The sequence below is a fragment of the Urocampus carinirostris genome, chromosome 10 (genome assembly GCF_059441175.1).
Source record: "Urocampus carinirostris isolate Australia breed hairy pipefish chromosome 10, RoL_Ucar_1.0, whole genome shotgun sequence".
In the NCBI taxonomy this organism is placed as follows: domain Eukaryota; kingdom Metazoa; phylum Chordata; class Actinopteri; order Syngnathiformes; family Syngnathidae; genus Urocampus; species Urocampus carinirostris.
Genome location: NC_142358.1, coordinates 13,813,194 through 13,957,053, shown reverse-complemented (window position 1 = coordinate 13,957,053; position 143,860 = coordinate 13,813,194). Strand labels below are relative to the sequence as shown.

The 143,860-nt window shown below is 39.4% G+C and overlaps 8 protein-coding genes and 1 pseudogene across 16 annotated transcripts; 4 read left to right on the top strand and 5 right to left on the bottom strand.

Annotated features, from left to right (window-relative positions):
* Positions 1 to 5,204: 5,204 nt before the first annotated feature.
* Positions 5,205 to 21,175, bottom strand: rhbdd1 (rhomboid domain containing 1). 4 transcript variants are annotated; one of them, XM_088346280.1, is made up of 8 exons: positions 20,904 to 21,175; positions 19,526 to 19,697; positions 13,241 to 13,520; positions 11,415 to 11,547; positions 11,257 to 11,345; positions 9,341 to 9,388; positions 7,082 to 7,207; positions 5,205 to 5,526 (listed from the first exon to the last, which is right to left on the bottom strand). In XM_088346280.1, exons 2-8 carry the CDS (start codon positions 19,676 to 19,678, stop codon positions 5,360 to 5,362), a joined length of 996 nt encoding a protein of 331 aa, XP_088202406.1. In that variant the 5' UTR covers positions 19,679 to 19,697; positions 20,904 to 21,175; the 3' UTR covers positions 5,205 to 5,359. The 4 variants fall into 4 exon arrangements, with proteins under 4 accessions (XP_088202406.1, XP_088202407.1, XP_088202408.1 ...); XM_088346281.1 differs by lacking the exon at positions 20,904 to 21,175 and adding an exon at positions 20,854 to 20,902; XM_088346282.1 differs by lacking the exon at positions 20,904 to 21,175 and adding an exon at positions 20,828 to 20,871.
* An 8,541-nt stretch (positions 21,176 to 29,716) lies between these two features.
* LOC148357811 (transmembrane 4 L6 family member 1) lies at positions 29,717 to 34,440 on the top strand. Its single transcript, XM_088346287.1, has 5 exons — positions 29,717 to 29,896; positions 32,462 to 32,530; positions 32,605 to 32,759; positions 33,887 to 34,079; positions 34,192 to 34,440. The coding sequence occupies exons 1-5, from the start codon at positions 29,720 to 29,722 to the stop codon at positions 34,210 to 34,212; spliced, it is 615 nt and encodes a 204-aa protein (XP_088202413.1). The 5' UTR covers positions 29,717 to 29,719; the 3' UTR covers positions 34,213 to 34,440.
* Positions 34,441 to 36,256: 1,816 nt separating this feature from the next.
* Positions 36,257 to 51,090, bottom strand: ppp1r14ab (protein phosphatase 1, regulatory (inhibitor) subunit 14Ab). Its single transcript, XM_088345447.1, has 4 exons — positions 50,674 to 51,090; positions 38,316 to 38,396; positions 38,042 to 38,074; positions 36,257 to 36,888 (listed from the first exon to the last, which is right to left on the bottom strand). The coding sequence occupies exons 1-4, from the start codon at positions 50,893 to 50,895 to the stop codon at positions 36,751 to 36,753; spliced, it is 474 nt and encodes a 157-aa protein (XP_088201573.1). The 5' UTR covers positions 50,896 to 51,090; the 3' UTR covers positions 36,257 to 36,750.
* On the bottom strand, positions 37,396 to 37,520 carry LOC148357810 (U2 spliceosomal RNA; annotated as a pseudogene).
* Positions 51,091 to 59,572: 8,482 nt separating the features above from the next.
* spint2 (serine peptidase inhibitor, Kunitz type, 2) lies at positions 59,573 to 78,033 on the top strand. The gene is made up of 10 exons (XM_088346365.1): positions 59,573 to 60,108; positions 68,193 to 68,363; positions 68,459 to 68,530; positions 71,643 to 71,681; positions 71,792 to 71,818; positions 71,894 to 72,055; positions 73,850 to 74,029; positions 75,346 to 75,390; positions 75,685 to 75,793; positions 77,412 to 78,033. The coding sequence occupies exons 1-10, from the start codon at positions 59,688 to 59,690 to the stop codon at positions 77,494 to 77,496; spliced, it is 1,311 nt and encodes a 436-aa protein (XP_088202491.1). The 5' UTR covers positions 59,573 to 59,687; the 3' UTR covers positions 77,497 to 78,033.
* A 1,404-nt stretch (positions 78,034 to 79,437) lies between these two features.
* On the bottom strand, positions 79,438 to 91,246 carry LOC148357807 (queuine/queuosine transporter SLC35F2-like). Of its 2 annotated transcripts, XM_088346367.1 has the most exons (8): positions 91,125 to 91,246; positions 90,887 to 91,062; positions 88,239 to 88,366; positions 85,679 to 85,838; positions 84,335 to 84,491; positions 84,199 to 84,251; positions 83,969 to 84,123; positions 79,438 to 79,993 (listed from the first exon to the last, which is right to left on the bottom strand). In XM_088346367.1, exons 1-8 carry the CDS (start codon positions 91,190 to 91,192, stop codon positions 79,793 to 79,795), a joined length of 1,098 nt encoding a protein of 365 aa, XP_088202493.1. In that variant the 5' UTR covers positions 91,193 to 91,246; the 3' UTR covers positions 79,438 to 79,792. The 2 variants fall into 2 exon arrangements, with proteins under 2 accessions (XP_088202493.1, XP_088202492.1); XM_088346366.1 differs by having other exon boundaries at positions 83,969 to 84,251.
* A 2,209-nt stretch (positions 91,247 to 93,455) lies between these two features.
* capn5a (calpain 5a) lies at positions 93,456 to 122,742 on the bottom strand. 2 transcript variants are annotated; one of them, XM_088346363.1, is made up of 16 exons: positions 122,644 to 122,742; positions 122,340 to 122,555; positions 120,486 to 120,651; positions 118,793 to 118,924; positions 108,729 to 108,937; positions 106,573 to 106,765; positions 105,716 to 105,909; positions 104,521 to 104,598; positions 104,258 to 104,453; positions 101,583 to 101,705; positions 101,002 to 101,075; positions 100,261 to 100,383; positions 98,933 to 99,036; positions 97,525 to 97,661; positions 96,272 to 96,415; positions 93,456 to 93,629 (listed from the first exon to the last, which is right to left on the bottom strand). In XM_088346363.1, the coding sequence occupies exons 3-16, from the start codon at positions 120,639 to 120,641 to the stop codon at positions 93,621 to 93,623; spliced, it is 1,872 nt and encodes a 623-aa protein (XP_088202489.1). In that variant the 5' UTR covers positions 120,642 to 120,651; positions 122,340 to 122,555; positions 122,644 to 122,742; the 3' UTR covers positions 93,456 to 93,620. The 2 variants fall into 2 exon arrangements, with proteins under 2 accessions (XP_088202489.1, XP_088202488.1); XM_088346362.1 differs by lacking the exon at positions 93,456 to 93,629 and having other exon boundaries at positions 94,669 to 96,415.
* Positions 114,180 to 117,600, top strand: ompa (olfactory marker protein a). 3 transcript variants are annotated; one of them, XM_088346368.1, is made up of 2 exons: positions 114,180 to 114,401; positions 117,101 to 117,600. In XM_088346368.1, the coding sequence occupies exons 1-2, from the start codon at positions 114,333 to 114,335 to the stop codon at positions 117,524 to 117,526; spliced, it is 495 nt and encodes a 164-aa protein (XP_088202494.1). In that variant the 5' UTR covers positions 114,180 to 114,332; the 3' UTR covers positions 117,527 to 117,600. The 3 variants fall into 3 exon arrangements, with proteins under 3 accessions (XP_088202494.1, XP_088202496.1, XP_088202495.1); XM_088346370.1 differs by lacking the exon at positions 114,180 to 114,401 and adding an exon at positions 114,457 to 114,732; XM_088346369.1 differs by lacking the exon at positions 114,180 to 114,401 and adding an exon at positions 116,405 to 116,504.
* A 497-nt stretch (positions 122,743 to 123,239) lies between the features above and the next one.
* Positions 123,240 to 133,679, top strand: LOC148357804 (uncharacterized). 2 transcript variants are annotated; one of them, XM_088346238.1, is made up of 4 exons: positions 123,240 to 123,377; positions 123,772 to 123,949; positions 129,808 to 130,147; positions 133,019 to 133,679. In XM_088346238.1, the coding sequence occupies exons 2-4, from the start codon at positions 123,772 to 123,774 to the stop codon at positions 133,677 to 133,679; spliced, it is 1,179 nt and encodes a 392-aa protein (XP_088202364.1). In that variant the 5' UTR covers positions 123,240 to 123,377. The 2 variants fall into 2 exon arrangements, with proteins under 2 accessions (XP_088202364.1, XP_088202363.1); XM_088346237.1 differs by having other exon boundaries at positions 123,301 to 123,377; positions 123,797 to 123,949.
* Positions 133,680 to 143,860: the final 10,181 nt, after the last annotated feature.

The window sequence follows — 143,860 nt, the reverse complement described above, 5'->3', positions numbered from 1 at the left end:
GTGCTGCCCGCAGACGTCCCGGCCAACTCAGGTAACTTGCCCCAAATAACGTACTCGGTCCGTGGATTCAGCGTCACGCAACTCTTGATTTTTACTGTCCCTACTTTGTCTGGAATGCAGTCACCTCTCCATCTCTCTGTGTTAGAAAGCATTGACAGGAATTGACTGTGGTTATCGGACAGACCGTTGTCAGGAGTGGAAACTAATCTCCAGTAGCCATCAGTACTTTTCAATTGAGTCAAAATATATTTGATGGCATTGCTGCCAAGGATCATCTGTTCGGTCTGGCCTGGCACAACCATTACTGGTATTATCATTTGGCACCCGTAAACTGTGACGTGAATGTCGTACATATCTCTGGGAGAAACTTGGTGTCCACCGCAGCCTACAATGACATAATCATCGGCCGTGTAACTCATCATATCAGGGAATTGCTGCAGGAGGGACTTAGCCGTGTCCTCACTTACTGTACAAGCCATCGACCCGCTGTCCAACAGCGCTCTGAAAGTGGGGCCTTCTTGCACAAGTACAGGTGTGTAAAACAGTTCGTCGGTCTCCGCTATTCTCTGAAACCCCTGAAAGATCAGCTTCTTCGATGGAGGTATCTTGTTGCTATACAACTCATAAATTGATTTATTATCTTGCATGTCAGGCTTCACATTAGTGGTGGGAGGTATACTCAGTTGATCTGCACTGTTCTCCCCTAAGCGCAGATCAGTTAGTTTCCCTGAGGCAGCGGGACAACTTTCGTCACTGGACAATCACGGCGAGAATGCCCTGGGGCATGGCAGTGAAAGCAAAGGTTTTTGTCTCGGCAATGAGAGAGAGCACTGTGTTCGACTTCTTTGCAAATGATACATGGCTTGGCAGTGAAACCATTGATTCTGACTCCAGGTCGCCTGGTTGGAGCTCCCCCTCTCTCTTGGAACTGGTTCGAGGTAACACGTATCAGAACTTTCTCCAACATACTAATAACGTCCGTTAGAGAGACATACTGTGGGCTCGAAGTCTGAGGTGGCTCGTGCACGAGGGTTGGACCATGGTTCACCTCAGCTTTGTGTACGGCAATTTCCGCTCTATTCGCAGGTTGTTGTAGGGAATCTGCTTTGTAGCTCTTCTCAGCGTGGTATTCATTCAGCACCTCTAGTAACTCACATGCAGACCACTTTTCGATGGTTTTTGATCTGTAAGTGAGTGCCAGTTCCTTGCATGGGCAGTTCCTAATAAACATGTGAGTAACCTCTATTTCAGGGTCGTCAAATTTTTTGCCCTGCTCACTCAAGCACTCAGAGGCAAGGTCAGCTGCTCTGTTTAGTCTCAGCCAGTAGTCATAGGGGTCTTCCTGGTCTTTGGGCAAAGTTGAATAAAAGTCAGCTAGAGGGACAGCAGAGTACTTGGTACAGCTAAAGTGTTTCCTGAGAAGACTATAAATCATGTCAGGGCGGGTATAGACGTCTATATTACTGTTTCTAATGCCAAACCTAACTACATCTTTAGCTTTTCCTCTTAAATGTATAAGGATTTCCTCTGCTTGCTCTTCAAGTCTCACATTACTCCTTTTAATAAATGTCCTCATTAGATCTTCCCACTCATGTATTGTTATTGAGTCTGAGCCATCCCCAATAAATGACGGCGGTTCCTTAACCTTTCTCCGTGTAACCACCTGACTCAATCTGTTTGCTACATCTTGTGTGGCAGCAGCGTTAGGAGCTACTATATTACGTGACTGTATATTTGTGAATATGCTATCAGCCAATTTATGTCCTATCTCCTGAATAATATTTGTCATCTGATCAGCTACACCCTCAGAAACGTCACTTGTGCTCTGAGTAAACATGTTTCAAAGATGTAAATAAGTCAAAACCGCCTGCGTAACACGTCACTGTATAGCAGTTTTAAATACTGTGAGCTGATGGCTTCATGAAATGATGTGGCAGGTAGGACAGTCCTCGGTTCGGAGAGCTTGATAGAAGTCACGGGTCACGGCACCAATGTAACCGCGCTGTACGTGTCCCACCAAAGATCCACATTCACGCTGGACTGGATGATGAGGTTTTTATTATTACAGTTTCTGCAAATGGATGAGTCACAACATTAGCTTTTTCTGCTGGGTCTGATCTCTTTGATCTCTTTGTAGTACTCTGGTTAAACTAACAACAAAGCATATCAAAGAGCTTTCTTTTCACTTTACAGAAAATACAATTTAGAATATCACAATACATTTTTAAATCTTTACATTTTAGCAAGACACTTTTAACAAGAGATCGTATAGTGGATTTTTAACGTTTACAATGAATTCAACATGTTTTTCTTTGCTCTGAATTTTAACCAACATCATCCTTTTTTTATTTACATGAGAAAATAGGAATAAAAACAATAATGAGTATAAAAATTGGTACAATTTACCTGCAAATGGATGAGTCACAACATTAGCTTTTTCTGCTGGGTCTGATCTCTTTGATCTCTACAAGGGGAATTAATATTTAGTAAAACAGAAACAACACGAGAATAAACCTAAACAGCTTGACAATATCAATCACATTACTATGCATGGTGAGAGATTTGTCAGCTGGGGTTATAATGTTTAAAATTAACTTATTTTGTGGGGCACCAAAAGATATGTCTTACCTTTGTAGTACTCTGGTTAAACTAACAACGAACCCCGCCTCCTGGTCACATGTTAGAAGCCAAAACCAAACCCCACCCCATACCAGCAGATGGCACTGTTGGACTCAGCATTGCAGGACATTTACCAAAAACTATACACATATTTTAGCAGGAATTTCAATAAAATAAAAGTTATTATTACACCCGTTACACATATATATATATATATATATATATATATATATATATATATATATATATATATATATATATATAATTATTATTATTATGATTTGTGCAAATGACAAATATATCTACCTCTTGAATTCATGTTAAATATGTGTCTTGGCAATTTTTTGGTGGAGGCCTGTGGGAGCAGGAGGTGGTCTCGCCCAGGGAGTAATTTCGTGTAGAACGGCCAAAAAATGTGATGCGTTGGTTCATGTTTGATACACTCAAAGTGATATCGTGTGTTATTTAGTGCCTCCTGGTGGGGAAAAAAAATAAAAAATAATAATAATTATTTGAATAATGGGCACTTGTAGGCAGTTTTGACTTTATTTTACATACCGTGAGCTTTGCCTAGTCGGAGCCCGACATTATATTATAAGAATAGTAAGATTAAAAGAAAAGAATTACTCAAAAAAAGAAAATAATGAAGGACAAGATTTGGAATAATCTGTGGTCTGTGCAGCCCTTTGAGACTGTTTGTGATTAAGGACTATACAAACAAACATGACTTGACTTTACATGACTTTAATTCCTTTTTTTGTTTTTTCTCCATTTACCCTTTTTGCTTTCTTTTCCCCTACTTTTTTATTCCTGTTTTCCTATAAAACATTCTCCCTTTAAGAACAGCGGAATGTTTTTATCTGCTGTGTTTTGGTGGAAAACCCCATTTGGCCCAACCCTATCTTCAGTGGGCACCAACTCAATTGAGTTTGAGACCCCTGATGTAGACTTTTTGGGCCTTAAATCTAGGATGTTTCTTCAAATACGCACGCATCTCCAATGTGTTGAAAACCTTTAGCAAAACAGATGATGTATTTATTTTTGATGGAATCTGATAGCAAGAGATCAACATCGTTTATTGTTATGTTGAAACTTCCGAGTTGAGACATTACCTGTTGAGCCACTGTCTCCATGTTTTAATTTGGGCTTCTATTTCTTGTGCCCGGCTGAACTTTTAGTCCCTTAACGATCAAATCATTGAGAATGGCACGTTCAAAATCATCTGCCTTATGTTGGTAGATTTTGAATATTCTCTTCCATTTCTTTGTGTAGTTGTTGAATTTTCTTTGATACCGTCGATATGGCTTCGTTCTCCATTTTCACTGTGTCGTTCTTAAGTACCATGAAGTCTTTCTTGAGTTCTGTCATCTCTTTCCACACATCCTGCAGCTCCTTGTTTCCATCAGTTCATTAAGCATTTTCTTTGCATTTTTCTCAATTTTGGAATGCACCAAGAAAAATAAAATCCTAAGCCATTAAAGGGAGTGAAAAGGAGGGAAAAAAATCCAGGGGAGACTGAAGAAGCATCCATTCCTTCATGAGACTCCCCAACTTGGTAATACTTTTCCAAAATTGTTTTTACAAATTGAAAAAGATAGGGGAGGGAAATTAATTTTTGTTTTGTATGGTTTCGGTAGGAGGACAAACATGACGCAAACACTTTTATCATTACCACTGCTATAAAAAGCACAGAATGAATATTACATTTTAACTAGGGGTGTAACTATGAAACAATAGGGAAGATCAGCTGGTGCTGGTTCACGGGTGGGATGCCTCTAAGGCTTGAACTACTGTCTGGAGAACGTAGATGCAAAGCAAAACTGCGGCGCATCTGTCCATCGCTTTTTTTCCTCTGTCTAGTATGGTCGGTTTTAAAGCTGAGCTGAGCGAGCCCAAGCTCAGCGTCACAAAGGTAAAAAGAGAAAAATAACCGCACAGAAATCAAACATAAACTGTATTAATGTGATTGTATTTACTTTACCTTTTGAAAGGGCTATTTATTTTGATTAAATGTACTGTAGGCTGGTTTTTATTGTACTCAGATAAGGGGCACGTTTCATTTTCTTATTTAAAATCCTCAGAATAAAAACAACATCAAAGATTGGATTACTTTATTGCATTTCCCTAATTGTATGAAAACAATGGAACATACTGGAATTCATTCATATTGTGATGAAGTTAAACTTGAGGCTGTATCCTACCACAGAGTAGTCTCGTGGTGCATCATTCTCCACTTAGTCATTTTAGACACAGATAATGCGTTCATTTTAAGGCTCATATACCGTCAGGCTTTTAATATATTGCGGCTCCAGGCAAATGTGCTTTCTTAAGTCCAATATGGCTCCTTTACCATTCTGGGTTGTTGACCCCTGTACTACACGATACAGCAATACCTAGTGGTGAAATATTAACCAGTGTCCCTTTAACTGTTATTTACAAACTAAAGTACTCTGGATATTGCTGGTCTAAATGAGATAAGAGTAGGGGTAGTTCAATAGTTTGACATGAGTTGGGACCAAAAAATATTCAAACTCGCTGTTAATAATGTCTGTGTGTGGAACGATTAAAAGTTCATGAGTCATAAATACATGTTTAATTTCTGTGTGTATTTTTATTACAAAAGTAAATAAACAGGAACATTTGGCAGATAAATAGAAAGACTAAAAAAAGTCTTGATAGAAAAAAGTGCATCTGAAACTTCATATTTAGAAGTGTCCAGTAGAAGCCAAAGCTCTTATTTTTACATGTAGCCATTAAGTCGCGCTAGCCTCCTAGCACGGAGGTCGTCAGATGTTAAGTAAAAACCGTATGGAGGCGGAGTCGCAAACTGAGGCCGGCCGTTTCTGTAGCGTGGAAAGCCGTTTGGATGCGTATACGGAGCTGGACCGTATCCTGGGCGTGGGGGACCTGTCAAACATGGAGCATAACATTATTAGCATTTGCACCAAGAAATATCTACAGTGCCTTGGGTATGTCTCCAAAGTTTTACACATCTTGAAACTGAAATATTTGCCCATTCTTCTTTAAAAACAGCTCAAGTTCCTTAGGGTTTAATGGTGATCGTTTGTGCACAACATTGTTCAATTTTTTTCACAAAAGCTCGAGAGGACTGAGGACTGGACTTTGGCTTGGCCATTTTTATACTTTTTTTATGCTAGCTTTATTCCATTTCGTGGTAGATTCTGCTTTATGTTTAGGGTCGTTGTTCTGTTAGAAGGTGAACCTGCGCCCTATTCTCAGGTCTCTTGCAGACTCCAACAGATTTTCTGCCAAAGTCTGCATTAGGCTCCATCCATCTTCCCATTAACTCTTATTATCTTCCCAGTCCTTGCTGAAGAAAAGAAACCCCAGAGCATGGTGCTGTCACCATCGTGTTTGACAGTGAGGATAGTGTTTTCAGGGTGATGTACCGTCTTACTCTCACGCCAAACATAACGCTTTGTTTTCTGCCCAAAAAGTTCAATTTTGGTCTTTTATGACCACCTCTTTCCACATGTTATTTGTGTCTCCCATGTGGCTTCTTGCAAACGCCAAACATGGCTGTTAATGGTATTATTTTAGAAAGGCCTTTGTTCTTTCCACTCTTCCATAAAGGGCAGTTTTAGGCATAATGCAACTAAGAGTTGTCCTATGCACATATTGTCTCACTTCAGGTGTGCATGCCTGCAAGTCATCCAATCTGATCATGCGCCTCGTGGTTGCTTCTGTGATTAGTTTTCTCCTTGTTTGGGCCGAAGATTTAAAAGGGAGAAACAGGTTTTGTTAGGTTTGCAGTAGTTTAATGCCCTCTCCATTTCGATATGATTGATCACACACTGCTCCGGGAGACGTGAAAATGTTGCGAAATCTTCTTCTATCCCATTCCTGCTTGGAACTCTCCACAACTTTATCCCGGACCTGCCTGGGGTGTTCTTTGGTCTCCATTGTGCTGTCTGTCTCCTTTTACAGACCTCGGAGCCCATCACAGAGCATGTGCATTTAGACAGAGATTTAATGACACACAGATGCACTCTGCTGGTTATTGTGAGTCATTTAGGTTGACAGTATATTATTCAGAAGTCAGTTGGCTGAGTTGAGAGAACTGGGGGACAACATTATTCGCAACACCGACGTTTCAGTTTTTTTGTTGTGAATATAAAAAAAAGTTAAACTAATTTGGTCCCATTTCACAATTGTGTCTCACATGTTGTTGGTACTTAGAACATATTTTCAGTGTTTCACCTTTAAATTTGTACACGCAGCTTTTGGGTGTCGGTAATCCAGGGGTAATGGAATTACTTTTCAAACAAACTTTTTTTAAAGGATCTAGAGACTGTAACAAAAACTGTTCTTCAGTAACGCGTCAAACACTGATCTCTATTGTTATGTTCGAATAAAAGCACAGAGTAACGACGTTACATGCTAGCATCTTAGCTTTCGAGTGCAAATTGCGATTGATGAGAAATATCACTAGTGTGCTCACCTGTTTCGTTGAGACTGTTCCTGATGGCCGCTGCCATCTCCTCTTCCTCAGTCATTGGACCCAAAAATGTGGACAAATAATCATCCTCCTCGTTAAGATAGTTAGTGGCACGTCGTCCGCTGTAGCCTAAGCATGTACAAAAAGCAATTGGCATGTATTAGCATAGAGAATTCAGTGTTTTTGTTTTTAAAATATTTCGATCACTGCTACTTCTGGCTTTCACTCTTTTCTTTATTGTTGTGGAGTTAAATACTGTACATTAGCTACCTTCTGTGAAAGTATTTATCTAATTAACTTGCCATTTTATTTACTTCTCTGAAAGTAAACAAGGAGAAAATTGCCGCCGGTGGGGACTGGTAGAGCGTGCCTTTGTTGAGCCTCACATCTCTTTTTTGCTGTTACGGTATTTCTGCCTAAAGTGAAATGCACTGGTGCTCCACTTTCCCCAATCCCAGATTACCGCAAGCGCTTTTATTTTCTTGTTCTGTTAGAAAGTGACTGATATTTTAATTTTAAGTACTGGTGTTATTATATACTAAATATCACTGTATTTCTTTTCCTTGATTCAGGTTTCGTACACCTTTATCATGGCCAAATTCACTTTCAAAGGCAATTTTCCACATTCTCCAGTACCATTAAATGAAGAAATCCGATGTGTATCATGTATTTTGCAGAGCCACAAATATATCTGTGATTTACATATGCAAGTTTTAATCTTGCATGTGCATCAATCAAGGCATATGATTTTTAAATGTGGATATGAACTATACATGTGTAAATATATTTGAGACAAATCCCTCCTATTAAGTATTGGGTAAAAATGATGGTAGTATGTACCGGGTAGCTTACATTTTCTGTTGCAGGAAGTTCTTCCCATTACAATTTACCACTGGGAAACGCTACCTTATTTCTTTTCACAACAAATATCCATAATTGATACATAATCCTTGGAGTACAACAGATGTCATAGTGCCCTGTTAAAGTGTAGCATGAAACAATCTTCTCGGGTGCAACGCGCAGGAGGCAATGACAAAATGTACTAACTAATGCCAGCTGCAGGTAATCACGAGTGAAGAAGAAATACAATAGCAAAGTTTAATAACCAGAGAGCAGCGTCGGCGTGATTTTTAAGCAAATATGTTGGGAAACATGGCAAAATTTTCAATCATTTACAAGGCACTTTACCAAAGATTCAAGCACTTTCAAACCTTGAAAACATTAGCCCTTATCCCAAACCCATAATGCTGTGAGTGGGGACTGGCAGAAGGCTCTTTTGTTGGGAGGCTTGACGTTCTGGTCCGTCCAAAATAAAATTAATGATTATGGTCGCGATCCATTATCCCCGGTCAACTATTGCTGAGAGCAGGGGCCAGCAGAGCATATTGTTTTCTAGTTCGGGCCTTTAAAGTGTGCCGTTTTGGCCCACATAAAATGAACAGCACTGTTTCTGCCGCGTGACGTTATCCCAAGTCGACTATGCTGAGGGCGGGGCCAAGAGAGCAGATTGGGGTCTAGTCCCTATTAACCGGGATTACAGTACCATCTTTTTGTTAAATTATATTCATTTGGGGGAGGGAACCATGCAAGATATAGCAAACACATAAGCCATTATTATATTTATTGTTCTGAAAACTAAATAAAAGTCATAAAAACATTGACACTGACTTACTAAGAAGTATTCAAATAGAGGTATAATTTATTTATTTGAATAGAACATCTTTTTCATCTGTTGAATAATTTTTAAAGATCGTGTTCAATGGGGAAAAGAAGATGTTTATGTTTAGCTAAATACAAACCTTCACGATCTAATATTGACTGTGGCCAGGACAAGGGTTAGATAGTGTGTATTATTTAGCGCCTACTAGTGGTAATTAAAAAAAAAAATGTAATTCATTTAAAAAAAAAAAAAAGAAAAAAAAAATACAAAAAATAATATATGAACGTACTTTTTTTCAAAAATTCTATCAGGTCAATAAATTTGATTTTATTTTATAAAACGTGAACCTCACACAGAGGGAGCTGACATAATTGTCCGCCATCTTGCTGCTACGTGAACAAGAAAAACAAAAACCTAGCAAAAGTCTTGAGGAAAAAAAATGAGAAAAATGGTACGGGTCGGTCATTTTAGGTCTCTGGAATTTGGATTCCTCCTTGTGCCTAGTAGCACTCATTTTCAGTTGTACTACACAATATCGTGACATTAAGTGTTCAAAAAACCACACTGTCCCTTTAAAGGGAAATAAATGATGAGCGTGTTACCTGAGGAACTGTAATGCGATCTGGACGTGAAAGAGGGTGACAGAATTTCTGGTGGAAAGAGCAAACATTACGATTATAGTACAATCTTTTCATATTTTGATGTAGTATCACATGATGAGCTTTACTCGGATCCTAAGTATGTGTTAAAGCTGTGTGTACATTTAGATTTACATTTAAAAGTTCGTTTATAAAGAAGAGTTGTGAGCCTGGGCAGCACGGCGGCGCAGTGGTTAGCGCGTGTGCGGCACAGTTCTGAAGTCGTGGGAACCTCCTGCGTGGGTTCAAATCCAGCTCCCGGCCTTACTGTGCGGAGTTTGTATGTTCTCCCCGTACTTGCGTGGGTTTCCTCCGGGAACTCCGGTTTCCTCCCACATTCCAAAGACATGCATTTCAGGTGAATTGGCCGGTCCAAATTGTCCCCAGGTGTGACTGAGCGAGTGAGTTGTCTGCCCCCGTGTGCCCAGCGATTGGCTGGCAACCAGTTCAGGGTGTCCCCTGCCCACTGCCCGATGATTGCTGGGATGGGCTCCAGCACCCCCGCGACCCTACTGAGGATAAGCGGTGAGATGAGATGATGAGATGAGTTGTTGGCCTTTATATTGCATTCTAGAATCTGTACAGAGACTTCTGGATTTCTGAGGGGCGGCACTGTTGAAAAAGCTTCATTCAGAGTTATTTTTCTGCTGAAATGTAAAAGTTGATGCATCACGTTTATCAAAAAATATCATTATATGCTCCTTTTGATATTATTTACTAAAAATAAGCCAAAAAGGAGCAACAAGATGCAAAATAGTTAAAGACTATCAATGACCAGATGTTACTTACACTGTAGCGTAGCGTTAGGATAGCTGACCTTCACTACCAGAAATTATGGGCTTAACTTGTATATGTCAGTTATACAGTCAAGAACAAGCTTGGTTGATACGTTGTGTAACATGTGAAGAAAAAAATCTTCACACCAAGCTCATGTGAACAATATGAGATTTTACATAAACAAATGAAGCACTTTTTATAATATTGTAATAACTTGCTACTTCCCCCTGTTACTTTGCAGCCTCAGAGCATCGCGGATTGTAAAATATTCCGCGATCTATTGTCCCAAATTGCATATTACTGCCAACAGGGGCAGACAGAGTGGATCTTAATTGTCCTGGCAGATTTTTTTGGCATTCTGTCCACCAAAAAGTGATATGGCCTGGTCCGTCTGCGATCCATTATCTCCAATCGAATATTGCTGCAAGCGAGGATTGGCAGAGTGCACTTCTGTTGAGCCTGGCAGCTCTTTATGATGTTACCGTATTTCTGCCTAAAATGAACTGCAGACGCAATCCATTATCCACAAAGCCCAGTTTGCTGCAAGCGGTTTAATTTTCTAGTTCTGTTGGCACTATGCAAATGCAGCTCCATTCTTCCCTAAATATAAATACCATGCCAATATAAAGAAATTTAGGTTAATTTAACAAAATAACTGGAGCGTAAAAAGTAATATCGGGAGAAAATTATCCTTACATTTAAAATGTTCTTGTTCTGTTGCTTTTTTTCAAGTATTATTGCACTTGTGGAGCCACTATCCATTATCCTCCTTTCTATATTGCTTTAAGGGGGGACTCGTAGAAGGCACTTTTGTCTGGAATTATGCCGTTCTGGCCCGCCTGAAAATGCAATGCACAGATCAATTATCCTTAGTTGACTATTGCTGAGAGTAGGAGCCAGTAGAGCGCATTCCTGTCCGGACCGGGCCGCGGAAGCTTGCCATTGTGACCCGCCCTAAATGAACTACATTTAGGCTCCTTTCTTCTTTGGTCACTGGTGACCTATTTTGAAAACAGGTCCGCGGGCACCTCAGATGTCCTTAGGAGGCACCACGTTGGAGACCACTGAACTAGATGATTACCAGTACATATTTTTGTAATTACCTGCACAAATCTTCATCAGCTTCTTTAGTGGTCCACAAGTGTAGAGGAGGCCAACCAGGATACCCGCTAGGTGACCAATCAAAGAAGTTCTAGTGAGAGCATCAAAAAAAGTTAGGCGCCCCCCTGCCGGGCACTTTATTCCATAGCGACTGACTTACCCTGGTGCCGTGATGTGGATCAGGATCAGCTCCACCCAACTGGCGTACCGATTGGATACCGGGATGCCCATGACATAATTCACACTACCAGGATGGTAGTGGTTGTTCAGGACCTTCAGTGCAAAGATCACTCCTGATGTTTCAAAATGAAATAAAATAAACAACAAATAAAATCACATTGTTTCAGGTTGTCCTATAACATATTTTTACTTAAATCTCTCAAAATGCTTTACAGTAATCCCTTGCTGTATTGTGGAAAACTTATCACAATGACGGCAAAATGAAGCCCCATAAAACAGTGAAGCCCTGCAGGGAAATGCTCCACACACACGTGGGGGCTTCAAGATGATTCATTTCCTCAACTACACCATCATGGGGACAAAAAATGTATAGCATGCTTTGTGCATGCAATAAAACTGTAGGGTGTAAAATATGCTCTGAATAAAAAAAAAATATATATATATTTATTTTTTTTGAAGAGCGTATTAAGAGAGTAACAGAGTAAGAGTGTATCACTAATTGTTCCGTTTTACTTTCTGTTCAAACAACAGGTGAAGAAGGGAAATAAACTGGTAAAATAGAATGCTCATTCGTTTTTATTTCAAAACAGTTATTGGACCCAGGTAGTTTCTTTTTGGCAGAGACTTGAATCTGCTTTTGAAAAGAAAACTACTCTTTCACAAACTACACTTTCATGTGTGATAGCAAGTTTGCAAAGCATTGGGAGCGCATTTTTGATTCCCAGAACCGATGGGGACTTTCAACTCTTGGGGAGTTTTTTTGCTGCTGCTGGTTTTGTTTTTATTTAAAGGAAGGAAAAGCAGTTTCCATCACGTCCAAATTATGGTGACAAAATATAATCTGAAGTAAAAACTGTCCTGAAATCATTTCTGCCCCCTAGTGCAATACATGCAGTAAGATCGTTTTTAAATTTATAATTTGACAGTATTGAGGATATTTGTGCAAAATAATAATAATAATAATAATAGTACAGTACTTGAGCCTGTAGATTTGGTCTGTTCTTTGGTTTGTATTTATAATAAGAGTAAAGGTGTTGTCTGTAATTTCAAAATGTGTTATTCTCTGCCGCCATCTGCTGGTGTAAAGTCATGATCGCTGCCTCGGTCAGTTCATTCATGAGTTTGTGCATAACTTAGAGTCAATATTAGATCGTGAAGGTTTGTATTTAGCTAAACATAAACATCTTCTTTTCCCCATTGAACACGATCTTTAAAAATTATTCAACAGATGAAAAAGATGTTCTATTCAGGGGCCACACGATAGAACAAACATTCTCTCGAGGGCCGGACTAGTAGATTAGAGGGAAAGAAAAAGAAAGAGAAAGAAATAAGAGAAAGAGGGAGAGAAAGCGAGAGAGAGAGAGAGAGAGAGAAAGCGAGAGAGAGAGAGAGAGAGAAAGCGAGAGAGAGAGAGAGAGAGAAAGCGAGAGAGAGAGAGAGAGAGAGAGAGAGAGAGAGAGAGAGAGAGAAAGCGAGAGCGAGAGAGAAAGCAAGAGCGAGAGAGAAAGCGAGAGCGAGAGAGAAAGCAAGAGCGAGAGAGAAAGCGAGAGCGAGAGAGAAAGCAAGAGCGAGAGAGAAAGCGAGAGCGAGAGAGAAAGCGAGAGCGAGAGAGAAAGCGAGAGCGAGAGCGAGAAACAGGTAAAAGACAGAGAAAAGGAAAAAAGGAAGAGAGAGCAAAATAAGGTAAAATGACACAGAGAGAGAAAGGGACAAAAGGGAACAAAAAGAGAAAAAGAGAGACAAATAGAGTGCTTTTTGAAAGTGAACCCCCGTGAAAAACAAAGGATTACTGAATGCACCAATAACCTGAGAATCCGACGGCGCAGGCGTCGCTGTACGACTGGTCTTCGGTCAGCTCAGTGAGCAACGCCTCCATCAACAGGTAGACAACGCCGGTGAGCAAGGAGAAAACTACCAGCACGTATGCGAACCAAGGTGAGCCAAGACGGCGCTCCAGGCGGCGGCCCTTCATGACGAAGGACACCATGTTGAAGTAAAGGTGCATGTCGTCCGCGTGGTGGAAAGGAGACATGAGCAGGCGGAGCCACTCGCCTGACCAGTATGCCCGACGGACACTCACGCACGCCTGCGAGGAGAAACCGTTGGTGAGGGTGTCACAATTCTTGGTTTTAGTTTGGAGTGTTTTCCCATATTTTTTTTTCAATGTCCAACGTGTGTCTTTCGAAAAATACAGTTATCCCTGACAGCTTCGCTTGAACTTGTGGCCTCAGTGCATCACAGGCAGAGAAATTATTATTTAAAAAGAAAATTCTTTTTTTTTTTCATTCATTTTTTTATTAAACGATCACTTTGTTTTAATAAAAGGTATTACCAGTCAGAATTATTTTTCACACAGAACGTGTAGTGTTCCTCTCCATAATTATGTAGATATGTTCCAAAATATTCCACACACCAGGGAACTCCATAAATTTCGTCTCAAGGTCGACCTATCTGGCATATATATCTATATATATATCCATATATATAATAATAATAATTAATAATTTCCTTTGTATTGTCATTCTTTGTAACAATGTACACAGAACGAAATGTCGATACACCTGACCCGTTGTAGCGAGCCGATGCAGCCGCAGCCAACAGAGGGCGCCGCCATTTATAGATATATATCTGCGCGATTGGCTGGCAACCAGTTCAGGGTGTCCCCCTGCCCACTGCTCGATGATTGCTGGGATGGGCTCCAGCACCCCCGCGAACCTACTGAGGATAAGCGGTGCAGCTAATGAGATGATTATAAACATATATATACAATGTTGCCTATTTTTACACAATGTTGACTATTTTTAACTCATATTGCACTAATACGATCCCAAAACTATGTAACATCCTACATGCCCACATTTCTTGTGTCAATATTGTGTAAATTATAACCTTTATCTTCTTTGTTCCTTTATATTGTGTAAAGTACAACCTTATCTTCTTTGTTCCTTTATCTTCTTTGTTTTCTTTTATCCTCGCTGTTAAATGTGAACTGGAGTGCCACGTCCTATTTCATTGTCACAATATGTTCAACCCATTTTGTTACAATGACAATAAAGGTATATTCTATTCTATATAACCTGTAGAGCTGTGATGTCATTGAAAGAACATCTTTAAAATGATGAATCCCATTACCATAACATGTGAGGCAACCTCTGAAACAGGCAGCGGTTGTAGAGTACAGCGTTTGCATACCACACATTTCTGCCTGGAGGGAGGTAGTTGTGAACTTTTGCCTGTTTTTTATCTCGTGTGTTGCGGTTGGTATGATTTTGTTAATGTTGGGGCTGCAGGGGCTTTCCTGTTTTGTGTGCTGCAGGTTGGCTGCCCACCGTGTGTTGTTTGGCCGGCTAGCCTGGCGTCAGTGCCGGTTTGGAAGTGTCCCTCAGGCTATTCCCTGCCGGCTTTGCGTTTATCGCCGTAGCCTTTGCTGCTTTTAGTTGTTGGTTCCTGGTTAGCGTGACTGCTCACAGCGTGTTTTTTGGTCGGCCAGCCTTATGTTTTGCCACTGAGGCTGCAGCCGCCTTTTGATAAAAGTCCTGGTTAGCCTTTGTTGTACTATTACTGCATCCACCTGCGACACAACGCCTAGGCGTTCTTCACAAAAATTACTTAAATTTTGGGCAAAACACTCAAAACCTCTTCGACTAATGACCACATAAAACAATAGGTAGACTGGCTTGCTAGGGTGCTGGTGTTCCTCTATTGACGCCACAGCTCAGGATGACAAGGACAAGACATGATGAATTCAAAATTAATTGTCTCGGAAAATAGTTGGAATATACCGATAAAATATAGAGAGATTTCATGCAAAAACCATGTATTATTTCCTTACGATTTGCATGTTTCAGAATACCTTTAAGTTTTCAGAGCTCAACTTATAATTGTATATTGTATTTTTTACTGTTCTACATTTCGTATGTTAATTTATATCTATGTTAGTTTACATTGTTTTTTCCTGATGCAAACACATTTACAAAGATTGTACTTATTTTTTCCAGAGAGATGCGTTGGGCCGTAGGCACTACTTTACAGATTTGCCATATTGAAAGTGGTGTCTTCCCCATACCTAAACAAGGGATGACAATATTTATGAATTTATTGTTTGCTTTTTTCTAGCTTTGTATATTTCTAACCAACCTTTATTTTTTATGATCTTATTTAAACGATAACACTATTTTAATAAATAGCAATTTTTGCCAATATATACAGTGCATCCGGAAAGTATTCACAGCGCTTCACTTTTTCCACATTTTGTTATGTTACAGCCTCATTCCAAATTGTATTAATTTAATCTCTTATCTCAAAATTCTACACAAAATACTCCATTATGACAATGTGAAAAAGTTTTTTTTTTTTACTTTTTGGGAATTTATTAAAAATAGAAAACTAAGAAATCACATTTACATAAGTATTCACAGCCTTTGCTTAATACTTTGTTGATCCACCTTTGTCAGCAAATACAGCCTCAAGTCTTTTTGAATATGATACCACAAGTTTAGCACACCTATCTTTAGGCAGTTTTGCCCATTCTTCTTTGCAATAAGTCTCAAGCTCAATCGGGTTGGATGGGAGACGTTTTTGCACAGCCATTTTCAGATCTCTCCAGAGATGTTCGATCGGATTCAAGTCTGGACTCTGGCTGGGCCACTCCAAGACATTCACGGAGTGGTTCTGAAGCCAATCTTTGGAGATCTTGCCTGTGTGCTTTGAGTCGTTGTCCTGCTGAAAAGTGAACCTTTGCCCCAGCCTGAGGTCAAGAGCGCTCTGGAGCAGGTTTTCATCCAGGATATCTCTATATATTGCTGCATTCATTTTTCCTTCTATCCTGACTAGTCTGCCAGTTCCTGCTGCTGAAAAACATCCCCACAGCATGATGCTGCCACCACCATGCTTCACTGTAGGGATGGTATTGTCCTGGTGATGAGCGGTGCCTGGTTTCCTCCAAACATGGCGCCTGGCATTCACACCAAAGAGTTCAATCTTTGTCTCATCAGACCAGAGAATTTTGTTTATCATGGTCTGAGAGTCATTCAGTTGCTTTTTGGCAAATTCCAGACGGGCTTCCATGTTCTTTTTACTAAGGAGTGGCTTTCGTCTGGCCACTCTACCATACAGGCCTGATTGGTGGATTGCTGCAGGGATGGTTGTTCTTCTGGAAGGCTCTCCTCTCTCCACAGAGGAACGCTGGAGCTCTGACAGAGTGACCATCGGGTTCTTGGTCACCTCCCTCACTAAGGCCCTTCTTCCCCGATCGCTCAGTTTAGAAGGCAGGCCAGCTCTAGGAAGAGTCGTGATGGTTCCAAATGTCTTCCATTTACGAATAATGGAGGCCACTGTGCTCATTGGGACCTTCAAAGCAGCAGACATTTTTCTGTATCTTTCCCCAGATTTGTGCCTCAAGACAATCCTGTCTCGCAGGTCTACAGACAGTTCTTTTGACTTCATGCTTGGTGTTTGTGCTCAGACATGCACACTCAACTGTGGGACCTTATATTGACAGGTGTGTGCCTTTCCAAATCATGTCCAATCAACTAAATTCACTGCAGGTGGACTCCAATTAAGCTGTAGAAAGATCTCAAGGATTATTAGTGGGAAAAAAGATGCACCTGAGCTCAATTTTGAGCTTCATGGCAAAGGCTGTGAATACTTATGTAAATGTGATTTCTTAGTTTTCCATTTTTAATAAATTCAAAACAAGTAAAAAAAAAACCTTTTTCACATTGTCATAATGGAGTATTTTGTGTAGAATTTTGAGATAAGAGATTAAATTTATACAATTTGGAATGAGGCTGTAACATAACAAAATGTGGAAAAAGTGAAGCGCTGTGAATACTTTCCGGATGCACTGTATGGTCTTCCTCAGAAGGCTGGCGTCCTTCAACATGGGTGTATGTTTTTTTTAAGTATTTTAGTATTTGCATTCATGTTGACTTCATTTTTAATGCAATATTTCCAGTTTTAATTAATTGTGTTATTTTTTTGTATTATTCCCTTTTATAGATTTATTTTTTGTTCTTTTTTAAAAATAGTTTTACATTTTTCAAATTTATAAGTATCGAGTATGTTTTTTCCTCTCAATTTCACGTTCGCGGACCCCTTCACCACCTTGGTCGACGGAGAACCACTTCCTGTAGTTTGTCTTGGGCAAGGACAATTTAACTCTAGTTGAATTAAATCAGATGCTTTTGGAAAATTAATTTTGTATTTTTCTAGTAATTGCCATTTTTCCCTGATGCCTCCCACACATACTGGACTGTCTCAGAAAATTAGAATATTGTGATAAAGTTCTTTATTTTCTGTAATAAATTAAAAAAACAAAAATGTCATACATTCTGGATTCATTACACATCAACAGAACTATTTCAAGCCTTTTATTATTTTAATATTGCTGAATTTGGCTTACAGCTTAAGAAAACTCAAAAATCCCATCTCAAAATATTAGAATATCATGAAAAAGTATACAAGTAGGCTATTCAACTAATCACCTAAATCATCTAATTAACTCGAAACACCTTGCGAGGGTTTCCTGAGCCTTAAAAACACTCAGCTTGGTTCAGTAAACTAAATCACAAGTATGGGGAAGACTGCTGATCTTACTGCTGTCCAGAGGACCATCATTGATACCCTCCATCAGGAGGGTAAGACACAAAAATAAATTTCTCAAATAGCAGGCTGTTCACAGAGTGCAGTTTCAAAGCATATCCACAAAAAGTCTGTTGGAAGGGAAAAATCTGGCCGGAAACACTGCACAACCAAGAGAGATGACCGCAGCCTTAACAAAATTGTGAAGAAGAGCCGCTTCCAGAATTTGGGGGAGCTTCAAAGACAGTGGGCTGAAGCTGGAGTCCAGGTATCAAAAGCCACAGTTCGCAGACGTGTCCGGGAAATGGGCTACAATAGCCGTATTCCCATGGTCAAGCCACTTCTGAACTCAAGACAACGGAAGAAGCGTCTGACTTGGGCAATGGAGAAGAAGCACTGGACAGTTGCAGAGTGGTCCAAAGTCCTCTTTTCAGACGAAAGCAAGTTTTGCATTTCATTTGGAAGTCAAGGCGCCAGAGTCTGGAGAAAGGCTGGAGAGGAGCAAAATCCAAGTTGCTTGAAATCCAGTGTGAAGTTCCCACAGTCAGCAATGGTTTGGGGAGCCATGTCAGCTGCTGGTGTTGGTCCACTGTGTTTCATCAAGTCCAGAGTAAATGCAACTGTGTACCAAGAGATTTTAGAGCACTACATGCTTCCATCTGCTGAAAAGCTCTATGGAGATGAGTATTTCATTTTCCAGCATGATCTGGCACCTGCCCACAGTGCCAAAACCACCAGTAACTGGTGCACTGACCATGGCATCACTGTCCTTGATTGGCCTGCTAATTCCCCTGACCTGAACCCCATCGAGAATTTGTGGGGTATAGTTAAGAATAAGATGAAAGACACCAGACCTACAAATGCAAATGAGCTGAAGGCCGCTATCGAAGCATCCTGGGCATCAATAACACCTCAGCAATGCCACAGGCTGATTGCCTCCATGCCACGCCGGATTGATGCAGTAATCCGTGCAAAAAGAATTCCCAACCAAGTACTGAGTGCATCAATGGACATTTTCAAATGTTTGATTTAGTTTTGCTGTTATAAAATTATTTTTTTACTTAGTCTGAGGAAGTATTCTAATATTTTGAGATAGGATTTTTGAGTTTTTTTTTCAGCTGTAAGCCAAAATCAGCAATATTCAAATAATAAAAGGCTTGAAATAGTTCAGTTGATGTGTAATGAATCCAGAATGTATGACATTTTTATTTTTTTAATTGCATTACAGAAAATAAAGAACTTTATCACAATATTCTAATTTTCTGAGACAGTCCAGTATACAGTAGTATTTACTTATCTCAGTTGGATTTTTTTATTTACTTTTCTGCAAATATTTAGCATGATTTAGTCTTCTCAACTTTTTATCAATTGGAAAACATTTTCAGAACATTAGTCAAGTTTTATTGTTTTTTTTATTATAAAAATCCAGTTTTATAGTATTGTGTTCCACTGTGTTGTTTTGAAAGCCTATTCAATGAATATCAATTTGGATCGGATCCATTCACGTACCTTCATCAATGGAGCTGCAGGAAAGAGGAAGAGATATGAATTGAGGCCCAGCACAGCCAGGGTGACTGGGGGAAGGTGGGCCAAGCCCAGCTGGTAGAGCTGCGAGAAAAGCAGCAGTAGGCCAAAATAAGAGTTTCTGTTCTGGCGCCTCATTCTCCAAAGCTGCCTTGATCTGTTTTGAAACAACAACAATAATTGTGACCAGTAATCCATGTTCATCCATGTGACTTGAAATGATAAATCCAGATCTTGGTAAAATAAAGGTTGTATAATTATAGTATTTTGGGTAAAAAGAAATACGATTCATATCAAATTTAATTTAATGTGGCCATGCATTAAGAGTAGAAGATGGCAGGATTTTATTTTTAAATAAAAGATTGCATATTTCCTTTTTTCAAACCTAAAACAAGGACTTTTAAGAAATCATAAAAATACAAACATATTATATTGAATTTTTTAATTTATTTTTCTCAGCAAAGTTTTAACTGACCATATGTGAAATTTGAATTAATTTGTAAAAACAACAAATGATATTATATTAAATTTGGTTAATGTTACAATTACAAGAACAAATAGGCTTAAAAACTGTTTCTTCCCAAGGAACATTACCACCCCAAACAAGCAAACAAGAGTGTGGAATATAAATAGGTATACATCTTCCATATTAATGGAAAAATGCTTATTCGTACTTTGGAAATGTTGCTGCTAATGTCATTGCACAATTTTCCATTGCACTATTGTTCTGATGCACTTAGAACTCGGTCCAGTCGACAAGGACTACCTTGTAAATATCTGCCTATCTGTCCTAACATTCTTATTTTTTTTCCTTTCAAGTCTTTTATTACATGTTTTTCCTTAAGTGACAAATCTGACCTCGTTGTAAACAGTGTCAATAGACAAACTCCAATAAAAAACAAGTCAAACGATCTAATATTTGTGTCTAATATTATTGTGTGTCTTTTATATATTTTTGCGTCATTATACGACATACTACTAGTAATTTTGCTTTTGTTATGTCATACTTTAATTCTCTCCATTTAAACTCAATCGAAACCTTGTTTATTTTTAAATGTCTTTCCAAGCTTTTCATAGAGCAACATGTTTATGTTTAACAGTGTGTTGCATCACGTTTCTAATAACGAATAAATACATAGTAACATTTTTTTTTAGTAATTCGGTTAGGTATACAAAATGCATTCTGTTTAACGTATATGTACAGTGACAATCTATAGAATTTACAGTTTACGTAGCAATGATCGTTCCAAGTAAAAAAAAAAGTACTAGTTCAATGACACAGCAAACCTTTTCAGATATATCAAAGAAGTTACCAGCAATTGTTTTGTATCGTTAGGTCAATGTAGAAATTCATTTTACTTACTTTTGACTTCTACGTTGACTTTTGAGCTAAATGATGACAGCGTTCAACCTGACGTTGCTCGAAAAATAAAGCAATGGATCCAGGAAGTGTGCGTCATCGTTGTGTTGGGACCGTCAAATTATGGGCATTTGGGAGACTTTCGGAGATTTTTTTCACTTTAAGTAATTTTAAAATAACAAGGGATTTGAGAAAGACAGTATTTACTTTGTTTACATTTATCAAAAAAAAGTATCTCCCGACGTTATTAAACCCAAACTCACTTTTCAACTCTTCGTGACATCACTTCCGGGTTAAATTTTGGCGCTACCTTTGACTTTTGAAATGTTTTTAACTGGTTGGTCTTTTTATAGCACTATCACAGCTCTTTTTTTTAAATTTATTTTTAATTTTAAGAATAATATTTCAAGGATTTTTTGTCATCCTTTTCAATTTTTATTATCTATTTATGAGAATAGAAGCGTCTGATGGTCACGTGACTTTTAAAGTGGCTGCTGTATTGGATTACAAGCAACAATAGAAAATGATGCAAATACAAATCGATTCGTGCACTTTACAAAGTTAAACGCGTAAAGAAAAGCAAAAAGTTAAACGTTTTTGAGACTAATGCTGTACTTCAGAAAAGTGGAAGTTATCCAACGTCCGACAAGTAAAATATTACTATAATTGCATGGGAGGTGGTAGGTCTTGGTCGCAAAGTCAGAGAAAAAATATGTACCCAGACTTAATAGAGCTCTTGAAATTGACGACACTCAAAAAAATTCGCGATGCCCGAGGACAAACAGAGTGAATAGTACAACACAATTTACACTATTACAGTGTGCACCATTAACCCCAGAAACTGTTTTTCCTCCATAATTTGAGCGCTTGCGAGAAGGCAGTTTGGCTGGACATCCAAATGTTTTTTAATTAGCAAAATAAAAAACAACTTTTCACGATCAGCCATCTTGGTTGTTTACATTTTCTTGGAAGGTTTATAGTTCGTAATTAGTACCGTTCGAGTGGGAGAAATCCGTCTTCCCACTTTTCTGGAAGGCAATTAACAGTTTAGACCCATATTTTATGAAAATCGCAGTTGATTTTACTCCTATCACCCTGCCACAAAGATATTCGTATCGTGCTTCGAGGGTTAATTGGACCGTACCTTATCAAGCAATAACAGGCTTGGTCAGAATATTAAGTAGTAGTGAAATTGTAAAAAGAAAAGCTGGAATCTAAAGGCGAAAGGACATTCCGATGTCTCGCTGGGTGTTCTTTTCCGGGACCAGACCGAATATTCGAAGAAATAAGAGCTGGAGAGAAGCAATGCAGTTGAGGACAAAATAAAGACAAAACAGGTCTGGGCCGATCTGATCCCACAGTCAAAAAGAGCATTGAAAATTGTTGACCACAGTTTTTGTAGGAAAGGTGTGTGGATTGGCGAAATGGATCATAAAACTTCAACAGCTAAAGAAAGAAACTCACATCTTATCCAATAGCCCTTTTTAAAACTGGTCGCAGCTGTATTTTGAAGGTTTTATGATAAGATAAGGGCGGAAGACCATTGCTGGGAAAGTACTGATATGAAAGGATACAGCAAGTAAATACTTCATTCATATATGTGGATGAACATAATTGTATTTATAACAACTAAATGAATAGTGTTATTATTATGGTATTTTTGTGATGATTAAAATAACAAACTTAAAATAGCTGGAAAACTCGTGTTATGGTGACCACATACTCAGTAAACTAATTTAATAATGTAACACATCCAATAAAAACGTTTTCCATAAAATACAGGTCTACATTGTTAAATACCCTCAACATGTCCTCAAATCTAGTCTTCAAAATCCTCTATAAACTTACAAAGTAGGTGTATTGATTTGTTGGATTAGGCTTCTCCGATATTAGATAGAAGACTTGAGCTATGCCGTTAAGTCGCTGTGACTTATCCTTGCTTGGTGTCCTCCAATCTAAAGACTGTCTTGCACACATTCTCCAGTTTTAACCAGTTAAAACAGTTGAGTCTCACAAAGTCATACTGGGTTGGCGGCCAAGACACTATAAGACCAGTCCCTATCTTTGATAAGTCAGACTTCCTCCTCGTCATACAAAAGGAGGGCTCAACAGCTGTGTACTCTTATTTTTCAGGTATCCAGTAAATAGTTAAAAAATAATTTACCGTCTCCTGGTTCTGTTTCTTAGTTTAGCGAGCATTTGAGATTAAAAAAAACAAAAACGTGCTGATGTTCAGGAGAACTTTTCAGATTTTTATTTGCATCCTGTTTATATGTCATTATCATCCAAAATGGGGGCCTTTTAAGAAGTCATGTGACTCTAGGAAGTATTCAATTAGTTTGAATTTATGTTCCGGATTTTTGGACATGTGTTGGGAACGTGAGTCAAATTCTCTTTGTTATATTCATTTATTAATTAGATCTTAAAAAGTGTTTTACATTGTTACTTTGGTCGGAAATCCACAACCAGCTATGAGTCGTTCAAATGTTTGGCCTCGATGACGCACAAATTCTAGATTTATATATATATATATATATATATATATATATATATATATATATATATATATATATATATATATATATATATATATATATATATATATATGTAACGCGTGTAGTAATAACTTTTGTTTTATTGAAATTCCTGCTGAAATATGTGTATAGTTTTTGGTAAATGTCCTGCAAGGATGAGTCCAACAGTGCCATCTGCTGGTATGGGGTGGGGTTTGGTTTTGGCTTCTGACATGTGACTGGTAGGCGGGGTTTGTTGGCAGTCTTACCAGAGAGAACTGCAATGGTAAGACACATCTTTTGGTGCTCCACAAAAGAAGTTAATTTTAAACATTATAACCCCAGCTGACAAATCTCTCAACATGCACAGTAATGTGATTGATATTGTCAAGCTGTTTAGGTTTATTTTCTTTTTGTTTCTGTTTTACTAAATTATGAATTCCCCTTGTAGAGATCAAAGAGATCAAAGCCAGCAGAAAAGCTAATGTTGTGACTCATCCATTTGCAGGTAACTTGTACCCGTTTTTATACTCATTATTGTTTTTATTTCTATTTTCTCATATACATTATAAAAGGATGATGTTGGTTAAAATTCAGACGAAAGAAAAATATGTTGAATCCATTGTAAACGTTAAAAATCCACTATACGATCTCTTGTTAAAAGTATCTTGTTAATATGTAAAGATGTAAAAATGTATTGTGATATTCTAAAATCTATTTTATGTAAATTGAAAAGAAAGCTCTTTGATATGCTTTGTTGGACAATCTTACCAGAGAGAACTGCAATGAGATCAAAGAGATCAAAGCCAGCAGAAAAGCTAATGTTGTGACTCATCCATTTGCAGAAACTGTAATAATAAAAACCTCATCATCCAGTCCAGCGTGAATGTGCATCTTTGGTGGGACACGTACACCGCGGTTATATATATATATATATGTATATATATATATATATATATACATATATATATATATATTTTTTAATTTACAGGATGTTCTACACTAATTGACCTTCATTCTGCTTCTACATACTCAGTTTTCCATTCCAGGATGGTCGCATGTAAAAAATGAAAAGTTCAACAACAAATAGCATTGAGCTACCATGCTAAAAGTTGTAATGCTAAAACTTAGTAATATTTTAGTGTATGAAAAGTGAAATACAAATACTTTTTGATTTGATTTAAATAATTTGGGTCCCCAAAACACTACAAGATATTAGCAAGCAATCTTTAACTCTAATTTGATGCTACATCATGTTGAATGACACAAGCAAACATACTAATAGACACCATGTTAGCACACAGTAAATCACTTGCAGTCTAGATTAGGCGTTGACGTGAGCTATTGTGACTGACGAAGATGCTAATTTAATCAAGCTAATTTGAATAATGTTGGCCTCCAGTGTCTTAAACTTCTTTATTAATTCACATCATGACAGATTTCATGGTGGACCTCATCGGTCAGTATAATATCAAATGTGGGTCGGCCTTAACAGAGCTGTGACTCAGGCTCGGGCGACACGTTTTTAAGAGCTGAAAATAGAGAAATACAAAGTGCCTTTTTTTTTTGCTTTGTTGTTATTTTTATCTCCCACAATGACTAAAACACTGAAAGATGTCATCCTTTTATTAGTACTGCTACATCTATTTCTCTTAAAAACAAATTGTTCAGTTTGAAGCTTAGTAAACACTCAAAATCAAGAGAGAAGACATCAATGGGTTTCTATCTTGCAAGGAAGACAGGGAGGTAAGCCTTCAGATAAAGTCTTACCTGTTTTAAAAGCCCTTTCTTTTAATTAAATCTTCAAGGTTACAAAAAGCAGGTCAACTATAAGGGGTGTGGGCAGGTCAACTATAAGGGGTGTGGATATCAAAGAACAGCAACATAATTTGTCAACCGTGACAATCATGTAAATAGCACATAATACCCCAAATAACTAAAAAGAGTGTGAAACTGTGAGCCAAAATAACTTTGTGCAATATTAGTATACAAAATAACAACCCACACTGGCATCCTCAGCAAAACATTGCAGGTGTCTGATAGTGAAAACAGAATAAATAATTTGATCGTAATTCCCCAGAGATCATACAGAGATAATAAATCAGTCAATACATTCTTTATCATAGCATGCATTACATTTACTAAAGTTTATCTATTTTTTCCTAATCTTAGTATTATTTTCCCATCTCCTCAATTACATTTCAACTAATATGTTATAACTGCCTTGTAGCATATATCATGTCAATGAATCAAATGCCGACCTCTGCAGTTTTACAGAAGTGTTTACTACTATATTTATATTTATGACCACAGAAAACGTCCTGCTTCCTTATAAGGACACAGAACACTTCCTGTGATCTTATAATGGAGCATGCCCATTTTGCGTGCCCTACATACACCTCTAGGTTCCTCTTCTTGACCATTCTAAGGTGGACGTCCATCACATGGTGAGTAATTTACTGTTGCATATTTTTAATTACAGTTAAGTAATCTAAAGAATGTCATAAATAGGGGTGTCAAACTCATTTTCACAGAGGGCCACAACAGCGTAATGGCTGTCCTCAAAAGGTCTGATGTCACTTATGTAATTGGTATGTAAAATAAATGAAACCACTCTTTGTGTAAAGCAACTCTGAACTTGGATATTATATAAGTTTCTAAGGTACGAGATATTTGGGTTACAAGTCTCAAAGGGCTGTCTTTCGAGCAAAAACATTGCCCGACATAAAAGAGAATATGAATTTCCAGATGTTACCACAAGAGACCGCGGCTTTCAAGTCATTTAATTATCATTTTATTCATCTCATTACTGTATTGTTATGTCCTATTACTATTTGAATGTGTTTTTAATGATCTGGAAGATGTGTTTTTGAGCTATTAAGGTTTAACTCTGATGCTTTTCAGAGGCCAGGAACGTATTAATTGGTTTTCAGTTATTATTTATGGGGAAAATTTGCTCGATATACAAGCAATTCTAGATATGAGCACAATCAAGAAGCAGATTCATCTCGTATGTAGAGGTATCATTGTATGACAAAATCTTCATTGACATATTTAGGATTTTCTATTTCTTAATTCCGCTAATTGGCATAGATATGAATTTACTGGCGTGTACTTGCGCTGAGCACTTCTTTGACCCGTGTATTTAAAGCTCTCGCCTGCCACATCAAATGATGTGGTGGGCCAATTGTGGCCATGAGTTAAACACATGTGTCATAAATGATTACCACTCAAATTAGAAAAAAAGCTACAATAGAAATGTCATATTTCATGTTGTGCAACATCAATTTAGCATTATAATCATCTTGTTCTATTTGTATCAGTGGACCATTTGACAGCTTGCTATCAATGCAAACTGACATTATGGTTGCAGTTTTTTCACAACAAAAATAGGAATAATGTGTTTATTCTGAAAAGGCTGCATACAACATGTATTCTTTTATTCTATATAATTATGATTGATGGTATAAGACGGGCGCTCACGCTTCAGACTTTGGAATTCATCACATGCCAATCTAAGAGTGCTTTAATGTGCTAGCTTTTTTTTACTAAATACGTTTGTTTGTAACTCAAAAGTTTTGAACTTGACACTTTTATACTATATAATTACGATATATGTTCTAATATTTGGATGAATAAAATATGAATTATGATTATTATGAATAGGTAAATTAGAAAATCAAAATAAATCAGCAGAACATTTTAGGAAGAAGGATTATTTTGGGTACAATCCGTATTTAATCGTCTTTGAGATGTCTGGAACTTTTTGGATCTAAGAATGGGTTTGAATGTAAAAAGCTGATTCTAAATTGTCCCTAATGAGTTAAATATTTCTATTGTCCTTGGGCAAGACACTGAATCTCTAATGCCCCCAATAAGCAGGTTTGCGCCTTGCATGCCTGCACAGCCGCTTTTGGTGTGTGAGTGTATGTGAATGGGTAAGTTTGAAGCACATTGTAAAGCACTTTGGGAAGTCTTCATTGACTTGAAAATCGCTATATAAATGCAGACCATTTACCATTTACCATTTAATTTAAAATGTTTTGATCTAGAAATGTCAATGTTGATTCAATATATACGTACAATATCTCTTAAATTATCAAGTGAATACATAGTTGTCAACCTCAGCCAGTTGCTCCCCTTTTTAAGGATTCCAATTCCCCTTATTAAGTGATAATAACCTTACAAACAGCACCTCTTTATTCACAGCAAGAAAGACTTTGTAGGAATAAAAACCAATAAATTGTGTAAAAATACGTGCAAAAATAAATACTTGATGTCTCAAAGGACTGCACAGGATTACAACTACACAATTACCTGATCTTAAACCAACAAGCGGGCAAGGAACAACTCAAAACCTCAGTATGAGGAAAAAGAGAAACCTTGAGAAGGGGCCTAACAAGTGCTATCCCCCTTTCAGGATGACCAGGGTGAATTACATTTAGCATTACAGCACACAAAGATAGTAAACACAAGGTAACATGTTGAAAATTTGTCCGGAAAGTGCATGACAGCAACGACGCCCCCAGCCTGTAATTTAGTCCAGAAAGTCTATGACGGCCACGACGCAGCTTCCCATTTCTGCAAGCTGGTCCATGCAGGCGTTGACATGCTTCAGGTCAAACGCTGGTCGGCTAACTCATCTCAAATGGTCCTTCTCCTTCGTATCACCACCAGGCAGGCAGTCGGAAAAAGACACGACAATACAGAATATGAGGTGGGCATCAATCATAAGCTTTGGAATAGATGTGTGTCTTAAGCCTTGATTTAAAAACTTCTATTGAGGTTGCAGATCTTATATCCGGAGGCAGGGCATTCCATAGGCCAAGATGGAGAACGCTCTCAAGCCTGCAGACTTCTTGGCTCTTGGAGTCACAAGTAGACCGGCATTTTCCGAGCGCAGACTTCGTGCAGGAACATAGGGGGAAATCAAATCAGAGAGATAAGAGGGTGCAAGTCCATGCAAACATTTGTATGTTAATAAGAGAACCTTAAAGCCACATCTTAAGTGGACTGGGAGCCAGTGCAAGTTGGCCAATACAGGAGTAATATGCTCAAACTTTTTTGTCTTAGTCAAAAGTCTAGCTGCCGCATTCTGAACCAGCTGCAAACTTTTGATACTAGACATCAGGAGACCAGAAAGCAATACATTACAGTAATCAAGCCGAGAAGTAATAAACACATGAATTAAAGCCTCTGCATCTGATTGGGACAGCTTCAAACAAATCTTCGCAATATTACGGAGGTGGTAGAAAGCTATTCTAGTAATATTTTTCACGTGTGACTGAAACGACGGATTAAGATAAAATATAACACCTAGATTTTTGACCGAGTATCTATGGGTGATATTGCATTTGTCTAAGTTCAGGGCAGTGTTTGAAAACAACTCACGACAGTGAGCTGGACCAATAATCAACATTTCAGTTTTTTCCGGGTTAAGGCGCAAAAAATAAAGTGACATCCATCTTTGAATCTTAGTAAGGCAAGCCTCCAGATTTCTACAACTTAACTGTCCAGTTGTCTCCAGTGGCACATACATCAAGGAACCCTCACTTTGTGTTGCTTTGCTTCTTCTATCCAGCGATTGAGGGTGTGTGATCACGTCATTGGATGGATAGGGCGCTGAAAAATTCTCGCAAAAGTTCATGTGCAGGTTCAGTGTTTTTGCAATAAAATGTTATTCTGCAAGCAAAGTGCCCTTGTGTTTATGTAAAGCATTGTTTAGATATCGGGGGTATCATAAATGCAAAAAGGAAAAGAATCGGTGTGAAAGTTAATGCATTCTTTCACAAAAATATGTTTTCTTGGAAAGGACTATTTTCCAGACACTTGTCAATCTGGAACTATTCTTCACTAAACAGTGGTAAGAGTTAGAAACACATCTTTTTTAAATTAAATGTTCAAGCTTTCTTTTTATATGTCCTATGCCTATAAAGCTACAGAATTACATTTTCTCTAGGCCTTCAAAGATGAGTCAAATTGGCAAAAAATGTCGAGCACCCGTACTTCCCATTCGAGAGAATTGTCTGGCACTGAACGAGTTAACATCTATCTACCTACCGACTTACCTATCTACCTATCTACCTATCTACCTATCTACCTGTCTACCCATCTACCTAGAAGCCATATGCCCCTAGTGGGAGCAAGAGGCAAGAACACACTCACATTCACCAAACAATCATTCCTATCGCTGAGTCAAGATTAAATAAATATTTCTAAAATTGATATGGAAGGGGTTTGTGAGTGTGTTCACACAAACCAAACATAACTGACACCAGATTACTGCAATGTGTTTCAGATCACAGAATGTGTGTGTCTCGGTGTCTGCGCTGTGTAGGCGTTGTTTTGATTGCACTAGCAATTGTATGCGCCGTGGCCAACATTTTGCTACTGCTACCCGAGCTGAAGGTCCATTTCCTGTTGGAGGGCCACGTGACCAGAGAGGCCTCTTGGGCCACGGGACTCTGGAGCTCCGGACTCTTGGTGAGACCACAAGCTGCGACCATATTTTGGTCATGATGTCGTTGTGTGACTTACTTGTGCCTTGTGATGTTTTGGCTTCTCTGAGATTTTTGTGGCTCTTTTAAATGCACTTGGATTACATACAGTACATACATACTTGATTTTAATTTTTAAAAGTGAAATAAAGCAAAAATGTGAACAACGCAGTGTTGGAAATACACCCCTGCTTTAAAATGGTTCCGTCCATTTGATTCCTAGCACCGCTTCTCTCACTCGGGTAGTGTCCCTTGGAGTCTGTGGAGGCTCAGGTGAATTACAGTGAGAATATGTTAAACAGTGGTTATATAGAAAAACTCTTTTCCCATCCAATACCACGACTTTGTTATCATCAACAGATTTTAGTCCTTATTTTAGCTGCATTGAATTGAATGCAACAATGAACAGCAGTGATATTAAAAAATAAATAAATAACCAGCCAGACAATATCAAAGCTCTGAACCTAAAGTCGCCTCTAATACATACAGGACGCACATTTCATTTAGTAGCAAATATGCTTTATTTCTGTTCTCAATTACAGTGGTATCATGTTTTAAAGGAGCAGTGTGTATAATTTGACCACTAGATGTTACTGTATTGTGTCCCGCAATTGAAAACAAGTTTTCGAAATCTCAAAGAAGAATACAAACTACCAAAGCGATCAGACCGCCCAGTTTTTCTCCAAATTGTCGTCTGTAAAGTTTTTGGTTTTCGGGTACTCATAACAAGACAGCTAATGATTTTGTCAGCTCCCTCTTGGTGAGGCTTAAAATAAATACAGGAATCCCTTTCTATAACCCAGTTTACTTTTAACAGTTTCGCTGCTTCACGGATTTGCATTGTGCATTGTGTTCCCCATGCTGACATGCTGATTGGCTTAGCCGGGGGTCAACAACAGGTGGCTCTGCCCACAAGTGGCTCCCTGGCGCTTTGTCAAAAATGTTTGGTAATGGAAAATGAGAGGGTTTCCGTAAGGGGACAAACATGACACAAACATTTGTAATGTTTTATGTATATATATATATATATATATATATATATATATATATATATATATATATATATATATATATATATATATATATATATATATATATATATATATATATATATATATATATATATATATATGTATATGTTAACCCATTTTGTAACAATGACAATAAAGGTATATTCTATTCTATTCTATTCTATATATATATATATATATATATATATATATATATATATATATATATATATATATATATATATATATATATATATATATATATATATATATAATATATACACTGTCTCCCCGCTTTTTATCATTTGACAGTACGGTAAAAAATAATTTTTAAAAACCCAGCAGGGTGGCACGGTGCCAAGGTGGCTAGCGTGCAGACCCACGGTGCGGAGGACCAGGGTGTAAAAAACTAGCGATTACTGTACACATTTTTCGATTCAGGACTTTTGATAAAAATCACGTTTTTATGATGGTTCATATATTTTTGCTATTTATTCACTGTAACAAATTTAAAATGAATTCCTAAAAAAAATCAATATTGATTCAATAAAAAGCAAAAATACATGAACACTCATATAAACATGAATTTCTAAAAAATACTTGTTGGTAAAGACATTTGTATTCTTTTGACATAACATGATGCTCAACTAGATGGAGCTGACATGATTTCTTTGAAGAAAAAAAAAACAAATTTTAAAAATACATTAGTTTTGAGTAATAATCAAAGATACATGAAAATTTGATTTTTTAACCTAACCTTAAGATTGTCCGCTATCTTGTTGCTAAGGGCACCCAAAAAAACAAAAACATTTTAAACAAAAAGAAAATGGTGCGGTTTGGTCCTTTTGAGTCCCCGTAGTTTGTAATTTCCCTTCCACTCGTTTTGGGTCGCACAGCACAATCCAGCAACCTCTAATGGTCAAATAACACACACTGTCCCTTTAAAACCCAAAACGTGTTGCCACTGGTATTGAAAAACTAAATTCTAACAAGTAACATAATTACTGATTGAGGACCACCAAATAAAATGTATGTATGTATGTATGTATGTATGTATGTATGTATGTATGTATGTATGTATGTATGTATGTATGTATGTATGTATGTATGTATGTATGTATGTATGTATGTATGTATGTATGTATGTATGTATGTATGTATTTATGTATGTATGTATGTATGTGTGTATGTATGTATGTATGTATGTATGTATGTATGTATGTATGTATGTATGTATGTATGTATGTATGTATGTATGTATGTATGTATGTATGTATGTATGTATGTATGTATTTATGTATGTATGTATGTATGTGTGTATGTATGTATGTATGTATGTATGTATGTATGTATGTATGTATGTATGTATGTATGTATGTATGTATGTATGTTGTGGTTTTAAAGAGCCACAACAATCTCAGGGAAGCGAACACTACACAATACAGCAACATCTAGTGGTCAAATATAACACAGTGTCCCTTTAAATAAAGTTTTTTTAAAACCAGTAGGACATGTAAAATAATACACACTTTCCTTTAAAGGTTATTCTTGGTGCTCGAGCGTTTTTGCAGAGCAGCCACACACCTGGATGCTGCGCCTTTAGGACACAGGTAAAACTACACGTAGCAGCAGGAAATGTATACTATGAGTGGTAATAACTGCTGTGTGTGTTTGTTGTGTGCAGATGTTACGTCAAGCTTTGTATTCGTGTGCGTGTCTGCTGTCTTCTGCTTTCTGCTGTCTGGTTAGCGCTACAGGGCTGGTCCAAGGTCCTCTTTGTCTCTATAACACGACAAGTGGACCAACCTGGGGTGTACCACTGAAGCCCAATGCTGACAGGTAACAAGCACACACACACATTGAGTCAGCAAAACTCGGTTAAAGGGACAGAGTGTATTATTTAGAGCCCCTTAATAAAGGGGTTGCCATTTATTTGGAGTCGTGGGCCACATTTGGTGGAAAAATTGGCCAAGGGGCCCATCCCAGAGAGACGTATACAACTGTTTCATTGATGGATAAAAATGCATCTTGATGTCTGCATACCTGTCAACCTCCACGGTTCCATGGCCGTACAAACTGTCGTATTTTCCCGTACAAAATACAAAATAATCGTACACTATATATATATATATATATATATATATATATATATGTATATATTTTTTTTTTTTTTGGGGGGGGGAATGATGCATGATGGGAAATCCCCAGGCGGCAGATGCATGCGATTGACAAATTTGCATTTTTCCGGACAGATTTCTTTGTACGTCGTACTCGTCTTAAAATGCATGAAAAAAGTACTTTGTTCGGCAAAACCGAACAGGTTGACAGGTATGTGTCTGCATCTTTATGAATATTATTTTTTAAACAGATTATACAATTTGAAACACTCACAAAAGAATCTATATTAGGACCCTGTTTTTGGCACTAAATTTGATGTTACTTTTTTAATACTACTGCAGTTGGATTTTTAAGTCTTCTTATAGTATTTCTGCAGTCAGATTTTGTATTATTTGTGTAGTATTTTAGTAGTATTTTTGCATAGTAGAATTTTGTAGTATATCTGTGGTATTTTGGTAGTACTACTGTCGTTTTATTTTTGCAGTTTTTACATAGTAATATTTTCATAAAATTTCTCTGCTATTTTTGTCACTTTCCAGTCTGAGTTTCCCCGAGTTCTATAAAGTTTGGTGGAAATTAATTCACTTGTTTTTTTTTGTTTTTTTTACAAATGTCCTGTTGATAAACACTAGAAGAGATTAACTCTCAGTGAAAGAAAACAATATTGAGGGAGGAAAAAAACTTAATTTTGGTTTTATAATCAAATCGTAACTCTGCGCCTCAGAAAAGACCCCCAGCCTTCCAACTAAGGCACACTTTTTATGCCATTATTGTGCCGATTGTTGTGGCCCCCAGGCTAAAATGAGTGTGATACCCCTGCATTAACTTCTACTATTTCATGACTACAGGGATGCGGGATACCTCTACAACAGAAGCTTATGGTCAGGTGTGTGTTTGGAGCCCAGGTGTGTTGTCCAGTGGAATGTAGTTCTCTTTAGTATACTAGGGTGTGCCAGTGGGTTCCAGGCGCTCCTGTGTGCCGCCAACATCATCAATACTCTGCTGGGTGTGGTTTTTGGACGTGGTGTGGGCAACAATAAGGTAATAATACTTTCACACATGATGACGTCACTCCCCACCCCCATGCATTTTTGTTTTTACTTATTAAACCGTATATTACTCCGTATGAAAGTGTATATTTTGTGTTTTCCAGGTGAGCCCTGTTTCAGTGTGACCTCACATTGACATCATCAGATCAATGTACTATTAAAAGAAATTAACCTTTTTATATACCGATGCACTTTACACCCAACAAAGCTGATTTATAAGAAGTGCAAAACCTCACAATGATAAGCTTATTCATGTGTAATACATTATGCCTTGTTTATATTTATGAATTGATTGAAAATAATTGCTGATATTCTTAAACATATGTCGGTTTATCATCTTTTGGTTATTTATTTATTGTTGGAGTTGTTACTGTTTATTGAGTCCTGTATTGTTTCTCTGATTTAGCAGTGTATTTATTTATCATCTCACTTATCTTATCAAATATATTAATTGTTAAATCTAATATTTTGTACTTTTCATTAACTGCTTTGTTTTTTGTAACATTAAAGGTACAGTGTGTTTTATTTGACCACTAGATGTATTGAGTAGTGCAACCAAAACAAATGCTAAAAGGCACATACAATACAAGAATACAATCCATGGAGACTCAAAGCTCCATTTTACTTCTCATTTTTATGCCCAGGCTTTTTTGGAGGTTTTGGGTACCTGTAGCAGCAAGATGGAAGACAATTATGTTAGCTTTCTCTAGGTGAGGCTCATCTTATGTAGAATAAATGCCAATCACTCAACCTACAAGTGTTTTAAAAATATAGGTTTATGTGATAATTCGAGCATTGATATCTATCGTTTTAATTAAAACTGGTATTTCTTCAATGAATTAAGTTATTTTTGCCACTAAGAGGCGCTAAATAATACACACTGTCACTTAAATATTTTTTCCCACAAAATGTAAGAATTTTTTTTTCATCCATTTGGAGGGTTAAAAGTAACTGAAGTTACTGTATTAACTCTCTAGATGGTGCTGTTTCCACCTGTTTAACATTTGTTTTTAAGTACAGTAATTCAGTACCTTGCTGTATACCATGATTTGTCATGATTTTGTTTTTTGTTTTACCTATGCGGTTTACCTACTTTATGAATTTTCATCGTGCAGTGTGTTCCGTATTCTGATTGGCTAAACAGAAGAAAATGGTTTCCAACAATTCTGACGCTCCAGAGTGCTCCCTGGCGCTTTTTCAACAATATTTGATAATGGAAAAATAGATGGTTTCTGAAGGTCAGAACCGGGAGGTAAATGCAGTATTTTATAATATCCACATGATAGCAGCAATATATCACAAAAAGTAAAGTGGATTGCATCCGTAGTTGTGCAGTAAAACAGCAAGATGATTTTTAAAATTATAATTTGCCAGTATTTGTGAAAGAAAGTTTATAAAGTACAGTACTTTTATAAAGAAAACTTGAGGCTGTAAATTTGTCGCTTTTCTTGAGTAATAAATAATTAAATAGATAAATATAGGTTTCTAATTGGGCAGCAAGGCGGCGCAGTGGTTAGCGCGTGTGCGGAAGTTATGAATTCATGAGATCGAACCTCCTGTGTGGGGTTTGCATGTTCTCCCCGTGCTTGCGTAGGTTTCCTCCAAGCGCTCCGGTTTCATCCTACATTCCCAAAAACATGCATGTCGGGTTAATTGGCAGGTTCAAATTGTTCCTATCTGTGATTGAGCGAGCGAATTGTCTGTCCCTGTGTGCCCTGCGACTGGCTGGCAACCAGTTCAGGGTGTCTGCCCACTACCCGAAGATTGCTGCTGGATGGGCTCCAACACCCCTGCGACCCTACTGAGGATAAGCGGTGCAGATAATGGATGGATGATACAAGATACAGGATACCGGACAGACGGGATAAATAACGGGCATGACACTGGGCAGGATACAGGATACGGGGGCTTAGATCAGGGATCGATACAGGATATAGGATACGGAACAGATGAGAGCCAGAGTCAAAATGCTTGCCTTGCAAGTGCGGAGGTTCGTTGACAGACTGACGAGGAGTGAATGAGAGTACTGAGTTTAAATAGGAGGGGAACCAATCAGGAAACGAGCAGCAGCCGGAGCAAAACGAGCAGCAGCCGGAGCAAAACGAGCAGCAGCCGGAGCAAAACGAGCGGGCACAGGTGAGGGCAATGGGCAAATCATGACAAAAGCTTTCTTTCTTCCTTTTTTATTTCAAAACACGTACAAACACAGTTGGTAAACTGGATTCTGGACCACGTAAAAATATTTGTATTATGTGTGAGCCATGCGGTTTTGTATTAAGTAATTGTGCGGTTGTACAGTATACTGTATGTGTGGCAGTAAACAAGACTTGAGACTGAATAAGTGATAACTATCCCAGTCTTGTTTTTGCCGTGACATCACATGTTTAGAGTTGAAATAGATTATTGTGGGTACATGAAATAAAAGCTGTAAAAATAAAAAAATCTTCAACAAAGTTCTGGTGGTCCTTTTCCTTATGTGCTTCAAGGCTGTCGCTGGTTCTAGAGGTGCGTTTGTTTTCTTGCAGCTGAGATGTTTGGAGAAATAGTCATAACACATCGGGCAGATGGATGTAGCTTTCGGGTACACTTGTTTTCCAGTCCAGCTCCCGCAAGGAATGTGACCAAGGTTGGTTGTGATTATTTCAAGGGGTGCGCTCGTATTTTCAGTGCAGCACCTCCCTGTCGGCAGATCCAGATTGGGCGGGGTAGATGTGGAGCTGTGGTAAATCGATGCCGTCGTTGTGCAGCTCTTCCTGCTTCTGGAGGCCGTGAAGTTTAGTCACCAAGTCACTGATAAACACCTACAAGGTTAGCACATGCATGACAATTATTAACTAAAATGTCTTTAATCCCTTTTTTTTTCCGCATTTAGTCAGCAACCAGCGGTTCTGCACTTTTCTTTGATAATGGAAAAATATAGGCTTTCTGTAAGATGACATTTAGGACACTAAACTATTTTCCAATTCATAAAATTTATATAGAATGTTTCCTTCCTTTTAAGTCTTATAGAAGGCTTTTATTTTTTTGTGGCTGAAGACATTTTGTTTTCTGGCTCTTTTGACATTTTTGGTTACTGACCCCTGATATACAGTAGTTCATGGACACAAAACGTGCCTTTTTTTCTATGCATAGATTTTTTTTTCTTTCAACACAAAGCCAGAAGGGGGTTTTTTTAAGGGTTATTGTTCTATCTTCATTATTCATTATCCATTATCCGTTATCGGTCAGTTCATAATACGCTACAAAGCCGGGACACTTACTCTCAGCCAAAAGGCCAAGCTAAGGTCCTAGCCCTAAAGCCTTGCTGCGATCATTGCGTTCCCGGAGGTACTGCAATACCGGGCCGATGCGTGGAGTGGACAGAGCAAGCTCTTATTCCATCTCCGGATTGCAAAAATCAAAGATCATGGCAAAGGCCAAAAGGCCAAGTTAAGGTCCTGACCTGACCTTCAGTCGGGACTCTTACTCTAACTGAACTAACGTGTCAAATTTGGAAACCTTTGTTAATTGAGAGTCATAGGGGTGTGTATTATTAGACCACTAGATGTCATCGTATTGTGTCGTGGATTCAAAAATGGATGCGAAAAAACAAAAAGAGGAATAGAACCTACAGAAACTTAGAGTGACCAAATCGCATCATTATTTTTTGGTTTCAATTTTTTGCCGGGCCTTTTGTAAGGTTTTTGTGTACCAATAGCAGCAAGATGGCAAACAATTACACAAGGCTCACATCACATAAAATTAATGCACACTTATCGACCTACGAAAAATGGAAGTTTTCATTGTATCGTAATATGTGACTTTATGGGATCAGGATTTTCAGCGGTAAGCCAATTAGGTAAATCAATAAGTAATCAGTGGTCAGTCAGAAGACAGGGCAAATTCATATTTACTAGACAGTGAAACACTGCCATATATATTTATTTTTTTTTCGGATTTGGGATGCTTGTTTACCTCAGTGTTGTTGTTGCACATGTGAAGAATCTCCTAGAGTGAACACACACAGGAGGCAAAGGCATAAATTCTCCTAACCGTACAAGGTACCATACCACAAAGCTGTAAGGTATTTGAAATAGTCGATATCATAGAATAAGAATTGTCTCCATTGTCATTGATAACAACGTAGAGAACATTGTTTACGAGTTGTTGATTAGTAGTTTATATAGTACCACAGTTGTAATAGGAGTCAGAAGTAGTCGTGTCAAAGAGAAACGTGAAAAAGCATCACCTGCAATTTGCACATCCTCTCTGCATCTGTCTTCAGGTCCAGAAGATGGTCGATGTTCACCTCCTCAGGCATGTCCTCCTCCTGATGATGCGCAAAAGTGAGTCAGTGCAGAATGAGGACAGCCCAAAGGCTGATTGTGGTAATTGAATTTAGAGTTAGTGTCTTCAGAGGGATACAAACTCAACAAATGATGGATGGTAGACAAGATGTCTGCAGCAGGTATTTCGAGTACTTTGAAAGGCGCATGTGTATCAGGCTTGTTTACCATAGTCAAATACACTGTTAAGATTAATTCGCCCTTTTACTTTTCCCACACTCCGTTTTGTCCATTTATGGTCAATAGCCGAGCAGACCGACAACTATGTGCTTTTGTTTGTGAAAAAAATGTCAGACAAGTGGTCTAGTGTTACTAACTGTGGGTCCGTTTACATGAACGCAATAATTTTAAGGGGAATGAGACTTTTTCCAGTATTCTTATTATGCAAAGCCATGTAAACGTGCACAAAAATCCCATAACTGGAGATTTCCGACTGCAATAATAAGGGTAGTCCATCAATTTTCCGATTCATGCTATAATGTGATCGGATTGATTGCGCTTACTCGCAGTTTCCCAATCCAGTATATTTTTATGCCGCAAACCCCACTGAAATGAATTATACACGCAAACTCCGGTTTCCTCGCTAAAAAATTAGAAAGTGAATTGGTGGATTTCACACAGGTGTAACCATTTATATAGCCTGAATTCCACTGTTGTGTCTGTCCATATATAGTGTAAGTCAATGCTTTTTGCAAGCCACAAACAAGCCTATCTTGGTAAACACAAGGGGCACAGCAATGGAGGAACTTAGTGGAATCTGGAGAGTGACAGGAATTAAACCATCCTCTATATCACGTTCATGTGTCTCTGTAGGTCCCTATCTCTCCCTCTCTCGCTCTCTCTCACCTCCAAAAGTCTCTCGACCTTACCTTATTTGATCACTCACTTTCAGGTTCAAGTTTCCCCCTCGTAGCTGCGGCCACTTGTCCTGATTACCATCCTATCCAGACTCTCCCTCGTTACTATCTAAACACCCTGTCCACTTGGCTCAGTGCAAGTTCATGGCTTCCACTCTTGTCTCAGTGTTTTTGTTATTCCAAACCCTTGCCTGCCCTCCGGGATCACAAGTACTGCCTGTCGCTTTTGTTGATTGAGTTTACTGAAACAACGACCCATCTCCTGCATCATACATCAAGATTGTTGCCTCGCTACCTGACTTCACTTCTACCAAATCCTGTCCGAATAAAAACCTCTGTTACTACAATAACCTGTGGTACTGCACCACCTTGAGTGGGTCCTTGGTAATTTAATGGTAAAAATTAAATGCGGAAACAACGTCAATTTGTGGAGCGAGGTCGCTGTCTCTTCGCCCCTGTAAATAGAAGACTTGCGAACTCAATGTATACGGAAGAGGGTTATTTGTTTGTCTCTAGTGATGCAAACCAGTGATTCTCATCCTTTTCAGTACTGGCTCAATAATACTAATAATAATAACAATACAGACGCTCCCCTACTTACGAGCATTCGACTTACGAATAAAGTTATATACGAACATTTTTTTCTGGATGTCGAAAAATATCCGGACATTACTCCACTGCCTTGAAGTTAGATTTTGTCTTGTGTGCACCTTTTTCCAAGTAAAGGACAGTACTGTAGTGCTTCTTTCCGCTGTGTGGCGCTGTGAGAGGTTACCAATATTCACCCGAAGAAGAAATCCGGCATCTACTTCCTGGTTCGTGTGTAATCATAACAACGTGTACTGTAAAACTTTGACGTTTTTATTGTTTAATATCTCGTGCATCTATTCAATATGGTTGCTGTAAAGTGAAAAGAGGCGAGCCGTTTCTTTTGAAATGAAAGTGAAATAAGAAAGCTTAATGCGGTTGAGAAATTGGTCGAAACGCTTTTGTTCGGCCACTCTCGGCCACAAAGGAGGACCTCTTAAAACGCAATTCCCAAAAGTAAGTTAAACCTCACTTCATTAATCTTTATAGAGCATTTTATTTTGTGAAATTTTTGTTTTTTTAGTGCAAAACAGTACAGGCTACTTATACAAGCCTTACACATACTTTTATAAACCTTAAACATACAAAATATAGCACGGAAGCAACTTACGAACAAATTCAACTTACGAACGATCGTCCAGAACCTAACTCGTTTGTAAGTAGGGCAGCGTCTGCAGCAATAATAAAAATAACAATAAAATTCAATCAACTGGGTAATTACTGGACCACTAGAGATCTAGATGACATTGGATATGGTATTAGATTCTATCTCATCATCACACTATTTTTACTGATGGTGCCACGTTGTATAAACTTGTTTTGACCGAATCTAATTCCTTTTACTTGGACAGCTACAATCATAATGGCCCAATAGCAGAGATATGGCCCCTCACTGCTGTGATCTGGGTTCGGTTACCGTTGTATCCAATGCTAAGCAAAATGAAGTCAGCGATATTTTTTGACTGATCAATCATTGCTTAACTATGTTGCTATAGTACCTTGATACCTTGGTATGACTCACATGTCAGGACCAGAACGGCAACAGGACCCAATCGCATAACGTTTCTCACAAGTTCATTGAGATAGAGAGAGGAAGGTGCAGCGCCGGCGATCCAGTGCTCGCTAGACGCGGGAAGCAAGTCGCTCTCGCAATCGGATCGTGATCCGAATACGGGAGTGGATCTTCCGTAGTAGGCAATGGCGGTGTCAGGGAGGGAAAAAAAGGTTGATAGCCGGGACAGGAGAGCAAAAATGTGGTCAGGATCGGAAACGAGTCGAAAGCCAGGAGAGTAGACGTGGTTGGGATCAAAACAGGTCGTAGCCGGAACGGGAGAGCAGACGAGGTCGGGATCAAAACAGGTCGTAGCCGTTGACAAACGGGAGCAAAAAACGGAACAGGTCAAAAAAGGCTAGCCTTGTATACACAGAGGTTCTCAGACAGACTGACAACAGAGGACTGACAGGACTGGGTTCAAATAGTGACAGGGAGCCAATCAGAACCCGCGGCAGTTGGCGCCAAATGAGCGGGCACAGCTGAATCCCATTCGTCATCATGACGGCGTACCCAAACTTTGAATTTATTTTGGGTTGAAAAAAGTGTGTTGACACGAATAAATATGGTACAAACAAAAAAATTCAAAAGCAAAAAAACTCAGATTTTTTTTTCTTTGCGGCCCAGTTCCAAACAGCACACAGGTTGCTGACCACAAATGTAAACATTTTATTCGAATTGCTGCAAAAATCCAACTTCCGATTACAGTTGGACTATTCTCTGTGTGTAAATGTAGTCAGTGACCTTATGTTATTATTGCAACAAACATGACTTATGATTTATGACTACACACTTTCCACACACAAATCATCGGGGTGTGCGTATTGGTGTAAACGTGGCTGTGCCCTGTCTCACTGTTGTTCATCTGCTGCAGACATCAATGTGATAACATCACGCCCAACTAATAAAGTGCCTGCGTGTCTAGATTACTGTTCACTGACTGATGTGTGGAGTCAGCGAGTGTCGCTGTATACAAAGGCGAGCATGCGGGAACGTACACACACACAATGACATACACACAAAAATGTGCACGATGGTCTATAATAGAAGCTCCGTTTGACCTCGTTAGGTTAATGCGGGCTTCTTTGTGTGGGCCTGAGTGAGTTACGCCAGTGTACATGTGTGTGTATATGAGTGGGGGAAGGTACAAAGTAGAAAAAACACTACCAGCTGCAAAAACATGACCACATTCTTAGTATCTGTTTTCAACAACATCAATAGAGGTAATAGTTTCAAACAGTGTTTTTTAACTTGTATACCTTTAGGACCGACCATAAAGCCACGACCCAAAATAAGAAGAAAAAAAATCCACTTCTCAAAGGTATTGAATGAAAGGATTGTGCAGTTAAAATAGTGGAGATAGTGGAGTATATTCACACTTTCAAAAAACAAACAAAATGACCACCAAAACCAAAATGACTCCAAGTAAAAATATTCCTCTAACTGCTCAGTTAGCAGCATTTTTAATTGTATCCAAAATGGTTCACTTCGGGGGCTTTGCTTTTGCAAGAAAATAAATCCATGTCATAAATTATCCACTCAATCTGCATCAACATACGTAAACAAACTTTATCTGTCTTTTTCTGTGGTGTGAATTGGCAACTCCCATTTGTATGGAATTATCGCCATCTACTGATAAAGTTTAAATGACACTCAGGATTTTTTTCATTATTTTACCATGACAAAGGCCCACGACCCACTGATGGCGGGTCCGCAACCCATTTTTTGGTCCCGACCCACCTGTTGAGAAAAATTGGTAAATGTGATATAAGAGTTAGTCCTAATTATTAATGGTAATATTAGTAGAGCCAAGGAGAGATCCGCAGGTTTGAAAGCGTTCTACATTTTGGCCCCAGACCAGTGGAATACTCTTTCCCCTGAGATTCGATCTGCAATTTTAGTGGAAATGTCTAAATCTGGTCTTAAAACAAACTTCTATTCAATAGCATATGAATAACCTATATTTTATGTTGACAATATCTGTGTATTATTGGTTATTGCAACATCCATTGCAGCCTGATAATCCTGGGGGATTACCTCATGTGCGGTCCCTTCTCAAAGTTCCTTCATTTTCCTCATGTTGAGGTTTTTGAGTTTTTCCTTGCCTTGATGTAGGTTTTAGGGGATGGTGTAATAATAGTTTGTGGTTTGCAATAATCTGTGGTCTGTGCAGCCCTTTGTGAATAATGGCTATACAAATAAACATGACTTGACTTGACTTGGTATCAGAAGTAGTAGTAATAAAAGAGTTAAGATTGGTTTGACTAAAAGAATAATAAATATGTAATTACAGTCACGTTTTTTTGTTTTGATTTCTGGCTGCTGTTCATTACTTGGCTGTTATTTTCCTAAATTGTCTCTTTCAAAATTGCCAGCTTCTTTTTGGTTAATGTTTTCAACAAGGAATTATGGACATTTTTCCTAAGCAATACATATACCCAAATCTTGAGAAATTATTAATACAAATACAATATACCAATACCATTAGGACTCACAAATTATTTTCCCCATGCAAAGAAAATGACTTTGATAATAATATTTTTAAATAAATACATTAACATCCCAAAAAAAAATATTTTGTTCACTAATGTTGTGTAAATAGCGGAACCTGCTTATTCCTTTAATTTCAGGCTCCTAGTTATTAAATGGCCACTAGAAAGAGGCTGATACTGGTATTGCCTACCATGGCCGATACCTTAAAGAGTTCAATCAGCACCAATACAGATACCTGGTATGGGTACTCCCTCATCCCTGTCTTTTTTAAATGATCCTTTTTAATATGTATACCGTCAATTATACCTTTGTGTAACCATTTAAATTTTTGGGGGGTTGTATTTTACTTTATAATAACCTGGATGGAGACATGAAAGACAGTCCATTTATTACCCCAAGCAGCAGGCTCACTGACAACACAGGCAGCTGTCAAGCTCACAAATCAATATCACTAATAGCTGTTAGCATCTGTCTTCTTCTTTGTCCCCTTGCTGTTGGCCTTCATTTGCGCGTTGGCCGCTTCCCCCAATTAACTGTTCCGTTTTTTCATTGATTGACGACTTCATTGGACAAAGGCTGGCATCATCACGATGACATCACCAATGGAACATCAGCAACCGTCATCGCTTTGTGTATATGCACAGTGAGACTGTGTTTGAGTCTGTAAATAGTAAATGGTCCGTATTTATATAACGCTCTTCAAGTCACTGAAGACCGCCCAAAGCGGTTTAAAATGTGCTTCACACTTACCCATTCACACACATACTCGCACACCAATGGCCAGAGGCAGCCATGCAAGGCGCCTACCTGAATTTAGGGATATCAGGGGTTCAGTGTCTTGATTTGTGTGTATCTATAGTGTATTTATTTCTGCCTTAATTTCCTTCTTGTCTTAGTGTCTATTCTTTTGCATAACGCACACTCAAAGGTTAATGACTCTGATTGTTTTCCATCAAACTCTAAAAGTGTCTGTGTCATGGGCGTAATAACCAGACAGTTTTTGTGTGTGCACAAGCACCCCCAAATTCAACCCAAGTACCCCGTAATATTTATAGCATTTTTAAAACTCTGTTTTCCTTAATATATGACAGGATAAGCTTAAATATGATGAAAAACGCTAGATTGACAAAACAAAAATGTGAACAACGCAGTGTCTGTCATGAACCACAACAGGATCAGGACCCAAAAGCGTGACGTTTCTCACACAAGCGATTTTACGGGAATTGGGGAGTCATGCACATTAGGCAGAAGTCTGGCGTGGAATGATAGGAAGCTGACAAGATCGATACCAATTGCCCGAGCAGATTTCGGACAGATGGGGTCGATACCGGACAGGACAGGACAGACAGAATTGATATCAAAACAGGATATTAAAATTAAACAGGACAAACTAGACGGGAACGAAACTGGAAACGGATATTTAACAGGACAAAATAAACGGGAACAATACCGGACAGGAAATACCAACAAGAAACAGGACCGAGTCAGAACCCACGTCTTGCAGGGCAGAGGTTTGTTGATGGACTGACAAAGGAAGAGTTAGAGCACTGAGCTTAAATAGACGGAAAGCCAATCTGTCAACAAGCCGCAGCTGGCGCCACATGGACGGGGCCAATTGGGCGCCATGGCAACCGTGACAGTGTCGGAAATACTCCAATGTCTTGTAATGGTCCAGTCCACTTGATTCCAAGCTCCGCATTAAAATCAAATCAAATTTATTTGTAAAGCACTTTTCAGGCAAAGAATTGCCACTCAAAGTGCTGAATAAAAATATTTACCATACAACAAGACAGTAAATTCCCCACTAATATGCAGGACAACCCGTCTAAAGAACTATTTTTTACCCCATCAGACTCGTAAATGGCTGCTGATCAAACAATACACCACAGACACTTTTCAGCACAGTACAGACACTTTAAACTGGACCATACTTGGACTATTCTTGCAATACAATCACTTTCAACTGTGTTTTATCTTATTTTTATCTAATTGCGTCAACACATCTTAAGTTAATCTTGTATTTTTATTTTTTTAATATTCATAATATTCTTATGTATACATGTATATAGTTTTTTAGTTTTATTACACTGGCAACTGTGTGGGAAGCAAAGTAAGAATTTCATTGTGCAGGGAATCAAGGTTCTTTACTGTGCATATGACAATAAACACTTTGAATTTTGAATCTACTATACAACACCCCACCCCCAACAACTAAAAATAATTCATACACATGTACACACTATGGTTAAAATACAATAATAACAAAAGAAGTGGTGATAGAGATAAAATATGATTATGGGAAGGCACAGACTAGCATACCTGTCAACCTCCAGGGCTCCATGCTCTTACAAACTGTCGTATTTTCCCTTACAAAATACAAAATAATCTTACACCATTTTTTTTTCAAACATGTTTATTTATGTAGTTTAATATGTTATATTCTGCATGTGTTTTGTTATATCATATATATTGTTAAATAACATTTTGTTGTGAGATACTGAGTTGGTCGACATGAATGAGGTTTATTATAGAAAAAAAGTTCAAAATTTAAGTAGCTTGGACGTTCACTATGGAAAAAAAAAATACATGCAAATATAAGTAAGTAGAACCATACATTTTCTTATTCAAATAATTCATTTTGTGCCTTAAATTATTGTTGATAATATACTGATTGGAGGGATAACCACAAACCTGTCTTTTTTAATTTTCTCCTTTTATACTTCCTTTTTTTCTTAACTTCTTTATACAATAATAATGATTCGTAATATAATGTATCAAAGCAAGTGAGCCGTTTGAGAGCCGGCTCTCTTGAATGAGTTGAGCCGAAATGCCGGTTCTCTAAAAAAAGACGGACTTCCTTTCGCTAAATAACTACCACATGAAATCCCCAGGCGGCAGACGCATGTGCACAGTACCATCAAACCGCTTTCTTTGTTTGCAACGGAAAAAAACAATACCGATATAGAGGCTACCGCGGCGAACTCGTTTGACTTGATTCATTTGCCGTTTTGTGATAGTTGGTGTATACAGGATGGTACCCATAATTGACAAATTTGCGTTTTTCCGTACAGATTTTCTTGTACGTCGTACACGTCTTAAAATACATAATAAACATACTTTGTACGGCAAAAACGTACGGGTTGACAGGTATGGACTAGCCATGAGAGGAAAAGGACCTGAGGGAGGCTAATTAAAACTGATGTATACTGATGTATTATATCTTCATTAGTTAACCACATTATGATCACATTTTGATGGATTATCTATAAACCATTACCTATGAAAAAGTTATAAATTGATACCGATTTATATGATAATAAATTATTATCTTTTGGGTGATAAAACAGCTAGTGTTTGTGAACACAGAGGTCAATTATTTATTGATGATAGTATTGTAACGGGTGTAATAATAACTTTTGTTTTATTGAAATTCCTGCTGAAATATGTTGTATAGTTTCTGTATAAGTGTCCTGCAATGATGAGTCCAACAGTGCCACCTGCTGGTATGTGGTATGGTTTGGTTTAACTTTTGACATGTGACCGGAAGAGGCGGGGTTTGTTGGCAGTCTAACAGCGAGCTGTCAACGGTAAGACACGATTTCTTGGTGCGCCAAAAAAGGTTAATTTTAAAAATTAAAACCACAGCTGACAAATCTCTCAACACGCATAGTAATGTGATTGATGTTGTCAAGCTGTTTGGATTTATTTTCGTTTTGTTTCTGTCGCCTTTTATGTTAGTTTTGCCGGACGTTGCATGTTGTGCTAAAAGGCTAATTCCTCTTATAGATATCAAAGAGATCAAAGGCAGTAGAGAAGCTTACCATGTGTTGTGACTTATTCATTTGTAGGTAAATTGTACCCCTTTTTATACTCATTATTGTTATTATTTCTATTTTCTCATATATATAAAAAGGATGATGTTGGTTAAAATTCAGACTAAGGAAAAATATGTTGAATTCATTGTAAACGTTAAAAAACACTATACGATCTCTTGTTAAAAGTATCTTGTTAAAATGGATGTAAAAATGTATTGTGATGGTTGCTATTCTAAAATATATTTTATGTAAACTGAAAAGAAAGCTCTCTGAAATGTATTGGGCAGTCTAACAGCGAGCTGTCAACGAGATCAAATAGATCAAAGCCAGCAGAGAAGCTTACCATGTGTTGTGACTCATTCATTTGCAGCAATAATAATAAAAACCTCATCATCCAGTCCAGCGTGAATGTGGATCTTTGGTGGGACAGGTACACCGCGGTTACATTATTATTTGCCATAATTGACGGAATTCATATTTTTAATGACTAAAAGATGTTTGTATGTGGTTGTTGGTGGAAATGGAGAGAGATCAAACACTCTGGGTGCTCAAAACCCCCAAAGCTATGAACCTAAAATCGCCCCTGGTCTGTGTCTATTACTTTCACAAAGTCTATAATCATAGGCGTGTTTGTACGTACGAGAGTGTACATACGCGTTCTTGTGATAATGTGCGCTCTTTTAACCTAACAATTCTTCACAAAATTGTCAACTGAGTAGAGCTTCTTTGCGTACCAACAGTCATAACATTCTCAGCTGGATGTGTACCCAGATGGGACGCCTGAGAGGAAATGAAGCAAACTGGACAGATGTTATTATCTATTTATCAACAGACACGTGGAAAACACACGCGCACCATCTCAGGCACGCGCTCACAAACTCTAAAACGTGCGCACGCACACGTCAACTAATATCAGGGGACGAATAATTGTCAACCTTCTTACCTTCATCTATTATGCATAAGTGGGCGTGCGTGTGCGTGTGAATTGTCATCTGTCCCAAGATGAACAAAGACAACCGTTTGGACTCTCACATGATCGATGTAAGGCTTCATCTATCTTTTTCTGGTTCCTGAGTGGTTATAGTAACCCCACCCTTCTTTTCCGTCCAGGTTCTAAAATCAAACACACTCGGGAACAATTGCCGAACAGTGGACACGTGGACACTATTCGAAAAAGGAAAAAGAAACTGTGATTCGACAATATCCCAAATAATTCAGGACATTCTTTTTTTGGTTTGACAACGATATTAAAATTGACCTTTTGGAAGGTGTTAAGTTGTCCCTTTATTAGACACTAAAAATAAGGAGAGAAGACATCAATGGATTTTGAACTTGCAAGGAGGTTTGGAAAATAAGCCTTCAGATAACAGAACTCCATTCCGAGGCCCTCCCCTGAGCCATCTCTTTATTAAATCTTAAGGGTTACAAACAGCAGATCAGCCCTAATGGGTGTGGATATCAAAGAACAGCAACAATTATATCATGTTTGAAGTATTTTATACATTTTACTATAAAGGATTTTATCACACAAGTTAAATTTATCAAATGCAATGAAGATTTTCACTGAGTGGGCTTCAGGTCGCGCTGAGTATTTTGGCTGGGGAATTTTGATAACAGGGCGCTGACGAAGGACGTCAGGCATTGTTTTGATAAACTCTTGGTGTTGTTTTGAGTTTCTTCAGACATCGAGGAGCAGTGGAGCCCACGTGGGGTTTTTTTTCCTGATGCGGCCATGGGAGAAGCCGACACGCCAGCTTGGGAGAAAGGCGTGGGCAGAGGAAGAACTTCAGAAGATCGATCGAGAGGGACAAACGAGAGAAAAGGCTCAACGAAGACTAATTCGGCTAATTCGATGGAATTCACTTAGTTTATAATTTAAGAAATTAAATCTGCCCCCGTGTGGAAATGCCGGTCTCTTGTCCGTCTTTTCACAAAAAGAAACGAGCATGGGTTAGGTGGTGTTTGGTTAATGGAGTCAGATAATGAATTCGAACAATTTGGTAAACGATACATTTTTAATATTTATTTCCTAACATGTTCAAAACGAGGATCAACAGCGCACAATAACATTCAAAATAAGGACCTGACATTTAATAAAATCTCCTTTGCAGGTGTCCAATATTAAAAACAGAATACACTTTTGAGAACGATATTTAACTTTTCTTCTGCTTGCTTCTGTTTTTAGAATTGGACACCTGCAAAGGAGATAGCATAAGATGCCAGGGTTGTTTGTTATTTTGACCATTATTACTCGTTGCTGTTCTTTCAGTTGACTAGTATGCACTGTTTGAGTCTCCACTAAACCCAAAACATATCATTCATGATAAGCATACTAATATAATTAGTAGTATTGGTACAACCAGTAAATCTATTGGTCACGTACTATACTGAATGATAAAACTTGGGACAAGAAAGCAACCTAAAATCAACAGAACAGAATGGAAAACGATGGCATGTCAAAATGTACTATGAGGATGTCGGCAAAACACACAAAAACACACACAAACACACACCAACCCCGGAGCGGCGTCTGTACTGTCAACTCCACTTTGTGTCAGTTTTGAACACGCCAAAATTGCTGCAATCCTTTGTGCGACAACATACTTTCTGCCATTTTCTTGAACATTTTGTAAGAGAGACGGACGGACGGACTGACCGCCAGACAGATGGACAGACGGACAGATGGACGGACGAACAGGCGGACAAGGGATGGATGGATTGATGGATGGACCGACTGACAGAAAGAAAGAAAGAAAGAAAGAAAGAAAGAAAGAAAGAAAGAAAGAAAGAAAGAAAGAAAGAAAGAAAGAAAGAAAGAAAGAAAGAAAGAAAGAAAGAAAGAAAGAAAGAAAGAAAGAAAGAAAGACAGACAGACAGACAGACAGACAGACAGACAGTCAGACAGACAGACAGACCGAAAGACAGGAAGACAAATGAAAAGTATCGCAAAACTGTCTTTATTATAATTCTAAAATAGTTAGACATTTTTTCTGTGTGACTTTTAGACGGTCTACTGTTTTGTGTAATCTGAGGGTAACTGAATTATTTTCAAAAGAAGTATCTACAGTAGTAACTATGAACAATTAACTGTTTTTCAGTAACGCCTCAAACACTGTCAATGACTGCTTAGTTAGGCTAAGTTAATGAAATCCTTTCCTTCTGTTTCCATGTCATTATTTAGGCAGAAATGTTCATTGACTTTTCCCTATCCTTCCTTTTCTGTGGACAAATGACATTTAAGCCTGTGAGGGGGATTTCTTCATGTGCCGTCCCTTTTTTTTCGTTTTTCCTTGCCCTCGTGTAGGTTTGAGATCAAAGGATGTTGCACATTCCATAATAATGGTCCGTGCAGCCCTTAGAGAAGGGCTTTGAGACTCTGAGATGAAGAGCTATACAAATAAATGCGACTTGGACTCCCTGCTGCTGTTTTGGTTAGCAATGCGGGTCCTGTACTCACCCGACCCCTGTAGAGCTCATCCAGGCCACCGTCGATCCACTTTTCCACGTCCAGTCTCCTCTGCAGCTCCTTGCGGTTGTACTTGACGGTAACTCGAGCTTGGCGTCGCTGAAGGCTGTGTCCGCCCGGCTCACGTCCGCTGCCGCTGCCGCTGCGGGCCCGGTTGGGTGACTGGTGGTTGCACATCTTGTTGACCCGCCGCCCCACCCGGTTTGCAGCCATTGAGAAAACGGATGGACTATCCTCTACTGCTTATTCCAAATAAGCAGATCAACAAAACACAATTATAATCTAACACAGTTTGTGATATTGTACTCTAGGTGTTAACAAAACTGCAAATGAACAGGAAAATTTAAAAGAAAAAATAGAGTTTATGAAAGGATGATAAGCAACGATGCTCACTGTAGTTGAGGTGCGTGCACACTGAGAGAAGGATGGAGCGTGCAGGGTGTGGGACCACGCGGCAAGTGGTGGGTAATTCACGAACTAAACGGCTTCATGAGATGGCTCTTTGAAATGAATGAGGAGAGCCGGCTCCCTTTGAAATACACTCTCTGTCTCTCTCTCTGTCTCTCTCTCTCCATCTCTCTCTCTGTCTCTCTCTGTCTCTCTTTCTCTCTCTCTCTCTCTCTCTCTCTCTCTTCCTCTCTCTCTCTCTCTCTCTCTCTCTCTCTCTATATATATATATATATATATATATATATATGTATATATATATATATATATATATATATATATATATATATATATATATATATATATATATATATATATATATATATATATATATATATATATATATATATATATATATATATATATACATGTGTGTATGTGTGTGTGCGTGTGTATCTTTCTCTCTTCTTTGCGCTCTCCCTTTTTGTCTTTCACTTTCTCTTTTTTCCTTCTTCTTTTCTCTCTCTGTGTTACTTTCTCTTTCTCTTTCTCTCCATCCCTCTTTTTAACTCCCTACCTCCCTCTCTTTAGCTCTCTTTTCTTTTCTTGCTCTCTCTCTCTCCCTTTCTTTCCTTCTTTCTCTTTGACTTTTTCTCTCTTTCTTTCACTTCCCCCCTCTCTTTTTCTCCCTCTCTTTTTTCCTTTTTCTTTGCTCACTATGTCTCTCTCTCTCTCTCTCTATCTCTCTCTCTCTCTCTTTATGTATTTTCCCCCAGCTCTCTTTCTGTTCTTCTTTGTCTTCTGTCTCTCGATCTCTCTCACTTTCACTCCCACCTCTCTCTCTTTCACACATTTTTTTCTCTCTTTCTCCCTTCATTTCTTTCTCTCTCTCTCTCCCTCTCTAGCTCTTTCCCTCTCTTTCTCTTTGCTTATCGTTTTATCCCTCTACCTCTGTTGCTCTCTCTTTCTTTCTCCCTCTCTCTCTCGCTCTCCCTCTCTTTGTCCCTCCGCCCTCTCTCTCTCTCTCTCTCTCTCTCTCTCTCTCTCTCTCTCTCTCTCTCACTCTCTCTATTTATTTATCTCCTTCCCTCTCCTTCTCCATATTTTTTTTCTCTCTTACTGACCTACTCCTGCGCCCTCTCTCGTTCTGTTTCTCTTTGTCCCTCTTTTGAAAGCGCTCGTGATTGGTCATTATGGGTGGCTTCATCTCTGTGTTGTTTAAATGAGATGGTGGTGAGATGATGGTCTGTATTTATATTAGATAAAAGTTCACTGTATTGAAACCGTCTCATAAGATTATATTTTTAATCCGATTTGATGCCTAATGACTCGTTTATATTGGTACTATATTATAAAACAAAAAAAAACATGTAGACCTGTTTGGGAGCCGAAGGAGCGGCTCTTTTTAAAGGACCGAGCCGGAAAGGCCGGTTCTCTAAAAAGTGCCGGAATTCCCATCACCACACGCGGCGTCGGCTTACGTAGTCTTCATACGCTATGGGAATTCAAATACACACGTTTTATGTTTGATTGCCCATGCCAGCAACAAATTAATTTTTTTCAAGAAATAAAACCATATCCATATTTTTCAATTAAAAAACGGACCAGAATATAATCAAGAAAAGTCCCGTCGAAATGCTGCTAGCAAGCAGACTTGGTTTTTGTGTTGTCTAATTTACCAGTGTACTTTAATGCAGCATCACAGCATGGTCCCCCAGTCGGAGCGCTGATCGGATCAACCAAATCTTGAAGAATAAGCAACAGTGACATCCGCTGGCCTAAATCTGCTACTACTCGAATACGTGAATGATACTGTAATTACATTTTGAAAACGTTTCTAACAACACGATTAACAATGAAATCAAAATGCATTTTATGTGACTTTTTAGACACCAAAATGTATCTCAAAGTGCTGTATAAAAATATAAATACAATAAGAAAATCACCACGCCCAAGTCCAACCCAACATAATCGAACATCAAATCAATAAAACCCTAAAAACCTGAAATTGAAAGGATTTTTCTTTTTTGTAACAAACTGAGAATATTTTATTTAACGTTAAAGGGGATACATAGAATATTTCCGTGAGAAACAAGCAAACAATGTTCAAAAAAAAACATTAAATATTTTTATATTCTTAATTTTCATTCCTTTTCCAAACCCTTAATCGCGGTTTTATTAAAGTCTAGGTCAGGGGAGTCAAACACAATTTATTTGTGGGCCTCTGTGACTACGATCTGGGTGAGGTTGGGTTCCACCAGAAAACACAGAAAAAAAACACTCCACTACTTTCTAAAACTCAAATATTCCATCTAAAAATATTGGAATATCATGAAAAAGTATACCAGTGGGCTGTAAAGCTTAATTTGCACTATTAAAATGCTAAAATGCTTGCAAAGTCTTAGATGATTTTTAATGATACCAGAATGTATGACATTGTTTTATATTTAATTGCAAAAGACAATTTCTTCCCCAGGGGCATCATCACCCTAAACGAGCATGCAAAACAGTAAAAACGATATATATCTTTAGACTTATTTGGGACGTTATGTTGCTTGTAAATTATATGGCATTCCTTTTTATTGTACTTTGATGGAATATTTTTCATTGCATTATTATTACAATTTAGGCCCATCTTTGAGCACTACGTTGTACGTTATTTTGCTTATTTATCCCGACAATCTTTTATCTTATTTTTCTCTTTTAGGTCATTATTACGTGTTTACCCTGGAGTGTCATGTCTAATCTCATTGCATACAATGTTTCACTGTGTTGTTATCAATGACAATGAAGACAACTTAGTTAAATTCAATTTAACATAAATCTGCACTATTTTATATAAAAAAAAAATAATTACATATCACATTACATAATTTCATGTTTATTTTTAGTTGACGATCTGTAAGATATAAATTAAATGGTGAAAAAAACAAATGATGGGAGTACTTTCCCTAAATACACTTTTAGATGAAAAGCGGCAAAGGACAAACAGGGTCAGAGACCATTTCTTCCCCAGGGCCAGCACCACCTTAAACAAGAACACAAGACTGTGAAAACAAGGAAACATATATCTTGCCTTTGTATAGGAATATGTGTATTCATATTTTATTTCTAGGGCGGAATGGCAGCGTAGTGGTTAGTGTGTTCTGGGGTCATGGGTTCAAATCCAGCTACCAGCCTTCCTGTGTGGAGTTTGCATGCTCTCCCCGTGCTTGCATGTGTTTCCTCCAGGCACTCCGGTTTCCTCCCACATTCCTAAAACATGCATGTCAGGTTAATTGGCCGGTCTAAAATTGTCCCTATGTGTGACTGAGTAAGTTGTGAGTTGTCTCTGTGCCCTGCGACTGACAACCAGTTCAGGGTGTCTCCTCCTCACTGCCTGGTGATAGCTGGGATGGGCCCCAGCACCCCCACGAACCTACTGAGGATAATCGGTGCAGATAATGGATGGATGAATATTTTATTTCTGTACTCTTATTGTAAATTTTATTTCTGCTAATGTCATTGGATTTTTTTTCTAGGTAATAATGTTTTAAAAACTTGGAATAGTTTTTGTCTGTTTTGTGGCATGCAACCAAAAACAAGTGCTAAAAAACACAAGGAAGACTACGAACCACAGAAACTTATAGGGACCAAACCGCACTGTTTTTCTTCATTTTTCTGCCCATCCTATTGTGAAGTTTTTGGTTTTTAGAGTACCCATAGAAGCAAGATGGCAGATAACCAAGTCAGCTCCTACTAAGTGAGCCGCATGTTTTGTAAAATGAATGCAAATGTCTCGACCTACGAGTAATCCTTTTAAAAAGTACGTTTATGTGATAGTTCACATATTTTTGCTTCTTAATAAGATCAGTATTGTTTTTTTTTTACAGTTTTTTAACCACTCACAGCTCTTGGATCCCTTAACTGCCAGGGTCATCCAGGCACCACTTCCTGTGGTGTTTTGGTCAAGTACAGCGTGGTGGAACCCATCCCTCTCCAGGTGTTTTCTTGCGGGGAGGGTTTTTCTCCTCAACATGAAACAGATAGTAGTGGTTTCCATGATTACCAGAAACAGGAGAAGCCTCCTGATCTGAGTCAGATACAACACTTTCATTATCTGGTCACCATTTTTTTGCTGTGTACAGCATCATCCCGTTCTTCAGGGATGAGACAGACGTCGGCACTGACAGTAAACGGCGTATGTGTGGCAATACTGAGAAGCTATTTTCCGAAATTTTGAGTATCACGTTGTGCAACGTTCATTGCATCATTTCTGGCTTTCGTAATTCTGTTCAAAAATAAAACTTTGTGGTGGTGACAATACATTATTTGCTTTTGTGACAGGTACATGTCTTAAATTCCTGCACTATATTAAAAAGTAGTTTATTGTGAATAAATATAACACATCCAATATTTTAAGTCGCAGCATAGAAAAATAAATAAATAAAGACCATTAGACAAATTAAAAAAGAGAGAGAAAGGACTAAAGTGAATAAAAACGAAACAAAAGAAGAAAAGAGAATTCACTTTTTTTATGAGTAAATAATTTAAAGTCAATAACACAGAATCCCCAAAAGTGCATATTGACCAACAATGCTTAATCGGGAATAACGGGAGATTTCCCCAAGGACGACGCATGTCAAGGTTAAATTAGGGCTGGCTAAGTGAGAAAAATAATGTCAACATGTATCTGCCACTTGCACTATCTAACCTTACTCACACGTTCATTCTCTAGTCTGCTATTTGGCCACATTCAGCGCAACAGATGAGGTGAGTTTACTATCAAGGGGTTTTTCCCCCCTCTCAAATTTGGATTTAGTTTGGCCCACCACCACTCTTCTTTTCTGTAGCGGCAATTTATTTGAGTCAAACACGACAGAGGGCAGAAAGGTGCTAGGAGGAGCTAAAAAATCCAGGAAAAGGAAAAGAAGTGCGTGAAAAGAAGTTGCAGCCAAATGCGGGAAATGAACGGACATGTTTCTCGGACGACATAACCCAGTTGGTAGGCTACTAAAAGATATAACATGTATTGTGTTCCTTGGGTGAATCCATTTGACATCACTGTGCTTCATTATCACCATATTTGAACTTGGCCCTAGCTTTGCAGTGCTGAGCCTATTGCATCAAGAAGTTATTGCAGTTGGCACCAAATCTCAAAATTCCGAGATCAGGTTCTTGTAATTACTAGAAAAGATCTCCTAATGATGAGAAATGGTCTGATAAATGAAAAGGAAACACCTTTTATCTTCTCTTATCAGCAATGATATTGTCATGTCTGTTACTTTTGTTGCTTGTTTTTTGTTCACACATGGACCCTTTCAGATAGACGTGACGCGAGGGAGGAGGGGAGGCGCAAGATATGGAAGTTTGTACTCAGGATTCAGTCTATGCGTTGAATGAGTGGCGTGAGCTGCCATACAGAAGCTCCTGTTTGAATGTATTCATACCACTTGTTATTAAAGAGGCGACAAGAAATAATCATCAACTGAGTGCATCACTGATCACACTGAGGGGCATTACAATATCATGGAGCTATTAATCTGCTATTACTACCTTCTTCGGTTTGAGATACCGAGAAATACTGATGTTTATAAAGACGCTGGGTGTTATTAATATTCGTTTGTCAACATTTAGTTCTGCAGACCCTGAAACGGTAACTGTTTATTTTGGCCCTGCCTCTTGGTGAAACAATATTGGTCTGAAATTTGCAATCTTATTGCTGGTAAGAGTGACCAAGGGTTTGAATTATTTTAGAATAATATTGTCCCTAGGTGTGACTGAGCGAGTAAGTTGTCTGTCCCCGTGTGCCCTGCGATTGGCTGGCAACCAGTCCAGGGTGTCCCCTGCCCACTGCCCGATGATTGCTGGGATGGGCTTCAGCATCCCCGCAACCCTACTGAGGATAAGCGGTGCAGCTGATGAGATGAGATGAGATTGTGTTTGTAATACTTGACCTTAAGAAATATAAATCAAAGCCAAAAGAAACATTTTTTGTCAGTCTTATTATCATTTTCTTTCATCACTTTTAATGTGAAAATAACATAACATAATTTGTCCATGAGGCTTTCCTCCAAACAAAAGGCCATTAAAAACTAACAATATCTATAAAGATTTTGGTATTTTTATTTAACTTGTGTTTTCTCCCCTGACATGTTTATCTATTGCTCTGTTTTTGTTCTGTTGTACAATTGATTATAATCATACGCAACGTGGCAAAACAATTTTTGTATGGAAATGTAACTGCATTTTGTTCAATAAAGCATTAAAAGAAAATCATTATCACCCTTTTGTATCTCAGTAATGTTGACACGATTGCCTACTCAATTCAACTTTATTTATAAGGCCCTATAAAACAGACACAGCTGAAAACAGAGTGCTCTACCTAATTAAAACATAGTAAACAAAAAAACTTAAATAGACCATAATACAATAAAAAACACACAAAAAAAGTATTCAAAAGGTAAAAAAAATTTTTTATAGAATAATGAAGCAGGATCATAGTTTTATCCTAGGTCAAAAAGGGTATTAGGACTGGTTTTATAAAAGGACAGTGTGGGAGCCTCTCTGATATGCAATGGCAACTTGCTCCACAGTTTGGGAGCAGAAAAGGCTCTATTCCCTTCTGAGCTTCCTCTGGGACCTCAATACAACTAGTAGAAGCTGATCGGATGACCTGAGGCACAGAGCAGGAGCATGACAGTGAAGAAGCTCAGGGGCAAGGCCATTTAATGTCACGATTGCCCATTGCCCTCACCTGTGCCGCCAGCTGTTGCTCGTTGCCTGGTTGGTTCCCCTCCTATTTAAACTCAGTACTCCATTCACTCCTGGTCAGTCCGTCAACGAACCTCTGCACTTGCAAGGCAAGCATTTTGACTCGGTCCTGTCCTGTCCGGTATCCTGCTCGTGTATCCAGTATCCAATATCCAGGATCGATCCTGTCCGTCCCGTCCTGTCCGGTATCCTGCTCGTGTATCCAATATCTGGTATCGATCCCGTCTGTCCCGTCCAGTCCGGTATCTTGCTCGGGCATCCTATATCAATCCCGTCTGTCCCTTCTTGTCCGGTATCTTGCTCGTGCATCCGGTATCGATTCCGTCCGTCCCGTCCTGTCCGGTATCCTGCTCGTGTGCCCCTGGCTTCCTGTTTTACCGCGCCTGACTTATCCGCCCCGCTTCTTCTGCCGAGCGATCACCAAATCGCTGGCATTTGTGTTCCTACGCATGACTGCCCCGCTTCCGTAAATAAAGCTTGGTGTGAAAACGTTACGCGTTTGGGTCTGCCATCAATTCAGGTTCTGACATTTAAAGATTTAAAAACACATAAAAGATTCTTAAAACGAGCCCTGAAGTGCAGGGGCAGTCAGTGAGGGGAAGCCAGAAGCAGTGTTATGTGCTCCTTCTTAGGTGTGCCAGTTAAAAGTCTTGCAGTAGTAGTCTTGGACCTGCTGTAGGTGTGAAATGGAAGCCTGTTCTCAACCATAGGTATAACAAGCTCATTATAGTATTCTAAAAACTCTCTTTTCCTTAATAAAAGACAGGATAGGCTTGAATCTAATAAAAAGTGCTAGCTTAAATATAAAAAAGTAAAACAGAACAACACTGTAATGAATGCAGCGTCTGAAATCCTCCACCGCCTTAAAATGGTTCAGTCCATTTGATTTCTAGCACCGCTCTCACCCCGCTCCCCCTTCGCTCGGCTTGTGTCACTTGCGGCATAGGGCGTTTTATATTGGATTTGAGTGTACTTTTAATCAACATAACTCAGAAGTGTATTTTTCTAAACAAGTGACCACAAGTATAACCTAGATTTACACAAGCGGTGTAGAATTGACTGTATCTACCTTGTAACATCTTGGCACATGTTCATTTTGCCCTCCGATTCAGCAAGAGGATACTCTCACTGTAATACACTGGAGCCTCCACAGACTCTGACAATAGCTTTATTGTTTTGATAAGCTTATTATATAGAATACGATTGCCATGTCGGAGGCGCAGCAGAATGCGCGTTCACGCGAGGGGGGAGTATTTTGCAGGGGAGTCGAAATTAGGCACTACAGCGGCAGACGCATGCGTACAGTAGCATCAAACGCTCGCTTCGTTTGCAACAAAAAAAAAACGATACCGAGATAGAGGCTACCGCGGCGAACTCGTTTGACTTGATTGATTTGCCGTTTGGTGATAGTATACCGGATGGTACCCATAATTGACAAATTTTTTTCATACAACTTTTCTTGTATGTCGTACACGTCTTAAAATGCATAATAAACGTACTTTGTACGGCAAAACCGTACAGGTTGACAGGTGTTTGTGACCAGTCAGTCACTCAGCACCCCCAAAGCCCTGAACCTAAAATCTCCCGTGTTCACAACCTTTCCCATTTACCGATTACAGAGTAAAACAAAATGTCACATTGACGAGAAAAGAAAGCATATTCATGAGAAAGCAATGTGAAACGTCACAGTGTTTGTGTGGGCGTGGTCGACCAACCAACCGCCGCACCTGTGAGTCAGGTTAAATGCGCAGTTACATTAAGAAGCCGGAAGTGAAACTGCTCCACTTTAAACCCGAATCCAGTGTTATCGGGTGTCTGTTAATCTAACAGAAACAGGATCAAACTTGAAACTCGCGCTTTTAAGAATGTTTTTGTGCCTCCTCGTTGTTGGCCTGGTTCGGTCCGGGCTGTCTTGCGAATGGAAGCAGTTAGAAGACAACGACATGAGAGAACCGTCTTTCGATGACGGAGCGCAACACCTGCAATGGCTTTTCAACGTTTCCGACGCGGAGGGCTGCCGCCGGGAATGCTGTAAGCGAATCCATTGCCAGATAGCTCTTTTGGGCTTCCCAGCGGACGGCTCAGCCCAATGTCGCCTGGTTAGATGCCCTTTCGACGACACCAACAAGTGCTTGCTGAGCTCCAGCTCTCAGTTTGAGTTGGTCGGGTGGAAGGCCCCGTACAGAGCTGAGTTCTACGCTGAGTCCTCGGATGTGCCCACAAAGGAGACCGAGGAGCTCGCCGCCCCACTAGCGGACGACTGGGATTACCCTAAAGAAGAAAGAAGTAAGAAATTGAGTTAATTTCGGCACCGTGAGCGCCCGTCCTGCTCTAGACGTCTAAAATTTGGTTGTTTATCCATGTATTCCCACTTTTTTTTTCTACTTTAAAACCCCCAAAAGATAGGTGCGCATCTGTACATAAGACTTTTTGGTTGTATATTATATACCTGTCGACCTCCACGGCTCCATGCCCATACAAACTGTCGTATTTTCCCATACAAAATAATCGTACACCATACTTTTTTTTTTTTCAGAATGATGCATGATGGGAAATTCCCAGGCGGCAGACGCATGCGCACAGTAGCATAAACCCCTCGCTTTGTTTGCAACGAAAAAAACGATACAGAGATAGAGGCTTCCGCGGCGAACTCCTTTGACTTGATTGATTTGCTGTTTCGAGATAGTGTTTGTTAACCGGATGATACACATCATTGACAAATTTGCGTTTTTCCGAACAGATTTCCTTGTACGTCGTACTCTTCTTAAAATTCATAAAAAAAAGGTACTTTGTACGGCAAAACCGTACAGGTTGACAGGTATGATATTACCGTTTTAAGCAATGATTGATCAGTCGACGGATCACTCCCAGACCACGTTTGGCTAGCATTGTGACTGAAATTCAGTCTGGATTCTAACGTTGAGAATTCCGAATCCCAACCTCTAGGTCGGGGTTGGCTACCCAAAATGTTTATATATCCATCCATCATCTGTACCGCTTATCCTCAGCAGGGTCATGGGGGTGCTGGAGCGCATCCCAGCTATCTTCAGGCAATCGGCAGGGGACACCCTCAACTGGTTGCCAGCCAGTCACAGGGCACAAAGAGATGGACAACTCACTCATTCATACCTAAGGACAATTTGGACCGGACAATTAACTTGACATGCATGTTTTTGGAATGTGGGAGGAAACTCACGCAAGCATGGGGAGAACATGCAAACTCCACAAAGGAGGTTTGATCTCATGACCTCAGAACTGTGCCGCACATGCGCTAAGCACTGCACCGCCGTGCTGCCCTGTTTGTATATAACTTTAATTTATTGGGAAATCTTTAGAATGGTGGGCAGCACGGCGGCGCAGTGGTTAGCGCGTGTGCAGCACACTTCTGAGGTTATGAGATCAAACTTTCCTGTGTAAACTTTGCATGCTCTCCCTGTGCTTGCATGGGTTTCCTCCGGGCACTCCAGTTTCCTCCCACATTCCAAAAAACCATGCAGGTGAGGTTAATTGGCCAGTCCAAATTTTCCCTCGGTGTGAATGAGCGATTGAGTTGTCTGTCTCTGTGTGCCCTGCAACTGGCTGGCAACCAGTTCAGGGTGTCACCTGCCCACTGCCCGAGGATAGCTGGGATGGACTCCAGCACCCCCGCGACCCCACTGAGTATAAACAGTGCGGATAATGGATGGATAGAATGGATGTTTAGAATGTTGGTGTCATGTTTGTCCTCCCACAGAAACCCTATAATTTCACTACGCCAGAGACAGCTAAATAGTCTCATCAAGCTCCAGAGAAGCTTGTTGCTCACTCCCGCACTTGGCCATTAGGATCGTAGATAAAATACGGATAGGCATCAGATTTTATCTCATCATTACACTATTTTTACTCATTGTGCAACATTGTAATCGAGTAATATGAGATCAGCCACAGAGAGCATTAAGAGATCAGCCAAAACAATGTGGTACAGTGATAAAAATCAATTATCCATTATGTCTAAATCTGTAGTAAAGGTAAAATCTTAAGCCCTGTCCTAAACAGACATTTGGGTCATGTCTGGCCTAAAATGTCAATCATTATTAAATTAATCAATGGAACACTGGTTTCGACTGTTTGCTATTGTCCGAGTCGTAGAGGTTACTTTGTCCAAAGTAGTTCATATGCAGTCCCAAATTCATTCAAATATGTATTTAAGGCTTAAAGTACTTAAATTATGTTGTCTAAACACCCATCCTGCTTTGGACCTCTAAAATTGAGTTATTATGTTTAGACCACAGGGGGTTGTCCAAAGACAATTGCTGTGTTTACTTCGTCCAATGTAGTCCCCAAAAATTCATCCAATGACATCTTTTCTAGGCCTGGAATAGGTTTTCTGTAGTGTGAGTGCTCTAGATGTTTTTTGGACAACTAAAGTTGTGTTATGTTCAGACAATTCTGTCCTGCGCTCTCCCCAAACAGCTTTTATGTAGTACCAAAAACATTAAAATATGTCATTATCGAGGTCTAGTTTCTGCAGTGCAAGTGACTATCCTGCTCTAGATGTATTTTGGGTGGTAGATATGTTTGTGTGTGGACCATTCAGTGTAATGTTTACTTTGTCCAATGTAGTTTCTATGTAGTCCCAGATACTTTATTAAAATACGCCCTTTTAAGGCCTAGAATAGTTTGTTTCTGCAGTGTAAGGGCTCGTCTTGCCTTAGCTGTATTTTGGACATTATGTTGTGTTTATTTATATTGCCCTGTGGTGACCTTTCCTCGTGAGAGGTAAGAGAATTCTCTCACCGTGGTCCGCTGTGTGTCGTAAGAGGCAACTAAAGTGGAGGGAGCGAGGGGACTGGGGATCCTCTCCTCTCTATCTCTACTCCCTAAAAGACAGCAAGGCAAAGAAAGGGGGGCGGGAGACCGAAAGGTCTCGCAAACCCTAGTTATAGGGTCACTAAATGTGAGAGGATGTGGAAGAAAAGCGACTGAGTGGAAGAAAGAGGAGATCGGAAGGATGATGACTAAAAGGAAGGTTGATGTGTTAGCCTTGAGTGAAACAAAGATGAAAGGAAAGGGTGAATTACAGCTTGGAGGTATGTATGGTAGAAGGTCTGGAGTTACGGGTGGACATTCTAAAGAAGGAGTGGCTGTGGTTTTGAGTGAGAAAGCAAAGGAAAAACTGGTGGAATGGAAAGAGATATCTTCCAGCTTGATGTGGGTGAGGTTGAAATGGGGTGTAGAAGTATGGATGTTTATAAGTGCATATGGACCTGGTTCAGAAAGAAGCGCTGAGGACAGAGGAGTTCTGGAAGGACTTGTCTGAATGTGTGGCAAGTGCGAAAGAAGGGTGTAAAGTGGTAATACTAGGTGACCTAAATGCTAGAGTGGGTGATGAAACGGTTGAAAATGTGATTGGTAGATATGGAGTACCAGGAAGAAATGAGAGTGGGAAGAAATTGATTGAGTTATGTGTGGAAAATGAGTTGGTGATTGGAAATACATTGTTTAAAAAGAGGGACGTGTATAAGTAAACCTTTGTCAGAGTGGATAGTGGCAAGATGGTGGACAGAGCACTGATGGATTATGTAGTGGTTAGGAAAGGGATGTTAAGTAGATTGTTGGATGTGCAAAACAGTCCTTCATGTTTATTTTGACAAATGTAGTCCTTATGTAGTCCCAAATAATTAATTAAAATGTCATTTCGAAGCATAGAAAAGTTTCTGTAGTGTGACTACCCTGCTCTAAATGTCTTTTGAGCGTAAAAAATTGTGTTGTGGTTACACCATCCGGGGTTGTCCAAAAACAGTTCTTTACCTTGTCCAGTGTTTTCCATAGAATTTTGTGAGACCCTGTAGGGTGGACAGTTTAGTGCAGCTGTCTCAAACATGTGGCCCGTGGTATTATTTAGCGTCTGTTTGTGTTAAAAATACATTAAAAAGACCACTATTGATTAGAAAAAAGAATATGAAATTCTCAAGCTTTGATCGAAACGTCCTTCTTTAAAAAAAATGCTCATTGCTCGAGAAATTAGCATTTATTTTACATAACATGCAGCAATTGTCAGCCATTATGACCAAAATTCTCAAAAAAGGTTGGCAAGAAAATAGGAGTTTAAATTTTGCATTTTGGTTACTTTAAGTTTCCATATTTTGTATTCTTCCTTGCACTCATTTTTGGTTGCCCTTCACAAAACAGAGACGTGGTCAAACAATACACAGCATTCCTTTAATGTAAGTTAAGCCTATTGAATTTACGGGGCAGGGTCGAAATAAAGTATTGTACATCAAAAATGAGTCAACGTAGGAGAAGGAGCTAAATTCGGATTCATTTTAATGTTTATGGCTCCTAATGGCGTTATATTTTGCTTTTTTTTTCAGGGATTCTGTTTCATTTTTTACTTTAAATCTGTTCAGTGTGTAAAAAGATTACATTGTTTTGTATTTTATAATTTATTTTTTGAAGATCAGCAAATATTTTAATTTATGTATTTTTTGTTTATTAGGGAACCTTTATTCTACTTTAAACTTGTAAATATGTAAAACAAGATGATATTTTATTCTTGTATTTCTGACTGCATTTGTTGTTGCACTGGAAAGTAAATATTTATATTTGACATTTTGTTGTCGTTTGTTGCTTTATATTAACAACTTGAAAGTTTAAATTCGGTAAACATTTGTTGTGGCTTGACAGATACGAAGCACAAATACACGCCACAGAGATTGGGATTGTTGTAAAAATTATTTGGAAAAAAAAAATTGTTCTCTTAATGAAAATGTATTTAGTCTGGAGTAAACTGTTTTTTACTGTTGCTCTTGTGAAATATTTCTATTGTTAAAAGTTGTCACAGTACTTGAGATTTTATTTTTTATCACATTCAGTTGCGTAACACAGGCTTTAAACGTCATAAATCACCACAAAACCATCAACTCTGTAATATCTGTACAGCATGCCCACTCCCATTCATGCTTTCCTTTCTCATTTAATAATTTAAAAACTATAAAAGTTGGTCATTTGGCTATTTCTATTTAAATTTAGAATTAAATCATTTCACCTCAAAGTTGGTTATTTGCATTATAAATTATAATTTATAATATTAGCAGCAACTAATCACTTAATTGGTTATTAAATTATTTAACAACTGTTCTTCCATGATCAGTTCGTTCAAGTAGGTGTTATTTTTCCTTTTTTTTTTTTTTTTTTTTTTTTTTTACAAATTATAGATCATTGTTGCTCCCAGGCTTTGTTTTTAGTGTTTCTTTTGAAGGCCTTTATTTGAAAAATAATTATGTACCTGTTTGCCTATTGTCTAAAACGGAATGGTTCAAGCCAGTAAGAGCTTGTTTTCTCCAATGGTATGTATAACAAATGTTTTGTTATAGAATACATTGATTTTAAATTAAACTATTATTATGTTAACAAGATATTTGATTCTTCAAATAATTCTTGCGATCAAAATTCATGCAAATCACAACCTTTTATTGATATGACAAGACCAAACAGTCACAGTTGTGATTACATATTTTCTATATAATTTTATTTCCTTGAATTTTGTACACAGGCAAACATGGGTCAGGAAAGAAATGTGAAATGTATGTTGAACAATACTGTATGATGTAATCCCCCTCAAAAACAAACAAGATCAACAAAATACCTTCCAGGGTGAAGGTTAAGGTGTGTTCGTATCGGTTTACTTGTTCTAAAAGCTGTAGAAGGATGTAAGAGTGATCAACTCCTCATCAGCACTGAAGAAGTAAACATTTTATACTTCCTTGATAAAAACACAATTGTTATTCTTTGCCCAAAATGAATGCCCATAATCACCTTGTTCTACTTGTGTTTAGTAAAATGTTGTGCTTTTTGTTGGTTTGTTAATGTATTATTTGGGTTAACAGTGTCCATCCATAATTGCTTGATCTATGTAGTTTTTCGCATAAGGAAGTAAAAATGTGTTTTGACATACTTTGAGTGACACGAGCACACCCTTCTTATAAGTCATTGGATTTATTTATTTTTGTCTAGAAACAATCCCACGAGAACATACTTGCCATTCTGGCTGATGTGCAAGCACATCATGCCGGTCAGTCCGGTTCCCTGAAGTCAGCGTGACGACGCCTCTAAACAGAAACAATGACTATCCGGAAATGAATTGAAGTCTGATGTCTCATGTGGAATTTTGTGCTTATATGTTTCCTTTCAAAGGTAAAGTAGATTTAACAACCAGGGCCTGGTCAGTTTTTAATCCAGACCACAGTTTCAGAACAATTGCTTTTAAAAAACATCATGTTAGCAGGATGGTAATACAGTGGTACCTCTTTTTAAGAGTTTAGTTAGTTCCAGGATTGTTCTCGTAGGTCGCATTGCTTGTGTAACAAACAATTTTTTCCAATATGAAGTTATTAAAAAACTAACTGGCCCATTCCCGACTTCCCAAAAGCGTCAATGTGAACCTTAGGTTTTAAACACATGTTCCCAATTACTAGAAACACATTGATATAGTAAGTAAACATACAAAATACAGTAATACCAAAAATGAGATATTAACCAAATCAAGTGTGACTTTATTATGAGCACTTATCTTGGATGGAGTGTCACTGGTTGCGGAAAAGAAAGGGGAGGTGGGGCCAGAATGTGATTGACATAGCATGAGAGACTGTTGATTTTCTTTTTTTTTCCTTTTACAACATGCGTTTTTTTCTTTTAATGAAGCGAAGTGCTGCAAATCTTGCACAGCTTTGTAACCAGCACTCGCTACTTCCTCATGCCAACCCAAAGTCGCAGAGCCAGTTGTCTTCTTGAAATTCTCAAACCAGCTATGGCGGGCATTGAAATCAGTTTTGGTTGTACCCGACGCTGCCTCGAGTTCAAGGTCTCTGTAGATAGACTATCTTCTGCTCTTGGTGAAACTATCTCTCGCTAGCTCCTTGAATCGTATTCACAATAATAAGTCACTCCGTCTCATTGTGAATAGTGGTTCACAATTTTGAAAGAACAGTCACGCCCTCATCGGTTTTATAGCCTTGATGAATCTTTCTATTTTAATAGCATACAAATGATGTTGATCGATCGTATTCCTTAGCTAGGTCACTCACACGAACACCATGATTGTCTATTATCTCTTGCTTCTTTTTAATCGACATCATGCGCCTTTATTTCCGTGAAACCACGTTACCATTTCCCTTTACTGAACCCATGGCTAGGGTTACAAAATGCCACAAAAGGGAGATGCAATACGATAAAAACAAACTTGCTGCGTAATATAAACAAGTGGCACTGGCTCAGGCGTCTAATGGATAGAAGCACATGCGTCATCTGGGGCAAGTCGATGCTGACGTTGCGTGGCCTCTAGTGTTAGCCTCTGGAACTGCTTGTAGCTTGGATTTACCCTCATATGAGGAGCAAGATTTTTGTCACCAATTACTCAGTTATCACAGTTAATGGAGACCAGAACCACTTATGAAAAGTGACAATCCGCCAAGTTGTGTGACACCTTCATAAAAGCCTCCAAGGGTCAAACTTAAGTCGAGATGACGTCCTTACCGACTGAGGGTATACGACTGTTTCAAAATAACAACTGTAGAATACAGACTTGCAGTTGAATAAATGGTCTTGTCATTATACAAAGTACCACAAACCTGGAGGGCTTCTCGTTTCTGAGTAAGAAGGGATAAAAATGGCTGGCTAGCTGCATCCTAGCATCGACAATACCAGAGTCGAACCAAGTCTACGCAATGATTAAAATACAACCGTCCCGAATGTAGTAGTTTCCTATGAGTTGTGGTTCCTGGTCATCCGTTACAAGCGTTTTTGGCCTAGCCGAAGCAGTAGACCGGACCTGCAGCCCCGCTCTTGCTTTCTCTCTCGACGCTGCCTCAGTCAATTCCCGGACGCAATATCAATGCACGGAGCACTCGTTGGTGATCACAATTTCTTTGTGCTCTTTTGACTTTCCTCAGAGTCAGATTTTAATTTGTGAATTTCTTTTCACTGGAACAAGCTGCTAAAAACTAGCGGTCGCCGTTCTTGTCAGTTTGTTTTGATTCGGAGACGTTTAATTGTGCGCCCACCCATGCCGGCTGTTAAACTGACAGCATACGCCAGCCTTTCACAACACACACTCACAGAATCTGCCCCGTGTATCATTCTTTGTTCTCTCAGTTGACCACAAAGAAGGACACGTTATCAATGACCATAAAGATGATTCGATTCAAAATCCGCGAAAATTGCACCGAAAATTCTCGTGTTCAGAGGTGCTTGTGTAAAGAAGTGTATATAAATCTTTGAAAAGCCCTGTGCAGGTTGTTTGTGTCACATGATCCTCAAGTACCCTAGTTGCTCCTTTTTTGAAAATGTGTATCATAATCGCTGACTAGTACATATGGGGATTCTTGTTTCAGGTGACTGCCAGCTGCCCAAGAAAATTGGATCCTGCCGTGCCGCCTTTCCCAGGTATTACTACGACATGAGCAACCAGACGTGCCGCAGTTTTATCTATGGCGGCTGCGACGGCAACGCCAACAACTTTGAAACACTCGAGGACTGTGAGGCCGCTTGCGGTGGATTCACAGGTGACATTAAGTAACTAAATCCTATTAACATAAGGAAACAATTATATACGTGCATCCTATCAAGCTTAACTAGTTATCTGTGGTTTTGCCCTCAGCATCCTCTCTTCCAGACGAGACAACAGCACCACCAAAAGCTCTTCGAAGGGCACAGCCCCTCTCTGATCTAAGTAAATATTTACACTTGTTAAGAGGCTGCAAGGTATATTGTTGATAGCAGTATGCTAGTCGTGGGTTAGTGTTTTATTTGGGTTTTTTTTTACAATACAACGAGATTCACTGTAGCAGTGGTCGGCAACCTTTTCCGTGCCACCGTTCGGTTCATTGTCATGACCTGGGCCAAGCTCAGCACTAAAAATGTTTGTACTGTACTTTTTTTCTTAAACAATAATTGCGATAATAGTAACAATTATAAAATTTCTCAAAATAATAGAGTAAATTAACAGTGTAGTCATGTCCAACATTTAGCCATGTGGGAAGAAAGGAGTGCCCGTGGGGACAACATGCAAACTCCACATAGGCGGCTGGTAGCTGAAATTGAACCCAGGACTTCTATACTGCAAGGGGGACATACTAATGGCTACGCACTATCTGTCCTAATGTTTAACGCAAAATGTCACATTGATCCGCGTGCAAAGTAATTTAAAAATACAAACTCAACAAATGAATCAACCCCACGAAAAGCTTATAGGCGTTATGTGGTCTCTGTGTTGTGTTCTTGACGTAGGGATCCATGCATCCTCCAAAAGTTTTTTAATAGCGGGAAGTTTGGTTGCAATCGCTATAGCATGATAATTGACCCTTCACCACCCTGACTGGCTGTAAGCGCAAACATTTGGTTTGATTCATCCTCTACTGTACCTTTGGCAGGTGGTAATCCTTGTTTACAACATGACAGTTGCACGGCCCGGACATGCAACTGCGCCCGTCCGTGTGAACCAACCTGATTTTAATTCAAACATACCACCTTAAATCCCCAGTTCAAGTTAAGTCTGAAACGAAATGGGGTAAAAAAATAATGGAACTAATTTTTAGGTGGTTGCCGGCCACTGCACTTTAGATGTCTTAGCACGTAAACAACTAAAGTTTCAGTACATGGATGGGTCAACAGAATCCGAGCAATCGTCTGTCAGTTACTCAATTTCGCATGCAAGGGTTGTATTCATAGAATTAATGACGACACCCACTGTTTGTGCTTCAGTTTCTTTTCGAGGTTGCATCTCCCTCTTTGGTGCAGTTTTGCACCATGAACAGAATGTTTCTTCCCCACGCTTATCAGCTTCTCTGAGAAAAGCACATGTAGTGGCTCCTACTAATATGCAGGGCCAATCCTCTTGGTGAGATCATCAAATTTGTAAGGCCTGGACAGAACGAAAACACCTAGGGTTCTAAAATGAAGGAGCAGCTGCCCAACGGCTTTACCTAAAATGCTGTTCAAACTCTGCTTGTTGTTGTTGTATATTTACATGTTTACTAAAGAAGAAAAAAGTGGCTTGTCCCAGTCAAATAAAAAATATTAGTGTGCCAAAAGGACTGAGCATTAGTTAATGTTTTAGTCATTTGTCAGCATGATCTTACATTGAGCAACAAATAGCCACTCCCAGTACAGCATAGTCCGACAAAGTTTCTTTTGAATCATCCATAAAATGGTTGTCTATCATTTAAAAGTTGGTGCTGTACCGGGGCGGCAGTAGCTCGGGAGGTAGAGCGCTCGTCAAGGGATCCCAGTTCGAATCCCGGCTCGTCAATGTTACATGTCGAAGTGTCCTTGGGTAAGGCACTGAACCCCCAATACCCCCAATTAGCAGGTTAGCGTCTTACATGGCTGCAATACAAGGCCGCTTTTGGGAAATGTGGAGCACATTGTAAAGCGCTTTGGGAAGTCATTGACTTGAAAAGCACTATATAAATGCAGATCATTTCATTTCATGTACTCTTACCAATTCTGCCAAGATTGGTAATTGAACTATTCCTCAGTTTGGTACTTTACCTCATATTACTTGCACTAGGTTTAATACAAATAATTGGCTAGTACCTATACCAAATATCTGTATTGGTGTCTTTACTTCTTAACTTATACTAACTTCGATCAGCACTCGCGATGGTATTGGCCGCCATTTAACAGTAAAGAACCTGTAGATTTTTAATCGATGCAAACCATATTAATTAAATACAATATTAAAGGAAAATATCAGCATTTAAGGATATTTCAATACAAATGTGTCATCTTTAGATCTAGAGTAAATTGATTTGATGTAATAGTATCAGTAGTATAGTATATGTCTGTACTGACAACTACTTAAGATTTGGATATTCCAATCGTTATTGGTCTGAAAAGGTTATTCAAACATCCCTATTTGATTCTATAAAACGTGCGTGCAGACTACCAATGGCACTAGAACATGGGTGGGAAAACATTGAGTCGCGGCCTGCATTTGGTTAAAAAATCTGGAAAAAAAGCCGGAAGGAATTAAAAAAAAAAATTGTACTTGCAGATACAGTTTTGAATGAAATACTTTGGTACTACTTGAGGGAAAAAGATAATGTAGGCCCATCTCTATTTTGTAGCATTTTTTTAAATAAACTTTTTGCTTTTATTCTCATTACATTTAAACAAAAATAAAAAATGGACATAAGTTCTTTTGGAATTGCAGCGACGATATACATGTGTGATTAAACAAATGTTCATAACATTTTCAAGTAAATGATATATCTATCTTTGTTCTGTCTATAACAAGCAAATTGATTTAGTCAAATTGGTTTGAAACACTCAGTATCAAAGTAAAATTATGTTTCTTTTTAAAGCAACAAATTTAATATGATGCATTGAAAAAGATATAAATTGTTTACAGCTAGCACAGAAGTTTTCCATAATGAAATTTGATAATTATTTTGATGGGAAAAAAAAGTATAGCCAGCTCTTTGAATGTTTCTTACTGGTTATGAGAGTGGCAGCAAAGCAACACATTTTCATGAGAAGTACTTATTACTTTTTAAATCATTTTATACATATTCTCATCATATTTGTATCATTTTCATTTGGCGGGCTACATATGAAGGCCTAATGTCGCCCACGGGCCGTAGTTTGCCAACACCTGCACTGGAAACATCAGTGAGAGTTGAAGTAACAGGAGTTGCACCATATCATAACCCCTATACTAGTGATAGCTTAGCCCCAGGTATATTTTTCAGATCAGTTCAGAACAGCACAAGAGTGGGTCCTCGTATCTGTAATTGTATTGATAATGAATTTGTATTCAAACACGGGAGTACTCTTTGCAGGAGCAAGGCTGTATGATGACTACGACGTCAGAAGTGACGGTAAAGTGCGCGTGTTTTTGCCTTTAACAAAGCAATTCTTACTTTATCCTTATATATTATCAAGAACAGCATTCATGTAATGTGTCCAATATTTGTCTCTCTCCCCTTAGTAATAATTTCTGCTGTGGAATACTCCGGTATGTTACTCGTCAAATTTAATGGTCTGTGTAAGCGTTCTCTTGGTTGAGTTTTTCTTCTTGTGCCCCCATCAGAGCGCTGCGAAGTGAGTCCAGAGGTAGGCCATTGCAAGGCAGCGTTCCCGCGCTGGTACTACGATAGCCAGCAGCGCGAATGCAAGCGTTTCATTTACGGAGGCTGCAAAGGCAACAAGAACAACTACGAAACGCAGGAGAGCTGCTTGAATGCCTGCCATGGTAATAAAATCGATGCTTATATTAATTTTATGCGTTACACAAGGTTTTACGATACGCGGCCGTATTTGACCAATGGTTGATCTTTTAATAAGCATCGCTCTCCCAAATGGCACTACGTCGTATGCAACAGGATTCTAACCCAGGTTGTACAGATTAAGGCACTGACACTTTATTATTGACTACAAATGGTATAGATCAGTGGTCCTCAACTGGTCTGACTTGAGGACCCACCATCCAACCCTGCGACCCAATTAATGAAAACATTTCCAATTCTCAAATTAATTGTGTTGTTCAAAGCAAAAATAGAGTATATTCAAAATGAACAGCAAAACCAAAACAACTTCATGTGGCACAATATACACCTACATCGCATATAAGCGACCCCCTAAACTGCTTTAAAATGTCCACGTACTAAAAAAATTGCGGACTTAAAATTTTATTTTGTACCTAAATGATAGTTATTCAACTATGTAAAAAAATTCAGATTAATCTACCAGCAAGAGATAAAAATAAGTAAGTTCAATTCATTTTTTGTACCGTAAGCAGCGCACAATCGCAATCATTTCCTTCTTCGACTCGATAGTTGTTTCTGCGGTTTTTCCCTTTTCCTTCACTATATTACGAACTTTCTCGGGACCCTTTGTTATCATCGGCAAAAATTAGAACTAAAACACAATAAAATTAGATATGTTCCCTCTCAAACACGATCAGGATGGCAAAGATAGACTGAACATTAAAAAAAGGGATCGAGCAAAGCATTATCGCCATCTACTGTTAAAAAGTGTAATCTACCCTTATTTGTTTTCTTCATAGAGTTATTTTGCCATGGCGAAGGCTCGCGACCCACTAAAATGAATCAGCTACTTATTTTTGGGTTCCGACCCACCAGTTGTGAAACACTGGGATACATGAGCAATGAAAAGGCATTAGAGCTTCTCATTATCACACTTTTTTTTATTCATGGTGACAGAATCAATTATTTGCATTGTGCATTCCGATAGGTTAAAGAGTCTCTCCACGTATTCACCTGTGCGTCAATAACGTTGCGAAACACAGAAACCAAAAACGGAATTTCAACTAAATACTATAAATATCTTTTTACTTATACATATTAAATATAGAGGTTACTGACACACAGTTGAAGAAGTACAGAGACTGTTTTAACTCTTTGGTACGATGAAAATCAGTGTTTCTGGCACTGGTAGTAAAAATTAGGTACGTTTTCATGCCTTTTCAATTGTCATCTGTACCATTGGTGGTAAAGTGATGGTGCCCTCATCGTTGCAATTTAGTTTTGGTTCTCAACGCGAACAATGTTTTGCTTATTTGGAGGTTGGAGACTACGCGCTACAATAATAGCGGAACTTTGTTTCCTTATCCTCACTCTAAATGTGGACCTGGAGTCGTCCAATTTCGCTGTCACAGCATATCCCATGTTGTAACAATGACAATAAAGGCATATTCTATTCTATTCTATTATTTAATTGGTAATGCAGAATAAACGCAGTAGTGCTTACGGTAGTCTCAATTTCATGCGACGCATGGTCCGTGTGCCTTATGTATGAAAAATATATGACAAAGGAATATTTTTGGGGGTGCACCTTTATGCGTGGAAAATATGGTACCTTAAAAAAAACGCCTTCAAAACTACAGGTACTTACTGCTAAGGTGTGTTGTTACAAGGGTTAGTTGGTAATGTACTAAATGGGGTGTATTATTTTTTGGGGGGTCAAGTGTTCTAGAATAATTACCCTTGTTTACTCGGATGTATTCAAAAACATGTATATATTTTAGTTCCAGATGAAGAGTGTTTATCCTCTGCCGATCCGGGTCCTTGTCGCGCCGCCTTCCCCAGCTTCTACTATGATCAGGCCACCGGCAGCTGCCAATCATTCATCTACGGAGGCTGTCGTGGCAATAAAAATCGGTACAACAGCGCCGAGGAGTGTGAGAACCGATGCGGCGCTGCGTTTGGTAATTTATTTATTTTTTTCTCACAATGTCTTGTTGTAAGTGTCGGGACTATAAGCCGCTACTCTAATCTTACACTTTAAACCCCCCAGCTTGAAAAACGGTGCAAATCTTTTTTTGTTGGGGCACAGTGGAAAGCTGCTCTTTTCCTCAAATACAAGTCACCGAGGTGACGTCTGGAAATATTTGTAACTAATATTGAGCGAAATGAGTACATGTTTTTGCTAACATTATTTATATAATGCAAAACAGGAGGTTGCCAGTACTTTATGGAATATTTACAAAGTACTCTCAATATTTCAACTTTTACACCCACAAATAAAGTCCTCAATTTATACATCTGAATTGAAGGGTATGGAAATCCTCAAAAATGCTACTCACTCCATATCATCGGTGTCAATTTCAGGTCAATGAAGTTTCCTTTATTCCTTGAGGAACGATAACAAGCAAATGCAATTAAGTCCAATACCTCGGCAAACACCAATAATACACAAAAAGGCGACTTCCACGTCTGTGTTCCAACCCGACACTATTCTCAGTATGCTTGCCCTAGCGCTGTCATCTAGAAATACAGGGCTCACATTTTATTCGAGGCAATCCCTATTCAGGTTTTCTATTGGCGCAGTAGTAAATGTGTGTTCACATGATCTGAAAACACATGACGTAAACACCTCTGAGCAGAACTAAAAAACAACCCAGCTGAAAAGGGCGTCACATGTGCAGGGGCACGGTGTGCCCTCTGCAGCCAAAAGCATTATTGCCAAATTCCCCATGCGGTTGGTCCAAGGTGTAAGAAATTGACTTTTATTAGTCATTCTTAATGTCTGTTTAAGCATGTGGCTTTAAATCCGCTGAAGCTCATACAAAGACAAATTTGTGTTTCGTTTTTAAGTTGGAGCATGCAGCTTTTAATCAGCTGAATTTAGTAGTCTGGAACTTGCGTTATGTGGGTTGGTACTCACGTTCGGGATTGGGCTTGTTATGGCATTAGTGCTACTTTTGGTCTGAGGTTCCAATACTAGATTATTACCTGTGTCAGCGATACTGTATCAGTACCTGATATTAGGATATAATACCACTCAATCTACATTTTAATAATGAGAAAAGCGCTACCATTATTACTATGTTCTGGGATATCTTGCACCTGGTTTGATGCTACACTCACCCTTGCGCTGTAAAAATAAGATGTCGAATGTACTCCTTTATTTTTGGTATTGAGAAAAGCAATAACAAGTGAAACCCAAGCAACCCCACCAGATGGTAACTAGACTTGGTTCCATTTTTACGTCTAATGGTACCTCCCGTAATTTGCCCATCAGGTTCCTTCATGGGTCAGGACAAAACACACGGCCGCTGGACTGCAGGTAAGTCTTCATTAACCACACAAACAAAATGTTTAATTGAATTCTTGATGTGCACGATGCTTTCGAATTGAGCGTCAACTTGCATCTTTTGCTTCCATATGTAAAGATATTCTGACATTAAAAACTGACACACACACACTCACACACAGAAAACATATGACATTTTGAGGGTTGTAGGATTGACTCAAGAGGAACGCCACAGCTATTTGGCAGCAGGGCTTCGGATGTAAGCGTTGTACAGGCACTTACAGATGTGGCAATGATACTATTTGTCTTCTGCTTGGTGTTGTTCAGGCTCCTTTGTCCTCCTCACCTTGGCGGCCATTTGCGCTGTGTTGGTGTGCATCCTGGCGGTGACCATGCTGAAACGAATGGGCGTGACCCGCAGAGCTTCCGTCGTCAGGTAGGTGGAGCCAAGATCCAATAAAGCGATTCTTGGTTGCCCTCACACCGAACATGCTACTTAAAGCTAAAAGTACTGAGGCCATACGATCTGTACTAAAAATAGCAACAGGGTCGTACTTGAATAATTAACTATGTTGGCGCCAGGGCAAGTATCTGGGTTTGTTTTGAATTGTTACCTTTATCACTAGATGTATCGTCAGTACATGTATTGGGCTGGGTTTTAGATTACTTGGATTACCTTCACAATACATACTATATTCACAGTCTTTGTATAAGGAACAGTACTGTATTTCCCACACTATAAAGCAGATTCGAAAATGCACAAGACGCACCAGAGTATATGGTGCATAAAATTGAGACTATAGTAAGAACGACTACGCATGTTTGATTGGACCAAAACTCACGTAACATTGTATGCAATGGGAATCAAACCCACGGGAGTTAAAGTACGGACACTTCTAGACCACCAGTGGTACGGATGACGTACGACAAGACATTATGTTTTGTCTCATTATCACACTATTTGTATTCACTGTGCCAGAAACACTGACTTGCATAGTGCATTTTGTTCTGCATTCTGACGGGTTAAACCAGACCTGGGCACTCCGGTCCTGGAGGGCCGCACGTCTTGCCAGATTTTGAAGTTTGCTCTTCTTTAACTCAGGTGATACAAATTATTACCTCGTTAGCAAGCTAGCAAGTGCTCGTTAACGATACTGGTGATTGGAATCACCTGTATTGGATCAGAGAAACCTCAAAAATCATGCAGAACATGCGGCCCTCCAGGACCGGAGTGCCCAGGTCTGGGTTAAACAGTCTCCACTTGTTCACCTGTGCGTCAATAACATTGCGGTTGAATATTAATGTGTACATAAAAAAGCTTTCATAGTATTTTGTTAAAAGACGTTTTCTCTGCAACGTTATTGACGCATAGGTGAAGTGGAGTGATTAATCAGAAAGCAGAAGAGATTGCACCAGGCAAATGAGTGTTTCTAGCACCATGAGTAAAATGTGATAAAGAGAGAAGCTCTACTGCCTTTTCCTACTCATTTGTGCCTTTGGTGGTCTAGTGGTAAAATGTCAGCGCTTTCTCCGCCACTACCTGGGTTTAAATCCCGTTGAGAACAATGTTTAGCATCTTGATCAGCGATGATTGATCAATCATTGCACAAATGCGGTATGACCGAATAACAAAGTGCAGTGACGCTCACCTTTAAACATAGTAATGCATAGAAAATCGTATCCACTATATACTGCAGTATTAAAGGCTCACTTTTAAATGTAATACTGAATCGGAATTTTTAAGTTTGCCGTATAGTCTAGAAAATATGGTACTTGATTCTGTAATGGTCCTGTCAGGACTTGGGTCAGTAAAGAAGTCCCTGCTTTCGTCAGTAATCAAGTCTGTACCACTCTTTACTACGACCCGTACCTTGCTTAGGTATACTAGTAGTAAATTCCCTTCAAGGTCTGTTGTAGAGTTGTGATATTGTAGGTTACTAATCTACATCATCTGTCTTTAGATGGGTGTTGCTATAATGTGACTTCTCAATTGTCCCGAGTGTAATCGTTCATGTTGTTGATTGTAAAAATCCTTTTTTTTTTGTTGTGTTCAGTGACAAAGAGGAACTTCTTCCAGAGTTCCGCTCGTCTTTGGAGTCTCTGGACGTCCCCACCTTACCCTCGATGGGCAAAGCCTGATGAATTGGGATTTCCTCACTTTATTGGCTTTATGAGAAATGAGAAATAAAGCATGCTCGTTGGTAGGATTTAATCAGTTATTTTTATTTGCAGCTTGGTGTTACACAGTACACAAAAAGATTGATTTTATTACATTAGCATTTTTGATATTGGTTCTATTAGTTGGTGTGCCTAAGAAACAGATCCACTTTGTCTTAACGCTATGCGAAGATATGACCATAAATCTTGGAAGGATTGATTCTTTTTTGTTTTTAATGTTTAATGCTTAAAGCACCACTTTTTAAATTTTTTTATATTTCATAGCAGATGAACAGCATATTACCTTTAAATAATATAATCAATTTGCTTTCCGGCATCAATGCAACTTTTTGGGGGGCATGCCGATGGTTTTATTGTTGGTCATAAATCTACAGCACATTGCATTCTTATAATAATGAGTAACATTTACAATTTTGTGAGTTTTGGAAAGATTTTTGAGTGTAATCAATGTTAAAATTGATTTCTTCATAGAATGACGAATAAAGTGATTTCAATCAATTGTTTGCCTTTTGTCAAGTGTATACCAATGGTTCTTTCAAAACTGATCAAGATTGAAAGGAAAGGAACAACTTTTGACTTGACTGAAATTGACTTAGGCATTTCCATTAAAATGCTCTTACCTTAACAGTCTTAACTTTATACCTATATGCACAGAGCAGGGATGCCAAACTGTTTGGCTCTGGGGCCAAATCCAAACTATGATCTGAGGTGGACCGGATCAGTAAAAGAAGGTCAACTTCCAATTATTAGCTTTGTTTTTCAGTATTATGCTTCCCCATTCAGTCTACAATTGTACCTTACTCGATGTATTATTATCATCACTGATGACAAGGAATCTTTTCTAAGGGGCCTGTCACACAGACATTTGCGGCTGAATCACGGCCAGAAATTTCTGCCTTTGGGGCGGACGCTATTGGATGCATTGAGATCGCCATTCAGACGAGATAATTTGCGCTGCTCATTTCCTCAGAGCGCGGGTACACTCCCTTTCACGAGCATATCAAGGCTGAACCACGGCCAGAATATTCTGACCGTGAAGCAGATGCTGTTGGGCGCAGTAGGACGTCTTGAGACCGCTATATAGACGAGATACAGCAGTGCTTTACTCGCGGTCGTAAATTCACACGTGGTTGACCGCACTCAAAACTTTTGAGCTGCTCAAAAGTTTGAGCACGTGTTAAACCGCGTGCCGCACACGTGGTCAACACGAGGTAATGACGCGGAAATGACGTGCTATGGTCGCGGCCAGGGCGCGGTTACACATGGGTAGGACGGGAAATTTCAGCGGGTAATAGTGGGTGGAGCATGGTAATAGCATGTTCTGCGCCTGTATCGTGGTGTTATTACGTGAAATTAGCGTGTTACGCGTGTGACGGTCTTTCGCCTTTCTCTGCGTATATACAGCGCGATTTGCCGAGCACAAGCACACGTCAGTTGTGCTGGAGACGTCAAGGGGGTGAACATGGATCCCCGTCAGCGTAGTGACCTCGTCTTAATCCATTTTTATTTCTTGACATTTCTTTTCAAGATAATAAAATAAAAATGATTCCATAGCTTGAAATCTTGATCTTCACGGGACTGTGTCTTTCTACAGCCCGGTGCATCCCTGCCGAGATTTGCATACCCTCGCTACTACAACCACCTTTACCTCGTTTTATCTCACTTTTAGGGAATGTAATGGCGAACATATAACCCAAACCACTTCGTCTTGCATTTATTGGGAATTTAATACAACTTAAACCATTCCGTCTTTGTTTTTGTTGTGAACGTAATCGAACGCAACACGGGCAAAAAAAACCCGCAAAATTTTAGCCGTGATTCAGCTGCAAATGTCTGTGTGACAGGCCCCTATGCAACAAATTCACAAACATTGGGGGGGGGGGAGATTTTCATGTTCTGCATTATATGTGTTTACCGGTTTATCTTTACAGCTGAGTGTTTGCACTTTTACACTCACCATGGTACACAAACTCAACACTGCCCTCTAGCAGCCAGAGCGTTTGGTTTGCATTTATTTAAAAAAAAATCATAACTTAATAGGAATGACCTTGACTCGCTTCTTTTTTGACATAGTAAAGTTAGGGGAATCACACTCTGGTTGCAAGAGTATCAAATTAAGCTTTGAATTCCAAAACAAAAGGGTTTCTGCTTTCTTACATGAAAAAACATTTTAGACAAAGGGTTTTAAAACAAGGGTTAGGTTGAATTTTGAAGCTTTTCTATAGCGTAGCAAATCCAAAATATTTCCCAAAAAGTTTTACAAAGGAGTGCAGTGAACAACGCAAACTCGCTCGCATTGCAGCTCTGTCGCCAAAACCACTTCCTGTTTGGATGGGTGTGCAGGATCGTCATGGAGACCGTCACAGTTGTATGAAGATGAGGTGGTCATGGGTACGGCATTGAAAGAAATGAAGCCGATAAAGATGACCACCAGAGACACCACGTACAAACCTGAGAACTGATGAAACGTGTGCGTTATGTTTTTGGAGTTAGGTATCAAAAGAGTAACTGCTTGGTTTTGACGTAAGGTTTCAAGCCAAAGTGGGGAGTTCTAATTTCATTTTTCCCCGTGTAGTGCTTTCAAATAGGCCTATAAACGACGGTAAACAACAACATAAAGTTGTCAATAACAGAAGATGTGTTTAGTGTTTCAAAGAAGGGCTTTCCCAAAAATGACAGGGTTTCTAAGTGGCATATTTAAAAAGGTTTAGGTTTTAAAAATTTTTTGGGGACGTTTGTAAGCTCTGGTACCAAAATTTTTAAACCAGAGTAGCTCAAGTCTAAACCCAAGTTTAAGGTTTTAAATTAGAGACTAAAGAATGGAATGCGTGTCATTTGTCTTCATCATCTTCATTGTCCATTATTATCATTTATTATCATCCTTGTCATCAACTTATTATTTTATTTTTTTTCGTCTTCACTCTTGTTATTGTAGCTGTAAACTGCCCCATCCGTTGCCATTCTCACCATCGACTGGAAAAATGGATTGGTATCTCAGGAACTGTCCTTTCTTGGTTTCGTTCCTACCTCTCTGAAAGGACTCATCGTGTTAGACAAGGCAATATGACCTCTGAGCCTTTTGATATTACCTGTGGCATTCAGCAGGGATCATTTCCTAGCCCCCCACTTTTTAGTATTCATATGCTTCCGCTTTGTAAAATTACTTGCAAGTATAAGATTATTTTCCATTGCTATTCAGATAACGCTCCACTGTATCTGCCATTCGAGGAAAACGCTCCATTTTGATCAGGAGGTCTTAACCCTGAAAATACTGAGATGTTGATAATTGTTCCAGCTCAATGTTGTGACTTGTTTTCAAACACTGCTCTGAATTTTAACAAACGTAATATCACCCGGGGTGACTCGGTCAAAATTTTGGGTGTCATATTTGCCCGTAATCTGTCTTTCCACTTACATTCAAAGAGCATTACGATAGTAGCCTTTTTCCATCTCCACAACACTGCGAAGATTTGCCCAACGCTGAGATTATAATCCATGCGTCTGTTACTGTAGCAATGATTAACAGATATTTCTCACACATTTTCTTATCAACATTCATATAACGTAGCATTACATTGAGATCTAATAGTATTGCTATATCTTGGAAACAGTAATCCGATTAGACAGCTTTGCCGTGTCTCAGAGTGTGTGTGGTTTCTTCCCGCCCTCTTACAGTGCATCCGGAAAGTATTCACAGCGCTTCACTTTTTCCACATTTTGTTATGTTACAGCCTCATTCCAAATTGTATTAATTTAATCTCTTATCTCACAATTCTACACAAAATACTCCATTATGACAATGTTAAAAAAATGTTTTTTAACTTTTTTTAATTTATTAAAAATAGAAAACTAAAAAATCACATTTACATAAGTATTCACAGCCTTTGCTTAATACTTTGTTGATCCACCTTTGGCAGCAAATACAGCCTCAAGTCTTTTTGAATATGATCCCACAAGTTTAGCACACCTATCTTTAGGCAGTTTTGCCCATTCTTCTTTGCAATAAGTCTCAAGCTCAATCAGGTTGGATGGGAGACGTTTGTACACAGCCATTTTCAGATCCAGATTCAAGTCTGGACTCTGGCTGGGCCACTCCAGGACATTCACGGAGTGGTTCTGAAGCCAATCTTTTGAGATCTTGGCTGTGTGCTTTGGGTCGTTGTCCTGCTAATAAAAATGAACCTTCGCAAGAGCGCTCTGGAGCAGGTTTTCATCCAGGATATCTCTATATATTGCTGCATTCATTTTTCCTTCTATCCTGACTAGTCTGCCAGTTCCTGCTGCTGAAAAACATCCCCACAGCATGATGCTGCTGCCACCACCATGCTTCACTGTAGGGATGGTATTGGCCTGGTGATGAGCGGTGCCTGGTTTACTCCAAACATGGCGCCTGGCATTCACACCAAAGAGTTCAATCTTTGTGTCATCAGACCAGAGAATTTTGTTTCTCATGGTCTGAGAGTCATTCAGGTGCTTTTTGGCAAATTCCAGACGGGCTTCCATGCTCCTTTTACTAAGGAGTGGCTTTCGTCTGGCCACTCTACCATAAAGGCCTGACTGGTGGATTGCTGCAGAGATGGTTGTCCTTCTGGAAGGCTCTCCTCTCTCCACAGAGGAACGCTGGAGCTCTGACAGAGTGACCATCGGGCTCTTGGTCACCTCCCTGACTAAGGCCCTTCTTCCCCGATCGCTCAGTTTAGAAGGCCGGCCAGCTCTAGGAAGAGTCCTGGTGGTTCCAAATGTCTTCCATTTACGAATAATGGAGGCCACTATGCTCATTGGGACCTTCAAAGCAGCAGAAATTTTTCTGTATCCTTCCTTAGATTTGTGCCTCAAGACAATCCTGTCTCGCAGGTCTACAGACAGTTCTTTTGACTTCATGCTTGGTGTTTGTGCTCTGACATGCACACTTAACTGTGGGACCTTTATATAGACAGGTGTGTGCCTTTCCAAATCATGTCCAATCAACCGAATTTACTGCAGGTGGACTCCAATTAAGCTGTAGAAAGATCTCAAGGATGATCAGTGGAAAAAAAGATGCACCTGAGCTCAATTTTGAGCTTCATGGCAAAGGCTGTGAATACTTATGGAAATGTGATTTCTTAGTTTTCTATTTTTAATAAATTCAAAAAAGTAAAAAAAAAAAAACTTTTTCACATTGTCATAATGGAGTATTATGTGTAGAATTTTGAGATAAGAGATTAAATTAATACAATTTGGAATGAGGCTGTAAAATAACAAAATGTGGAAAAAGTGAAGCGCTGTGAATACTTTCCAGATGCACTGTATCTAAAAGACAAAGATGTAACTAGGGGCATCTCAAGTTAAATAAATATTTGGGGACGCTGAAGGAAACTAGAAGTTGATGAGCAAGCTCCCAAGTACAGTTCTTCCTCAGCTTTCTCCCAACTGGAAAATAATTGAGCATCCGCGCCTTTTCTTTTTGGTATTTTTGGTCTAAAAATGTCTTAATAAACTAGACATTCCAAAATAGCAGACGTTTTTTAGAGTCTTAGCTAACATCCAGGAAAAGACCGTGCTAATGGCGACTTCAACCCTTTCTGGGGCTGGGCCTGCCTCAGTTTGCTTTGAGTAATGCATTACTCTTTGGTTTCCCTATGTATAGCACTAAAAGTTCACAACTGGCGCAAAATGCTGTCGCGAGACGTTGACTAAGACGTTCGATCATATTGCCCCAATTTTAGCTGACCTGTCAGTTTAAGATGTAATTTTGAGGTCCTGTTGCTAGCATACAATCATTTTCTTTCCTTCTCTTATCTTTCTGATTCCTTAGTGCCTTATGGTCCATATTTGAGTCCCTGCCCATATACTGCTAGTCTACCTGTGACTCATAGAGCTAAGACGAAATCTGTAAGCTCGATAGTGTTCTCTATTCGCGAACCCTGTGCTGTGGAATGCTCTGCCCTCTGAGCTAAAATCTTCAATCTGAAAGTATTTATATCTAGATTTAAGGCACATTTATATTCTGTAGCTTAAGAGTAATGTTGACCTCACACATTTGTCTTTGAGGGAGAAGGACGAGCCTAGATGTTAGATGGTGAGATGTTTGATGTGGTCTGAGCCAATGTACCAGAACCTGACGGATGCCATCATCTAGATCATACCTCAGTCACGAGAAGTTTGTCGTTGCTACCAACTAGACTTTATTCATTTCTGTTATTACTTATATTTAATGTTGATAGTGTAGTCTTTTGATGCCCTTGCAACATACATTGGAGCCTGCTCATCCTGAAAGAGGCAATTACTTTCTCAAGGTTTGTTTTTTGAATTTTTCCTTGCCCTCATGAAAGTTTCAGATCGGGGGATGTTGTAATGGGAGTCTGTGCAGCCCTTTCAGATTTTTTTGTGTGGTTAGCAGCCATACAAATAAACGTGAGTTGACGTGACCACCATGACTTCCTGCGATACTCACGTTGTAACGGAAGAGGAAGATCCCGCAGAAAATGCTGAAAATATCGGCGGTAAGCATGGACAAGTTGACGGCGGCAGCGCTGCTCTCCTCCACCGCGACCGGCATCAAACTGTACAGGCTGAACATGCAACATGCGAAGGCTCCAAACAGCACAGCTGAACACGACAAACGGAAGAAACTTGAAAATTCGAAAAGGGTCACGTGACGAGATTGCATCACAGTACACTGACCTACTTGCCAGCTCCATCGGATAGCAGAAACTTGGTGAAGCTCCACAAGCACTCTGAGCATCAAACACAAAAGTCCACCAAAGCAACTGAAAACTCATGTTTACAAATCCACAAAACGTGTAACGTGTATTCTTACAATTGCACGCTGCTTATGACTGTGCCAAAAAGTCCCAACATGCCGAGGAACTCCAGACGGCTTCGGTTCTTTACGGTGTACTCCTGCCATACGTTTGACAGGCCGTAGAGGGCAGCGCTGAGCAACACTAGCCCGTCGCCGAGCAGTATGTTGGAGCCTGAGCGTGACCAAACCAATTTTGAAATACTGTTACAAATAGAATTGTATTTGTGATTGAGACTAATATGGTGAAGGTTGTTTACAAATTGTCATGTTATAAAAAAACCTAAAAGAGAAAAATAATTTTTAACTTCAAAATATTGTACTTGCTGACGCCATCTTCTGGCTGAAATTATCATTGCAGCTTCTGTCAAGCTGCTTCTGTAGCACGTGCACGTACGTGTCTATCTTAAAAACGCTCGAATAAACTCTTCGTATCTTTTTGGGGGTTTGGGTTTGCATAGTGAAATAGTCCTTTACTTACTTTCACCATTTTCATCCTAAAATGAAAAAAAAAACTGCAACTACATGCATGACATCACTCTACTTCCGCGTGAGGATTTTCTTGTGAGTTTTGTTTGGTATATATTTGTGCAAGAGAGCTTGGAGGATTACTTTGTTGTTTTTTTATTTGTTGTTGTTGAAAGATTTTAAAGGGACAGTGTATATTATTTGACCACTAGATGATGTGCAGTGCAGAAAAAAATGAGAGCTGAAAACTCAAAGAAGAACACAAACTACAGACACTCAGTGACCAAAACGCACCATTCTACTTCTCTTTTGGATACCCATAGCAGCAAGATGGTGGACAATTATGCCAGCTCCCTTAAGGTTAGCCTCATGATATCTGAGATAAATGCAAATTTCTTCATTTACGACTTTTAAATAAAATGCATGTTTATGTGATAGTTAAGTCTTTTTATTTATATCACTAAATGATACACACTGTCCCTTTAGGAAAGATGACTGATAGATTTACTCGCCACAATGAGACAGTTTTGGGAGATAGGTCAGAGTACAATGTAGGGGTTACGCCATATTTTATGTGAGGTTTTTGGGGAGAGTTTGACGAGAAAGCGTGTAGTATTTTTGTTATTTGTGAGGTTTATGTGCAAGATTTTTTTCGTGAGTGTGTGTGTGCAAGGAAATTTGGTGGTATGGACATTTTAAGGTGTTTTTTTAGATAAGACAGAAGTTTCCCAATAGTTTTCTGTTTCTTTTAGTAATTATTTTGAAAGCGACTTTTTTCGGAAAGTTTAAAAGACGGGTTGAAATTTTGGCTTATGACTATAACACTATATATACTTGCATGTTATTTCTATGTTGTTTACACGATATAGACGCTGAAGAAAGTCCTCATCTTACTGGATCCTTGGTCTCGGCCCGCCAGCAGGTCAGCCCCCACCATAGTGCCCACGCCCAATAAACAGATGCAGACGCATGCATAGTGGGCAGGACGGTAGCGCGTCTTCAGGAGCCACCAGGACAAAATCATCACCACTGGGATTACAAAGCAGTCCAAAAGCTATAAGAAAAAAAACAAAGTTTATATGTATGAATAAAAACTGAAATCTCTGAGCTAGCTTTTTGTATCCTTCCAAAGTTTAAATGATTGTCCAATGTCATGGTTTAGGACCCAAACCAGGCATGTAAAAAATATTGAGCTTTGTTTTTCATTACTATGTTTTATCATTTATAACCTACTTTACAAATTATAATCCCAGATAAATATATATATATATATATATATATATATATATATATATATATATATATATATATATATATATATATATATATATTCAAAACACATTTATTTGCAAACAATGAGAAAACATGATTTTCATGTTTGGCATTGATTTAGTTAAATAGCTTGTTTTAACAGTTGAATTAATGCATCTATGCATCTGAACCAACTCACCACATAAAACAATTACAGTTGTGAGCTATGAATTAAAATATCTTTGCCTCAATTGTCAAACTGCTTTGAAATAATTACAAAAGAAATACAAAATGAGTTTTAGCAGTGAATGGATAACATCTGATAAACCTTCCGGACTGGGCATACTGAAGCTGAGAAGATACTGCACTATATTGTCTTATATGAAACCTGATAAATCATATTTTTAATGATCTGTGCAAACAAATGTCTTGTCAACACACCCTTTTCCCCTCTCTCTCTCTCATTGAACAGTCTTCAAGCGACTGCTAGCTCCTGAAACTTGGCTTTACACCTGCATCAATATCAGGTGTCAAATCCTGAGTATCGGCACATTTAGCAATATAATTCAAGTGTTTGTTCGTTAACCTCGAGCACTGCTTTGTTTTATTACTGTTCACAAAGAAAAGTAGTCATAAACATGGATAGAACCTTTGCTGCATGTCAGTTGATTTATGCCCCATTTGTTTGTTATTATTGCACAATTTCACTTAATCCTATAAACTTGATTTCACTTCTCAAATATCACTGTGTCCACTACATGATCTCATCTCATCTCATTAGCCATACCGCTTATCCTCATTAGGGTCGCGGGGGGGCTGGAGCCAATCCCAGCCATCTCCGGGCAGTGGGCAGGGGACACCCTAAACTGGTTGCCAGCCAATCGCAGGGCACACGGGGACAGACAACTCACTCGCTCAGTCACACCTAGGGACAATTTGGACCGGCCAATTGACCTGAAATGCATGTTTTTGGAATGTGGGAGGAAACCGGAGTGCCCGGAGCAAACCCACGCAAGCACGGGGAGAACATACAAACTCCGCACAGGAAGTCTGGAGCTGGATTTGAACCCACGCAGGAGGTTCCCATGACATGAACTGTGCCGCACAAGCTGCACCCACTACATGATATATTTAACTAAACTTGCTGTTCTAAACAATCAATAAATCAAGGTCGAGGTCAAACATTTTCGTACAATTGTGTGTATAAATATATATATATATATATATATATATATATATATATATATATATATATATATATATATATATATATATATAAATATACAAGTGTGAACTTGATACAGGAAGAGGTAAACGGTTTGGAAATAGCGTTGAAAAATATCCATCCATCCGTTATCTGCACCGCTTATCCACAGTAGGGTCGCGGGGGTGCTGGAGCCCATCCCAGCTGTCTTCGGGCAGTGGGCAGGGGACACCCTCAACTTGTTGCCTGCCAGTCGCAGGGCACACAGAGACAGACAACTCAATCGTTCATTCATTCCTAGGGATAATTTGAACCGGCCAATTAACCTAAAATGCATGATTTTGGAATGTGGGAGGAAACTGGAGTGCCTGGAGGAAATCCGCGCAAGCATGGGGACAACATGCAAACACCACACAGGAGGTTCGATCTTATGACCTCAAAACTGTGCCGTACATGCGCTAACCACTGCTCCAACGTGCTGCCCCTGACTAAATACCTTAGTCAAAATATGAGTTAGGGATAAAACCTACAACTGATGTGCATTATTTGTCCTTAAAGCGACACTGTGTAATATTCAACCACTAGATCTAAAGGCTATTGTAAAGAAAGAAAATTAGGGCTAAAAAGCACAAGGAAGAATACAAACGACTACTATTTTATGGTACTTCTCTTTTTTTGCACAGCCTTTTTGAGGTTATCAGGTACCCGTAGAAACAAGATGGCGGACATTCATATCAGCTCCCTTTGAGTAAAGCTCATGTTGTGTAAAATAAATACACATTTCTCAATTTAGGAGTGTTTTGAAAAATGTATGTTTGTATGATAAATATGTTGTTTTTTGACCATTATTCTGTCAACGGATGACCACTAGGAGGTACTAAATAATACACAATACCCCTTTAAGTACCTTTATAATAGAAAAACCTTGAAAAACGAGCTCGATTTTTGCCGATTAATCGGTAGTACATAATATCGTGGGTTGCTCTGGGTTTGCCTCACTTGTATGCTGGTGAGTGTGGTGTACTGGTAGGCTTTGACCACAGCATAGTTTGCCTCCACGTCCACCAGGCCAAGTAGGGAATACTGGAACCAGCGACGGCGACCCATCTTGAACACGCTCTCGGGACCTCTCAATACCAACAAAAAGTGACAAACAGTTGGATTGGACGCCATATTGTCAGAACACAAACAGCAGACTATTTGCCAAATCGATAACCGGGCACGAGACAAAGCATTTGAATGGTAACAAGAAAGTCAGTCTTGTTACACTGACTGCTTCAGATGTCCTTTTTATTACCATAATTTCCAGAATGAAAAGCAAGTCTGATTAAAGGACGCACGCGCAATTTTAAGGAAGAAACTCAACCTGTTTTTGCATAAGCCGCACTGGACTTGAAGCCGCAATCTTAAACAGCCATAAAAATGAACTCATAGTTAGTAACTACTGTTGGCGTGTATAATGATTTTTCTTTTTGAATGTAGTAGTTGCAATACTCAGTCTCCTCTCTATCACTTTGCCATGTGCGCAAGCGATGTGAGATCTTAAGATCAGTTGCATGGCTCTGCATGAGTACAGGCTGTTGTGATAGTACGGGCTTCGGAATTTTAGTCAATACAGTACATTAAGTTTTGTTTTGAGACATTTTTGTCCCATTCAGGTGATTAGCCTATGTTAATGCCAATTTAATTCATAATGACGGCTGCGTTGGATGAGTAAAATTGACAGCAGTGGACAGTCTGCAGTGTTCTAATTGTGGCAAAATGTGTTACTTTTCTGTACTGGATATTTACCCGCTGATATAGCGCAGCTAAAGGGTGGGCAAGGACAGTGGGAATCTCCCTCATCCATTCATGCATGTCTCTTAATAAGATGATGCAGCACTTGGCTAGCGAAAGAAAGTCAGAGTTACTCTTGCCACTCACCCGCTCTTCATTGAATTTCTTCACTTTGACATTCAGACCACTTAGCAGAAACCCCGTTGTATCCTTACTGGCTGCGGGCTTTGGTGATGCTTTGTTTTAATTAAACGGTTGGATTTCCTGGACCAGTTCTTAGGCAACTCACTGGCCTGACAGGGAGCGCCACCTTGTTACGTGGAGCCAAGACGGGAACTGCGGCTGTGTAAATCCACAGAAAGGGCCCGGCACATGACTGAAGTTGCCACGAACACCCTTTGGATTAAGATTTAATTTATTGGTCCCCTTAAAGCAGTGCTTCTCAATTATTTTCTATCACTCCCCCCTCTTGGAAGACCAAATCCTCTTGCGCAAGCTTTTCCCGACGCAGGCCCCCCTAAGTCTTATTGTCCTGTATCTGCCCCCAGACGATAGTGGGATAAAGTACTGGTGTGGTAGGTGAGTGACACCTGGGACTAATGGACCTGCTATTTAAGCCTGAGAGGTTGGGTGTGGGTAGGACGATGATTTTAGCTGCTGTTTATGTGATACGTGTGAGTTAAGTCCGTTTCCTGACACAGATCATCGTGAATAAACAAGTGTAGCAGTACAGGAGGATGGGTTAAACCAGGGGTGTCCAAACTACGGCCAGCAGCAAATTCTGAAAATATAGTTGAATATGGCCAGCACATGGCGCTTGAGCTCAACTCTGTTGCACTTCTCAGTTTTAACACTAGACTGAGCCAGTAACGGAAAAGGTGTTTCTCCACCAATGCATTTTGGATCCCCTGACCTGGAAAACATTGGATTAGTTTTTTATTTACTTATTTAAAGAACCTTCTTGTCATTCATTTGAACTATCATTGAAATTCAAAGTGTATTACTGTGTAACTTATTCAGACACAAAATAGATTGATTGTTAATTCCAAACCCTATCAGTGCAGATAAATGTACATTTTGCAACTAAAAATAGGTTAACAACGAAATTAGAGTAGATGACCGGCTATCAAACTGAAAAATAAATAAAACATCCATCCATCCATCCATTTTCTGCACCGCTTATCCTCAGTAGGGTTGCGGGGGTCCTGGAGCCCATCCCAGCTGTCTTCGGGTAGTGGGCAGGGGACACCGTGAACTGGTTGCCAGCCAGCTGCAGGGCACACAGGGACAGACAGGTCACTCGCTCATTCACACCTAGGGACAATTTTGGACCGGCCAATTAACCTGACATGCATGTTTTTGGAATGTGGGAGGAAACCCACGCAAGCACGGGGAGGACATGCAAACTCCACACAGGTTCGATCTTATGACTGCCCCGCCATGCAGCCCAGAATTAAACAAATTTAACAAAATAAATATTACCACTCCTCAAACCTAGAACAAGTCCAGTAGCTTTTCTTTCTTCTGTCTAACAGCATAGGAGCTACAATCAGGTATTGCTGAGGTTTGTATTTGAGACTGTATCGCTATATACAAAAAAATGTAGTCAACATTCTTTTCTCCTCCTGGCCCTTTCAAAAAATGTTTAAGCCAATGCGGCCCGCAACTCAAAAAGTTTGCCCACCCCTGGGTTAAACAATGCTTTGGTACTGTAACACCCTTGCAACTATCCGCTTCGTAAAAAGAAAAATAAATTCCTCATTATATTGGCAGGCGCAGTGTTTAAAATGTAGACAAAAAGAAGCAGCTTGTAGTCCGGGATTTATGGTATATATTGTTTTGCAATCAGGGAGTTCAAGAATGCAGGTCACCTCTCCTGCAGAGCAGCATTGGCGTGTAGGTGGCACCAAGCAGCGCATAATGCATGACACTCTGCAGTAGGGGTGCGTCCACTGAGAAGGCGGAACTCAAATACTGAGAAGACACGGCCGTCCCGCACACCAGCGCCGCCAGGACTTGACCCAGCAGCAGGTTGCGAGCCAGGCGCCTACCCCAAAAGACGCTCACAGGTAAGAAGTCACGTGCCCCCCGCCCTTTCCCCACACTCACCACGTCAAGGCCTCCCTGATCCCTGCCAACCAGGCATGGAGCGTGGGCACATCTGCAACGGGAGACATCGGGGGAGGGACGCTCGCTGCGAGGCGTCTTCAGAGACTTTCGGTGTCTTCGGCCACTGAATGATTGACTACAAGAGGGCAAGAGTCACACAGAGTAGGTGTGAGTGCACATTATGACATCACAGCGCTATTTCACGGTTCCCGGATCCCTTAACCACTAGGGTTGTAGGGGACACCATTACCTGTGGTGTGTCTTGGGCAAGTACAGCCTGGCAGCGCCTGTCTCTCTCCAGGCCATTTTTCCCTGGTTAGGGATTTCTTTCCACCACATGAAACAGAAAGTACTGCTTTCCATGGTTACCAGTAAAAGGAGAAGTCTCTTGATTTGACTCAGACGTAGCACATTCATCATCTGGTCACTGTTGTTTTTTAGTGTAAAACGTCATCCTGATATTCAGAGATGAGCTGGTGTTCTGAAATTCCTTCCCAGCCACTGAGACATCATACCAATGCCACCTATCATATGTGTCCTTGAAAGCGGTGATACATTTATTTAACCGTGGCGAGAATTTACAAATTTGCTTTTAATTCTTATTTGACTCTTTCACTTCTTCAAAAATGCAGATATGGCTGTCAGATAAGCCAATGGTAGGACATCTCGAGAGGGTAGGACATTTCAGCAGAACACTGAGATTTTGGTAATGATGGGCAGCAGCGTGTGTGTAACAATACTGATACAAAACTGAAAATTTCTGGGGAAAAACCTTTGCTCCGAAATTTAGGGTAGGCCTGTTATGTTCATATTCACATCGTACAATATGCATTGCATCACTTGGGGCTTTTATATTTTTCTTGAAAAACAAACTATGTGGCGATGACGACTTACTTTGTTTTTGTGACACATTAAAAGGCTCAAAGCATTTTTGTATGTGTGTGTGTGTGTGTGTGTGTGTGTATAAATATATATTTGTACAGTATCTACAGATTATTTATGTATTTAAATAACTAGATAATTGAAAAAATAAATGATTCAAAGTACATTAATACATATATAAACAATTCAATAAAATGTTTTCAATTAAAGAAAAACGAATTAAGAAGTATTTATCGAAATAAATAAATAAAATCTTGAGACATTTTACACCATTAAAATAAAATACATAAATATTTAAATCTTAGTAAATGTTAGCATGTCCATGTAAAACTTCTTGAAGATTGCAACACATATTGACAGCAATTCTAAAACACTCCTTGCCCACGTCAAGTTATAAGTTTGTGGTAGTACAAAACATTGTATAAGACGCCAAATCAAAAGTGTGTACACTACACAAAATTATCAAGGGTCATTTCACATGCAAACATGTTCAATTTTGTAAAAATGTGTAATATATGATTTATTACGTTCTATGTACGACACCAAGCAGTTCTAAATTCCTAATGTATGGATATTTATTTAAGAGTTAATGAATACAAAATGGGAGTACAGAGGCAGCATTTTAAAAACATAATACATTTTAAAATAAATGCCAAGTAAAAGAACATTATGAATGACTACAATTAATCACCAATGATGAATAAATGAGTTTATTATATGAATGGATGACAAAGATAAATCTGAAATGTACAAACGTGCATACAAACAATGGTGGTAAAAGTGATAATGAACATCGAAAACATTTTGGCACTCTACATTTGTACAATATTATTCTAAAATTAATAAACAATGAAGTGGGGGGGGGGGAGTGGAAAAACAATTAGTAGAAAAGTGTCTGACGATTTATGGATGATGATTTATCTACAAAAAGGAAAATGTAAACACGGGCTCCTTGAAAGAATCCTTATTGATAAAACTATGGAATGATGGCCCCAGAAAATTATGTTTCGTAAGACAAAATGTATTCATATGAATGTGTAAGTAAAGTGATTTGAAAGAAAAAAAATAATCAAAAGTTAAAATCAAATAAAGATATACAAACAAAATAAAATACTAAAATAAAGGTTAAACTGCACATCTATCTATCTACCCTGGTCATATCGCTCCAGATGGAAAGGGACACAAGAAAGCGGCCATGTCACTCGGGTCAGGGTGACACAACACACTCTTCCCTTCAACAGCGGGCCCGACAGCTTTCACTGGTTTACCCCTGCTGCATCATACAGGTGCCCTGCCCATCCCTTAGAAAAATGTATATAGCAGTGTTCTTGTTTGCCCGCGTCCCTGCATCCTAGACGCATCATTTTTGCTGGGGATGCATAGTGTCAAATCAACATGCGTCCCCCGGACGCAACTTTTTTGACACAAAATTGTCATTTTTACCCGATTACAAAGATTTACCGCACTCCAAACATTTTGTCAGGCAGATCCATCATTGTTGTTTAGGTCTCGCGGTTCGAGTTTTCGTCTGCATGCCGATCTCGGCAAACGAGATCTCGTTGCTTCGAGTTTACATCATTGTTGTGGTGGTTGTCCTCAAGGGAAGGTGAAGGTTCAGTATGCCTCCGAAAAAACAGTTGGTATTAGGTGAAAATCAACACAAAATTGGGAATTTCTTCAGTGTCAGTAATAAGTCGAAACATAATGCAGAAAGTGATAACAACGGCAATAATTCTGGCACGAAAAAACAGCGGAGAAATTCTTCGGAAGATCGCGGAGGCAAGGAAAACACATGTGTTGAAGCGAATGATTCGACGAAAGAAAATAAACAAAAGAATACTCCTAGCAAGAAAAGGGCTTTTCTGCCAAAATGGACAAAATTATATTCCTGGTTAAGCTATGAGGAGAATGATAATGGATTGGACCTTGAGAAGGCATTACAACTGTGGCGGGACAGCAAACCACGAAGAAAATATGAACTGAAAAATCAGAAGTGATAACTGCTTTGCATTACCAGTTAACTGTGATGATTAAAACTGCATGAATATATAGACTAATATTTCAGCAATATTATTTTGTATAATGTACAATATTTTTGTGAACTGAAAAATCAGAAGTGATAACTGCTTTGTATTACCAATTAACTGTGATGATTAAAACTGAATGAAAATATAGATTTATATTTCAGCAATATTATTTTGTACTGTATATTGTACAATATTGTGAACTGAAAAATCTGAAGTGATAACTGCTTTGTATTACTAATTAACTGTGATGATTAAACCTGAATGAATATATAGATTAATATCATTATTTCAGCAATATTATTTTGTATAATGTACAATATTGTTGTGAACTGAAAAATCTGAAGTGATAACTGCTTTCTATTACCAATTAACTGTGAGGATTAAAAAGGAATTAATATATAGATTTAGATTATATATTTGTTTGTCGCCGATTTACAATTTCAACCTCGATAACACTAAATTTTGGGGACCCATAGATCTCTGTTGGGACCCATATATTTTTGAGTATGCGAGTCCCCGGGACCCATCACTTTTCAGAGGTAAAATGAACATTGATATAGTATCAATATATAAAAAAATAACGCATTGAAATGAAATACAATAGAAAAAGTAAAGATCATTTCATTTCATATAAAGTTAAAAAAAAGAAAAAAAAATACATAATTACATCATACAAAAATAAAAATATTAGAAATATATTTAAAAAAAAATACAATTAAAGTTAACTAAAATAACAATGAAACACAATGTTTATTTTAAAAGAAAATAAAGGTCAAATTGAAATGAAAAAGAAAAAAACACAACAAAGGTTAAATATTCCATCATAATAAAACAGAAAATACATTTCAAAGACAAATACAATAGAGAGGTGAATATAAAATGGGAAAAAAGCACATGAAAATTAAATATGCCAATATGATAAAACGGAAAATATATTAGAGGTAAAAATAAAAAAACAGAATAACACAATAAGAGTGAAATATGATCACATACTAAATATGTTGTAAAGAAAAATAACATGTAGAGGTAAAATAAAATAAATAAAACCAAAAAAAATAAATAAGATAACATAATAAAACAAGAATATATTTTAAATATATTCTTAAATAATATATAATTTTAAAAAAAATTCAAATGGTAAAAAAAGAGGAAAAAACATTAAAAGTGAAATATGACAACATAACTAAAACTAAAAAAAAGATTTAAAAAATAGAGAGGTAAAAAAATGTAAACAAACCAAGAAAAAAAATACAATTAAAGTGAAACATGATGACATACTAAAAAATAAAATCTTGTAAGGAAATATAAAACAAAGAGGTAAACCAAAATTTAAAAAAAACACGCAAAGGTTAAATGTTATAACATCTCATCTCATCTCATTAGCTACACCGCTTATCCTCAGTAGGGTCGCGGGGGTGCTGGAGCCCATCCCAGCAATCATCGGGCAGTGGGCAGGGGACACCCTGAACTGGTTGCCGGCCAATTGCAGGGCACACGGGGACAGACAACTCACTCGCTCAATCACACCTAGGGACAATTTGGACCGGCCAATTCACCTGACACATAATTAAACAAAATATTATTTTAAAGAAAACTAAAATAGAATGGTAAAAAATAAAAACAAAATCATAAATACTACAGTAAAAATTAAATATGATAATCTATAAAACAGTAGGGGAAGTTCCTCACTTTGCCAACTATTCATTTGAAATAATTTTTCTGCAAATTTGGCTGCAAATATTGTGCCTTATTCAGTGTAGATTACACTCTAACTACAACAGAAAGATCCCACATCTAGTATTTTAAGTGTATTCGTAATGACAGAATAGAACACGGAACGACTTAAGGTGAGTATGCAAGTAATAGGGGCCCCCAAATCTCATCTTGCGTAGAGCCCAATGAACACATCAGATAAAAGTAAGATAAAAGCAGAAAAGTGTGGGAGAAAAAAAAAAAAAAAATTATAAAGGCTCTTTGAACTCAGTTGGACATTGTTACACAGACTTCATAGAGAAAATATTCTACTCTAATCCCAAATGACGCACCCAACTTTTAAAAATCAGATCGAGAGGTAAAAATACATTTTTGAAAAGGTTTCAAATGAGATGAAACAAAAACAAAATAATTCACAAACTCAAAAGTGAAAAATAACAAGATGACTGAAAAAAGGGTTACCCCCCCAAAAAGTGCAGAAGTGGTTGCAATGTCTCAGATGCTAGTAAGTGTGGTGCTGGTCACCATGGCAACATGTAGAGTCCCAGGGAGCTCATTTCGCCCTCCACTTTTAGCCCGCAGATGCAATGCCTGACTGCTTTCGCCAGGCTGCGTGGAAAGCGTCGCCTCGCCCAAAAGCGAGTCCATCAGACTGTTTTTGTGGTACACCTAAGTCACAACCACAGTCCAGTTAACATTTTTTAGTTCTAAGGATCGACCGATATGGGTTTTTCAGGGCCGATACCGATTATAAGTATTAAGAAAAGGCCGAAAAACGATATTTGGAAGGAGATATTAATTTGCTGTAAGAACGTAACATTTGGCGTAAGACATTTTTAATGATGCAAAAAGAAACAAAGATTATTTGTTATGAATGTATATAAAACTAATTAATAGCTCTATTAACCTTTTACAGTAAATAAATTAGAATTTCAACACAACTAACATGATTTATCTTCCACTTAAACCAAAAACAGTGAAGGGAAAACAATTAGGCTTAGAGGCAACTGGTATGAAGGTACATACACAATTAAATAGCTCCCTGTTTTTGTTGTTGTTTTTTTTCAAATAAATACATAAAAAGGTCAATACAACTTACATGACTTAAATTACCTTAAAACCAAAAGTGCATCGAAATTTCAACAGAGATCGCGAATTGAAACGTATGGGCACTCCTGTTTTAAAGCCAGGTTGACAAACTGATATTATGGTGACAGCTAATCCATCAGCCTTCCACTTTTGTTTGCTTTTCATGCTTTCTCTCAATTACAAACACACAAGCTTGATTCAAAATAATGTTATGGTAAGAGCTAATATAACAGTCTTCTCCAAACCTGCTTCCCTAAAACAAATTAACAACACTTTTTATAACACACATGATTTTCCACCACAGACTTTTTAAAATGTTAATCTTATCAGCGGTCTTGACTCACAGGCATGTTAGGACTCAAGAGTTAGCAGAGTTTCCTTTAATAAATCCGCTCTAACATTATTCCTTCTGCTTCAGTGACCCCACCTCTAATCGCTTATCCAATCAGAAGTTGCGGGGTGGATAGCGTTTAAAACAAAAGGCAGTAGAGAGAGAGAGAGAGAGAGAGAGAGAGAGAGAGAGAGAGAGAGAGAGAGAGAGAGAGAGAGAGAGAGGATCGGCTGTATCTGAGCCTAAATAATCAAAATGCCAATACCGATTTCCGTCATATTCCCAAACAACGGTGGCGGATAATTATCGGTCGACCTTTATTTAAGACGCACAGCTGCACGTGCAAACTCCGACAAACCTGGATAAGGATTGGGGCTTCGCTTCCTTTCCGGTAGAAGATCCCTTTGGTGTCATAGTCAGGATTGCGGGTGTCCCTGTGGACGGCCGAACGAACCGTGTGGCCTTCGCAGCGCATCCTCACGTATGTGTCACTACCTGAATGTGAATGAATGAAGGGTTGTACGATTAGACCATCCCCTGATCTTAAACCAACAAGCGGGCAAGGGAAAACTCTAAACTAACAATTATTTTAACAAGCGATGAATCGGTCGATTACTTTTTCAATTGATCGATGAATTAGATTTTTCAAAAACACATATAAGTTTTGGATGAATAGAAAAATAGGGCAAAACAAAAGAATATTCTATAATATAAAAACAATTAAAATCCATGTGTTTGTCAAATAACAATAAACAAAAATACGTAGAAATGTATGCTATACACCTTTAGATAGATAGATAGATAGATAGATAGATACTTTGTTCATCCCCGAAGGGAAATTCACATTTCCAGCAGCATCCCTGAGCTGAGAACAATCGAGAACAATCGAAAATGACACGGGAGCTGCTGGAGTGGCTGCCATTCGTGACGGCGCCGGAAGAAAAGATTCAATTTGAATCATGTACAAACAAACAAACAATTGAATCATGTACAAACAAACAAACAAACAAAATATTCATGTTTCGATATGTAAGATACTTTGTTTCTACCACCTTATCCAAAGATTATATTAAACAAAAACGAAGAAAGAGCAACACATTTCATTTTATAGGTAGGATTTTTTTTTTATGTTTCCACAAAAATATACATCAAAAATGTAAGCCACCTTTTCAAAATGTCAATGAATTTAGTTTTTTGCTTGAATCACAAAAATTAAGAAAAATAATAAGATAAATCGAAATAGAGTACTGTTTCTAGAACAAAAAACAACAACAGTGAAAGGATGAGAATAAACATTAAAATCGGATTATTATTATTAGCATTATTAAAGAATACAACAAGATTGGCATGTATATGTAAATGGTATATGGAAAAATATTAAATAAAATCAGACTTCATATGAAAATGAATGTTTTCAGAAATACAAATTTTATGTATATGAAAAAACTAAAGTTAATTATTGACATACTGTGAATGAATTAATGTTTTTTAGGGCACAGCACAAACAAAAAATGAACTAAAACAATTTCCTAAGAAAAAAGTAAGATCAATACTCAAATACAGTGATATACATTTATCAAACAAAACTAAATAGTCTTCAACATAAATGAATAACATGTTTTAAAGTGAGCAAGAAAGTTTCTTTGTCATCCCAAATCTTTCATAGAATAATGAAAGAAACAAAACAAAATGGGCACGATACAAGGAAAACAAAGTTAGAAATGGTCAACAACACTTACATTGTTTGTTTCTTATTGCATTCTTACCCCCGAGCGCCTTTGCTTGAATGATGTGCACTTGCGTGACCAAGGACGGGTATCCACACAACCCCGTCCAGCAGGTGCGAGGGGGCTGGTCCTCACACAGCTCCCTGCAGAAGACAAAACCGCAGAAAAATCGGCATATTAAACAGACCCCTTTCCGGCCTACATCACCACCGTATCAGTACAGGATTCGTGGGCATTGTTGACCCAAAAATGTTTGAGTAGAAGTAGGAGTTTGAATAGAGTGAGGGAAGATTTGTATGTTGAGTTGCACTTTTGGAGCAATTTACAAAAACAAAATGTTGTGTGTATGGTTGCAGAGATTGCAATTTTGAGGAACACAATTTCTTTTTAAATTCCCAGAGTAAACAGGCCTTTTCAGAATCACTGCAGGAGCCTGTGGCTGCAAGCCATTAATAGAACTGACCGGTCCAAGGGCATCATTAGGAATGCCTGTGTTTGCGGTGTCCATTTAATATTTGGTAAGTTATCGTGGCTATCTGGTCTAGATTTACTTGAATGTCGAATGTCTTAGTAAGTGTGAGTAGGATAAGCGTCGAGGATTTTGTTCGACATCAATGCCTACTATACACTGTAAGTTTGCAAGAATGAGTGACAAAGATCGCATACCTGTAAATTAATACGTGTTCCCCGTATTTTATACGTTTTTTTATCACTTCAAATAGTTTACGCTGCATACCAATAACACTATAAAAAAGAATTTAAAAAGATCCCTCTAGTGTTGGCCATTTTAGCTTTTATCCAGATAGTCTGTGTCTCTGGTAGCAGATGACAATGTCCATGTAGTTTGCTAATTTTGTCGCGGTATTCTGTCCTGTTGTGAGTAAATAGGTAAATATGTGCCGCGATGTGTTTGTAAGCTTGATTATAGCTTAATAAGAAGCATTTGCCATAATTGATAAAGGGAGAAATTGCTGGACGTTGACAGGTATTAGATCAAGAGATTGTTGATAATACGAAAGCACTTACACTTTAAAGGTAAAGTTACTTTAAATGAACGTTCACACAAAAAATAGACAACACATTACTTATTTGCCTTTAAGACTTTGCATGCGCAAACTATACGAGCTGATGTTTGCATTGAGGAGTCACGAGCGGTCTCTAGTGGTAGCCTCTGGGACTGCTCTGGAACTGGAATTTCTTCGTATAGCGAGCAAGATTTGTGTTGCAAAGAAACCCTTTGAGACTCTTTGTGATTAAGGGATATACAAATAAACATGACATGACTTGACTATTGGTGTTTAAAGACGACATAAAGGGGTACCACTGTACAATCAAAGGCTGTCTTCAAATGACAAAAAACAACACACTTGCAGTGAGAAGGCACATCAGTGAAGATGCGCAAAAGAAAGTCTCCTTCCAGGTTGGGGTCGAAGGTTGTCGGCAGGATGACGTAGCGACCCTCATTCAGGTCCGCGCGCAGAAACACGGATCTGTGGAAAGACGCTTGAAAATTGATTCTTTTTTAGGCCTGAGCATCCTCTTAGTCTTCACAATTCAGCACAATAGTAGTAGAATGGTGTCATTACATTGTGGCACTTCTAGCAAATACCAGAATGTGCAAATGTTATTACGGCGCACCAAAAAACGCCATATTAGCTAGAAATTTAAAGTGCGCCTTTTAACCCGATGCAGAACAAAATGCACTGTCCCAATCAGTGACTGGCATTGTGAGTAAAAATAGTGTGAATTTGAGTTCAAATTGAATGCCTTTTCGCGTGTCATCTGTATCACTGGTAGTCTCCTGAGAAGTATACGCGCTCCCACTGCTGCGAGTCGGGTCGGAGTCCCATTGCATTCAATGTTTTGTGATTTTGGTCACTTATCAACTAATATTGTGAGTGTGCATAGAACCCACTGGTTAATATTACTGTAGTCTCAATTGTATGTGCCCCTTATGTATAAACAATAGATGACAAAATTCAGTTTTTGGGGCTGCAACTTATAATCCGGTGCGCAAAACATGGTAATTATCACACATGAAAATCTTATAATAGGAATTTATTTGAAGTTACAGTTGGGCCTTGAGGATAAAGACCGTCCACACTGACCTGGCGTTGATGTAGGTGCTACCAGTGACCTTCTGCTGGGGTGCGTGCATGCGGTACTTTCGGTTCAACTCCACCTATGTACACCATAAGGAACATTCTTTAATTCCACTAGTGTTACCACTTTTGAGCTCAAATAAAAATGTATGTACTGTATATGCAGGGTTGGGGAGTAACGGAATACATATAACGAGACTGATGATCAATGCAAAGAAGACAAAAGTACTCTGTCAGTCCAGTGCTGACCTCCCACCAAACCCAATAACTCTCAGAACAGCAAGTCAACAGCAGCTCACGGTCCCCACCTTCAAATCTCTGGGGAGCATTATTTCAGACGCCTGCTCATTGGATGAAGAGTTCCAGAACCGCCTCAAGCAAGCATCGACATCTTTTGGTCGGCAAAAGAGATAGGTATACCACATCAGCAACCTTAAACTTCACACATAAATTCTAGGCTACAGATCAGTATGCATTACTATATACTGTATATATATGTATGGAGAACCAGCGCTCGCAATAGCGTGCAGAAAAGGGGCATGCTCGCTAGTTCAAGTTTGTCTTAAATCAACTGTTGCATGACAGACCTTGTATATTTCGAAGCCAATGGCCAAGTTCTCGCCTTGTCCATCCTTCAGCGTGGCCCTGCGGTCCCTTTGCTGCAAAGAGATGAGGGCTTCGTCCTCGCTCTTCGTTACGTCGAAGATGTACTGGAGAGTACAAAAAACACTGTCAAAAAATTAACAATTGATACATTTGTAGATTTGTTATGACATCTGGGCAAGACAGTAAGTCTTCATCTTTTTCAATGTGTTCAAAGCTTTACATTGTAAAGGACTTTAAAATGATTGCAATTTAAAAAATTGGAAAGAATTACAGTTGGATCATTCCAATATCATTACATACATATTTGAGTTCAATAGTCACTTAAATGGGTTACATATTCTATTCTATTCTATTTTTACTGTCGCTAATGCTTTAGGAACGAGTTTCGCTTCAATGGCTAGCCGCGAGCCTCACTGACGCAGTGATGGGATAATTACAGTTAAATTTTTATGGGCATTAACAGCTAGTTTCTCTGTAACAGTTGCCAATTCGACCTGCTAAAGCTGGAGAGGCCTTAGGTGGTGGTAGTATCTTATTACCGGTGAACCTGGTCAACGCTAATGTGGTACTATGATACTGCGCCCAGCATAGCTTTAACACCTAGTGAGTGTGGTGAGGCAACTAGCATGAAATGATTGGTCGATCAGAAACGCTAGCTGCTAAAGATCAGTGGATAACGATTCATTATTTGAAAGCCTCATTGATACAAAACAACTGCTACCATAACTTTGAAGGCTAGCATTTCTGAAACAACATATAGTATTATTGGCTAGCTGTGTGTGGTTTCAACACTAGCACAAGCTTTACTGGCATTCACAGCTAGTGATGCTGTACAAACTGAAATCACTGGCTAGCATTGCTTTGTTCGCTAACATTGCTAATGTGGCTGCTAACATTAGCAGGTAATTTGCAAGGAGCATAGATGCACACAAACCAGGCTAAGTCAACTCAATTGTTGGCACCCTAGACAGTAATACTTTTTGTTTATTTTATTAAGAAAAAAAGGAACAAATGGACATTGTTTGTGAGACATTTTGTGTAAAGGGATTAATGTGTAATAGGTTAATTATACATTGTAAGAATGTTGTTTTCTTTTTACGATTGGACACCTGCAAAGGAGATTGCCTAGGATACCAGTTGTTCGTTATTTTGACTATTATGCACAATTTACATCATTGTCACTCTTTGATATCAAAACGCTTTGGAGCAGGGTTCTGATTTTTGTAACCCAGGAGATATAACAAAAACTTAAGGCTCAGGGGAGGACCTTTGAAACAGATTGGATTTTTTGCATCCTTTGGATTGTTGGTACAGTCCTACAACACTCCTGAAAATATTCTATGAGACAGTTGTGGCAAGCGCCCTCTCCTATGCGACAGCGTGTTGGGGAGGCAGCGTCAAGAAGAAGGATGCCTCTCGTCTCAATAAACTGGCTAGGAAAGCGAGCTCTGTTGTGGGCAAACAGCTGGACAGCCTAACAACAGTAGCTGAGAGACGGGCACTGGAAAAGCTGCGGTCAATCATGGACAATCCATCGCATCCACTACACAGCATTATCTCCAGACAGAAGAGCAGTTTAAGCGACAGACTGCTGTCACTGTCTTGTACTACGGACAGACTGAAGAGATCTTTTCTTCCTCATGCCATGAGGCTCTTTAACTCTACCCGGCAGAGTAAAAGCCCACATTAAACCACACCACCTACATTGCATATCACCGAATCTTATTGCAATGTGTAGCACTATTTAGATATTCTATATAACACGCTACAGTGGGCATTTGCACGTCACACTGGGTATTTGTATATTGTATTCTTTTTGCTTTATTATTGTATTGTTCTCAGCTCAGGGATGCTGCTGGAAATGTGAATTTCCCTTCGGGGATGAATAAAGTATCTATCTATCTATCTATCTATCTATCTATCTATCTATCTATCTATCTATCTATCTATCTATCTATCTATCTATCTATCTATCTATCTATCTATCTATCTATCTATCTATCTATCTATCTATCTATCTATCTATCTATCTATCTATCTATCCATCCATCCATCCATCCATCCATCCATCCATCCATCCATCCATCCATCCATCCATCCATCCATCCATCCATCCATCCATCCATCCATCCATCCATCTCTCTCTCTCTCTCTCTCTCTCTCTCTCTCTCTCTCTCTCTCTCTCTCTCTCTCTCTCTCTCTCTCTCTCTCTCTCTCTCTCTCTCTCTCTCTCTCTCTCTCTCTCTCTCTCTCTCTCTCTCTCTCTCTCTCTATCTATCTATCTATCTATCTATCTATATATCTATCTATCTATCTATCTATCTACCCTGTTCTCCCTGCAAGTTCAAAATGTATTCATGTCTTCTTTCATTATTTTGAGTGTCTACTAAACCAGTGGACGGCAACCGTTTCAGTACCACACCGGTTTCACTCTTTGACCATATTTTTGCGGCCCTCCCCAAAAAATAATTAGTGATAATAGCAATAATAACAATAACAATGACAATGACAATAATAATAAAAATAATAACAAATCTACTGTGTAATCTCTAGACCACTAGGGACCTATATGGCACAGGAAAAGGCATTCGATTTTATCTCATCGTCACACTAATTACACTCACTATTTATTATTTGATGTAAAAGCAGTCAGCACCTGAGGGTTTTGGAGGAATGTCTCCCTGTTGTTGGCGCAGCCGCCTGCCCGGTTCTTGAGCACGTCATCGTGGTGTCTCCAGGATCCACGTAGCACCACCTCCTCCCACGTCTTATGCACGCTCAGATAGGACGTGTTGATCAAGCGGCACAGGATGACGTGCGTGAAGTTGGAGATGAAGTCGCTGAACGTCATCCTGCGCCAGGACAAGCGAAACAAAAAGATGACGTGCTTCCGCTGAAAGGAGCTCAGGGAGAACTCACCAAAACTCGCCGTCGTTCTGCTTGACGACGCCAATCTTCTCTCGCTCGCCACTGCTAACGTTTTTCCACTCTTCGGAGCTGTGAACACAACACAAGGGCTTTGTGAGGTGCGATTTGTGTTGTTGTACAAATATATCCATGAATGAAAATATAAATAAATCACTTGATACCTAAATATATGACACAAATACAAAATATTTTCCTATATATAAATTAAGATATAAGATAGGGCCTAAAAGCCCAGCCTGCCCAGCAAATTAACTTAATTTGAGGGAGCGGGGCTAAGAAAAAACTAATTTGCATATTTTATTTGTGAGCACGGGAATAGGAATGGTGATTTTAGCCAACCCCCCTAGTGCCGCTGCCGTATACGCACCCGTACACACGCACCCGCTCGGGCAGCGAGAGACCACGCAAAATCTCTTGCACGGATCATCGTCCCAAAAAAAAAAAATAACAATGAGGAAGATAAAGATCAACGCTTGTTTTTTTTGGAACTCACGAAACAACCAAAATGGCATCCCGTTCAGCAGGATTTTATTCATTTTGTCCTTGCCGTAAGAACCCGTGGTGCTCATTCTTAAACATAATGACAGCTCTAGCTAGCAGCAGTTTACAATAGCGCACTTTCACTCATTCACACCACAGGAAAGATCATTAAAAAAAAAGTCAAGAGAGAGGCCAGAGAGATACCCTGCCTGGCCCGGGCCAGAACCGATCTTAATAATTGACACTTTAGGCCCGACCTGAATTTCTGCCCGGGGTTCGGACTGAGGGCCTAAGATCTTACCTCTAATACAAATATTTTAATGTATATATATATATATATATATATATATATATATATATATATATATATATATATATATATATATATATATATATATCGCAACAAAATGTTATTCAAATGAAGAGGCCGCCCAGTTCCCTGAGCTTTTTACCTATTGGTTGATCAGTGAAGAACGAATCGGCTACAAATTTCTTACTGATGGAAGAAAGCCATTGCAGTTGATGGGTGCACTCATCGCACAGACAATACGTGAAAGGCTCAGACAGTTTGACTTGTCCCCTCAATTAAATCCAATTTTGTTGTGACATTTACAAAATGAATGTAAAAATATATGAACAAACAAACAACAAAATACACAACAAGATACAACGCAAAAAGAATTGACAAAATACCCAAATAAATCACCTGTCGCTCCAAGGCCCAGTCCACTCACTACGCCCCCAGGGGTTTCTCAGCCGGATCATTTCCAGTTTGTTGGACCTGAAGAAGGCCAGAAGGCCGTGACCGAGCCGTACACGGCGCACGTCTGTCACAGCGTAGGCGTGCCCTTTGACCAGCCCGTTGGGCAGTCGGGCCTCCATTTCAGATGCGCTGCTCGCCTGTGGTGGATTGAGATCAGAGGTAAGACCCGGCTTTAAAAAAAAATCCAGCTCTGTCTGCTGGTATTGAAGCTCGAGCCAAGCCCGAGCCTGACCAATTAACATGATTTGCCAAACAAAGCCCGAAGTAAACTCATATTTTTAAGATTTATTTGTGAGGAGTTTGGGAGGGTGAGAGGTACAAATTAAAGCCTATCTTATGTTACAGAATCTAAATTACACATTTGTCTGTAGACCGACAATTCTTCATTATTTACAGATTTTGAAAGAGCTGACAGGAAAATTTGAATGCTGTCCGTCATTTTGAAAATTGGGCCATAAACCACAGGAGGATTATGTCCTAAAGAATCTAGCGTGGCACTTTAAGAGAGAGGGAGAGGCAGAGAGACAAAGAACAATGACAGGTAGATATAAAAATGCAGCAAAAGTTGAGCCCGACTCAACCCTAACTTAGTTGACATTAATCAAATCCTAATCCCACTGAGTTGAACTGAATCAAATCCTTCCTTTTCCCAATCAAACAGTCGTTTTGCATCATACCTATTGAAAACTATCAAATAAGGATTTAATGATATTTCCACCCCTTACATTAGTTTAGTTAATTACAAAAACAAACACAATTCATGCAACGGCAAGCCTACCAGCAACCAATCAGACACTCACCTCGACGGAAGCACTTATGAGCCCGCCTCTCTCATGGACTTTGATTACCCGCCTGAACAGCTCAGCTTGGTTCTCGGCATCGTCCTGGGTGCAGCTTTCACCGATGCAAATGGACTGTGACACGCCGCCCGTGAAATCCACTAACGCATCTGCCGTGTTGCCGCCATCCAAGGCCTCGTAGCAGCCGCAAATCCTGGAACCACAGATCATTCAAATTTGCAACGTACTTTTACTTTAATTTTTAAATTAGTCAGCGCTGCAGTTAACTGTAGCACCTATGCTGCTAGGCAGAGGAAAAAAAGGACTAGTTCTAAGTTTGATGAGTGGTAAGATTAATGAAGGAAACACAAGAGTCAAAATTAATTTGAACAGAAGCCAGCAATTTAACAATCAAAGGATAAGAAAATAGTCAACATTAACATCAATTATCGTAAATTAACACTATTATTTGGTTCAAATTGTTAAATCAGAAATCCTTAATTTTGTCAATCTTGGTTTACTCACACTATTTTGTTTATATTTCAGTTTAATTGACTAGTCTCTGTTGATAAACCTATTATAAGTCGCAAAATGTATTTTTATGTGCACTGATAGGATTTTAGAATCAAAATAAATCTGTTCTTGTGTCACACAGTAATTCTATCTATCTATCTATCTATCTATCTATCTATCTATCTATCTATCTATCTATCTATCTATCTATCTATCTATCTATCTATCTATCTATCTATCTATCTATCTATCTATCTATCTATCTATCTATCTATCTATCTATCTATCTACCCTGGTTATATCCCTCGAGAGGGGTGACCGACAGCAAGACAAAACACATACAAAAACAAAGAAAATAAAAAAGGGGAAAAGTATCAAAAAACACACACAAAAATGTTTGGACCATGGCCAACCCATATGCTCAAACACCCAAACAAGTTAAGCGCCTCGGCACCCAAGTTGGTCATGCTTTCGTCCCTCCAGATAAAATGGGACACAAGAAAGCGGCCATGTCACTCGGGTCAGGGTGACACAACACACTCTTTTGTTCAACAGCAGGCATGACAGCTTTTATTGGTTTACCCCTGCTGCATCATACAGGTGCGCTGCCCATACTTTAGAACACGTCTAAACATCCCACTATTCTTTTACAACACCTCTCCACTCATTCCTATCACCAACAAGAGCTCTAGCTTCCACTATATCTAGACCTCTTTCCTGCAGTGTACTCATCACACCATCCATCCACGTCAATCGCGGCATTCCTCTTGGTCTCCTTCCATTTACTTCTGCTCCGTAGATCCTCTTCAACATTCGCTCCTCATACATCTTCTCCCTGTGTCCAAACCAACCAAGTACTCTCTTGCTCAGTTCCACAACTACTCCAGTTCTGTCTCTCACAATTTCATTTCTCAATCTACCCAATCTTGTCACTCCCAACATACTCCTCAAACACTTCATCTCACACAGTAATACACTTCAAATATCAATGATGATTCAAATGACAAGAAGGTTCATCAAAAAAGTAAAGAAAACACAATTTCGATGTTCTCCATTTCAATGAGTATGTACTATGAGCACACGTTGATTCTCAAATTTCACCAGTCCACAGTAAAAAGTAAAGAAATATTCCAATTCCAACCATAACTTTAATGTGGAGCTTTATAATGGATCAAATCCTTGTTGGCTTCCTGGCCTTTGTAGCTCACCACTCAGATCAAAGAAAATTCCAATCGTCCAAGGAATTTTACCAGGAGGGAAAAAACCTGGCCAAAAGTTGTCTAGTTTTCCGTTGTTTGTGAATCACACCGTCACCGGGTGGAAGCAAAACAAAGAGAAGGAGAAATTTCATTTTCTAATTCCAAGCAATGTCTTGCTCACAATTGCAAAGATATTCTCAGGTCCTGTCTGTCTCCTATGCTGGGTTTGCGAGCAATAATCAGCTATTAGTTGTCTTTTTTTTACAACTTGATTGGACCAGGGAATGACAATCATTGTTCGCTAATTAAAATAATTTATTTCATTTGATAATTTAGTTATATCTTCAAATTTTTAATACAATGTGTTTCCTATTAAATTTTAATATTTAATTTGATAGTCAAACACTCCTTTTATTTATTTATAACAGAGGTTACATAACAAGAAACGGGCGCTGGCGCCCCTACTTGGCATAGGCCTTCTCCACCAGGGCGCTCCAGAATTCGCTGGCGTCATTGGAGCGGCAGTAGAGCAGCTTGCCGTCGAGTGTGGGAAGCCGGTCATCGATCACCACGTCGACCCACTCGCCGAACCTCCAAAAGCGGAAGTGGAAGATGCCGGCATACAGGGCAGGTCGGCTGTGGTCCCATTCTTGATCTTGCCAGTCTGGAATTACCTGTCACGGGAATGTTTTTGTAATCAATCGTAACGAAAGACAGTCTGGGGCAAAAAATAAACAAAAAGGAGACAAAAAAGGACTAAAAGCTTATGTCTCGAAGGATATGATAGTACTAAATAGATGTCCAATTTACTGTCCAGAGGCCTTTTGCAGATCACCGGCGATTTTTCAGTCAACCCTTGTTTATCACAGGGCTTATGGTTCAAGTACGGTAACCATGACAGGACAAATACATTTTACTTTAACATCAAAGAACAAACCTTTTTTTACAGGTTCAAACACTTGCTGAGCAAAATTATTGTGCAAACGCTTTTTCATATATAATATTTTCAAATATAAATGAGAACTGAAAGTGGAGAGACAATTTTGGCACTCAGAATGCAGAAGATGAGCAAATGCAAATCAGTTAGGTAGCAAGACAGAGAAAAATGAACTGCCTTATAGCAAGGGTTCGCTGTATACATGTCCAATTATATTTGCTCTTTACAAAAAAAGTGTTTTATGTTTTTTTATTGATATCCCAATTTTTTTTAATGAATTCCTATTTTTTCATAAATGTATAATTTTTTTTTATTTTTTATTATTTTTTTCTTTAAAAAACCTGAAAACTAAGACTGATACTGTCAGGAGACCGGACCAGAACGGAGGCAGGAGGCAGGAAGGATGAACTCATTCGCGTTAACGATCCGTACTTTTATTTAGCAAAAAAAAAAAGGCGTCCAACACTCACGGACAAAACAAAACAAAAACAGGCTTACACTCAGAACGTGCAAGTACAGGTTTCCTTTAACGATTAGTACTTTTATTTAGCAAAATAAAAGTCGTCCCACACTCACGGACAAAACAAAACAAAAACAGGCTTACACTCAGAACGGGCAAGTACAGGTTTCCTCCGACTCAGACAAAACAGGACAGAGCAAAACAGAACGGAAAATGCAATGAACCAGCCCCTGCAATACCCACAACCCACCCCTAAGAAGCACACACGCAAATTAGCTGATCAACTACAGCCGGTGCCCAGGGAGCGGGGCCAGCCGGTCGCCACGGCGACCATGCTGGACACGACAGAGCCCCCCCTTTAAGGGACAGCTCCTGAGGTCCCAAAAAGAAAATAATTACCTCGCACCCCGGAATGGGTCGACGCTCTCGATTGGGGCAACCCCGCTCCCTCCTCCGAACACGCAGGCAGGGGAGTCGGACTGGCAGGCAGGGGAGTCGGACTGGCAGGCAGGAGAGTCGAACAGGCAGGCAGGAGAGTCGGAAGGGCAGGCAGGAGAGTCGGACAGGCAGGCAGGAGAGTCGGGAAGGCAGGCAGAAGAGTCGGACAGGCAGGCAGGAGAGTCAGACTGGCAGGCAGGGGAGTCGGACTGGCAGGCACGGGAGTTGAACTGGCAGGCACGGGAGTCGGACAGGCAGGCAGGAGAGTCGGACAGGCAGGCAGGAGAGTCGGACAGGCAGGCAGAAGAGTCGGACAGGCAGGCAGGAGAGTCGGACAGGCAGGCAGAAGAGTCGGACAGGCAGGCAGGAGAGTCAGACTGGCAGGCAGGGGAGTCGGACTGGCAGGCACGGGAGTCGGACAGGCAGGTACGGGAGTCGGACAGGATCGTCCGCTGAGTTCAAATCTGGGTGCTGGTTCATTCTGTCAGGAGACCGGACCAGAACGGAGGCAGGAGGCAGGAAGGATGAACTCATTCGCGTTAACGATCCGTACTTTTATTTAGCAAAATAAAAGTCGTCCAACACTCACGGACAAAACAAAACAAAAACAGGCTTACACTCAGAACGGGCAAGTACAGGTTTCCTTTAACGATTAGTACTTTTATTTAGCAAAATAAAAGTCGTCCCACACTCACGGACAAAACAAAACAAAAACAGGCTTACACTCAGAACGGGCAAATACAGGTTTCCTCCGACTCAGACAAAACAAGACAGAGCAAAACAGAACGGAAATTGCAATGAACCAGCCCCCGCAATACCCACAACCCACCCTTAAGAAGCACAGACGCAAATTAGCTGATCTACTACAGCCGGTGCCCATGAGGCAGGGCCAGCCACACGACAGATACCTAAAACCAAGATATAAAAGTAACCTAATCCTAGAAGTAAATATAATCCTAGTTCAACTACATTTCCAAGTAAACCTAAAAATCAATCCAAAACCTAAATTTAATAAAAGCAGTGCGACATTTTACAGTTAAAAAAAAACAAAACAAAAAAACAATAGCCCTAGTATCCTTAAGTATCTCTTTTGTATGTGGACTAGGGCGGAGCTTATATGACCAATATATTTTTTTTTCTGGTATTCCTTTATCTTACCCCACAAAAATGTTCCACTTCCACCAAAAACAACACAGCAGAATTTTCAGTCTTGTAAAGATATTTACAGGTAGCTCAATCGCTGTATAAATTTGAATTAGCGCCCATTAAGCCGGTTACACATACAAAATAATGATGGCTTAGGTACATAATACAAACAATAAGAAAAACTCAGTCCTTTATTGGAGTCTCTTTACGACTGTCAGGAAAAGTTTTGCGCTGTTTTTCAGCAATTTGCAGCAATTTGCAGCAGAAGCTGCAGATCAGTTTCATCTTTTGTGATATGACCACATTATTCCCGAATCAGCGCCACACCTCGTTCTGCAAGATCATTGACCACACTGAACAGTTTCCAAAGCTTGTTTGAAGTCATCCCGCGATTCCCATTCCTGTGGTTCAACATCAAGATAGCCAACGGGAATGTTCATGATTTTGAAGAAAGTGCTAGATCTAGAGGACACAAGGCTTCTAGACATTTGCTAGTAACAGTGTCTAAATCTACAGATATCCTCTTTTGAAAATAATGCTCAGAAGTTTTATCCATGTTGTCCTTATCTTTCATTACAGCCACCATGAGTTGTTTCGTAGATGCACTGACTTGATTATCAAACAAAGCGAGTGTAACTGTTTATGGTGTTACCTACCACAGGTGATTGGGAAATTTCTGAATGGCAGCCTTAGATATTGCAGCATTTATGTGTGAATATTCCACCAAAGACTTTAAAAGCTGCAAATCAGTGAGAGGGGCACTTGAAGCAAAAGGCGTCATGATACAGGCCTTCACGTTACAACATTTTTCATGCCTCTCTTCCTCTTTGAGACGCCAACACCTGATATGTCATGACTTGTTCCTGGTTTATCATCTTCTGAACTACTACTGCTACATGATAATTGAACTGACTCATTTGCAATTCTTTGCTCAGCTTCAGATTCTATGTGTTGTTTCAAGGTCTTGTTTTTCTTCAAGTCTTTTTTCTTTCTCTGCCAATTTTTGTCAACACCAGTCATTGACCCCTTTCTTCCCTTTGCTCTTTGAGCCAACAAAAACTCTTTGTCATCTGGAATTGTCATAATGTTGAGAGCATTAACATGAGCAATGTCAAACAAGTCATCAAGTTCTTTTTTTGCACTCACTTTCCTTGGCTTTTTGTGTTGCAATTTGTTGTCCTTTGTTATTTTTTAGCAAATGCCATGCTTGAAAATGTTTTTCAAGTTTAGTATGACAATTTTGTGGATCTCAAATTGGAATTCTTACTTTATTCCAAAATGATGATATTTCTTTCACTGTCACTGCAGAAGACGCTCTGATGGGCTTGTGCAATTCCAAGTGTTGATAAAGAAAGAAACCAAGAGCCACGCGAACTGATGGTAGCTTGCTTCCAGTTAGTTCAGACACATAAGTACCAAGCAGATACACTTCTTTCTTTGATGTAGTTGAAACCATGTTGCTCATGGGAAGACCGCCTGCAATATGGATGATTAGAAAGTCTCGCCATTATGTTGCTCGACTATTCATGTAGATGTAATATCAAACTATATCATGGTGAGACAAATGTATTTTGTGCCAGCTCTGATCAGGAAGTTTATGTAAGTGAGAAATGTTTGAATGTACTAAATATTTAACCAATGCTGATCTTTGAATGTCAATCACTTCTTGGAGGACAAAGAAGGCCTGCTGGCCTTGTCTTCAAAAGCAGGTCAAGGGAAATTATACTAGTTGAATTAGACTGATCTTGCTTAGTAATGACTTGTGGGTAATAATTGTTTGAGATATAAACTTACACATCTGTGGCTTATCCCAGCATCTCTAGAACTCCCATTAAAGAAAACTGATGGAAAATGCTAAACTTCTCAGGAATTGAGCTACCTCTAAAATTTATTTCATTTAGACCAAACTGCACAGTGATTGTTTTTTTTTTTGTGTAATGGAACACAATTAGGGGGTAAGACAGGGACGTTTTGCAACTTTGAAAATAAGCTCCACCCTAATGTGGAACCTAGGAGAAATATTTGTCACGACCAGAACGGAATCAGGACCCAAATGCGTAGCGTTAACCACAAGTTTATTGATAGAAAGAGGAAGGGCAGCGCCCCTGATCCGGTGCCCGCTGGAGGCGGGAAGCAAGCTGCTCATACAATCAGATAGTGATCCGAATACGGAAGGGGATCTTCCGCAGCGGGAGATGGCGGTGTCAAGGACGGAAAAACCGGTCGATAGCCGGGAATGGAGAGCAAAAACTTATTTGTTAAATCGTTGTTTTTTTTACTACAAGGAGGTGCTAAATTCTACACATTCCCATAAAGATTTATTTGACATCAATATGCTATGAGATATTGACAAAGCACAACTTAGGAGACTGTATCGAGACTGTATAAAATACCCAATGAAACAGTGCCGAAGCAATAATTTTGTCATTAGACATGCTTTTGACCTTCTAGGAAAACGAGGCAATTTAGCCATTCATTTTTCGGTTCCGTCTTCACTGGCATTATCCCAACACGACCTTCCACATGGCGACATACCGACATGTGTACTGGAGCGCACCACACTGACAAGTGCACACATGCACACACACTGCGTTGATATAAATAAAGGAATAAGTGATCCATTGAGCAGAGGAGTCGCCGGGAGACACCCAGAGTTCCCTGCTGTACGTCATTGGCGCTAACCGTTCTCTAGCAACAGCACACACCCGACTCTTTCATCCTTTTTTAACACCCTTATAATTTGGGAAGTGGATTGGGCAAATGTATTGTGCTATCTATAAAGTTATATAACTTAACAAAAAAAGACAGAAATTGATGTCATGTCCTTTCTGCCCATTTGGGGTCAATCGATGTGATGTTGCCTGCAGGCTTGTGTGTTTTGGTGTGTGCGTGTGTGTGTGTGTGATTAAAATAGCAGTGGAAATGGAAATAGGCGGAGCTAAAGTGGAGAGGAAAGAGAGAGGGAGATAAAAGCAGATAGTCCAAATGAGATGACTCAAATAACTTTTAACAGTCATAAAATCCAATCTTCCGTAATCAGCCCTTCACCAATATTCAGCCATCTGTCCACGTTGGAGAGCAGCGAAACATGGAGGTGCCGGTAGCAACGTCCGATGTCATGGTGTTGGAATTTAAAGAGGACAAAGCGCTGACAGAGGTGAGATTCTCTCTTAATGATGACATCATATGCAAATGGTTTTATTTACCATTTCAAATTTTTGCAGTAAGTGCATAACTTTGATAAGTCTAATATTTCTTTGCTTTTAACTGCTTTGAGCAAAAGTATAAGAGTACCCCTTTATAGAAGATCCACCACAACAAAATCAACTACAAGATCACAGTTAAGCTTTCATTTTGCTTCGCGAAACTCCTCATTTACCTCAAAGTAATTCCTTGAAACCAACAAGCTTCAAGCTCTTCTACTACTCTACTACTTTTTATTTGCACCTCGAACCACTTCCATGCCATATGATGGCGCCAATTAACTGGTAATCTACTGCCACAAATTAAACACAGAAAATAAACTCATTTAATACTATAAATCCATTATCTGCACAGCTTATCCTCAGTAGGGTCGTGGGGGTGCTGGAGCCCATCCCAGCTGTCTTCGGGCAGTGGGCAGGGGACACCCTGAACTGGTTGCCAGACAGATCAGGGCACACATAGACATACAGCCACTCGCTCACTCACACCTAGGGAAAATTTGGACCTGCCAATTAACCTGACATGCCGTTTTTTAATATGGGAGGAGCACAGGGAGAACATGCAAACTCCACACTGGGAGGCCGTGGCAGCTGGACTTGAACCCTGAACCTTTGCACCGTGGGGCTGTACACTAACCACCCAACCGCCGTGCAATTCAATACCAATTTAAGCTCTACTTTTGAAAAATGAAATATTGTCGAAAACAATTAACACGATGCTTATTGAATAGATGTGGTGAATGTGACAAAGCACTACTTTTGCATCAGGGAAGCTTAACTCACTTTAGTATAGTTATTTTCCAACAACTTGTAATAGGAAAGAATAGGTCAATGCTGAGACAATGCCAAGAGAAGAACAAGAGAAAAATGAGCTACATCAAGACAAACAATGACTTGCAGTTTTAAATATGTCCACTTGATGTCACCAGAGCCCGTCACAAAGCACCCGCTGTAGCTGTATTTGCTGACTACCTTTAATCAACCAGAGAACAAGGAGGAGACACATCATAATGTCAGTTTACCTAAAATGAAAAGTAATGGACGAGCATTTTAGGGAAATACGAAAAACACGAATTAAAAAAAAGAATAGCACCAATGTGTCTATGCAGAAGTTTAAAGAAGCTCCTTTCCATATTAAATATGAAATCCATCAGTGAAGTTACCATTATTCAGGTAAACATTTATGAGAAAGTAAAAGCGGAAAAAGTTTTAGATCATTAAATCAATCATTTACACTTGTGTTTGTAGGATATTTTTGTCACTTTCCCAGCTGCAAGAGTTTCCCCGAGTTGAATAAACCGTAGGGAAATAAACTGTAGTAGAAATGAATCAAATTATTGTTTGGTTCTTTTTTTTAACAAAACCACAGTTGACAAACACTACAAGAGATTAATTCTTAAAGAATTAAAAACAATTTTTAATGGTTTTATAATTAATTCTTACATCTCTGAATCAGGGCAGCATGGCGGCACGGTGGTTAGCGCGTGTGCGGCACAGTTCTGAGGTCATGGGTTCCAATCCAGCTACCAACCTTTCTGTGCGGAGTTTGCATGTTCTCCCCGTGCTTGCGTGGGTTTTCTCCGGGCACTCCCTCATTCCAAAAGCATGTCAGGTTGATTGGCTGGTCCAAATTGTCCCAGGTGTGAATGAGCGAGCGAATTGTCTGTCCCTGTGTGCCCTGCGACTGGCTGGCAACCAGTTCAGGGTGTCCCCTGCCCACAGCTGGGATGAGCTCCAGCACCCCCGCAACCCTACTGAGGATAAGCGGTACAGATAATGGATGGATGGATCTCTGAATCATAATTTTATTATAAGCCTATGACAAGATCCCCAGCCTTCCAGCTAAGGGACACTGTTTATGCAGTTAATTTATTCGTCTGCTTCCTGTGAGAATGCTTTTTATACCAATGAATTTGACATTCCTGGGTTGGGTTGAAAAAAATAAATATATCAATATTGAGGAGGGTTCTCTACTTGGTGCCCACGCCATCAGGGTGCCCCCTAAGAAAAACTGAGGTGCCCGTGGACATGCTCTGAAAATAGCTCATCAGTGCTGGGTCAGTGTAATTTTTTAGTTAAATATTTTTTGGGGTGTGGTTGATTGTCCATTTAACAATAATTACCCAGGTAATAACCTACGAACAACATATTAATAACATGAGTTATTTTAGAAATTCTCATCAAACTGGTAGATGATTGCGCTAATTATTAACAAAGAGTAGCGCTCTATCTGCAAAAGGTTGGAGACCCCTTGTGTAGTTCAACCGAAAATGAGTCCTATAAAGCACAAGAAAGCACATAAACTACGGAGACTTAAAGTGACCACAAAGCAGATTTTTTTTTTCTGATAAACGCTGCAGACACAAAAATATGAAAGGTGTAAATGTTTATTCAGTCTTGTTTAACTTCATTTTCATTACAAAAGACAGGCTTTATTGTCAAACACCTCTCCTCATCACGGGTCATCACAAATAAAATGTGAAAATTTGGGTTTTCTTCAGGCTCACTCCTGCAAGTTAATCGGTCTGGCTTGGGCTTGGTCGAGCCGGGCAGGATTTTTATGTAGACCGGATCTTATCTAAATTATGGATGTTAAATATTTATAGTGTGCTGGCAGCGAATGAACTAAAATGTTTTGGTTTCAATCCGGCAGAAGATGCGCCTCCGCGTATCGTCTCTCCAGTGCTCAGGCCAGAAGCGTCAAGATGGCGAGCGACTGCTGCTGCCCCACGAGGCCGTCTACCGGCTAGACTTCCGGCAGCAGGACCTGAGCTTCCGGCGTTGGAACATCTCGCTGGAGGGGCTCGGGCGCGTCAGCATCACGGGAATCTCGCAGCACTGGACGCCCGACCTCACCCACCTGATGACGCGCCAGCTCCTAGAGCCCGTCGGTACTATCTGGTGCAACCATCCTGACGGATCTGGCCTCAAGTGGCTGGAGGCCGACATGCAGGAATTGGGCGAGAGGATCGCTGAGCTGGCCAAAGTGCGCAAGGTCATGTACTTCCTGTTCGCCTTCAAGGAGGGAGCCGAGGCGGGCAAGCTGTGTTGCTCGCTGGCCTTTGCCCACAACCACTGAAGCTCGCCAAATCCCCAAAATGATTGTGTCGTCAAAGTCATGTTTTGTGTATCAAAATAAATCTTATGCAAGCACACCTCTATTTTTTTTTTAAAGGAGCTGTACGAAATTTTTGAACTCTCTTCCGCCATATCTTGGCTTTTTTCATCTTTGCAGCCTCAGTCAGCTCATTTATGATGCGCGTGCAAGTATGTGCATTTCTTGGGTTTTTTACACATGTTTAGGGGCTTGGGTTGGCCTTTGGACTGTACTTGAAGAATGCCTCTTCTTACTTTGACTAATTTCATGTTACAGTAACAAAGAGAAACAAAACAAAAAATCTTATGGGGACAAGCATGATGTCACTCTCTAGCACTCCTCCCACCTCCTATTCCTTCTACTTAATCTTTTCTGCCCCAAACAGCTTTACTAAAACCACGATAAAAGCAGAGGCGCGGTGGAAAATAAAGGAAAAGGGCTTTTTGAACTCAGTCGGGAATTGTTAACACATACTTAATGAGAGAAATTATTGAACTTTCAACTTTTTTAAGAAAACCTCAAACGCCGCACTCCACATTTAATGACTGATTGAATCATGTTGTATTTATTACATAAGCGAATTGTTTTTTTATATATACATCTATTTGAATTATCACGCTTTAGTAAATGTATTCATACTAGTATTTAATCTTTTTTTCCTATGACATACAACTTATAAATTATTATATACATATTTTTCAAATAATGCCCACATTAAAATGACACAAATATTATGCATGATTTGAATATTTACTTATTTAATAATTTTCAGACCAAAAAAACACTAGTATATGATGGGTTCATAGTGCTATTTTATCTTATCTTGTTTAATAATATCATAACTCTGTATTGTTTGTATGCCGTTTTAATGTACAAGTACTAATTCATTCTTTAATTGCAATGCAACAATTGGTTTAACACTACTTAAAATAAATTAAAAAATCAATTTGATTATATTTTGTAATCATGTTTAATTGAATAAAACCTTAATTATTCGGCCATTATGTCTGATTCAACAGTGAAGCAAAAGGTTTGTCTTGTTTAGTCATGCAAGAGAGTTCTATTATACATGATTACCAATGTTAGAATTGAATTTAGGTCATTTACAAAAATACTAGTGTGAAGACACACAAACCCATGCACACTTATCCTCAAACAGTTGGGCCACGCATCACGTGAGCATTCATGACAGTGACGTGGCTGTTGATCTGCAAATCGGTTAGTGTGTAGAAGAACAATATGGCTAACCTTCTGCCACAGGCCGTCTCGTGACGCCAGGGTGGAACATGCTGCGACGAACCAACAATTTCCCAGCTGGCCTTGGTGGAGGTCATGGGCACTCAGGCCGTCCACAAAAAGGTGCGGCATCCGACATAGCTCCTGTTAAGGGATGTTATTTTAGTGGGTGGCAGCAGGGTGGCACTGTGACTTAACCTACCCTAAGTAAACACACTCACACCTTTAACATACACACAACCCTTAATGCTTGACACTCAAAGTTGCAGATGTTGAGGAAACACTTATTGAAAGAGTTAATAACAGGGACGTGCAGTCAGGGGAGGCTGGTGAAGCTGTGTCTCATCGGGGAAGTATAAGATTAAAAGTATATTAAATAGTTATATTCATTCAATGTTAAAGTTCCTACTTAATTAACTTCACAATTTTGGGATTTTCTTTTTTTTTAATTGCTGGATTTCCACATTATATTATGAATATTATTAATACAAGTAGTAAGTAATGTGTTACTGTGCCAGGCAGCTGCAGAGTGAAGCAGGCAATTCTCTTGCCTTATGGTAGAGGGCGATAGTGAGACCAAGGATTTTGATTTGGCGCCCACCTCAGCCCCAAAAAATTGAATTCGTGATTGTATTAGTAAGCTAACAGCAAGTAAAGCCAATTAATGTTTTTTCTCTCGTTGCATGGACTTTTTTTCATAATAAAGGGATTACCTTGTAAATACACTGGATTTTTAGCGATAACACACAATAATTAAGGAAGTGGGGTAGGATCAAATAACCAGATGCTTCTTCCTATTCCTTTTCGGTCATGTTACGTTAACATTGTTTTTGTTTCTTGACTTGTTGTTTTGTTTTATTTTTGTGTTCTCGTGTTCGAAATAATGTTTCATTTATTCATTAATTCATTCACCTTGCTATTGACACTTTTATAGAAAAGAAGTTGTGAATAGACTTGAATTATAAATTGAGGTAAACAATAAAACGTTTTTATGCTACATTTTATAACAGGTATTGCTTTCTTGCTCTGTAAATCAAATGATGGATACGATTTGGGTTCATTTTTTTGTTAATCTGACTCTCCCTTACCAAATATGAACCTCACCACACATCACTGGTTAATAATAAGGGAAACACGCGGGAAACACAGCAAAGACCATAAAAACAGTTTTGAGAAGAAAAAGAACAAGAAAACAAATGCACAAAGTTAACGATGTCTTGTAGGAAAAGGAAGCAGTACGGGACAAAGAAACAGAACAAGGAAACACCCCCTTATTATGTAGCGGGACCCAAATGATAGAGAATTAGAGATTATGAAAACCGCACATATACTACATGCTCCTTTAGGACACACTCACCCGCCCGCTTCACTGCCTTTAGTTTGTTACTTTCTCCCATTTAAAATATGTTGGACCCGAAAAAAAATAAAAATTACAATTTTGCAAATAAAAATTATTCATCAGTCGTATTTAGATAAGAATAAGTGCTTATTTCATGTTCAAATCAGTCACCATGATAACTGTAACAAATGCAAACTAATTGAGGATTTACTTTTACCCAGGTTAGGATTTTCAGTTACTCAATTACATTTCTCAAACTAGTGTCTGTCATGTATTCCTATGTGCACAGAATTAAACACATTGGCATAAAATAACTAAATTGATAAACAAATGAATGTGTTAAGTTGGATTAATGGCAAGTTGTACCTTCGGCCTCTTCCAGATGACGTTTCCAATTCGATTGCCCTGGTAGAAAAGCGACTGGTCAGTGGCGGGGAACAGGGGGTCCTCAAACAAAAGACATTTTTGGCGACAGCGCTTCCGTAAGATGTCGAAAGATTGGCCCTCATAAGCTACCACCATCCTGACGGTTCTGTTGGATTCAAGAATAGATCAGGGCTCAAGAAAGTATTAAGTTCATTTTATGACGTGGAAAGTTAGAGAGGAACTCCAGGGTGTGGATTTTTGTGGCCGCCGCCCACTGAATAACATCTGTGTAATGTTTTTTCAGATCACATGACACCAAAATAGCACGTTAGCTAGCCTTTAAAGTCGTCTGGTGACCACAGAAAAGGGAACTTTTTTGCCCGTTTGAGTGGTTTCAGTTTTCACATGCAGGAAAATGTCGGACAAAGAAAAGCTGAGAAAATGAAATCCACCAACAAAATCTAAATAAGTCATGCATTCTCTATTTGAATATGGACCAGCTGATCAATTTGTGTTACAGTAAATTATAATCAATACTTTCTTTGTATTCATTGTTTACAACATATCGGAGCTTATTTACAACAAGATTTTGGCACTCCAAGATAAACATGAAATAAAAACTTAAAATAGGAAAATAGGATAATAAGAATCTCAGGATAGATGGACAAAAATATGACAACATAGTGCTTGGAGAATCTCCTAAGTCATAAATATAGTAAAAAAATATTGCAATGCCATTCAACAGCAACATCATTCCAGAATAAGTGGATAAATAAGATAAACCCATTCTTCTATACTTGTAGTTCTCAAATAGTGGGGCTCTGTCAAGGAGGGTGTGGGTGCGTTTGACCATGGGGACAAAGAAGGCCAAGATCCAGGGCTTTGGCCCCTCAGCGAGAAAGCCTGGCGCACGCCAACCACAAGTTTTTATTGTACATCCATCCATTTACTGCACCGCTTGTACTTATTTACTATTATATTCACTATCCTTACATTTTGACCACTTTCGTTTGGCGGACTGGATGAATAAGCTTGACGGGGCGCATGTGGCCCGCGAACCATAATTTTTGCACCCCTGTTCTATACGTATATATTATTCCACACTCTTTTATATTCTATGTGCCGTGGTTAGTTTTATATTAAAGGCCAACACAGTATAATTAAATTGGCTTCTGTATAATGTAAAAGTAAACTATTTCCATTCACTGAACTTGGTAACAGATTATTATTTGGTTTACTGCTCTTTGAGGTGCATTGAACGAATTTATGTCGGAAATAAGGACTATGCAGCAAGTGGTGCCTTTAAAACCGTCCAAGTACATGAAAAGGACGATTTTAGGGGTATCAATTTGAGAGGTTTACTGATCTAATCCTTGTTTACTCAAATGCTGATGTCTTCATGAACCATCTATCTCATGTGCCTAAATTAACATGTTCCACACTTGTAGGCAAATTCTCCGTCCATTCTTTAAAATGAATAATGTAGGATAGTGTTTTGGGCACACATTAGGCCAATTAAGATTGGTAGACAAATAAAATCGCACAAACCACAATGTCAATGAACTAAAAATAATACATATGTAATACATAAATTACACACAGTTGATATAAACACAACGAAAAAGACAAAACTTTTACTTTGAAAACATTTATCGGAAGTGTAATGTTTGAGCAGTATAATCGATACAATTTCAACGGAAACTCTTTTTTTATCATTTAACTTAAAGTGACATATAACGTTTTCCAAGAAACAAAAATGAAAGTAGATTAAAACATACCCACTCCCCCAAGACATGTTTTATATGAGCCGTTGCCCATAAAAGGCAGTTTAAAAACTGAGTTAAAAGTGCTTACCCCAAAAATGTGGGTGTGACGTCAGCAGTGCCCTCTTTTCTTTTCTCTACCAGAAAAACTTTTTGTCTTCTTGTTTCTCGTGTGTTAGGGACTCTGTTGAGGTTACAGCGTTAAATTTAACCGAGAAAACGTTAAGGAACTTGCAGATAAAAGTCGCCTTGACAAGGACACGGACCACCCCAGAACAGCGACAAGCACGCCCACTCGAATGTACATCTGGAAGCGAGACAAGACAAGAGATGGGGATGCGTTCAAGAGCCATGTAATAATCGGGAACTAGACTGCATTCAAAATAAAAACTTACCGGTATGTTAAAGCACGATCCGACACGAATGTTGCCCAAGATCAAGGACGAAAGAAGAAGAAAAGGAAAACAAAATAATCCTCAGTAGTTGTCCTCAATAACTGTGGAAGAGAGTAATGACTAATTTAAATAACTTTTGGAAATGTGATGTTGGTAAGATCAAAGACAGTTTTGATAAAAGATTGGTCTTTATTGTATGTGGTACATACGAATAAAAGGTAATACACAATTCCTGTTGACAATATCTGTGTATTATTTGTTATTGCACCATCCATTGCAACCTGTTCATCCTGGAAGGGGGATGACCTCATGTGCAGTCCCTTCTCAATGTTTCTTCATTTTCCTCATGTTGAAGTTTTTGAGTTTTTCCTTGCCCTCGTGTAGGTTTTGGATCAGGGGATGGTGTAATACTAGTCCGTGGTTTGCAATAATCTGTGGTCTGTGCAGCCCTTTGAGACTTCTTGTGATTAAGGGCTATATAAATAAACATGACTTGACTTGACACTGACTGAATATGGTTACTTCTGTTTTTTAACCACTAGATGGCAGCAAATGTATACTGTGAAACACAAGAACTTTGTGAGGAAGAGTGAAACGACGTCCCTGTGCAGATATTAATCTTTAACATCTTCATCCGAAACAGTGAAACAGAGTTTATGGGTCATGTGAGAAAGTTGCACTTTACACCCCAATGCTTCCAGTAGGCAACATACTCACCCAAATGTCAACATCAGGTAAATACAACCTTTTTTAATTTATTTCATGATTACAACACCGTGTTTGACATTAGAAATATAATTGTATTTATTTTTATGTTAACAACGTAGTGAACATTGTTTACAACGAGATTATACATGGCAATCCAGGGTAAATACGTACTATAAAGACTTAGAAAATAAGCTACAGTTTGGTCCTATATATGTTTTTGTTTTTTGTTTTTTTTTTAATGTATATCTGTCTCAGCAATTGGGTACTGTAATTAAAATTACATAACTGAGTTCATCCAAAATCCAAATATTGATGTTACTGGACAGCATTATTTGTTTACTACTAGATTGGTATCTTACACTACACTTTAATTACTTCTTACTCCCTCTGAAGCCTTTGATTTGTTTTTAATTACTGTAGATGGTGCCAATTTATAAAATGTTAGGTTGCTGGATCACAGTCTCGACATTCCTGGCTATTTTCACCTGTCCTGGGATAACACAGAGGCCTAACTACCTGAGGATGGCGCCCACGGTCATGGTGCGTGGGCAACGACAGGCAGAGGTGACCATCAAGTGTGGAGATGAGAACAAGCCAGGTGGGTGTTGTAAAAAAAACCCGCAATTTTATGCTCAGAAAAAAGTTTTACTAAACAGGAATCCAGTTAAAGATTCAAAGGAGACAGCTTGTTCAAGTGAAATCAGCTTTTTGGGTCATCCGTTTAACCCAAAACTCATGAAACCAACCAAAGATAGGTTATTCTATGGGTCATTCGTTTTGACCTACCTTTCAGGTCAAATAACGTGTTGGTCTGAGCCACGTCCATTGGCGCCCAGATTTATAGTTTGGGGGTTACACAACCCAAAAAGTTGGGTGAAATCATTCACCCAAATCTTTGGTTTTATGAACAACCTGAAACCCTGTGTGAATTTACCTTGAAAATCATCTTAGTTTTCCTGGAGTGATTTAAATAAATGATGAAAGTTAATGTTAAATTGTTAAGCTGAAAGGGACAAACCGCGTACTTGGTTCGGTTTGACCATATTTTCTAGTTTGGTTGGTACAAACAACAACTATTGGCTTGTATCACATTCACGGTGTCAGGACCAGAACAGAACAGGACCCACTTGCGTGACGTTTACCACAAGTTTTATTGAAAGAGAGAGGAAGGGCTGCGCCCACGATCCGGTGTTCGCTGGGCGCGGGAAGCAAGTAGCTCTCGTACTCGGATTGTGATCCGAACACGGAAGTGGATCTTCTGTAGAGAGCGATGGCGGTGTCAGGGGCGGAAAACTGGTCGGTAGACAGGACTGGGAGAGCAAGACGTGGTCGGGGTTGAAAACGAGTCGTAATCCAGAACTTGAGAGTAGACATGGTCGGGAACAAAAAGGGGTCGTAAGCCGGGACGGGAGAGCAGACGTGGTCTGGATCAAAACAGGTCGTAGCCGGAGACAAACGGGAGAAAATATTGAAAAAGTTGGAGTCAGGGTTGAAAAAGGCTGGCCTGGTATACACGGAGATTCGCAGACGGACGACAACAGAGGATAGTGACAGGGAGCCAATCAGAACCTGCGGCGGTTGGCGCCAAATGAGTGGGCACAGGTGAATCACATCCGTAATCATGACACACGGCTTATCATTTGGGAGTTATTTTGTACAGTTACATGTAAATTTGATGTTGTTCTCAGAGTTTTACCATATTCATCTAGTTTAAAAAAATATTATGTGAGCATGGGCGTAACCAGCTTGTTTTTGGGAGTGCTCAAGCCCCCCAAAATTCAAGCACCCCCGAGGATTATAGCAATTTTCAAACTCTCTTCTCCTTAATAAAGTGCAGGATAGGCTTAGATATGCTTAAAAATGCTAAATATATATTTTTTACGTAAAACAAAACAGGAATGTGAGCAAAATACTTCACTGCCTTGAAATCGTTCAGTCCATTTCATTCCTAGCACCGCAATCCCCCACCCCCTGCTCCTCTTCCAGAGTAAAAAAAAAAAAAGTGTTGAATATAAGGCACCATTGTCTAGTACAGGGGTGTCAAACTCATTTTAACTCGGGGGCCGGACTAATAGATTAGAGACAAAGAAAAAACAGAGAAAGGAAAAAGAGAAAGAGAGGGGAAGAAACGTAGAGAGGATGTAACAAAGAAAGAGACAGAGAGAGAGAGAGAGAGAGAAAGAGAGAGAGAGAGAGAAATAAAAGACATAAAAAGAGAAATAGTGAGCGAGGGGGAACAAAATCCAAAGAAAAATGGAAAGAGAGAAGGTGAGAAAATAGAAGGAGAAAGCAAGAGAGAGAGAAAAGAAGGAGAAAAGGAAAAAGGAAAGCAAAAGAAGGTAAGAAGACATAGAGAAAGAGTCAAAGAGGAGCAAAGAAAGAGAAAAAGAGACAGAGAGTGAAAGAAAGAGATAGAGAGAGAGAGAAAAAAGAAGGAAGAGAGAGAGAAAGGTAAAGAGAGAGAAATACAAGTACAGCTTTGGCAACATCAAGTGGACATTTTTTTTCTCTTGCGCTTCTCTGAGCGTTGTCTCGCGGGCCGGATTCAATCCCTTAGCGGGCCTGATCTGGCCCGCGGGCCGCCTACTGACACCCCTGGTCTAGTAAGTGCCATGCTTTTTCTGTATGTGTGGGTGCACTCCGTTAGAAATAAATAAGTAAAAACTGGGCATGGCGTAGTAACGATGTTTTTGCTAACCGCACAGTGTAATGTGGTGTTTACAAATGGGAAGTGAGACTCCTGAATAGTGTTGAAGGATCCTAAATAACTTTAAAGGGGTAGGTAACAGGGCAGCACGGCGGCGCAGTGGTAAGCGCATGTGCGGCACAGTTCAAGTCATGGGAACCTCCTGCGTGGGTTTAAATCCAGCTCCAGACTTCCTGTGTGGAGTTTGTATGTTCTCCCCGTGCTTGCGTGGGTTTCCTCCGGGCACTCCGGTTTCCTCCCACATTCCAAAAACATGCATTTCATGTGAATTAGCCGGTCCAAATTGTCCCTAGGTGTGAATGAGCAAGCGGGTTGTCTTTCCCTGTGTGCCCTGCGATTGGCTGGCAACCAGTCCGGGGTGTCCCCTGCCCACTGCCCGATGATTGCTGGGATGGGCTCCAGCACCCCCGCGACCCCACTGAGGATAAGCGGCGCAGCTAATGAGATGAGATGGGTAGGTAACATTTGGTGACTAGATGCCACTGTATTGTCTTGTGTGAACGGAAACCAGTGCCAAATGAGCACAGTGTACTGGCAAGATGCCAGACAAACATGGCGTTGACTACTAGGTATGGATTCCGCTATATAAAAGAAATACAATTTTCTCAACTGATGAATATATATAAAAAATAACTTGATAATTCCGCTAAGGTTTCTTGTTTTATGATGTATGCCTATTATTCAAATTAATGTTTTTCTTTTACTGAATTATTTATTTAATTTTTTACGACAAGGGGGTACTAAATATTACACAGTGTCCCTTAAAGTGAATTGGGGAAAAAATTTAACGAGACATACATTCCAGGTGCTCAGCACCCCCAAAGCTCTGAACCTAAACTCGCCCCTGAATAAGGTTATTTTAAGGGGCCCAAATGTAGTTACCTCAGAAGTCCACACGATGGGGAACCACGTCTTTTTGTTATTAGTTTTGTTTGAGTGACAGACGATAAAATTCATTTAACAATCAGCCTCGTCACTCAGAAATACGCTGCATTTAAATATGAATTTGTGGTACATTGATTTTGATAATTGAATTACTAATTGGGTCAATAACACACACTGATTGATAGAGCACCATACATTGAGTGTATTCAATTTAATATCAATAATGAATGCACTTTAATGGGCAGCACGGCGGCGCAGTGGTTAGCGCGTGTTCGGCACAGTTCTGAGGTCGTGGAAACCTCCAGCTACCGGCCTTACTGTGCGGAGTTTGTATGTTCTCCCCGTGCTTGCACTCCGGTTTCCTCCCACATTCCAAAGACATGCATTTCAGGTCCAAATTGTCCCTAGGTGTGACTGAGCTAGTAAGTTGTCTGTCCCCGTGTGCCCTGCGATTGGCTACTAGTTCAGGGTGTCCCGTGGCCACTGCCCGGATATGGCTGGGATGGGCTCCAGGCCATCCGCGACCCTAATGAAGATAAGCGGTACAGCTAATGAGATGAGATGAGAGGAGACACTTTAATGCCCGTTTCTAATCCAAAGTTATACTGACTAATTTTAATGAGTATGTTTGGGTTGGGGGGAATGGAAAAGCCACAATAAATTAATGAAAATCTTATTCGAACATTAAAATAAAAACAGAACAAAAACAATAACTCAACAACAAAATAATAATACATAATATGTTTGAAAATGCTTATATTCCCTACCTCTTCATATTCCCTATTAAACACACCAATTATATAACAGCAATTGTAATAATATTAATAATAACAGATATGATATAACAGCAACAATAACACAAAGTTAATCATAGTTCTAGACACACTATTCCCAATCTCTCGTATCACTCATACCAGATTTTCTCCATCTCTGTATTCCGTCAGGAATGTTTTTTTGTATTTAAATTTTAACAAGTGAATAGTTGGACATTGTTTGATCTCGTCTTGCTAGCCGTTCCAGAGGTTGACTCCACACACAGACACACACATACTTCTCCTGGTAGTTCTCACATTTGGGATCATGAATTCACTACAGCCCCTTAAATTATAATTTCCTTCTTTCCGAAAGAATGATTTATGGATGTTTTCTGGCACTATGTTTTTGTTGACCTTAAATAGCAGTTGTGCAGTGAAAAACTTTACTAAATCATCTAATTTTAATAATTTGGACTGCAGGAATAAATTATTAGTATGAACTCGATATCCTACCCTGTGTATAGTTCTAATTGCACGTTTCTGGAGGATAAAAAGGGGCTGTAGTGAACTTTTGTAATTGTTGCCCCAGACTTCTGCACAATATGTTAAGAATGGCAGAACTAGAGAACAAAAATAATAAATACAATGCATTATAGTTTAAACTTAATTTCTGATACAGCCTCTATTGCAGCACCATCCATTTTTACTTCTAAATCTTGATTTGCCATGCGATTACCAAAGAATATTACTTTGAAAATGAAAACGAGGACGATACTAATTACCATAATTATTCTGGATCTATCCATACAAGCGTGTCCAGCTTAACCAGCCCGAGCACACCCAACAGCATTACCTCTTAGATGAGAAGTCCACTTCTCATTGGAGTTTTCGTCCAAGTAGCAAGGGACCCAACTCTTCACATGCAAAATAACTAATAATATTGGAAGTTGTCGGCCAAATTATAAGTTATGTTACAATAGTTATTGGTCAATAACCCACCAACGACCCCAGGTTCAAATCCAACTACAGGCCTTCCTGTGCGGAGTTTGCATGTTCTTCCCGTGCCTGCGTGGCTTTCCTCAGGGCACTCCGGTTTCTTCCCACATTCCAAAGACATGCATTGTGGGTTGATTGGTGACTTCAAACTGTCCTTAGGTATGAGTGAGTGTGTTAGAATGGTTGTATGTCTCTGGCAACCAGTTTAGGGTGTCCCGTGCTCACTGCCCGGAGATAGCTGGAGACACCCCTGAAACCCTAATGAGGAAAGGTGATGCAGAAAATGGGTGGATGGATAGATGGGTGAATAAATGGATACATTAATGCATGGATGAATGGATATAAGGATGAAGAGACCAGCAATTTGAGTTACTGTCGTTTGACCCAACTTTTGGTGTTATTTGCTTAACCCAAACTAAAAAAATGTGAATTTCCCTACAGGGATGAATACAGTATCTATCCATCTATCTATCTATCTATCTATCTATCTATCTATCTATCTATCTATCTATCTATCTATCTATCTATCTATCTATCTATCTATCTATCTATCTATCTATCTATCTATCTATCTATCTATCTATCTATCTATCTATCTATCTATCTATCTATCTATCTATCTATCTATCTATCTATCTATCTATCTATCTATCTATCTATCTATCTATCTATCTATCTATCTATCTATCTATCTATCTATCTATCTATCTATCTATCTATCTATCTATCAATCTATCTATCTATCTATCTATCTATCTATCTATCTATCTATCTATCTATCTATCTATCTATCTATCTATCTATCTATCTATCTATCTATCTATCTATCTATCTATCTATCTATCTATCTCTAAACCAAAAAGGTGATCGACCCAAGTACGTGGTTGGTCACATCATGACAAAACGGTTATCAAACCATTTGGGGAGTGTTTTTTAGAACTTCCTACATTACATGTGACACATGTCTTCACTTACCTGTTTCATGGTGTCGTTTTGCCAATGAAAAATCTGGAGATGACAACCACAACCTCGGGTCCATATCATGTTCAACTTCTGCCTTTTCACCAAACCCTATAATTGTGTCATTCCTAGTGTGTTGTGTTTTGCGAGCAGGTGTGACGCTCTACTGGAACACCCCTTTTGGGCCCCTCCACACACCTGCCATCCACACCAAACTGGGACTGATCCACATGAGCCAGGATGGCAGCCTGGTGGTCTACAATCTGAGTGACATCCACCAGGGTTTGTACAACTGCTTGTTGCAGCATGACAACGGAGGCTCCATCTTGTTCCCCTACCAGCTACACGTACATGGTCCGAGGTTAAGGAGGGCATCGGAAAAACAGGAAGAGGTTTCTGACAAGCTTTTGGCGGGAGCCGTTACAGCAGCTGTTCTACTGACCTTTGTTTTGGGGTTCACCATTGGAGCTCTGAGCAGGACCAAAATCCTCAGGTGAGACAAAAAAAGCCCCCATTCTGTTTCACACACTTTGTGTAGTTGGAGATGACAAATTGCAAAGTCTTAAAAAATCAAACATCCATCCTTCCATGTTGCAGGAGCTTACACTTTGAGTCTAACTTCTTGTATTTACCTACATACAAATGTGTGAGCCGCAAATATATATCCACGCTAAGTCTCAAATATGTGTAGCTGTGCCTGCATGCACTCATGGCAAACAACAAAGCGATCTGAAGTTGCCAGGTCTCCTTAAGATGAAGCCATTTTCCACATATAGGCCGCAATTGTCACGGTTGTCCATTGCCCGCCCGTTTGGCGCCAGCTGCTGCTCGTTGCCTGATTGGCTTCGCTCCTCTTTGAACTCAGTGCTCTCATTCACTCCTTGTCAGTCCGTCAACAAACCTCTGCACTTGCAAGACTTGTATTTTGACTCTGTCCGATATCCTGCTTGTGTATCCAGTATCCGGTATCGATCCCGTCTGTCTTGTCCTGTCCGGTATCATGCTCCAGTCTCCAGTATCCGGTATCGATCCCATCTGTCCCGTCCTGTCCGGTATCTTACTCCAGTATCCATTACCCGGTATCGATTCTGTCTGTCCTGCCCTGTCCGGTATCCTGCTCGTGTAACCAGTATGCGGTATCGATCTCGCTTGTCCCGTCCTGTCCGGTATCTTGCTGTTGTATCTAGTATCCAGTACCCGGCATTGATCGTGTCTGTCCTGCCCTGTCTGGTATCTGCTCTTGTATCCTGTATCTGCTATCGTTCCTGTCTGTCCTGTCCGGTTTCGATCTCTTCTGTCCAGCAATCGCAGAATCACTGGCGTTTGTGTTTCCGCGCATGACTGCTCCGTTCCCGTAAAATAAAGCTTGTGTGAAAACGTTACGCGTCTGGGTCCACTGTCTGTTCGGGCTCTGACAGAAATGGTGGATTTAAACAAAACATTTGACACGCGTACACTCATATCATAGGAAAAATGTCAAATTTGAGGCCTGGTAGGTTTTTATTCCCCTGTGGTGATCTTGGGTCACTGTTGTACTACTTACCAATAACTGTTGCGGATTCTTATTTTTTTAAACTTAAGTTACTTCTCCTCGAAGAAAGTATTTTTGGGATATATTCTCTTGCATTTTATTGTATTCCGATCCAATTATTCTCCCCCAAAGATATTTCAGGTGAGTGAAAATTGCTATTATTATTTTTTTTTCTTGGAAGTTTTCAAAGTTCGCTAAAATAGAACTAAAAGCTGCGGTGCCTGACTAATAGCAGCTTCTTTGATTTCATTTTCCAGGTATGGTGATTTTTATATGAAATCAATTTGTTTTTTGCCTGTTGAAAATTGAACATTACTGACATAGCCTTTAGAAAATATTTTTTTATTTGTCTGATTATATTTGGGTACATATTTATTAGGTTTTCAGTAGCTTCTATTAGGTTGAGTATCATTTGACTGTCATTTGAAAAAAATAAAATATTCGAGCAGTTGTGCCGAAAAATGCACCTCCAAGCGTGAAATGTCCCGACTCGCACCTTCGTAACTAAAACAACTTAATATCTAATTGTGGGGGGAATATAGTAATACAGTAAAGCATGGAGCATTTTTACCTTGTATACCTTGTAGAAATGAAAATTTAAAACATTTATTTTGGCAAATGATGCCTTGTCTTCTGAACGTTCATCTCCCGCTTTATCCATTGTGAATTTGACCATTTATTTCAGCGTGATAAGCTTTATAGGGGAGCACATAACAGTTTTTAATACATGTGTGTCACGGCCAGAACGTAATCAGGACCCAATTGTGTAACGTTTACCACAAGTTTTATTGAAAAAAAGAGGAAGGGCTGCGCCAACAATCCGGTGCTTGCTGGACGAGGGAAGCAAGTCGCTCTCGCACTCGGATTGTGATCCAAACACGGAAGTGCATCTTTTGTAGCGGGCGATGGCGGTGTCAGGGACGGAAAAACAGGTCGATTGCCAGGACAGGAGAGCAAAAACGTGATCAAAACGGGTTGTAGGGCGGGACGGGAGAGCAGACGTGGTCGGGATCAAAACGGGTTGTAGGGCGGGACGGGAGAGCAGACGTAGTCGGGCTCAAAACAGGTCATAGAGATCATGAACGGGCAGGTGGAAAATCAGGTGCAAAAAACGCGCAGGCGGGAGTCAGGGTCAAAAAGGCTTGCCTTGTATCAACAAAGGTTCGCAGACAGACTGACAACAGGAGAGTGACAGGACAGGGTTTAAATAGATACATTTCAATCGGTAATCATGACAATGTGATATTCGGAATATTACTGTTTTGAATTACTGGTAGATCGCAATAAAAGCAGCCCGTTTTCTGTACGTGTCTATAGATTGGTAAGATAAGTGGTGTCGGGGAGTATTTTTTCCTCACAACAGGTCCTTGGCCTGTAGCCATTTGACACCCATGTCCTACAGCAAGACGCTCTAAAACCTACCAGTCCAAAGTATAGGTTTTCCCTTCTAAAAAAAGTTTTTTCTCTGTGTGCTTACCTTGTAGTACATTTTCAGTCTAATTTTAGTCCACAAGATGACTAGTAATACAATTTAAACTGCAAGCTGGTTTGTAAAACTGCATACAATCAAGGACAGAGGCGGCACGTTGCCACCAATATTGAGCAATCATTGTTTTGTCCCAACCAATATTTTGTGATCACTTAAAGAAATGTGCTTCGTCCCCGACCCCAACAGCGCCAAGACCAAACCAACACCCTAGTAGGTTACGCTACTTGCATACATGTACACACATTAGCCAGGAGGTGGCAGTGTATTCCTAGTCCTTTGATAGAATGCATGAAAAAAAACTACATTTGCAGCCCCATCATTACCATTCGTATTTGTTTCTGCAGATGTTTAAGAGCAGTAGCTAAAGGGCTACCATCCACAAAGCAAAAACGACTTGACATCACCATGACAACGCTCCCCAGTTTGCCATCGTCTCCCTCATCATCTTCGATATCTTCCTGCCCTCCTGCTAAACCTCAAAGAAGTATACGGTACAAGCCTGACTTAAATGAGAAGCGGGAAGAAAAACCTGCTGCAGCCTACTTGGAAACTTGTGACCAAGCTGACGACATGAAAGGAAGCACATTAAAAAGGAGCAAGGAATGGCAAGATGAAGAAAGGCTGGAAGATGGATTTCATGATGAGATGAAGCTCAAGGTTGAAACGGGAGTAGAAGGTGTTGAAGGTAACAGAAAGAAAATAAATAATGATGAAGATAAAAATGTCGTCAATAAGTCCCAACAATCAGCTGACAACAATCAGAATCAAAACGTAGAATCTCCCACTTCCCCACACCGTCCAAGTCGGGTCATCCGTGTCTATCAGTATGACCAAGATGGACGCCGTTACGACCACCTCCCTGACCCCGAGACCGGTCCGATTCCCGCCCCTAGACTTAAGCAACGCTCAGTGTCCCTAACCCGCCTCAATGCTTTAATGGCCGCTGCCACAGCAGGGCCCATGGACATCACCTCCCAAAAGACATTAGCTGATGTAGAGTTTTGAATGGTCCTACTTCTTCACTTTTTTCCAAGTCAATTATAATAATAATAATAATAATAATAATTTCCTTTGTATTGTCATTCTTTGTAACAATGTACACAGAACGAAATGTCGATACACCTGACCCGTTGTAGCGAGCCGATGCAGCCGCAGCCAACAGAGGGCGCCGCCATTTTACCAATTAGGTATGACTCGGCCGAGGCGCGAACCAGCGACCTCCCAGTCTCAAAGCGGGCACACTAATTAATCATCTATTTGCAGTCCACTTTTTATGCTTCACTTAGGATTTATCATAAGTGCACCTACAATTCCAGACTTAGTTCTGAACCTTTTGTTGTCCACCCGTTCCAGTTTAGTTGGACTTTTATTCTGTTTGCTGTCCATTCTTGATCCAGTTGTTAAACCTCCTAAAGTCCTCTTGGAATTCGGGGTCGCCTACATGGTGCACTCGGGCACCAGGGATCCCCCTAAGAACACCTTAACAGTTGCGGACTGGTTCTGAAAATAGCTCACTTGTGATGAGTCATTGTGATTTTTCTCTGAAGTTTGATTTGTGCCAGGCATGCTGTTTTAGTGGTTTACTGAGCCTATTTTAAACATGCTTCCAATAATTACAACTAAGTAATAACAAAATAATACCATAGTAATACCATAGTAATTACACAATGTGTTATTTTAGATTTGCATATCAAACTGGTTGGCTTTTTTGCGAATCAGTAACAAAACTATTGAGAAGCTGTCAAATTAGCTCAAATGCTAAAGCGCTTGCTAAAACTTATAGTGCTAACGTTCATCAATACAGCAGACTGATCCTTTTAAAGGATGACAATGGCATAGTTGCAGTAACCCAAAATTAACTCTCAGCTTGAAAAAGGTTGATGACGCCTAGTTTAGATTTCGATTAGGATTCAGTTCAAGTCTACTAATTTTTGTGCTACCAACAAATGTCCATTTTGTGGCGATCATATATTTGTGTTTTTTTATATCATTTCGTTTGTGTGTCACTTTCAATGCATTACTACTCCACTTCGGCGTGATTTTGCTTTATACATAATATATTTTTGGTCCAATTATGACTTATAAGTTGTCTACCTCACTCTGGATACTTGTACAACATGGACTGAAAACAAAGACTGCTCTATATTTTTAAAGGGACAGCGTGTAATATTTAGTTCCTCCAAGTGGTAACACACTAAATTCATTACAAAACAAACTAGATTTTAAAAGTATCATAAAACTTGAACTATCTTGCAATTTTTAAAATACTCGTTGGTAGATTTTTTTTAACTTATTTTACATTACACGATTCTCAACTAGATAAGATAAGATAAGATAAGATAGTCCTTTTTTCGTCCCACAATGGGAAAATCTTATTTTGTTACAGCAGTAAGACAGTGAATAATGAATAATGAAATAGCTGATATAACTGTCCGTAATCTTGCTGCTACGGACGGGTACCCAAATAACCAAAAACTTTGTGAAAGGCTTGGTAGAAAAAATGAGAAGATAAATGGTGCAGTTCAATCACTTTGAGTTGCCGTAGTTTTCATTTTTCCTTGTGCTTTTAATGAATTTGTTTTTGGTTGCACTACACAGTACAGCTGCATCTCGTGGTCAAATAATACACACTGTCCCTTCAAACCTAAATATTTGGTTTGAATTCAAAATGTAGTGTTCAGATTACTGAAAAACCATGTAAGATTTAGCTAAAATTAATGCAAACTTGACATGATAAAACACTTTAAAATAAACTTTGGTGTTTTTGTTTACAATGTGTGTGTTGGTGGGAGTCGGTGTGTGAGTCTGATTACACCCCCTGTAGTGTTGTCGTGTGCCAGTAACATGGGTCAGTGACAGTGAATGAGTTGCTCACATGATGCCTTAATAGCGCTGAGGAAGAGGGAGGAAGAAGAGGAAGGAGTCATACGCTCTGTAAACACTCACATTCAATTGACATTACATCTTTGGAATTCAAGTACGAGGATCGGCTGGAGATCCGGTAGTGACCAAGAAGAAGTTAAGAACAAGAATGGAATGGACAATAGACATATAACGGCAACAATCTAAAGGAGGACAAGAAAATCAATTTTTCCTATTTGAAATTGGATTAAAAACCGTACTTTTCATTGGCAGTGTCTTTTTCATCGTTCGTTGATTGACACATCATGAACGGTAAGAATAAATCCAAAAGAAGCCAAATTAGCCAGGAGCTGTGTCTTATATATTGCTGATTTAGTCCCATAATTCTGAAAATTGTGCTCCATGAGAGATTTGAATTCACTCGATTGGTCTAAAAATGATTTATTGAGCACCAGTTGTGGGTCTATCTGTGTGAGACAATGGCATACAGTGACTCAAAGAACATTTCGATGCTCTTCAAAGTAAATAAAAATACTAATTAAACTTGATTCTGCTATGTTTTATTGACAGTGCATATTGTAAGTCTCAAGAACAATTTTCAGAATCACGACTTAGGCTTCTGTATAATGCAAGACAACACGCCTACTGATTTCAGGGGCATTCTACATCGCAGCTTAAAGGGACAGCATGGAAACAATGGAAAGTCAAACATTTTTTGCCAAGGTTTTTTGAGGGGTTTGCTATCAGGAACTACTGATACACTGTCATATTATCTCAAATGCTACAAACAAATGGAAAGGAATAACTTTAATGCTAACAGAAAGTGTGCTAAAACTAAGCGAGATAACATTCGCACACATTTTGCATCAGGATTCATTAGCTGGTGTACCCTACCTAAAAAAGTGTCCACTCACAGTAAGCATTGTTGGTTTGGAACAAAATTGTCAATTTGTTTTTCACCTTACTTTTGTGCTGGCTCAGAAAGTTCCCACAATGCATTGCTGCTGTGAAATTGTGTCCCTCAGTAGGGGGCCAAGGACAGGAGGCCGATGATGGAGATGCCCTCAGGCGGCAGGGGGCCCCGATCAAGTTCAGGGCCTGGAACAGGAAGCCAGTTAGACGGCCAAGTGTGTCGCATTGTTTTGGTTCGACAAGAACACAAATCTAGTAAGCCTGCTGGCAAGCTAGCCGATGCTAAACGCTAAAAGTGATATCCCCGTTTGGTTCTCTTTTGAGTCATTCGTATTTCACCAGATTTCACTTTTGATGACTACACGGACAAAATGCGAAATCATAAATACCTAAAATAAATGAATAAGATAAGATCTAGACAAAAATATTACAATTTTGTACCCAATATTAAAATTGTGTGAAATACTTCTCCCCTGGAAAAATGTGACTTTTGCTTTCATACTACTGTCATAACATCTTCAACCTTTTTAAAGCTGAGAGCTGCTTTTTGATACGGATTCGCACAAAGGGCTGCCATTTTTTGCGGCCATGCATTTCACATCTACGAATTTAGTAGTGCTAGGTCTGAATCTATCCAACCGTCAATAACAATTTTATGGCTATAAAACATTTACTCTAGCTACAGCTGCAACACATATAAACAAGGCAATCATAATAACCTCATAAAACTGCACTTTTATTTAGGAATATAGCCAGATTTTACGCAGCAAAAATAAGTTTTTGTTTGTGCACAAAATCTATCCTCCTCCCTTTCCCCAAAAAGATTTAAATTACACTGTCGTACAGATTATCCATGTGTTTTAGTTCCATCGAGTTCTTTTCCATCGCCATCAAAGCTAATGCTGAAAACCAACCCTGTCCTGTCGTATTTCTGGCATAGGTTTACGGCCCCCTTGCTAATCATAGTTGGTTGGACCGCTGATGTTTTCTGGGGCTTGTAGAAGGCCTTGCTCCCCCACCTCGAAATCTGATTGGCTAAACCAACACAGATGTTATGCCTCAGGGCCTGCAGAACTAATTGTGACCCTGGTAACAAGCAATGTCTAAAATCGGATTGGTTAAATGCTTGATTATAAAAGTACACTCCTGGACGGAGCGCAACCAGGGGAAAAGCAATGAAAGGAAGCTCACATAAAATTTGGAATTGTTTAATGGAAAAAATATAATTAAAATTACATGATCCAGATATTTTTAGGCCAACAGAAAAGGCCTTGTACGCCCCCAAAGCCCACCACTGCCATTTTGATGTATATTTCTTAAAGAACTTGTGTTATTACTATGTCATTACTATGTTGTTACTTGTCATCGCCAAGATGTAAGTATTAAATTTTAAGTGAACCACTAGAACATCATATCACTTAGATATCAAATTTACTCGAAAATTGCAATGACCCATTACTGGTGAAATATACTCAGAACCTGGCCGCAGGCTACATAGGTGTTCTTAGTGCCAGCATGCACAACGTCGGAAACCCCTGCAATAAAGATGATAAATGGTTACTGACTAATACATTCTTAATAAGATGCTAATGTTAACATACTAAAATTTGAGATTTACTGTCAAGTTAACATTTGGATAAAATGCAATTTTGCAATGTGACGCTCAAATGGCACAAACACTCAAAAATGTTACTTTTAACGAAACAATGGGCTAAAATGTGACTTTTAATGAGATGCTAATATGCAAATGAAAAATATAACTTCCAGGTACATTGTGCTGTTGTTCCAGCTCCAACAACAAAAAAATAATTGTATAGCCAAGAAGGTCAAATGATCAAAGCCCAAGTTTATAATGGCAACATTAATTATACACACCCGCACACAAATGTAATTGAAACCGTGTACGAGCTGAATAATAGATAGAGATCATGCGGCGCAATACAAAGAGCAATTAGCTGTGCTGTACAGTAATGAGCTTCATTAAGGGTAAACCCCTCAAAACTCAAAAATGAGGATTAGTGACAAGTTTATTTTGATGTTGTTGTAACATGTCTGCTATGTGTTTGTCAGAAAGAATAACCTATTGCTGATGTTCTGGGATAAGAAGCACAAAAGCCAGAATTTGAACCTCAACAACAAGCATGGTCATCTTACAGCAGGTTAGCATCCACGCACTCATGTGCACACACCCAAAAAATCGGAAAAGTTATTTTCGCTCTGCTCGCCATCGTTGAAGAATTGTGGTTCTTCCTCTGTGTATTCATTCTTACATCTGGGTGTTGAGATGAGAGGTCGGTCAAAAGAGGAGCCGGGCAAGTTCCTCTGAAGGTTTTATTACTTAATATTCTGGGATGGCAATGGCTGTAGAAATTGAAAATCATTATTATAGAAAATAGCAGAGGATAAACTGACTGTAAATTCAAAGTTCAACATTAAAGGGACTGATTGGAGGACTGTCCTTTCTGACAATAGCCTGTCTCCCTTGGGTAAAGTTTTACTCAAGCGTCTCAATTTTTGCCTGATGAAATCATTTAGATTTTGTTTCACTGGGATAAAAGCTGGATTTAACTTAAGGTGATCTCCCATGCTTGCCTTCTTGAGCTGAATATGAGTCAAATTTGATGTTCCCTGTCTCTCATTATAGAATAGAATAGAATAGAGTAGAATATGCCTTTATTGTCATTGCTACAACATGGGATATATTGTGACAACGAAATTGGACGACTCCAGTTCCTCATTTTACAGTGAGGATAAGGAAACAAAGAGATAAAGGAACAAGAAGATGTTTTAACTGTCTTTGTTGTAAATAGGCTTTGTTTCCTCCGGAGGGGGGGGGGGGGGTGTATGAGGGGGGCGAGGGACAAACAGAGATGGGGGATCCAACTGGATGTTTGATCTTACTGTATACATGGTCCAGTGTTTTATTCCCTAATTGCTCAGTCCACGTATTGAATGGATTTGGGAAGTACAGTCCATAAACTTGCCCCATTAAAGTCGCCGGCGACGATAAAAGCTCCGTTGGGGTGTGCAAGCTGCTGTTTATTGATAGCAGCGGGCAGGAGTTTCAGCGCTATGCTAACGTTAGCATCCAGTGAAACGTTAGCATCCAGTGAAACGTTAGCATCTGGTGGAATATTTTGTATTATACTCAAAAAGTAAAGCTATAGACCTAGCAATGGCACTTAAGACCACTTCTTTGTCACAATCACCCGGATCGGGAACACCTGTGTTCAGGATTTGGCGCCAACAGCCAGGACAGCTGATTGGCGCACCCTGTACATTTAAATCCCCAGCTTCCGGTAACACTTCATCCGATTGTACTATGCGATCTGTTGCCATCTGCTCAGAAAGCCCGTACCTCCGACTCTTTGCCTGCCTCCTGTTTTTCTACCTGATCTCCGTTGCCGACCCGTTTCCGAATTTGCCTACGACCTGCCCTGCTCGCCTGACTCCTGATCTCTCTTCCGAACACAACGACGCCCTTCTTCTCCAGCCCCAACCAACAACACGACGACTACGCCTGTCCGCGACCATTCCCGCCAAGCCTTCACCCGCCTGTCAAGTCTCGACAATCCGTCAAACAACGGATCAAAGATTCACGTCTTGTCATTCCTTCCTTCCAATAAAAACCACGAAACGAGTGCAAGTGATCTCAGTTTTCCTTCCGTTCTGCCTGACACTTCTTAATATAAAATAAAACACAACCATTACGTTATTAGGACTGAAAAAGTTAAGAAGTCATGAAGAAACTATATAATCATGACAAGATATAAACAGTGACATATTGCAATATTACAATGCCCTAGAAAATGTTTTTATGGACTTAGTGCTAAAATTCTGTTTTCCTATAAAATCATGTTCCATTAATTCAGGGGTTTGTTGGTTCAAACATAAAGATATAAAACTGTAATTTTTTTGTGAAGTATCAACAATAAGTTGGACACAATCATGAAGTGGAACACACTTTATTGGATATTCTAAACTTTTTTAACAAACAAAAAACAAAAAAGTAGGTGTGCAAAATTATTCAGCCCCTTTACTTTCAGTGCAGCAAACTCTGTCCAGAAGTTCAGTGAGGATCTTTGAATGATTCAATGTTGATCTAAATGACTAACGATGATAAATGGAATCCACCTGTGTGTAATCAAGTCTCTGTATAAATGCACCTGCACTGTGATAGTCTCAGAGGTCTGTTTAAAGCGCAGAGAGCATCATGAAGAACGACACACACACCAGGCAGGTCCGAGATACTGTTGTAGAGAAGTTTAAAGCTGGATTTGGATACAAAAATATTTCCCAAGCTTTAAACATCCCAAGGAGCACTGTGCAAACAATAATTCTGAAATGGAAGGAGTATCAGACCAATGCGAATCTACCAAGATCGGGCCGTCTGTCAGGGACGGGACCGGGAGGCAGAAAGGATGAACTCAATTGCGTAACGATCAGTTACTTTTATTTAGAAAATAAAAGTTGTCCAACACGCAGGGACAAAAAAACAAAACAAAAACAGGCTTACAGGCAAACAGGAACTCAGACTAGGTAATACTTACAAAACAGGCTTAAAGATACTAACTCAGACAAACGGGCATGACAGGTCTTCCTTGAGTCAAACAAAACAGAACAGAGCAGAGCAATACAGAGCAGAATAATGATCTCGCAACCGGCAGTCCCAAAACGAGCCCTTATGAATCACACACGTCATTAAGACAATCTGTGTCAGCCGGTGTCAAGAGGCGGGACCAGCTGGTTGTCATGGCGACCATGCAAAACATGGCACCGTCCCCCTAAACTTTTAGCTCATACAAGGAGAAAACTGATCAGAGATGCAGCCAAGAGGCCCATGATCACTCTGGATAAACTGCAGAGGTCTACAGCTGAGGTGGGAAAATATGGACAACAATCAGTCGTATACTGCACATATCTGGCCTTGATGGAAGAGTGGCAAGAAGGAAGCCATTTCCTAAAGATATGCATAAAAAGTGTAATTTAAAGTTTGCCACAAGCCACCTGGGAGACACACCAAACATGTGGAAGAAGGTGCTCTGGTCAGATGAGACCAAAATTGAACTTTTTGGCAACAATACGAGACGTTATGTTTGGCGTAAAAGCAGCACAGCTCATCACCCTCAACACACCATCCCCACAGTCAAACATGGTGGTAGCAGCATCATGGTTTGGGCCTGCTTTTCTTCAGTAGGGACAGGGAAGATGGTTAAAATTGATGGGCAGGTGGATGGAGCCAAATACAGGACCATTGTGGAAGAAAACCTGATGGAGTCCACAAAAGACCTGAGACTGGGACGGAGATTTGTCTTCCAACAAGACAATGATCCAAAACATAAAGCAATCTACAATGGAATGATTCACCAAAAAACATAACAAGGTGTTAGAACGGCCAAGTCAAAGTCCAGACCTCAATCCAATTGAGAATCTGTGGAAAGAACTGAAAATTGCTGTTCCCAGACGCTTTCCATCCAACCTCACTGAGCTCGAGCTGTTTTGCAAGGAGGTATGGGCAAAAATATCAGTTTCTCGATGTGCAAAACTGATAGAGACATACCCCGAGCGACTTGCAGTTGTAATCGCAGCAAAAGGTGGCGCTACAAAGTATTAACTCAATGGGGCCGAATAATTTTGCACACCCAATTTTTCATTTTTTATTTGTCAAATAAGTTTAAAAGATCCAATAAAGTGTGTTATACTTCATAATTGTGTCCCACCTATTGTTGATGCTTCACAAGAAATTACAGTTTTATATCTTTATGTTTGAAGTCTGAAATGTGGCAAAAAGGTCACAAAGTTCAAGGGGGCCAAATAGTTTCGCAAGCCACAGTATAATAATAAATAAAGTATTGCCCGTACTAATAAAACATGTGTTATTGTTTTGGTGCCACTCTTGTCCCCAGTGTCCTTTGGTATGTCCCATGTATTGCTGAGGTATCGGATTCAAGTCTTTGTATGGGTAAATACAAAAGAAAAATCAAATTTAATCATTTTCTCCTCCTGGCCCAGTCCTTCTGCTGTATCTTTTAACCCGATGCAGCCCAAAATAATTTGCCCACCTTTGCATGAGGGACAAAATTCATTCGCATGGTTTTAGGTGTTTTCGGGTACCTTTAGCAGCAAGATGGTGGGCAATGGCGTCAACTCCCTTTAAGTGAGCCTTATATTTGTCAGGACCAGAACGGAAACAGGACCCACTCACGAAAGTTTCACTGAAGGAAGAGAAAGAGTTGCGCTCTCAATCCAGTGATTGCTGGACGCGGAAAGCAGGTCGCTCTGAACGCGGAAGTGGCACTTCCGTGGTGAGCGATGGCGGTGTCGGCAGCGGAAAAAATAGGTCAGTAGCTGGAACAGGGGAGCAAAAAAACGTGGTTGAGATCAGCAACGAGTCGAAAGCCAGGAGAGGAGAGTTGATGTGGCCGAGATCAAAAACGGATCGTTATTCGGGACGGTAGAACAGACATGGTCGAGATCAAAACAGGTCGTAATTCGGGACGGGAGAGCAGACGTGGTCGAGATCAAAACAGATCGTAGCGGGAGACAAACAGGGGTAAAAAACGGGACAGGCGAAAAAGGACTTGCCAAGTAAAAACAGAGATTCGCAGACAGACCGACATAAGGGGACTGACCGGACAGAGTTTAAATACTGACAGGGAGACAATCTGTCAACAAGCTGCAGCTGGCGCCTTAAGGGCGGGTCCAATTGGGGGCCATGGCAACCGTGACAATAGTGCCCCCTAGTGGGTTTTTTTTTACCACTAGGGGGCACTAAAAAATACAGAATTTGCCTTTGACACTCACACTTGAAATCGGTGGCAGTTCTACATAAAATTACTCACTGGGCGAGACTACCCCCTAGCTCCCCTCTTCCCCCGGGCTGCGGGCCGCCAATTATTTTTTATGTATATTATTAATACACAGAATCTTTCCCTCCCCCAGTCAAAGGTGAAGTGTCTCCCACACCGCCCCTCCCTGCTCTTTTCCTCAAGTCTCTCCGCACACCTTTGCAGGTGTTTGTAGGGGCGTCGAAGCTGCAACGCGGGGGCGTCCATTTGACAATAGGCAAAGTCATATGTTGTAAGATAATACAAAACTGCTTTACGGCACACAATTATTGTCATTGTTTTTTTTATTTTTATGGAAAACTTTGTGCCCCCCCAATTTATCACGGTAAAAGTGCTACCCCGGGCGGCCGCCTGCCTCGGGCCTAAAACTGCCACTGCTTGACATATACAAGCAGCAACGACACACAACACTAACGAACGCAGTATGACATCATCAAATTACACATCGCGCTCATTAGGAAGCAAACACTCATTAGGCTGCACTGTAACGACTTGTGTTTGCCTCTCCATTCCTGGTTGTGTGTCTTTGTAAACGTGTGTGTTCATTTGTGTGTTTGTTGTGGG

Excerpts from the sequence above, each read along its gene's own strand:
- rhbdd1 (XM_088346280.1), bottom strand. The coding sequence starts at position 19,678 with ATGAGGCGCCAGAACAGAAACTCTTATTTTGGCCTACTGCTGCTTTTC. Across the intron at positions 11,346-11,414 it reads ATCCACATCACGGCACCAGG|AACTTCTTTGATTGGTCACC; the intron begins GTAAGTCAGTCG and ends TGCTCTCACTAG. Across the intron at positions 9,389-11,256 it reads GCTGATGAAGATTTGTGCAG|AAATTCTGTCACCCTCTTTC; the intron begins GTAATTACAAAA and ends TCTTTCCACCAG.
- LOC148357811 (XM_088346287.1), top strand. The coding sequence starts at position 29,720 with ATGTGTGTGTCTCGGTGTCTGCGCTGTGTAGGCGTTGTTTTGATTGCA. Across the intron at positions 32,760-33,886 it reads CTGAAGCCCAATGCTGACAG|GGATGCGGGATACCTCTACA; the intron begins GTAACAAGCACA and ends TCATGACTACAG. Across the intron at positions 34,080-34,191 it reads GTGGTGTGGGCAACAATAAG|GTGAGCCCTGTTTCAGTGTG; the intron begins GTAATAATACTT and ends TGTGTTTTCCAG.
- ppp1r14ab (XM_088345447.1), bottom strand. The coding sequence starts at position 50,895 with ATGGCTGCAAACCGGGTGGGGCGGCGGGTCAACAAGATGTGCAACCAC. Across the intron at positions 38,075-38,315 it reads AGAGGATGTGCAAATTGCAG|GAGATTCTTCACATGTGCAA; the intron begins GTGATGCTTTTT and ends TGTTCACTCTAG. Across the intron at positions 36,889-38,041 it reads TGTGCAACAACAACACTGAG|GTGTTTATCAGTGACTTGGT; the intron begins GTAAACAAGCAT and ends CTAACCTTGTAG.
- spint2 (XM_088346365.1), top strand. The coding sequence starts at position 59,688 with ATGTTTTTGTGCCTCCTCGTTGTTGGCCTGGTTCGGTCCGGGCTGTCT. Across the intron at positions 71,819-71,893 it reads TTCTGCTGTGGAATACTCCG|AGCGCTGCGAAGTGAGTCCA; the intron begins GTATGTTACTCG and ends TGCCCCCATCAG. Across the intron at positions 72,056-73,849 it reads CTGCTTGAATGCCTGCCATG|TTCCAGATGAAGAGTGTTTA; the intron begins GTAATAAAATCG and ends TATATATTTTAG.
- LOC148357807 (XM_088346366.1), bottom strand. The coding sequence starts at position 91,192 with ATGTCTCCCGTTGCAGATGTGCCCACGCTCCATGCCTGGTTGGCAGGG. Across the intron at positions 91,063-91,124 it reads ATCAGGGAGGCCTTGACGTG|GCGCCTGGCTCGCAACCTGC; the intron begins GTGAGTGTGGGG and ends CTTTTGGGGTAG. Across the intron at positions 79,994-83,968 it reads TCTTCCTCTTCCGTTACAAC|TTCTCAGGTTTGTACGTGGT; the intron begins GTGAGTATCGCA and ends ACGTTTCATCAG.
- ompa (XM_088346368.1), top strand. The coding sequence starts at position 114,333 with ATGGAGGTGCCGGTAGCAACGTCCGATGTCATGGTGTTGGAATTTAAA. Across the intron at positions 114,402-117,100 it reads AGGACAAAGCGCTGACAGAG|AAGATGCGCCTCCGCGTATC; the intron begins GTGAGATTCTCT and ends TCAATCCGGCAG.
- capn5a (XM_088346362.1), bottom strand. The coding sequence starts at position 120,641 with ATGGTGGTAGCTTATGAGGGCCAATCTTTCGACATCTTACGGAAGCGC. Across the intron at positions 118,925-120,485 it reads TCATCTGGAAGAGGCCGAAG|GAGCTATGTCGGATGCCGCA; the intron begins GTACAACTTGCC and ends ATCCCTTAACAG. Across the intron at positions 97,662-98,932 it reads TCAAGCAAAGGCGCTCGGGG|GTAGTGACACATACGTGAGG; the intron begins GTAAGAATGCAA and ends ATTCACATTCAG.
- LOC148357804 (XM_088346237.1), top strand. The coding sequence starts at position 123,335 with ATGCTTCCAGTAGGCAACATACTCACCCAAATGTCAACATCAG. Across the intron at positions 123,378-123,796 it reads CACCCAAATGTCAACATCAG|GTTGCTGGATCACAGTCTCG; the intron begins GTAAATACAACC and ends ATAAAATGTTAG. Across the intron at positions 123,950-129,807 it reads TGGAGATGAGAACAAGCCAG|GTGTGACGCTCTACTGGAAC; the intron begins GTGGGTGTTGTA and ends TTTTGCGAGCAG.